The sequence below is a fragment of the Xiphophorus maculatus genome, chromosome 22 (genome assembly GCF_002775205.1).
Source record: "Xiphophorus maculatus strain JP 163 A chromosome 22, X_maculatus-5.0-male, whole genome shotgun sequence".
Lineage (NCBI taxonomy): Eukaryota > Metazoa > Chordata > Actinopteri > Cyprinodontiformes > Poeciliidae > Xiphophorus > Xiphophorus maculatus.
The window spans coordinates 2,056,155-2,199,657 of NC_036464.1; the positions used below are offsets into that span (position 1 = coordinate 2,056,155).

Genomic DNA, 143,503 nt, shown 5'->3' on the forward strand with positions numbered 1-143,503 from the left:
GCAGATGGGTTTAGGATGAGCTCCAGCTTCAAGTTCTAACTAAAAGCATTAATGGACAGAGACAAGGATTCTGGAAAATGCTGCTAAAAAGCTGCTGTTGTTTAAAAAGACGAATCCATAATGGACGTTTAAAGCAGCATGTGAAAAGGAGAAAAGCAGCAGAAAGCTGAGAGTCCACAGTCAGGTGAAATTGTGTAATTGGTCAATTCTCTGAAGGCCAGAGCTCAGGTTTCTGTAAGAGCTTTTATTTCCAACAGATCTGCAGCTGAGACGCAATCAGCATAACTCTGATGTTAAAGAAAACATGAAGTGTTTTGGTTTAAACCAGAGAAAATAAAGAATCCGACCAATGAGGGTTTAATACAAAATTATATCAGCATGTATTTATAAACACACAGGATTTCCATTTAAAGAATTATATTGGTCTGAAGTTCAACTAAATCTCAATGCCTTATTCATAATTCACAGAATATGAAGTATTATGAGGAAGATGCTATTTAACATCAAGTCTTTAAGCTCATTAACATTTTTGAAATGTGATGGTCGGTTTTTATCTGGATCCAAAGCAGGAAGATCAGAGGTAGAGAGAAGAGATGAAGAGTTTTAATGATGAAGAAAGAAAAGATTAAAAGAGGACAGGAGAATCAGAAATGAACAATACAAAGAATCATGCAGTTAGATTTTATACTGAGGCAGCAGAAAACCAGACGAGAGCCAGGTGAGATAATTAGAGGAAACGTGGAACAGCTGGGAGAGAGAGCAGCGCCCAGAGCTGAGACACGATTAAAAACGATCCACAAACCGCAGGAGAAAACTGACAGAAGAGAAAAAAACTAAATACAGAGAAGAAAGAAGAAACTAACAAAGAAATAACAGAAACCAGACGAACACGACAGGGTCTGGATGTTCTGATCACTGATCATAAATATGTTAATGAATCACTGATCATAAATATAATGTTAATTTATCAGATTTTAAGAGCTTTGCCTTCAACACATCAGAGCTGAGAAACATTCATGAAGTCCAGATCTGATCTGCCCATCATCATCATCATCATCATCATCATCACTTCTTACTTTTCCACATTATGTTTAGGAAACGATAGATTTCAATCTCCAAACTGATCCAGAACATAAAGATCATCTTTCAGAAACCAGCAAAAATAAAAATAAGATCCTCAGGTTCCCAAACAAACCACCGCCATCCTCAATACTGATTATAAATACATTATTCCTGTATTGAACCATACTGAACTGTATGAAATATTAAAAAAATAAAATCATCATTATGAATCCCTGACCTGCCATTATTTTGTACTTTACTTGCTCCTGGTCTCTTTCATCCTGGCATCTTGTCGTCTAGTTGTTTTACAGGATTCTGTGTTCAGCGTTAAACCAGATGCTCATGAATAAAAATCCATCTGGAACCAAAAAGCTGGAGGACAATGAATCACGATCAAGATGGCCGCCTTTACTGGCTGTGCATTTCACTCATCAGCTCAAGGAGAACATCAGCAGATGGAAGAAAGGAAACGTTCAGACCTGCTGGACTTCATCTTCCAAATGTTTCACATGTTCCAGGAAATCTTCTTGACTTTTACTTGGCATCATAGACAGTCAGTGCTGGGCGGTGAGTTAATATATTTGAAAAGTACGGTGGCCCAGAAGTGTAAACCACAGCAACAAACTAAGCAGCTCTTACTCTGGCATTTTCTCTCTCTTTGTTCAGATAAGCAGACAGTCACAGCATCTTGTTTAACAGTCCCAATCTAAATATACAGCAGTAGCTACATTCTTCTTCTTCTCTCTAAACAACTTCCAGGTGAATACCGCCACCTACTGTTTGTAGCAGCATTAACTCACATCCAATAAATCCTCTGTTTGTTTTGTACTATGAAGCTAAATAAGTAATGATTTTAGTAACTATGTTTCCATCACTGGTAACATTCATATTTTTGACAAATGCTCTAAAGCCAGAATAACTTCCAGTTTGAAACATCCAACCAGTCTTCAGTTTCCCACTGGGTCGTTTTGGTAATGTTGTGCTTTTTTATTTGAAGTTGTACTTACTAATGTTTTGTTTTACTCAGGTTTGCAGAAAACTCGTTTTTCTCTCTCACCCTGTTCTCAGAGCCAACATTCAAACAGCCACATTTACTTGTTTTTTGGTTGTTTGTTTTTTTACATTTGACATCATTATAAATCTTAGAATCCACAACTTCCCTCTTTTTGTGACTGTCACATTTCTGGTCTATGAAACATAAATGTGAATATTTCCTAATTCTGATCTGAAGATTGTTCTGAGCTTTTAGCTGCTGTGAGGGAAAAGTTCAGCTTAATGTTCGGCGCCGTCATCAGCAGCAGATCAAACTCCAAGATGAGCTGAAGGAACAGAAACGAGAAGCTGCAGAGAATCAGACGAGCTGCTGACAACACGGTGAACTCCGTCAGCTCTCCACGTTCACACAAACAGGCCGCCGATGATGAATGGATCAAAGTGTCCGACCACTGAGAGGAAACGTTTTCCTGACCTGACCTGACAGGTTCTGCTTTGTGTTCTTCAGAGGAGAACGTTTTTATCAGACGGTTCCATCAATCTGGGCTGGAGGCGCTCAGTGTCACAAACACAACCAGGATTCTGCATTAAACAGCAGAGAAAATGTGGTTCTCCTCCTTTATATTATTAGTTTTCATAAATATTTCCACTCAGGTGTCTTTAATCTGTAGCTTCCTGTATAAAACCAGAGGATTATACAGCAGATGTTAGCTGAGTGAAAAATTGTAATTGCAGAGGTTGTCATAAACGGCTCCATGAAGATGAATCACTTCTAGAAACTGAAACTCAGGTACAGATGAAACAATTCAAACAGGATTCAGTACAAAATATGAGGATATGAAGCTGCTTTCTACCAGCTGGTTTAATAAAGCAGATTAAAAAACGGATATTTACAGAAACTCTGAGAAACGTGACACAAAAAGACATCCATAAAACCAGAATTAGTCGCCTAAAACTATGCAGGATTTCTGCCATCTTACAGGAAACTCCCAGTTCCACTGGTCACATGTTCCTCCTCCTCAGCAGCTCAAAGCGTTTGGCTCTGAATGTGGAGATAAACCGAACAGAACTGCACAGCTACTAAAATCATATTTATTTATCCAAGTAGCCACAAACAGCAGCATGTAATATAGGAAGGTTTCTTTATGTAAATTACTTTATTTTTATTTTTTGAGAAATTTAAAAAAGGATCCAATCTGTTAGTGAAAATCATCCTGAATGAACAAAACGGGATTAAATGGGATTAAATCATTACTGGAATGGAAAACTGAATATTTACTGAACGCAACAAACTTTTACTGCCACAGAAAAATGTTGAGAAGAGATCAGGATTATCCAGCTGCTGAGGCGATAAGATGATGTTGGTGCAATTCCCAAACATCAGGAGAGCACTGACACACACACACACACACACACACCGATAGGCTGGAATAACAGAGGAAACGTTGCCGACAAGCAGGTTAACGATGATGCATCATATTTTCACATTTTCCATTTAACAACTGCATAGTTATTCAGATTTTCCACTTCCTGTCTTTAACAATTTTTCTTATATTTATGTTTATTCTTTAATCTTTCAACTTTCTTCTAGAATAAATCTATTTCAAATAAAAGCAATGCTAGAATTCCTGTGGATCATATTTTCTAGTTCTGGCTGTTGAATTAAAGTATCATTAATGTCTGGATATTAATTATTCTCTGCGTTCTGATTTGCTGTTAGTATCAAAAATAAACTACCAAAGGCTGAAGTCTGACTGTTTCTGTGTTTCCAGTAAGAATTAAATATTAATCCAGCGATTCAAAAATACCAAATTCATCTGACTGAGGTACATTTAATTAACTTATGTCATTGAATGAGCTATATATTAGGAAGTTATTCAATTAAATTCAGTTTATTTATCTAGTGCCAAATCACTACAAATGTCTGTCCACGTCACAAAAAAACCAACAAAAAAAAAACAACTATTTTTTATCTTGACCTGCTCCTTTTTATTTGAAATATCTTCTCTTCCTTACAGAACATTTCTGCTGAATTGCTCCAAACTGTTGAAGCTGGAAGCCACTTTGTCAGAGATAATTGTTGAGCAGAACTCTAGAAACACACTGGGATCCTCTTCAGCCAGATTCGTCTTCAGGCGGCGATGTGACAGATCCGCCCCCCTCTCTGCATGGCGGCTAATTGTGCTTCATATTCGCTCCCTCTCTCTGTGCAGGAGGTCTTCCTGTGAAATCTGCTCTGCTCAGTTTTCATGACGGCTGCATGTCAGAGCAGAAACAGACGATTCAGCTGCTAAAATGAAAACAAGAAAACAGCCGAATAAAAACATGAAATACTTCAGAGTCCCGGCTCAGCTGCTGCTTCACATGACGCCATTTTGTTTTGTAGAGGATGACTTACAGGAAGGAGAAACAAAGTTTCTCCTGAGGTTTTTATTTTTTACTTTTTTGGCGGTGGGGACGTTTTAAATAAAAAGACATGATGAAAACAGTTTTCATTGTTTTTATGATATTTTTTGCATATGTTTTTACTGGTGCCGTCTTGTATCCGAGCGGTTCTACCTGTCAGAACATCATCAGGAGGTTTCAGTATTTCAAGGTTCTGAAAAAACACTTATAATATAAAACAACAACGTACGGATATTAGAAAATATCATTTGTACTTCTGGGGATTTTCAAAAGTACTTTAACTTCAGTCAACTTTTGACCGAGCAACTTTAACTTATTTGAGATAAGACCATGAATGTAATACTTTTACTCAATAACTATAGGTGAGCTATATTTTAACAAATATGTTAAAACATATTTTTGATAAAAGTTACATTCTGGAGCTTTAAATGACTCTGTGCAAAAAGATAAAAAAGATTTCTCAAGTTTCCATAGAAAGGTGTAAAAAACAGAAAACATGGAGTGAGCTTCAGGTCTATGGATGAACGGAGGTCAGAGGTCAGAGAAGGATGATCCGGCTGCATCAAGATATGAAAAACCAACAGTAGCTCAGATAACCAGTGGATCCGATCATCAGCTGGTCTGAAATGTTCAGCTGGTCGGTTCAGAATCGTAAACCTCAGACCTTCTGACCACTGCCTCAGTGCTGCAAGGTCACAAAGGTCAAACCATCTCAAACTGGTTTCCTGAGCATCACAGCTTGAAGTTTATTCATCAGACTTTGTGTTTTGTTTTCCAGCAGCAGCTCAGGCTGGTTGATCACAGCCTGATTCAGAAACTCCTCCCAGAGGCTCCAATCAGACTCTATTGATGTGAAACGTAACGCATTCATTCTAATGCAATAAGAGAACAACTCAGAGCCGCTGGGATGCAAATGGGAGTGATTGCTCAAGGAAAGTGAGGATTGTTGAGTGAAGCTAACCAAAGAGAGCAGTGAGGAATGTTGACTGGTTCTGATTTACTGAGGTTTTACCTGAGGAGAAGCTTCAGGTATTTCTGTTCACAGCACAATGGTTTTCTTCACCTGCATGTTCATCAGGAATCTGATAATGAGCGGCGAGATGAGGTCATCCCGGAAAATCAACTTCCTGGTTGTTGAGACATCAAGATGACATCATGAGGAGAAACGTGGCTGATCATCGATAACGCTGCGTATTGATCCACAGAAAACTCATTAAATATTACAATAATTACAGACAGGAATAACACTGATAATATTCTTCAATGTGAAATTATTCATCCACAAAAAGGTGAAATCTGTTCAGCCTGTAACAAAAACAGGAAGTCTGTTGATTGGTTTGAGAAAATGTTTCATGTTCTCATTATATTTGTTAATCATATCATAGTTTTATCACTTTGAACTGCCTTTTCTTACAGTAGTTTCTCTTGGAAAAGACAGAAAAGCCTCACAGGATAAAAGTCGTTCTGATCATATTTTTGCTCCTAACAGTGAAGGACGTCTCAGTTTTAATCTCTGATTTCCAGCTGGTTTTACTCTGTAAATTACTCTAGTTTTAAAAAACGTGGAGCAGGAGAAACTTTTACCATCTTTCCTCCCCTGGATGCACTGAACCACAAATCAAAGTGTTTATCTGCAGAGATGCATGAGGCTCTGGAGGAAGATCCAAAATGTTCTGGCTTTTTTCTGAGGCTCAAACCTCCTGATGCACAAAACCATCTGATGTTTGGAGAAAAGGTCCTGATTCCTGAAACATTACAGGGTTTTCATGCCTGTTTTATCATGTTTTATTTCATGTTTCTCATTACATCAGGAGGCTGCAATGAAATAATAAAATAATAATTATTGACAAATCATTATTGATGTTGGATCTGCAATAGTTTCTGAATGCTGTTACATTTTACTCTGTTTTTCTCCCAGCAAAACCAAAAAGTTTCTTTAACAACATGAAAGGTTTGTGAATCTGTTGAGTGACTGCTGGGAACTAATGTTATTGAATAAATTGTGATTCAAACATTTCATTTGAGCCTTCTGGGAGTTTTGTTCAAGAAAGTGTTGCAATCAAACCAAATCCATCATTTTTGGAGACAGAACAGAAGGTTGTTAAAGGACGGCGAGTCTTCTGGGAATTTATACAAAGTTTGAAGACAGAAAACAAAAAGACAGAAGCAAACAAAAACCTTAAAGCAGCATCCATGAATTTATGTAGATTATATGAAAAATATTGTCAAAATCTTCATCTTATGTTTCTGCCTAAAGACTGATTGGCAAGGATTTTCCTAATCTGCTTACTTGAGCGAGTTGACATGGACAAAAGGATACAAAATCCATTTCAGTTTCAATTTCATCCAGATCAACTCAGGTCACATTCTCTGCTCTCCTCACAGATAAGAAATGGAAAGGATTTACACGTGTTATTGTTCACCTCTTTAATATCCAACTGAAAGGACAAAGTCCAAGAAGCTTGCATTTCATTTCCTAATGTGAAGATCAGGAAGGTCAATGGCAAACCAGATCCAATTTAAAAAGGTGGATAGTTGAATAGGAAGCTCATTTACTGGGAGAAAACTTTAAATCAAAAGGAGACGAAGCTATGAATGAGTCCAGGAAGGAAAAACTCATCCTGACTCTGTTCTCCTGTTAGCTCAATTAAAAACGCTGACAGACATGAGAGCCATGACAGAAATCTGAGAGCGGAGCATCATCCGCTGAAGAGACGGCGGATTAATCACTGAGGTGTTTAGTCAGAGTGAAGCAGAAGGAGCCGACCCAGACGGCATCAGACCTCTGCAGGAGACTCAAACATTCCCAGGAGAAAAGGCGACGGCAGACTCATCTGTCTCTCAACAAGGTAAACAAACACATTACTGGAGCCGCAGCGAGTTTCAAACTCTCTTAGTGGTCAGTAACTCCTGCGTTTTATGAAACTGAATCCTGTCGATTCAAACTTCCTGTAGGAACTCTGCAGGCGTTGCTGAAATCAGGCCAGCGGAGGGCTGAGTTAAATGATCTCAGGATCATCTGGACAAGGCCCAGCTGTCTGAGGAAGACCTGGTTCGGCTGAATTTCTTCATCGGCTCGGACACCTGAGGGTCTGAGAGTTATGAAAGAAATTCATCTTCAAAAGAATTTGGGTTGAAAACGTTCTGAGCTGCACAGATGTCGCGTTCAAATGGAAGCATGAATGAGAAGTTCACCGACTTTTCAGACCTTTGATGTTTGAAATCCTGTTTTTTTTTTTTCTTTGTGGGGAACGTGAATGCAGCGCAGCTCGGCCTGACGTCATTAACTCGACTCCATTCAGGGGAGAAAGAAAGATTTACAGCCGTCTTCAGGGGCAAACTTTGAATATTTCAAAGAGCCAAGCACTTCATCACCCTCATGGTGAGTGACTGATGCATGTGTGTGGGGGGGGATGGAGGTGGGGAGGGTGTGTGTGTGTGTGTGTGTGTGTGTGTGTGTTTCTGCTTGCTGCACACTGAGACCTTGTTTGCTGTCTTTGTGAGGTCCTCTCTGGCTCCTCCTCTGACTTTAAACTCAGCCTCCTGCCTTTGGCTTCCCTTCATACTTTGGAATATTAACTGCAGGCTGAAGTCCAACTCCTAAAAATAAAAGATGAAACTAAGTTTTTCTTCTTTCTCTCCATCTGATTTTGTTCTTCATGCCTGGAAGAATCAGCAGAGACCAACAAGCTGCAGCTTCATTCTGTTACTTCTCTAAATTTTCCCTTCAGATCAAGTGAAAAGCTAAAAATAATTACTTTGTTATGAACAATTCATCAAATTTGATTATATATATTTTTATATGATTGTATTGTGAAATGATCAAAGTGTTTGTGTGTTTTTCTAGGCCAATTTAAAAAAGACTTTTGCAAATAAACAGCAAAAACTGAATAAAATATGTTTTTTTAATTTGTGGAGTGCAATAAACAACGACACAAACACATTAAATCACATTTATGATGACTAAAGTCACACAAGATCAGATCAAATTAGAATAACATTGATTACCGCAGGGAGAGTTTTACCCTTTTTACGGCCTGGTAGACAAATTTAAAGGCACATCGAAATAAATTAAACATTTCTCTCATGTTGAGCGTTTGAGGAAAATGAGCAAAAAACAAATCTGAAGGAAAATCTGACACTGTGAAGAAAAATAAGTTCCATTTTAAGAGCAAATCTACCAAGAATTGGCTAAAAACTAAGTATGCAGAAGTTAGAACATTTTTATTCATGATATATGTAGTTGGATATGTTTTGGATATGAAGTATTGATATGAGAAAACAATTAATGAACCTGATAAATACTGGACTGCACTTTGTAAATATTGCAAGTATAAGTTTGTTGGATACTTTAAACCTTTTCTATAGATACTCTACCTTTTACAAATGAGATTTTTGGTAAGTAAGTGCATAAATACACAGCTCTAAAGTTTACTCTAGCTAAAAGTAGCTTGTTGGCTTTAGTGGTACAATGAAAGAAGCAGGTTTTATGATATATCACTCGTCTCTGCACTGTTCTAAGAGGGGGCCAAATATTGACCCTTGCGGAACGTAAAGAGGATTTTGAGGAGATTCTTTAGTAATTACTGGAAAAGGAACAAAACCACAACTTTTATGTCTGACAAACTTTGTGAAGAAATTAGTTTTTGCTGTAGAAAAACTTGAAAGTTTCTAAAGATGCATGAATTCCCTCAATCAAACAAAAGCAGTTTCATTTATCTGCTTTGGTTTTAACAGTGTTCACATTGCAGAATCTGTTGGCACAACAGAAAATGGATCGTAAACAAAGTCACCAGATATAAACCTGTAATTAAGACTCCAAACAGCCCAGCTGCAGGGCTCAGCGCTGAGCTAACAGATAAGCTAATAGCTTTATAATACCTGCGACATTACAACGGCACAAACTTTAATTAAACTGTCTTCCACTGAATGTTTTGCTTCAGACAGTTTAGTCTCAGTCTTTCGGCTGCAGCTCTGCTCAACAGCCCCGGTTTAAAACAAATCTTCACTCTGATTCAAACTGCTAATGAAGGAAGACATCATGGATCTTATTCCTCTACTCAGGTCCTGGCCGCCTGTTCTCTGAATTTTATCGCCTCGTCAGGATTTATAGTTTTTTTCACAACTGATTTGATCTGTTTGCTTTTACAAACTTGGACTTCACAACTCAAACCAAACATAGTTTGATTCATTTACTGCAAAACAGGAATTTATAAACCTTAAACTTCCCTTTTAAAGTATTAGTCACATTACAATAAAACTCTTAATTCTGAAGGTTTTAACTAGGCCATATTTCTTCCAACTTAGACACTTGCAGCTTTCATGAGATTATGTGATCAAATCATTTGAGTAACTGGTCATCATCAGTGTGACCGCTTCTATAAAACCAAAAGGTTTGGCAGTGTGTAGATCTGGAACAAATAGATGTTACTCAACTTAATGCCAAAGTTTGAAGTAATGGATCCAGAAAAGCTTCTGTTGGGTGAATCAAACTGGGAAAGATTATAAAAAAAGACGTTTCCGAACCATCTGAAGTCCATCGACAGACAGAAAAACTGGGAAAACATTTCAGACAACTGAAGAAGTCTCTAGAAGTGAAAGTTTGAGCAGATTTAGCCCAACAGGAGAGAGAGTGATGCTCAGAGAAATGACTAATAATCCAACAGCTCCACCTGGTACCGTACGCAGATCCGCTGGGTTTCCTTTACTGATTAGCACAATAAACTGAGTTTAACTGCAATGTGACCAGAATTACACTGGAACAAATGGAACCGACTTATGAACTATATCTATGTTTATAAATTGGATTATCTTGCAAAGTATCTTGAGATGAGCTTGTTGAGAATCTGCTGTGTAGATAAACTAAACTAAATGAAACCAAACAGATTTCATCATTATCTCCTCTTCCAATCAACTGAGTCCATCTGTCTGAAAACTGGAGCTCGTTTCAAACTGAGTCACCATGAGAACAGCAGCAGATCTACAACACCAAGCCTGAAAAGGAAAATATTCAGAGTTTAAAAGGTTCAGTCCAAGTCCAGATCTCAGCTGGTTGAAATTAAGAGATGAGGAACTGATAACGTCAGTCAGAAAATCCTGCAGAAAAAGTTAGTTTTCCAAACTATTTAGTCATGAAACAAACTTAGTTCATCCTCAGGAGTGTAGTGAGTATGTAATTACTTCTAATTCACCTTAAAAGCAATTATCCTAGAAAGTCAGTCCTCCAGATGCTTTGTTGGAATTGCTCTATTTCTTCTAATTCTTTATTTCCAGGATGGAAAAGAAAGACGTTCAGATGAGCGTCTTTAGGAAATCCAAGCTAACCGAAGAAGCTTCGTCATCAGCAGAGGTGTGAGAGGAGAAAACGTTGGAAATACTTCAACAAACCAACGAGCCGCTTTCACAGAGGCAGGTTCAATGAAAAGACGCCTGATTTCATTCAGGAAACAAAAACCAGGTTTTCCACACGTCCTTCAAACTGAAGACAGATCTGAGATGCCAGCAACACGGCCGACAGGTTTCACCATAAAATGAGCTCCAGTCTGCAGGTTTATTCACAGGTGGCAGAATGATAAGCTGTCAAATCTTATTTTCATTTTTTTGAAGTTTAAACTTTTCAAAGGAAGGGATTTTGAAGTTTGAGGATTAGAATTGGCATAAAACAGCGTGGTTGGCCAGAGGTTGTTAATCCCAACAGATTTAGGGGATTCAGGCCTGAGCTCCAGGTCTGACATTTCTTTGGTAGATTTATGAAGGGCATTACTCCTTTACTCAAGTTCATGAAATAAAACCTTCTGTTTGCCTTTACTAGGCCCACGCTCTTTTATTATGGCCAAATATATAACAATTGGTCATCTAATTCCCAGCATAACCTCTGTCCATTAATATCACCAAAATCTGCAATCAGATAGGATGACATGGTGTATTTTAATAATCATAACTCATCCCAGCCATTTTGAACTCTGTAGTTCATCTTTGGTTCAGCAAACAATGTTACTTGATTTTGCAAAAATACAAATGTATCAGTTAGCTCACTAATCCTCAGTTTGTGGAGCACAGGAAGACTGTCAGCACCTCATGGTGCAGCTGAATTATCCTTTAGCATTTTAGCACTTTTGCTAATTTTGAAAATATTTTGTTCACTTACTTTCCCTTAAATATATTTTTCTGGACACATTTTAAAGCTTTAATATGCTTGTCTGTTTTGAAAACTTTCGGTTGAAATTTATGTTAAAGTTTTTGACTGTTACAAAATTCTTCGTTTATATCCGTGAAATCTGAAGTTGTTTCCTCTGTTTGTTTCTCTTTTTTCCCCAATAACTATTTTAAACAATAAACGTACAGCAACAATAAAAGATATAAATATAAATGTAATATCTATTGGGATTATAGAAAATGTAAATTATGATGTTGGAATTACATTGGTGCTTAAAGATTTCAATTTTCCAAGGCAGAAATAATTTGGACTGAAGTTAGCGCAAGCTAGCATTAGCTTCTGCAGCGTGTTGCTAACTACTGATTATATTTGGGGATATTTTGTGTTTATGGATTTGTTTTGTGGTTGAAGAGAAAAACTAGAAGAGTCTGAATGAAGAGTCAGATCACAGATGGTTGTAGCTGCCTGGCTACAAGGAAACATTTCTGACTTCTTCCTGCATAAATGATCTAAAGTTTACCAAAGTCTAATGTTTATTGTGTTTTTCCTAAGCAGAACAATATTTATTTTCTCTGGAAACAACTTAAGTCAGTTCAGATATCTGGAGTAAAAGCTGCCTGATGCTGTTTTTAAAAAATACTTGAATACATTTTTCTGTGCTATTTCACTGTTTCACTGGATTATTAAGCAATAATTCTCCTTCACTGGACTTTGACTTCTGGATTTTATTAAAATATGAAAGCAAATTAAAACCCACTAAAAGCCTGTAGCCTTCTCAGTAACCGTCTTGTTTTTCATCACAGTAACGAATAACTAAAAAAATGAATAAATAAGATCATTAGAATTGATTTGTTTCTCTTAAAGAGCTGGAAGGTGACAGCAGCATTTAGAGTATCAGACCGAGGGGCCGCGCTGTGAGCAGCCATCTGTCAGGAATATTAAGTGCTGCTGGAATATTTGTTTAGTCATGAAAAGCTCTCACACTGAGTGAGGACCAAACTGCTGAGTCGCCGCTCTGCCGCCTCACATGAACCCAGGAACAATTTGCTGCTTTAAGTTCTGATTGTAGGTGTTGGTGTCGTGGGCAGCTGCTTCTCTGTGGGCTCCCACAATCCTTCACAGCGCCGCCGCAGACCTGCTGCTCGACTCCACACACTAACACACACATATTGGCCCCCTGCTGTGAAATGGGCACCATGCTGGGCTCTCCTGGAGGGACCAGAGCTTTAGCTTAGACCGCCACTCCATCTGTTTCCTTCCTGCATCATTACTTTACCAAAGTAGCAGAGTGGTAGAATATTAAAAATCTGTTGTTTTGTTTTGTTTTACTATTGTTCAGAGTCCAGTCCGTTCAGAGTCCAGTCCGTTCAGAGTCCAGTCCGGTCAGAGTCCTGTTCGGTCAGAGTCCAGTCCGGTCAGAGTCCAGTCCGGTCAGAGTTTTTTTAATTTCATGTCCTTTCTGTGTTTAACAATAAAAATGTTGGATAAAAATGCAGCATCATTTTAGCCAACAGACAGTTTGGAGAAAACTGGAGCATAAAGTTCTGACCTCAACAGAAACGTTTCCGTCCTTCTGAAAAAGCAAACCTCAGTGTTTTTATCATCATGTTTCAGATATTCCAGGTTTTCACTGAGTAACGTCTGTTTCCTGTTGTTTCACCTGCAGCAGAATCAGACGATCAGAAACACGGCTGCTGCAGGTTTTCTTCTTCAGGAAATCCCCAACAAACAAAACATCTGTACAGACATTAATCTGAAAACTAAAGTCTGAATAAATTCAGTGATATAATCCTGGTAACATATTCTAATGATGTGACTTTTGAACGCCTCTCCTTGCTCATAAAGCAGTAAAACATTCACTGGAAGAGCCAGACGTGGTGGAAACAGAAAGTTACAAGGACAGAAGTTATTAGGAATCAACCGGTTCCTAATAAGTTCCCAGAAGTGCAGCTTACAGAACCATTGGTACCAAAACCAGCTCTCCTGCCTCCCCAGATAAAAACATGTTTTTAAATTATTTTAATGTTTGGCCTGATTATTTCAAACAGATTTTCACTTCGTGGCTGTTTGTAAGTGTGATGTGGATTTTAGCTCAGGCTGCAGTCGCAACACATCAGACTCAACAACTCGCCTTGAAATATTTATCTGGCAGCGCTAAGAATCTGAAGGGCAAACTGTGAGGTTAAATCAGGTCAATGAGGGCTCAGCGGGTCGACAGCGAGGTTCTGGGCCGAACTGATCCGACTGCAGCTGAGGGGAAGGAAACCCTCAGAGGGAACCAGAACGTGGAGAACGGCTCCATGCCGAGTTTTTCTGCTTCTTCATCTGGGTTCTGTGAATCACTCCAGACATTAAAATATTCTGCACAAACTCCCACTGGGCTTAAAACCATCCGAGACCGGTTCCGACCCGACTTTAGTTCTTCAGTTAAATTTCACAATAAGCAGAAATGAATGAAACGTTCATTTTGTTTAGGATGCTGCAATAAAAAGATCTGCTTTTATTTTATGCAGTAAAATAATCATCTGTACTCTGCAGACATCAGTTTGATTCCCTTCTGAATGGTTAGCAGTCAGTTTTTATTGTACTTTTTATCATCTTTGTTTTCTTTTTATGTAATTTGGACTCTGAGTCTGTAATAAAATCTATCTATCTATCTATCTATCTATCTATCTATCTATCTATCTATCTATCTATCTATCTATCTATCTATCTATCTATCTATCTATCTATCTATCTATCTATCTATCTATCTATCTGTCTATGTATCTATCTATCGATCATCTATCTATCTATCTATCTATCTATCTATCTATCTATCTATCATCTATCTATCTATCTATCTATCTATCATCTATCTATCTATCTATCTATCTATCTATCATCTATCTATCTATCTATCTATCTATCTATCTATCTATCTATCTATCTATCTATCTATCTGTCTATGTATCTATCTATCGATCATCTATCTATCTATCTATCTATCTATCATCTATCTATCTATCTATCTATCTATCTATCTATCTATCATCTATCTATCTATCTATCTATCTATCTATTTTGAAGGTCAGATATTTTAACACATTTTCTGTCCCAAATCTTCCCATTAATATTAATATTGAGTTAACTTTCATTATTTTTGTTATTTCATAAACAATAAACTGTATTATATGTATTCAGGATTAGTGCTGCTCCTCTCTGAGATGTGGGTGTAAAATGATTTCTCATGCATTAATTATTTTTTATTATTTTACTTTATTACTCTGATAAAAATAACACGACGGTTGGACATTTTCTCTCCTTCATGAAGCTGTAAAGTGAAAAATATCAGCTGTCCGTTTCCGTTTCTGGGTTCAGTTACTCAGATTTAAACTGAAATAAATCTGTTTTATTATCAGCGACATTAAACTCCAAACTTCCCTGGTTTGGTAAAGTCGGCTGATCGTCCTGAGATTATTAATCTGCTGAATCATCCAGTCCTGTTCAGAGGACGGTGCATCATCAGGTCTAAAGCAGAAAAATAATAATTATTATTATTATTATTATTATTATAAAAAGGTTTTTCTGTTTCCAGGTTGTTTCAAAATGATCAGCAGATAAAACTGATCGATCCGATCAGCAGGAGAAACTTTACAACTGCAGGCTGTGATTATCTGCCTACATTGTTCCTCCAATTTGAACATTTTTACTCTGTGCTGATTTAAAACTCAATGATTTTTCTCAAACATTTATTGCAGATCCTCTGATCATGTCTGAGATTTTCAGTTTTATCGTTACCTGCTGTAGGAAAAGCATGAAGAGGTGAAGGAGTTTCCTACAGAGTTCAGTGACTGTGAAATCCTTTTCCTCGTCTTTGAAATAAACATTTATGGGCTGGATTCCTGTGTGAGAGAAATGAAAAGGTTGTGGAAGGAAAACTGATTTTAAACACGCCCAGATGGAAACATGATTCGATCCACGGGAGGAAAGAGAAGCAAAGATTGCTGTAATTTCCATTCCGGCTTCAGAGAGACGAGTCCAAACAAGCCGAGACGTTTCCATGCCGACGGACAGACAGCATCACTGCTGCAGGTGAGCATCAGGACGGAAGCAAACCTCAGAGCTGGTAAGTGTCGAAAAACATAAAAATACACGTGTCTGGATGTTAAACTCAATTATTGGCCACATATATAATTTCTGCTACAAAATCTGCTTTCAGTTTTTCTTTCAGGAGAATTTTACAACCTGAAAAATATTTTCAAACGTCAGATGGGTGGAAATTATATATGCATCTGCTTCATATATAATTTATAATAATAAAACCAGCAGAGATGGTTTCCTCTACAATTATTTGAGCTCATATTGTCCCTGCTGGGGGGATTTTAACGACCACATTGTGACATTTTAATATTCTTTACATACATCTACAGGTGCAGTTAGGTACAATTCATTCTATTGTAGAAAAACAGGCATAAATCAGTAAAATGTTAAGAATTGCAACTAGAAATGGCGGGAAATGATGCAGAGGCAAGAAATATTAATGAAATAATGTCAGTCAGTCTGAACAATAAATCTATTCATCATCTGAAGACAGATTTTAGATTTCATTGTGTTCAGAAACAGAAAACTTTCAGGATTTCTGTTCGTTCTGAGTCACTTTGAGTTTTTAATGTGGTTTTGCTGACAGGTTGAAATGTAGAAATGTTGTTTTTTTCACAACATTTCTGACTCAATTATCAGCTTCTCTGAACACGAACAAGAAAACCTCCTTCAAATTAATCACTGGTACAAATCAGGAAATTAGAATATTGTGAAAAAATCTTTTTGTTGCTTCAGAGAGAACTGAATGAGTAATCTATATTCATGACACAAACTGAAACAGTTCTCATTTCTTGATGACTAATGCTCAAAGAAAATTAAAAGCCTCAAATTGAGAATCTAATAGTGTAAAAATGGTAAAAGCTGTTCACAGAAAGTTAAGAGGAAGGAAAAAAGTGTCTTGGGAAAGGGAACAGGGATAATATCTCCTGAAGTCCAGAGTGAATTCATGGACTTTATGGTTTATTTCCTGTCACATTTACTAGTTTTATATTTATTACTGTAAATGAAAACATTTATTTTTCCCAGGATGCCGTCCTCCTCTGAGCCGCTGAGCGTGACCTTGGTCGACCTCTCAGAGCTGCTTCTGAGCATGGTTATGTCATGATTACGTTCATATTCAATAAAGCAGAATATTATTGAAAAGTTTGTTTCAGTAACTGAATGTTTGGAAACAGTGTGAGGAGTTATTCTGTACGTTATTCTCTTCTTACTCAGTAAATTTAATCTGTTAGGATGATTTTCTTCTCACAGCCATAAAACCAATTAGACCATTAAATAAAACAGGAATGTTTGATAAATGAACTGGTTTCCAGCCTGGATTAATGGATTCATTAATGTTCTGGTTCCTGTTCATCATCTTACAGCTTAAAGTGATTCATAGAAGAAAAGTTTAGATTCACAATCCCATCTCTGATGCAAACATGCGACCTATTTACAGTCACAGGACGGCGTTGTAAGCTCTGTATCCATCTCATTATTTTGCTGTGATATGGTTTCAGATTATATCTCATGCATGGCTGCAGGCTGCCAGAACCCGGTCAGAACTGAAGCCACTCTGAAGACGAGCAGGCAGAAACATTTCTGCTGACTCAGTCAAACAGGACGGACCTGAACTGGAAGCAGAGCAGCTCAAACTTTATAGACGCAGTGAAAGTGATTCAGAGTTAAAGTGGATTCATATAAATCAGTTCAGAGTTTCCTCTGCTCTTCCTCAGGCTAACGCTCCTCCTCTTCCTCCTCCTCGGTCCTGCAGCTGAGCTGATCCTTGTCACAGCTGGAGAAACGGGAGAGAAACAGATCAGTCATGTTTACATGTGAATCCGCTGTGAAAAACACTGAACTTCTTCGGAGTTTCTTCAAAAACAGCAGAATTTATTGGCCTTGGATTTAAAGCCTGGGGACACGGGAGCTCTTCAGGTTATCTGTCTTTGTTTCTCTCTGGTTGGAAATGTACCAGTCTACTGTGCTGTTATAAACTGTATTGATTTTTTACTCCAGAAAGGGTGAAATGAAAATAACAGAAACTCTTTTCATATGAAGTTATGATGACCACAATCAGTCACAGTGATGTATTTCTAAAGAAAGTCTTTATCTGCTGTTATTGCCCAAAGTTAAGCAATATTCACAGAACAGAATCAGATTTATTGGCCAACATTGTTCAGCTTTCAGCTTCTCAGACTCACAGCATAAAGTAATGAGTGCAATAAAAAATAAAGAAACAATATGTACAAAAATATACATTACAGACGATATTTTACCGATTTTAATAAAGGAAAGGTTATTTTGTGACTCAGCTGACTCCTCTGGCTGAAGGTTTTCCATCAGAATCTCTGGTGGACGGTTTTAGTGAAACAGTTTGTGTCCAGGATGTGTGGGGTCTGCAGAGATGCTAATGAAGTTTTTTTTTTTTTCTGAACAGTGCTGATATGATCCACAGGAAACAGAGTTCAGGATGACAAGAGGAGCAGAGTTTCTCCAGACGTTCATCATCACCTCCAGAGTCAGAACAAATTATTCTTATTATCTTATTCAAATTATTCAGAATAAATCCGATTGGTCGCCTGTCAGCTGGAGCTAATCCAAGTTTCTGGATTTAATCTGTGCTGACTCCGGTCAGGTGATGTTATCACTCGGCCATTGATGACATGTTTGAGAAGGTGTGAGTTGATTTATATCAGTGATATAAAAGAAAAGAAGGAAGGATTAATGGGATAAATCTGGTCTTAATCCAATCAGACGTTAACGGATTTTTTAATCAAAGCGTCCCTGTTAAAGTCCTTGTTAGTTCCTGATGTTTGGCTGGTAAATATCTCAGATGTTTTCAGAACAAACCTTCATACTTTAGCCTCCTCTACCCGTCGTCTGTCAGGTTTTTATGACCTTTTTCTGAGAGCAGAGCCAGAGATGGGTTAAACCTGTCAATGTCAGTCAGTGTCATGTTTACAGCCAATCCTGCTGATTGTGCTTTAATTAGGTTCATTTTACCCTGTCATCAGTTTGGACCAAAGTCTTTAAAGTTGAAGTTTTCCAGAGGAAGAAGTTTTCTCTGAAGGCTGTTCATCAGAGACAGATGAGGCCATAAAATAAAAACCAGCAGCTTCTCCAGATACTCAGTGACCTTTTCTCTTCACGGCTCTGGTAATTGGACAGAACCGCTTGGTCTGCTGCCAGACCCAGAAAGAGAGGGACTGTTCTCTCAAGCCACTTTCACTTCTTGTTTGTGGGAAGAAGTTTTCTCATTTATGCTTTTTCTTTTTGGAGGTCGCCTGTTAGAGGCACCACCTCCCAACCTCCGGCTCCTATTTTGGTTTCTTTGTCTGATTCATGCAGCGTCACTTTATGCTGCTGAGTTTCTCCCAGGTCTGCTGGGTAAATTTGTGTTTTATGTTGCACTACAGAAACTTCATGATTGGACAAAATCATTTGAAGTGTGATCTAAAACTACTCATCAGGTTATGTATATGAAGTACAACCGTCTAGAGAATCAGTTTCTTCCACCAAACTGCTGCCAAAGGTCATCAGGGTCATGAAGGTAGATCTGCACAAAGCTGATGAGCTGGAAGGCCATCAGCAGAAAGGTGCGGAATTAAATAACGATATGATCTAAGAATACTGCAACACATGGCATTTGGTATAAAGATGATCGCTCTCTTGTTGCCAGTTGGTCCTCAACTTGTGGTAAATCTAAACCCTTGGTTCTGGTCCTGGTTCTCTTTGAGTTTCTCTACGTTTCCCTCCAGTCATCCCTAAATTTCTGGAGAACATCGTTGACTTGTCTTGTACAACAGACTGATTCTGAGGCCTGATCAGGAACACAGGCTGGTAAAAACAGACCCTTGTTCTCCGCTTTGCTTCATCCGGAGGGTCTGAAAAACTAACTGATTGTTTGCTGGAGGCCTGGATTCTGTTGAAGTTTAAATGATTGGATCTGATTTTACCCAACTGCTAATGTTGAGCCAAGCAGACATCTTGTGTAAACACAACGTCTTTGCCAGCAATAAAAATGTCTTAAGCATTCCTCTTGCTCTGAGTTTAGCTGCTCAGTGTTTGGAAGAATGGCCAACATGAACCCAACGGCTTTGTTCACTTCCTCTGCTGCCATCATCAAACTACAGGAAAACTACAAAACAGCACAGAACATCAACATCCTAGTTCCCTAGTTCTTCTGCACCACCTTTACATGCTTCAGAAATCTTCTAGTCATATTATCCTGACAACAAGTCAGGTAAAGTAAAGTAAAGTGTCTTTGGTTTCAGTTACACTTTCAGTATCTTTTGGTCTTTAGATGCAACCAAAGACGTCCTGTCACAGTTTCTGAAAATCTTACAGCAGTAGTTTTAATTAGAAATGGCGGAGCTGCAGTTTCTGCCAGATGTACACATCTGTTCACTTTGGCATTTTTATTGAATGTTGGAATTAAAACTGACATTTACATGTCATTTAAGAAATGTTAGTAATTATTCTTCTGCGTAATTAAGCAAAGTATTAGCCAACTAATGTCTGGATCTCTCTGAAGGAGAACTGGGCTGTAATGACGCTCAGAGTCAGACGAGCTGAACTGGATAACAGCTGCAGGCGTCATTTCAGTTTTTAAAGCTAACCCTCTTCAGCTCTAATTTCAACTTCAGCAGTCCAAGCCACATTTGACTCACAGTTACAAACATACTAATTATTTTTTTACCCTGAGAAGTGCTGCTGTCCAAACGCTGCATCATGACAGGAGTATTAATTACCAATCTTTCCTCGCTGATGCTTTTCATTTTGCCAGGAATCACTCTGCTCTGGAAGCTCAGTATTAACAGGAAACACATTGTCAGGCATCATACGGACGTTTTAAAGTTTTAGTGACACTCAGGACCCAGATGGAGTCACTGGATGTTCAGTTATTGGCTGTGCAAACATGTAAACTTTCATCTACACTTTTCAGTTCAGTTCATACGTTTATATGTCATAAATTTACATGTTGAGGCGGTTTGCAGACATTATTGTCTCTGCTTACATTTTACAAATTAATCACCGACAACATGAGCATCTAATCTGTCAGATCTGCTTTTCCTGAGTTGGTTTATGGTGATGAGAACATGAAGAACTTTTTACATCAGTCACAAAATATCTCAGCTTGTCTTCACCTGAAACTACAACCTGAGCGGCCATCGCTGCAGAAATCATAAAATATTTAACAGGATATTCAATCTTTAAAGGGTTTCATTTTATTTTAACCCGCCTGGAGAGCAGGGGTCTTCAACCTGCGGCTCCGGAGCCATAAGTGGCTCTTTGGACCTTCCACAGTGACTCTTAATAACTTTAAAAAGCAGCTGTTGTTTAGACATACTAACATCTTAGGGCTTTAACAGTTTATTACTACAATATTTGCATTAAATTTCCACAAAAATTGACACTAGAAGTAATAAACTTTTAAATCTGCATAATTAAATCTGCATCATTTTTATTTTTTATGTAATTTTTTAATTGTCGTTGCACCAGAGGTCGTCTGATCGCCATGGCACCAGGTCTACGTCTCAGTCTTTGTTTTTCTGCATATTGTAGGAAATTACAAAGACGGTTATTAAATTAAATCTGAGTCTAATGAGGCATAAACAGATTCTGTCCGATTATAATCCGCCTGGCTCCAGTTTGGTTTAAACTGCCCTCTGTGAGCCGCAGAGCCGCCATGGACACATTCATTACTCCAAATCTGCATGATTATTCATCTGCGTGTTCAGAACAGCTTGTTTCTTCTTCTGAGATTTGCTGGAATGCCAGATGGTCAGTCCGCCGCCTGTCTGATCCCAGGTCTGCTGTTTTTTTTGCAGCTCAGTTCAGCAGCTGACGGCTTCAGCTGTTTTTTTTCTCTGACCGTTAAGAGATCAGTTGGTCTCTGCTGAGTTCACACTGAGGTTGTTTCAGCCAATAAACGGCTGATAATGCGCCTGCAGGTTTTCACCAAAACATTTTGGGATTTTACAGGGAAGTGAGGAGGAAATGAAGTCACCCAGAGGGAACAACCTGTTGAAGGTGGAAACACATGGTGGTGCTTTAACAGGAATCCATGTAAATGTTTGAGCAGACAACAAAGCCACAGCTGTTAAAGAGTTTCTGCTGCTGCACATTAGCTGAACGGAGCAGACACTAATTGGTCCGTGCTGTTGTGTTAATTGGCACCTGGATAATTGGACTTAATTACTCTGCATCTGTGAAATTACTGTTTTACATTTATCCCATCACAAGAGGTCGTCTGAGGAATCAGCTCATTGTTTGTGGTTTTCTGTGGTAATTATGTTCAGAAGTCAAGTGTCTGTCGCTCCTTGTTCTCTGTCCTTCAGTCTGAATTCAGCAGAAAAGATTCAGATCTTTTCCAGTTTTCATCTGTTGGTCGTCAATGAAAACAGGAAACCGACTCAATACAGTTTATTAATGAATCATCAGACTGAAACCATATTGATCTCAAGGTGGTTTACAAGTAAAACTGCTCCCTTTTGTGTCCACTTTCCCCCCAAAAGACATAAATTGTTCCCATTTGTTCAGTTGCATCTGTGGAAATGAGTCAGATTTACTGTTTGGTTGTTTATGTCCAGGGTTTGGCTGCAGGTGTCCAGAGATGTGGCTCATCATCATCTCCCCCAACAGAAGGCAGGTAGCTGCATAGTTAAAGTTCAGGCTTTAGAAGTCCTAATGTCTCTATGAAGGCCTCCTCTCTGATGGGTCAAGAGAAAATCAGACTCTGACCCAGACTCCGGTAGTTACATCCCGTCCTCCTGGATCTCCTGCCTCATTCAGTGATGTCTGGGCTTCACTGCGGTTGCTAAGTAACTGGCTGGGCTTCACTGCGGTTGCTAGGTAATGGCCTGGGCTTTACTGCGGTTGCTAGGTAACGGGCAGTGCCTGCTGATTTGGAAGGTTTTTGAAATGTTTTTTTTCCAGACACCAAAAACCGACTGGGAGTATTTTAAGCTCTTTGGCTGCAGCAGCAGGGATCAAAATGAAATACAAAAATATAAAAAACTGCTAGAATTTTTTCAGAAATTCTCAGAAAATAATTAGGAGTTATGAAACGTTGTCACTAAAAGGATTCTTCTGTTTCTTCTCTATTAAGTTTTAATATTTTGTTTGCTTTGTTTTTTCTGGCAGATTGAACAAACCCTCTCAGCTGAACAGATTCTATTTCTGTCCGTTTTCAACGGTCAAAAACTGACCATTAACACATGAATTATTTAAAGTCATAGAAAAACAGGAAATAGATGCTTCTTTGGAAAAAAGTATCAAAAGGAAAGAGTAAGAATAAGAGAGAGAGAGAGATCATATCAGATGTTCTGTTTACTGAGGGTTTTAGTGAATCTAATCTCACGGTTTCTCAAGCATATCTTAATGGCTTTTATTCAGTAAATCTGTCTCCAAACTCAAATTTAATCCTACAAACCGCTGAAATATACCTTCCATGTAAACAATGTTTAAAAGGTTGTTGTGATAAGACGTTTAGTGTTTTCTTGGTGATTTGCAGAGCCTGGATGTGAGCCATGGTTGGTATTTCACACTCGTGTTTGTATGTTTGCGTCGTCAGCATGGGAAGGTTCTGCAGGCGGTTCTGATCCAGTCAGACAGTTGTGTGAAGCTGAGCCTCTCCAGGAGGACCTGGACTGTTTTCAGGGTTTCACATGTGAAGCTTTAAGAGATTTACTGCTAATTCAGAGGCTAACACGCTAACAGCATCAGGCTAACAGGTCAGACTGATGTAGCCGATCAGTCGGCTGATTTAGCCGCCACTAATCTGGGGGTTTAACTCGTCAGACTGAAACCAGATTTCATCAGTAACTCTTGAATTGTTGCAGACTTGCAGCCAGTGAGCAGGATGACTGTTGGAGCTGATAAAGCAGGAATGAGCAGGATAAGCAGTCAGAACCCGGCTCACGGTTCTGATTAAACTGATCCCTGCCACATGCTTTTCACTCCTCTGCTTTATTTTTAGCTTCTTGGCAAAGTTTGCTGCTCAGAGATGATGAAGTTAGCAGGAATAAATAAATATGTGAAGCTTTAATGGAAACAGTGTGGGACTGAAAGCCAAAGCGATCGATAAGTGTCTGAGGTTCAGTGACTGATGGTGAGAGGAAAAATGCTGAACATTGTTGAGTTTAAATGACTTTTCTGCTTTTGGCTGATTCAAACTCACGTCTCATTAAGAGATTCCTCAGTAAAAATTTACTTTATGATCCGTTTTACACAGCTGCATATCTGGAGCTTTTTACTTTGCTTTTGGCAGAGTTAGCTGGACTCTGGATGGAGGTTCTGGTTCCAGTCGAGTTCACACTTCCTCCTGTAGCTCTGACCCAAAGGTAGGGTCAGTACATCGTTTGAAGTTTCGGTCCAAAAGAAAAAGCTAAAGAAGAGAAAATGAACCAGAATCTGTTCTTCTTCTTGCTGGAATTTCGCTCTGAATCACCTTCAACATCTGTTCATGTTGTGAAGCTGAAACCAACTTCTGATTGGCTGAAGACGACTTTGGAGCGGCCTAGTCAAAGTCAATGCGTGGCATAACTTAAAAAGGACTCAAACACATGACTGCAGTTGCTACTGCTAAAGGCAACACAATCGAGGCAATAATCTTTTTTATTTCATAACAAACATCTTGATTTATTTTGCATGTTATGTTTACTTATGTTTTCTAATATTAAAGCAGGTTTGAAGTTTTGAAACACTGAAGTGTGAAAAACAAGAAAGAAAAGATGAAATCAGGGGAAGTGTGAATCAGTCAGATTTATAAATAATTTTCTGTTTTAGCAATCAAAAAGTTTTTAATGTGATGTAGATAAAGGAAGAAAAGTTCCTGGTGTCTCATCTTCAGCCATGTTTCTGTTGAGGAGGGCAAAAGTTGTTGATTAAAAGTTTGTGTTTGTTCTGATGAATTGGAGGATGATCCTGTGATATTCATTATCTCAGAGCGACAGTGAACCCAGCTGGAACCGTGTAATTACGAAGCTCCGCCGTGTAATTCTCTGCAGATCCACTCGTCTCTGCTCACCGCTGCCGGAGCGTCAGCAGCAGAAACATGACAGCGTCAGAGCAGAAAGGCTCAGAGAGCAGCCTGCCAGCCGCAGATAGAAAAGAGCCAGTGGTTCCTCCATCAGCATCACGTCCAGCTGGACCTGATGGAGACCCGCTCCGGCCCGGTTTCTGCTCCAGGGATCTGCAGCGTCCCAGCAGCACTGAGACGCATCATCACCACTGGAGCAAAGCAGGAACTGTTAAGGTCCAGGTTTTATCACTTCCTTTATGAAATCATTAGTTTGCAGAAAACTTCCAAACTCCTCATCGTCCCTCCAGGCTGCTGCACAGCAGGACGCTCTGACTGATTAAACGTTTCTTCTCCTGAGCAGGAAAACCTTTCAGGTCAGATCATTTTTTACTTTGTTGAGTTTCTGAGGAGCTTTAAGGAAGTTTTTCCCCCTTTATAATCCGGTAGACTTGGTTCGAGATCAAAACTCCATCATCTGCTCCACCTCCAGCTGCTGTGGTTCTGAGTCAAACCAACCTGTTCCCCTCCTGGCCTGTGGGGGCGCTGCGCCAAGAACCACTGAAGGAAACAACACACAAACTTCTGAAGACACCGAGCGCAACTTCCTTCACCAAATGGAAACAAAATGGAGGCATCAGACTTCAGTCGTTTCTCCTGCTAGCGCTAGGCTAACATGTTTGTTTTGGTTGTATTACCCAGAATCCCCTGGGCTGTAGTCCACTTCCTGGTTTTGGAGCGGTTTACGATCCGCTTGGGGTTCATATATGCATTCAAACAGAACCAGAGTTCACTTCAACCGAACTCAGACCGGGGTCTGGAGGACCAAAGGTCAGAGGTCGATTAGCATTCACACCTCACCAACCGGACCAGCAGATTACTTGCCATTTTATAATTGACCCATCAGTGGAATTAGAACAAGCAGGAAGTCGATTCTTTCTCAATTTTTTCTCTTATTAACACTTTCTGTGGAGTTTTGACCAATAAAACCTTTTTATGAGGAAGGAGAATCTGCAGGAACGTTTCGGAGTCGACGAAAAGTTTTTCTTTGACCTCTGAACCTGTGAGTTCTTACAGATGATCTGTTTATCACAAGTGTTGAAAGGTCAAACTTTGAGAGAGAAGCCCACTGGGAACATCCAGAGTGGAAAAGATTGTGATTCATTCTGAGTCTGAGTCCCGGCGGAGCGTCTGATGGAGACCAGAGGAGGAAGAGGAGGACGTGAGGAAGAGAAGGATCCATGTTGACTCCGGTTTATTGAGTTCACGCCTGGCGTTGTTGGGTGAGCTGGAGCGTTTGTGCGGCTGAAGGATGAGCAGAACTGCAGCTCATATCGATTTAATCAGGATTTATTTCTGAATCATAATCTGCTCCAGCAGGAAGGACAAAATATGGAGACAATTGTTCGGCTGTAGATTCTGGTTTGAGCTCAGCATGAGGATGATAGATGTTTACTGTCTCATCTGTTTGTTGCACTGGAGGCTTAAAGCAGAGAGAAATCCCTCTACGGGAGGCTAAAAGGGTCAAATTAAACGGCCATGTAATAACTCAGTGAAACTGTGCCTTTGTTAAAATTACTTACATTAAATCATAACATCTTTGAGGTCAGAGTAGCTAAAGCACAACATAAAATCCAGATGTTTTTTTACCTTCTCTCTCTCCTGACATTAACTCCTTATATTTTATGAACATATAAAATAATCCTACATCAGTTCTTCTCTTTCTTCTTGTTTATTTTCTCTGTTTTCTCAAACCTCCAGTCGGTCGTGTCAGACGGCTGCTGGTAGTGAGCCACGTTCTAGTTCTGGTTCTGCTGGAGGTTTCTTCCTGATAAAAATGGTTTTTCCTCTCCACTGTCGCCACATGCATGCTCAGTAGGAGGGATTGCTGTAAAGTCAATCACAGAAAGCAAGTGACTTTTTTCAGTTGATCCGTCCAGGAGGAATAAATGCTGCTACCTGCTGGATGGAAACTTTTTAAATAATTTGAATAACAAATTGAGTTTAATGTTTAATATGTAGGATTATTGAAATGTTTGTAGAACTGAACTGAAATGATTTTTTTTGTAAGGTGCCTCAAGATGAGATTTGTTGTGAAACAGCATCAATGGAATAAACTGAATTAAAACTGAAGCTTTTAAAATGGCAAAACGTTCAGAAATATGTTTGAGCAGATTGTGTCTCTATCTGCGTTTCCATCATAAATGTGATCAAATCTTTGTCTGTATTCTGCTAATGTCAAAAAAATAAACAATTTTGAACTTGTGTTATTTCCATTAAATAAGAAATACAATTAAAATCAGACATGAATAAGTTTGTTCACACAATTAGTCATTAAAAAAATCAATGGATGCAAACATTTACATGACATATATTCATGACTGAGCTCATCATCTATCAGCCAATCAGAGACGTTGGAGCAGCAAGCCCCGCCTACTTGGGAGCGGCTACGTTTACGGCGATCTGGGGAAACTGTAGTTGGTGATTTTACAGAAGAGTTATGGATTCAACACATTGGAATGACATAAAACTCTGTGAGCTGTGAGGCTGTGATGCTCTGGTGGAGGAAGAAAAAAACAAAAGCAAACCATCATCCTCCTTCCACTTCCTGTTGTCTTCTTCGTCGTTTCTTCCAGGAGTAACAGCCAGCTGTTAATCATGACTTGTGTGATGTGAAAATGTTCAAAATACATCATAATGAGGCTGAAAAATCCATCTCATCCTATAGCAAAAACTTTTTATTGAAAAGCTTGTCTTTCAAAATAGGCGATTTAAGAATTAAGAAAATATATTGTTGTGCTTCCAGTTTGCTCAGTTTGATGGTTCATGGAAACAGCTGCTGACACTTCAAACAACCAAAGAAATCAGCAGCGGCAGCTCTTGCGAATGACCTTTGACCTGCAGCCTCTCCAGCAGCTGAAGAGACGGTGAGCTGGAGCAGGAAGTCCCACGCAGGCAGAACCTCAGTGACTGGATCAGAACCAGCAGCAGGAATTCATTCAGCACGTTGAAACTTTTCATTAAGGAAATCTGACCTCAGTGAAGTCGAGAGAAACACACAGCAACGCCTCGCTCGCCCTGATTAACCCGCCGAGAGAGAGAGAGAGAGAGAGAGAGAGAGAGAGAGAGAGAGCGAGAGAGAGCAAGAGAGAGAGAGAGCAAGAGAGAGAGAGAGAGAGAGAGAGAGCGAGAGAGAGAGAGAGAGAGAGAGAGACCTTCACTCTGCTCAGAACTCACTGGGTTCTGAAGATCGGATCACATCGCTGGATAAACAAAGTCTGGTTTCTGCTGCAACTTTCTCAGCACATTAAACAAAACTAACTGTTCAGCAAGTTATAGGTTTAAAGGCAATTATTGCTTCATATGGATGAAAAATATCCAGTTGTATCGTCAGATTATTTATTCATAACATGAAAAAAAATGTCTTCTTGTAAGTAAAATAATATTCCAGCTGAACGAGAAATAATTCGTTCTCAATATTAAGGAATTATTGACTTCAAACATTTTCACATTTCTCTCCATAATGATTTCGTTCTTCAAACACAAAATGTAAAATGCAGCAGTGACGTCTGAGCTTGCCCCCTGCTGTGTGCTAATGTAGCTTTGCATCATAAATCAGTTTTTAAGAGCGGCTCCTGAAATAGTTCCCTTATCACAAAGGAAACCCAAGCTGCTTCAGATGGCCGGCTTCCAACAAACAACCAGGCAAAATGATTAATTACTGCTTACTTGATTCATTAAAAGATGGAAAGTGTAAACAGAGCAGAATAAAAGCCGAATCGATCACTTTGGAACCTGTTTCATTTGTAAATGTGTGCAGAATGGCTCTGGAATATCTAATGCTCTGATTTGTGATGCTCTTTTGAAAATGTAGTAAAGTAAAAACTGTTGCAGCAGCAGATCAGATTAGGTTCATGGAGTGTGAGATAATGTGGATAATCTCTGGAGAGAACAGCTGAAGTATTCACCACCTCAACCTGCTGACTAATGAGAGCCGGATCAGATTCACACCTTCAGGATGGAGCTGAGGAGCCACAGGCTGCAAGCTTCACATTCACAATCAGGAACATATTTTCTTCTCTCGGATGATTAATGCGTTAGTGTTGGACGTAACTGACAGCAGCTCATCAACAGGAGATGTTTCAGGATGAAATGTGATGAACAAGGTCAGATTCTGGGTGTGAGGAAGATCAGCTGGGTGGCAGAAAACCATTTAAGAATCAGCAAAGACGAATAAAAATTATTCACACCAAGTGGAAGAGATTTCTTAACATCTTTATGTTTTGAATTTTCCTTCTGAATAATCATATTTATTTGGTGTTTTTCTGTCTTCTGCCAAATGTTAGTGTTTTATATCATAAGTGAACCAAGATGGAGCTCTTGGTCTTTGGCTTTTTTAGTATAACTCATATGGGGGGGGGGGGGACATTTATACAGTCGAATTACCAACAATACTTTGAGTTATTTAGCCTGTCAAAAGGGAAAATGAATATTCATTTTTAGCAGGCTAAATATTCAATTTGCACATTAAATATTTAGCTTCAAACTTAGCAAGCTAAATATTTAGTTTAGAGCTAAATATTTAGCAACCAACTAATTAGTTAGCCAGCTAGATATTTTTAGAAATATTTAGTTTCTCACCAAATATTTAGCTTGCCAATTAAATATTTAGTGCGAAACTTTGGCATTTATGTACGAATGAATAATGTGGAGAAAATATCATTTTTGCAAAATGAAAGCCCATTTTTCTCTTACATCAGGCTAAACAACCAGAATCATTTCTGTCTTTTATTCCTTCTCCAGTTTCAGTTGAATGAAGGTGGAAGGTTAAACCAATGAGAAAGAAAATATCAAAAACAATGTTGGGTTAAACAAATAAATGAAATATGAATCTCATTACTCCCCCCTCTGCAGTAACAACTGGTTCTATTTATTTTTCTCCTTACATTAATAACTTTGCAGACCTATCAGATTTAGTTCAGACTATTTTCTCCTGATAAAAGTAATCTCTGTGAGGAAAAAAGTTCTTCAGTTTCTGAGATGATCAATCACCAGGAAAAATAACAAGTGTTCACTTTTTATTATTTGTGGACTGCAGGAGGAAAAGCTTTGCACCGCGACTGAGCAGCATAATAAAACATGAACTTTCTTTACTATCTGCAGACTGTAAAACACCAAGTAAGGAGTTTATTACTGAACTAGTGTCCGGTCTTCAGGTGCTGCAGGTTGTTGTTACATTTATTCAGGGATGATAAATTTCTCAGAAGGACAGAGAAAACTTTCCAGAGAGTTTGGGTTGCAGATCCTGAGGAAGGGAGCGATGAGGTTCTACAACGGGATGGAAAGGCAAAGGAGTGAAGATTGTTTTCTAGGGATTTAACAGAAATCCACTAAAGCTGATTATTGGAACAATGTGATGTCCTGGTTTGGTGCCTGTAAGACTTTAAGGTGGGATCTCATTGCAGGTTTGGTGAATTATTTGTTTCTAAATTAAATGGGAAACCATCACAGTATGAGATGAAGATTAGAGGTCTGAGTGCAAAGCCCTGAGGAACGCCTGGATTAATTAGAACAGGAAGGAACTTGTTTGCTTTAAAGCGAGCTCAAAGTTTGATAACATGATGAACATTTAAATAGCATTTAATCCAATACTTTGAAACATTTTTTATACATTTTAATGGGTGTAAAATGAAATTCAAACTGAAAGGGAACTTCAAAGTGAAACATCCATATAAAATACCAAGTACTGCAGCATGCATATTTTGTGCTTTATTTTCGTTGCATCTAATTAAGATTGTGCTCATTTTTCAGGACTATTTGCCTCACAGCTGTTCCTCCATCTTTTATTTTTCCTTCCTTTCCTAACAGAGTTATTACTGTGAACTCACAGAGCATCAAAGAGGAGAAAACCTTTTTCTAAGGTGCATGAAGTGTAATTTAACTTTGATTTAGCTGCAGCAGCTCATACATTCACAGCCATTTGTGAAACAGCAATGCCTGGGATTTACCGTCTGAACTGGAAATGGACTGAACAGTAAACTGGAGATATGGGAGTGCTTCATATCTTTTCATTAGATCCGACAGCCTGGCCAGGAATCCAGGCAGCGAAATGTTCATGAGGCCCAGGGAAGCGACTCCTACTCAACCCATTGCCAAAGTCTTTAAAATTCTCATTTTTAAATGCTGAAGCAACGTCTGGATGAGATAAAGAGATAAAAGAAGAAAAAAAACGATGTTTGCTGGTAGTTTGGCTCCATCTCACCTTCTCATCCAGCTGGGATGGACTTTAGCCACAAAGAGTCTCCTCTTCTGATTTATACTCTGGTTTTAGTCTTAATATTCTGAATTTGGTAGAGATTTCCTGCTGTTATTGAACATCTATACTGTTTAGATTTGAAGCAAAAGTTTTAAATATAAATTTCATAGAAAAGTTTACAAAATTAAAACATTAAAACTTCTCCAGCTCAGTGAGAGAAGAAAACCTTCCAAACTATATTTAAATCAACTGTTAACTTAGTCATTACAAAGGTAAAGTAATGTCTCTTTACATTTAATCCATTTTCTAAACAATATAAATGGTAAACTGAATGTTACGAATAAAAAACATCTGTAAGTAAATATTAAAAGATGAAAACATAAATAGTAAATGTTTGTGTAATAATTTAGACCTGAAGATAAAGTTTTAGAGTCAGAGGAGACGCTGAGGATTTGATGAGAAAATGTTTCCTTCAGTCATTAGAGATTTAACTAGAACTTAGAAAAACTGGCTGGTGAACATCTGTCATCTCTCCACATTAAAATAAAACGACCATAAAACTAGAAACTGTTTATTTCTTCCAGTCTATAAAGAAACGGAGTGATTAAATAATCATCTCCCCCAGAGCATCAATCCTTTAATCCTCACATTAAAATATGAATTCAGCATGAGGATGAGGAAGGCTCATTGGATCGACTTTGTTTGGCTAATACTCTGCAGCTGGAACCACAAATTTACATACACCCACACATCATCACTGCCAGACCATAAATACTGAGTCCTCCACTACTTCCTGTCATCTTCCTTGTTGTTTCCTCCAGTAGTAACATCCAGTTGTTGATCATGTGACATGTGCTGTGAAAAAAGTTTTTCCATTGCAGTGGAGAAATACACATAATTAAATACACAGCTGAAAAACCACCTCATCCTTACGCCAAAACTTTTCATGTAAAATGTGATTTTTTTCAGTTAGTTTCCATTATGCAAAATGTATGTTGGTAATTCTAATTTGCTGCATTAAATGAATAGAACCACAATAGTATTTCTGCTGCATCAGTGATTAATTTCACTCTCACCCTGCCAGCCTCCTCTGTATCATCAGTTTACCTTCAGAGCCTCGTTTTAAAGTGTTGAGTTGCTGGAATGAGTCCGAGTCCAGCAGAGCGGACACAGGTTGTCATTATGCTACCTGATAAACAGACGTGTTCACATGTTCTGACCCGTTCTGACCATAACAGGACGGAGGATCTGGAACATTTCTGAGTGATACAGATGAGAGCAGCGGATGTGAATCTCATCCTCCGAGCTGAGGAATAATAAAAACATTTAATCTGATTATGTTTTAAAGCGACGCAGTGAGCGGCCTCAGGCAGCCACTCACAGTAATTAGCTTTCAAACAAGCATCGTTTACTGTCAGAGATTCAGGAGGAAATCAGCAGTTTTTCAGGACTAAATAGATTGGATATATGGAGGGGAGGAGAACTTAGAGACATTTAGCTGACAAATCAGAGACTAAGCTCAGTTTTTCTTCCTGTTCATGAAGGAAAGGTACAGCCAGTCCTCATAATATTCTCTTCTGATGAGACTGACAGAAATCCATCAGAGGTTGAACTTTTACTTTTATAGTTTAGATTTTAGCAAACATATCACTTTTGGTTTTATAATAGCTCCATCTCCAGGGTTATGAATAGTTTCAGATCATAGTTTTAGTTTCAGACAGAATATTTCCCAGAAGTATTGAGGATTATCAGGATGTTTTTTAATAAATCTCAGACGGGTCTTTGTGTTCTTTTGGGTCGGCAGCGTTCTGACTGTAAAGGCTATATTCTGTCTTTTCTTACTGTTGAATCATGACCTTTGACCTGACCTGGGGTTTGGTGCTTTTTAAAATAATATGGTTTTGTCATGGGGCGACCCATGTCTTCAGATAAATGTCTTCAACAATAAAGACAAGCAGCTAACAGAACAATGATGCTGACTTTATTTTGTTCTTTATTGTGAAGGATTCTGGCCGTGCTAATGCTAATGTTAATGCACTGCTTTATGATTCGTTTAAATTGCGCTCATCTCTTAGCAACAGATTAACAACAAATATTATTATTATTCAAAAATCCTAAGGTTTCTTCTGCTCTTTTGAAATGCTACTGATATTATAGTACTTAACAAGAATTGTTCAGTTGGTGAATTTTACAGAAAAATGAAAGTGTATTTCTTTGTCATTGATATTAAGGCTGATGCTAACGCACCGTCTTGCTCACAGCCCCAGTAATAATGAAGAGATTTTACTGACAGTAGAATAATAAATACCTTCCATCTCCTATGCATTGCTATTGCAGGCCCCAATAAATGCATACAGATACAACTAAACAATTGAATTACATCATAGTTGTATTAACAGACCTAATAACTGCTAATTATTCTAAGAATTTTGATTGTTTGTAATATTTCTATAGTGACTGAACTCCAGTTATTAATGGTTTCTCCTGAAGGAGTTGCTTCCAGTATAAAACCAGCAGCAGACTGGCCATCTCCAGGGTTTAAGCTTGTTAGCATTAGCATTGCATGATGATTTGTTATACGTATTCATTTTGATCTTTTTTTTTTTCAATTGTTTCTTTGAGAGTTTCTGTTTTGGTGCATTTTCTTTACAATCCATTTTTCTGCACAATAAATTTCACTTGCAGGGCAGAAAAATTCAACGTTTCTGTCCTGATGGATGGAAACAGTGGAGAGTGAAGCACATCTAGCTCTGGAAAGTTGATTTACTTATTTCTGTATGAGAATAAAAATATTCTGCCACAGAAAGGAAAAGTTTTCTTTCTGTCTTAAATCTGTGTTTCATTTGTTTTCTCACCACACCGTCCTAGTTAGGCGTCTTAGGGCCGTTGTAGATATAAAAAAAAGAATTAAATTTGTACTAAAACACTCAGAAAATTTGAGTTTAATCTCAGAAGTTTCTAGACAATAACAAGGAAATGTCTGAGTCTGAAAGGTATAAATCTGCAAGAAAAATCTCAATGACATTTTTTTTCTAGCAAATTTTCAACTTTTGCAGTTCAGAAATTTTCTAGTTCTCTTTTCTAGAAAATTTCTGTTTTCTGACAGAAATGAACTCTTATCCCCCTGTACCTACAACAGCTCATTTATCCCGAGCTCTGCATCATTTCTCTTCGTCTTTTGCATCATTTAGAGTTTCACTGAATGGCAGCCATGTTGCTCTGTGAAAGGAAACATGTGAAATCTGATTTTGTGTTGCTGCTTTGACCTACAGAACCTGAAGCTGTTTTCAGGTTCTGCAGGCCGACATCCTGACTTTAGATGAGCTGCTTTATCTTCCTCTGAGCTGGAATGGCTGCAGCTCGCGGTTCTGGCCTGTGAAGGTCCCTAACAAGCGAACTGATTCTGCCACCAATCATTTTTAGTGGAGGCTGGCCGGGAACGACCTGCACAGTTAATAAGAACTCAGCCGGATCTCCCGGCGCTGGTGCCGGACGGATTGGAAAACGTCCCGATAATGGATCCAGAGAGCAGCCTTTTGCTTTCCAAGGGCGCAGAGGAGTGTGTGTGATTTACAGGAGGCAGCAGAGATAAGGATGAACACACACAGGAGCTCCCAGGCTGCGCTTTATTGGGATTAGAGCAGATGAAGCTGCAGAGAAATATTAAAACAACAGATTAGCTTCAGTTGTTTCTGCAGGAAAACAGATGAAAACCTCAGTGGGACGAACACATCAAATAAACCGCAGACAGAAATCAGAGGCCAAAGGAGGGTTTGGTAGCAAAGATGGAGAACGTAGAAATATTTCTGTGAATCAGATGATTTGGTCACATTAGTTATAGGAGGAAAAAAAATATCTGCATTATAAAACAAGGAAGAGTTTCACATGTTCAGATTAAAATTATTAATGATGTTCAAGAACGCAGAAATATTTATCCTAATACAGTCATAAAAATATCAACTCTAAAGGTGAGAATATGCTGTCAGTAAACTCTTAAAATGTGTGATTTTATCAGGAAAAACTTTAAAATAGTCAATAAAAACATAAAATCGTGTTCTTATGTTGCCATCAGAAACATTTTTACTGCATCCAGCAACAAATCTGATTGGACAACAGCAGCTAAGGGCTGAGGAAAGCCTGAAAAATAAATGAGGAAAAATTTAGGGAAAAAGTGTTTAAACATTATAGACATTAAAACACAACAGGACTGTAAGAGCAGAAATTAAAACATAGTTCAGGTATTGTTTCAGCTTTTAAGATGTTGTGAAAATAATACATTGTTACCATGGTTACCCATCATAATAAATGTCCAAAAGTAATAACAAAAAAAGAGCAAAACTCCTTCCGGAACCAGAGGTGAATAATTATCCAAACTTTCAAAGACTCAACCAGAAACCGAAGAAGGAATCAGAGCGAAGGCAGCAGAGCTGCACTCAGCTGGGAACCGCTTTTAAAGCTTTAAACAGGTCAAACAGGAAGTGGTAGTCGCTGCTTCCTGGTGGCTTCCTCTCTACCTAAACTCTGAGTATGATGGAGGAGGAATTCGCCTTTCTGCGCTCCGGCAGCCGACGGATGAAAACATGCAGCAAACACAAGAAAAACCCCAAATGCAACAGAAAAACGATGTAAACAAAAAATGCTGCAATAACAGGAAGTAGAAACAAACACCTTCAATCAACAAAATAAATGTAAGCAAAAAAAGACTGCAACCACAAATAAAATGCTGCAAATAGTAAAAACAAACCTGTTCTGCAAAACGAGAGTGCTCCAGACCACTAGGGGGAGTCAAACAGTGTCAAATAAATCCGGTTTTCTTGTTTTGATGCTTCAAAAACAAGAAAACCGGATTGACTTGACATTTCAGATTTAGGAGGAGGCCAGGTTTGTTTCTAGCCAATCAGCAACAATCAGCAGCCACTGATTTACACCTGCAGGCTGCTGGTGGGGAAAAAGGTAAGTTTTATTTGGCTTTGTGTTTTTCTCATCAGTCAGATGGAGTTCAGCCTGATGGAGGCTGAGCTTTATCATTTCATAGATCTGTCTCTGATGTCTCTGATGATTTTGTGACCGAGCCGTTAAACCCGACATGAAGTTATTTCAGTTCAGCTGAACTTGTGATCATTTAGTTTCTGCTCTGCAGCTGTGAGGCCCCAGCAGGAGTTCTGCTCAGGGAAACGGTTCTGGTTTCTGGGTCGACATCCATCGTCCAGAACCTCCAGAAATGTTCCCGTGGTTACAGTAACAGTTTTAATAAATGCAGCCTGCGGCCACACAGACGACCTTCAGCTTCACAACACCAACATATTAAACACATGAAACTGTTTTCAGCTCATGTTGATGTTTTTCAGTTTGCAGTAAAATGTTTCACATAAAGGCTGCAACATGAAGGAAATCTGGTCATTTACCTTCAACTTATTGAAATTAGAGACAAAAAGAAGCTTTTAGTTTCACTAATATCTGCAAAAACACAAAATCTTACCAAGTATTTTGTTCTAGTTTGTACTGGAAACATCTTAGAACAATTGAAATAAGACTAACTTACAGGTTACCTAATAAATCAAGGAATTGATTTAAGTCAATAACGGCTTGATAAAGTTTTAGTTCCACTGGCAGATTTACAGAAGAGGATTAAGGCCACAAAAAAAGAATTTTGACTTGTTTATTAAAATTTCAAGAGGGAATCTGAAACTAAAGTATCGATTAGATGTTATTGATATTTTGGGTTGAACCGCCCAGTTCTACAGTTTGATTCTTCTTCGGTGGTAATAATGAAGGATCCTCTGACCTGAGGTCAGATGTTTTGCTGTCTAGCGTTACTTCTCTCCTCTGGTACCGAGTCCACATCGTCTCATCACTACTGTCTGAACTGTCGGTTCTTGTCGCTGCTGAACTTCTTCATGAATCTTCTGTTTCTGTCCTCAGCGGCTGTAGAGGAGGAGGGAGCAGGAAGCCGACAGGCTGCAGAGATTGATTTCCAAAACGCTCCTCAGATGAAATAAAGCAGCTGCTGGTTTTAATGCAGTTGTTGGAGTGAGTCCGAAGGCGCTGACGTTCCATCGATCGACCAATCAAACGCTTCTCTTAAAGCTGGGCTTCATTAGGAGTGAAAGACACGAAGCCACTCTGCTGTCTAATCAATAAAGCATTCAGTCAGGATCGCTTCATCTGATAAACGAGTCGACAGCTGAGCAGCTCCATGTTGGATGGTAACGTTGAGTTTGTCTGATTTCAGCTGAGAGGAAACAACAAGCAGGCTTCAGTTTGCTTAAAAATGTCAAGAATAATTGGGTTTTAATGCATCTGTGGAAAACAGTCAGCGGTCTGATTGGGCACAAACTGTTTGTCCTCTCCTCAGACTGAGAGGCGGCTAATTACACAACAAGCCCGGTCCGCCGCCACAGCTTCTCCAAACACAGCGGCGGCTTTTTGTTTCCCCCAAAGGTCGAGATAACGCCGGCGTGTTGCTAAATGAGCCGCTCTCACTGATCGCTTTGTTTTCCCACGCAGGAAAACGACTCGAAAGCGTAAAAGTGAGCATGGACATCAGGTTGAGTCTCTGACGGACTGTAATGGAAAAATTATGCTGGTTTCTGTCATAAACGAGAAGAATTGAGGAACAGATGAGTTTTGACTCCTGTATTATTCTCCCAGCTCAGACAGAAAACATTTCTACAGCTCCTGGTTTATTTCCTGTCTTGTCCAGAAGCCGATGTGGAACAGTTTGGTTTCAGTCACATGAGCCGGAACGTGGTGCGACTTCAGACCGAGGCCAGGAAGTTAAAGGTCAACAATGAAGGCAACAACTGGAGTAGTGCTCTAGTTCCAACACACAAAAAAACTAATCAACCAATATGTCGGACATGACGACGGCATATTAAGGTCGTTGTAGATAGAGAAAAAAAGAGTACATTTCTGTCAAAAAACCTCAGAAATTTTCCAGAAAATACTTGGAAATTTTTGTTTGAAAATTCAAACATTTCCTCGAAACAAAATTAAGAAATTAAGAATTTTCTAGAAAAATTTCTGACATTTCCAAAAGTCAAATCTATGACTTTTCAAACTCATAAATTTTCACGTTTTATCCCTAGAAAATTTATGAGATTAATCTCAATATTTCCAAGTTTTCAGCAGAAGTTTACTCGTTTTTTTCCTTACATAATGGGCCTAGTACACCGCTAGAGGTGACCCGTATCTCATAGATTTGTGTATTATAAACTACCTGGTCCTTAAGCAGCAGTGGAGGCTGGTTGTCATGGTGAAAGTCTCAGATTTAATCAGATTAATACTCCAATCTGCTTCATCCAGAAGCAGATTTACAAAACAAAGATGTTTACACATTTTCTTTTCTGAATTACAAAAAAAATCTTTAAACCTGATTTATACAATAAAATCTCAACTTTGCATAAATGATCAGGGTTTATTAATCTGCATCATTTCCTGTTGCAGGACGTCAGAGCAAAAATTCATCCAAAGAGAAGAAATAAAACATGAATTTTAACAGTTAAGCTACTGGAACTGAGAAAAACTGGATGAATGCGACTCGGTCGTTCATGGACAGCAGCTTTTATTCAGAAGGAAATTAAAAACAGATTTCACAACCATTGATGTGCAGCTTGTGAGATGAAGACACAAAGAGGCCCAGCTGTGGGAAGTGACTCTCCATCATTCAGCGAACGCATCACGGCTCTTCCTTCCTGCAGATGGAAACAGAAAAAAAACAGCTGCAGATGGATTATTTAAATCCTCACCTTCGCTGCCGCCCTTCCTCTGCCTCTTCTTCATCACACTGGTTCTTTTCCTCTGGGATCTCTCCATCATCGCCGGGTTCTACTCGTCTGTCCGTTTATTCTGCGCTCCTTTCACCTTTTCTTTTCTGCAGTGATTATGGTGCTTTATCCTAACGATGCATTCAGGCTCCAGTCTGATCTCCGAACAGAAATCCTCCAGTTTCAGCAACACATTCAGTTTCACAATCATTTAGGATTATTAACATATTTCCATTCCATCCATATTTAATGGCTCATTAAATCTGAGGAGTAGAGTCCTGAATGTCTCTGTTTCCACTTGTTGAACTGATCGTTCCCGACCCGCTGGAGGTTTTAGTTCTTACAAATAATTTCAACAGATTTCACATCAAGTCCGACTCAAAAACATCCAGGAAAAGAAACCAAAACCAGAATTTTGCCTCTTCGCAAACATGGATCAACTTTATTTCAATTTTTAAATAAATATACATGTTAACTGGTTTATCCTGGATTAATAATAAACCTAACTTTTCAAAATAAATGGGTTGGTTTTTGTCTAGTCACATTCAACAAGTTAGAATATACTGTATGTCACAATGTGTCTCGTTTGTCAGCTTTTGAATTTAATCTTTAATAAGTTTTTTTATTGGTCTGATGTAATATTGTGATATTAAATGTTATGTTTCCATTGACTGTTAGCAAAAATGAACACAATTAGAAGAAACAAAAATATAAAACATAGTCTAATTAAGCTATACAATGTTCAACGTTTCTGAAATAATTGAACTTTTCAATAATATTCTAGTTTATTGTGTGGTCTGTAGGATTTCTTTGGAACAAACCCAATGAGGACCAAATGAACCTCCGTTTCTAGAAGATCTAGCACAAAACAAGACAGTTTTATTTTTGGTTAGTAATTTCTGGTTTTAATAAATATTTATATAAAAAAAGTCAATCAATGGAAAAATGAAGACAATAATCAGCAGGATGGTTGAGTTTCAGTTTTTCAGCTTTAATTCAGGTTATTTTTGCAGCACCAATTCCTGACTGTAGTGCAAAGGCATCTTCATTCTGAGTGAAAAACCTAGAAATCTTAACGTAAACTGGTTTAAACTCAGTAAGTTAAATAATCTCAGAATACTTTTTTTCAGTAACTTCATGGTAAAGTGAGGCGATTCGTTCTGAATATTTCTGTTTTTCCAGGCTGAAGCAGTTGCAGGGTTTCTCAGGAGAAAAGCGTTTCGGATCTGTGCTGACGCTAATTGCAGCTGATCAGTGGGTTTCCACCATGTTGGTCTCCATTTTAATGACTCATTTAAATCCTCGTCTGCCTGCAGGTAGAAACCGACGAAGCCGGCCCTGTGGGATGCATACTTAGCATCCTCGGCCCCAGCAGAGCTCATCGTCGTGTTTACGGCTGCAGCTGCTCTGCAGACGCCGAAGAGACAAAAACTCTGAAGAGGCTCAATATCCAGTTTTATTAGAAACCAGGGAACGTTAATGGAAGGTTCTGGCTTCCCTCGTTCAATCTATTTCTGTTTAGAAAGTATCTGAGGAGGCGCTTGCCTCCTTCATCTTCATCTTAAGAAGACAGCAAGGGAGAAGAAAACATTAAAACTTCCTAATTACGTCGTCTGGGTTTGAATTTTTGGGGAAAACAAAGTTGATCATCACTGCTGAGATGAAAGATCTGAAAAACAACAGAGCTGTGTGAGGTGGGCCAGGATGACCTGTTGGAGATAATTACTAAAACTGCAGAACAAGAACAGATCTGATCAGCTGCTGGAGTGAAAACTGGAAGCTTTCAGAACCCGGTACATCTCCGGTTCCGGCCCACTACCTCGGTGTTAGCTGTAACACCTCCAGCGTTTGGGCCGACTGACGTCAGGAACTGTTCACACTCGTATGTGTGGACAACGTGAGCAACAGTTCAGTCCTTCCCACATGCTAACGGCACATTAATGAGCGACGGCGGCCGAGGGGTCAGTGGGGTCCCGTCCGGTTTGTAATGCAAGTAAAAAACAAAATCAGAGAGGCGCAGAAAGTTCATCCGTCTGAATGTCACGGCTGAGTGGAAGCAGCTGGGAACAAAGTTTGACACCGAGCGCTGTGAAAAGACACGAAGCTCCTGCTGGAGGGGAACAAACGCTGCTTTCTTTCATTCAGAGATGCTTAATTATCGGGTGGTGAGGGCCTTCTGCTGAACTGAGGCTGAAACCAAAAACAACCTCAGTGTTGCTCTGGAAACCAGCACCGAGTTCAGCCCGGAGAACGTCACGCCGAATGATGCATCCGAAAAGGCTCAAAGGAGGCAAAGTCCTACAAACCTCCAAGTCCATTCACACCAGTCCAGTTTAGCTGGACTGGACCCAACTCTGGTCCGTCTGCCTAGAAAGTCCGGTTGGGGAGCTGTGAACTCTGATCCTACAAACCTAGGTCTGAAGTGAACTCTTGTGCGGTTCAAAAGCATACAAACACCAAGCGGATCAGAGACTGCGCCTAAAGGAGGGAGTGGACCATTGTGCAATGCATTCTGGGTAACGGATTCTGTTTTGGGGCAATTGTCACTGACAATTTGCACACATTACATTGATATTTGGGTGTGCCAGTTGTCTCATTTAAAACAAGTCCAAAATAGAAATGGAACATCAATCAAACAGAACCAAGAGTCTGTCCTCTGTGCTACCTTGTCAGATTTTCCTACCTTAGCGTGGATAGATATCCCTGTCTGTCAGTGCTACCCGTCTAAATCTTCTACAGTCATGTTTACAAGCCAAAAGCTACAGCAGGTTGTGTTAATGCTAAATATTATCATTGGAAAACATTCTTTGAGTGATGAGACTGAAGCGTAGGAGTTATGCTTAGCATATCATTAAAACTATTTACACACCGCCGACCCATTTAGCTGATCACTGACGGTACCGGAGTCCGACTCCATCAAGCTGCTGTAGGACAGCTGATGAAACTCACAAATAAAAAGGAGAAACAGGAACTCAGATGAATTATTTCCATCAACATTTATTATGACGTTGTAACGGAAAATTAAAATAAAAAGAAAGTAGCTGCTGAGTGAAGGACCAAAGAGAAGAATCTTCATTTTCACACTTTAAATTACAATGAACATTTAACACTGGAAGACATTTAAAATATCCTAAATAAATAAACAGAAACTACAAAATAAAAGGAATTATGAAGTCTCTGGTCTCCATTAAACCTCTCTTTTTTAAAGAACACTTTTGTTTATAAAGCATCTATTTTTGTCTATAAAGCTACACCTGGTCTGGCGTTCTGATTGGCTGTGGTTTCTTCCTGGAGGAGGACATTGGCTGACATGATGCTGCCATCACCAAACTGTTCTCCTTCTCCATTTCACTTCCATGAACATGGAAAGTTCTCCTGATCGTTGACCTGTTGTTGTGTCTCTGCTCTGTCTTCTCTCACCTCCAGTCGGTCGTGACAGATGGCTGCTGGTACTGAGCCCGGTTCTGGTTCTGCTGGAGGTTTCTTCCTGTTAGAGGGGAGTTCTTCTTCTCCACTGTCGCTACATGCATGCTCTGGATGAGGGACTGCTGTAAAGTCAACAACTCAACACAAGCGATTTGCTGTCGCCCCCTGCTGGTCAGGAGGAGTGAATGCTGTTAGTGATGACTCCATACAATCTGCTGGGTTTTATTTGGTACAAACTTTTTAAACTACTTTAATAATTAACTGAACCTAATTGATTACTTGGATCAATAGTAATCTGACTAAATTGAAATTACTTTTTTGTAAAATGCCTCGACAACATTGTTGTGAATTAACGTTATAATTATAAGCTTTTGGTATCTACTTTTGAGGTTTTGGTATCTACTTTTGAGGTTTTGGTATCTACTTTTGAGGTTTTGAACTTTCTTGTATTAGTTGTTGGGGTTTTTGTTTGTTTTTTATATTGTTTATTGGTGGGGCTCATTTGTTAGTTTGAAAGTTCAATTTTATATACTGCCAATTCACAACAAACGTCATCTCAATGCACTTTGAAGTAATTTTAGTTCAATCACATGTACTCCAATTGCTAGTACAATGATCTCAGTTAATTATTAAAGTAGTTTAAAAAGTTTGTACCAAATAAAACCCAGCAGATTGTATGGAGTCATCACTAACAGCATTCACTCCTCCTGACCAGCAGGGGGCGACAGCAAATCGCTTGTGTTGAGTTGTGGACTTTACAGCAGTCCCTCATCCAGAGCATGCATGTAGCGACAGTGGAGAAGAAGAACTCCCCTCTAACAGGAAGAAACCTCCAGCAGAACCAGAACCGGGCTCAGTACCAGCAGCCATCTGTCACGACCGACTGGAGGTGAGAGAAGACAGAGCAGAGACACAACAACAGGTCAACGATCAGGAGAACTTTCCATGTTCATGGAAGTGAAATGGAGAAGGAGAACAGTTTGGTGATGGCAGCATCATGTCAGCCAATGTCCTCCTCCAGGAAGAAACCACAGCCAATCAGAACGCCAGACCAGGTGTAGAATCTATGGGGGAAAAAAATAACAGAAAACAAAAACAGTTGAAATAAATAATGTAGTAGAAACAGAAAATGACAAACCGCAGCATAAATACAGACAGATCACAATAAACCAGTCTAAGCCTTTTCATAATCAATGTCATAACCATGGCAACGCTAAAACGATGCAAGAACACATTCTCAAAAATAAATAAACATTAAATTCTAACATTTAAGCCTGAAATTCAAAGACATTTTAAATATCTAAAATAAATAAAATTAATTATGAAGTCTCTAAACAAAATTGTCCATTAAAAGCAACAACAAAAAAACCAATGGCTAGATGAGTTTAAAGTACCAGACTGAAAATTATCCAGTTTTTGGTAGAAAGAAGAAGAAAAAAAAAAGATAAACTGAAGTCGCTTTAATAAATATTTTAAGTTCAGTCTTTTTCTCTGTCGGCCAATGTGAGGCAATGAAGGGCGAAATCCGAGACAACAAGATGATCCAGGAGGATTCCTGAAGGACAACAGGACAGGCGCAAGTTTAAGGTCAAACCCTTAACTCAGAATGAAACTGTCACTTTTCAAAAACATGCAACTATCACTTAAATAACAGCAAAATACCTGTAGCATTTCATGAGGAAGACTGCTGAATCCAATGGTAGGGTCACCAAGGTCATCCATCAGCAGGGTGGCGATGAGGTTCTTTTCCGTTGTAGCTGGGGCAATGATCCAGGAGTGTTCCTGAAGACCAGGACAACAAGAGGACGGGTGTTGGGTTAACCCTTTAATAACTCAATGAAAAGTCACTTTTCAAAAACTCACACTTGCAAATATCAAACAGCAAAAATACCTGCAGCTTTTCTGGAGAAAGACTGCTGAGACTGATGGTAGGGTAATTAAGGTCATCCATCAGCAGGAGGTGGCCGAGGAGATGAGGGCTTCTTCCGTCGTCGTCGGGGCGGTGTGGGCTTCTTCCATCGTCGTTGGGGGTCCAATGAAGGGCAAAATCCAAGACGAAAAACCAGATGATCCAGGAGGATTCCTGAAGGACAGAATACAAGACGGGTGCAGGTTTGAGGTCAAACCCTTTAACAACTCTGAAATCATCACTTTTCAAAAAAAATCAAAAGACCTCGTAAAACAGCAAAATAACTGCAGCATTTCTTGAGGAAGACTTCTGAGCCCGATGCCAGGGTCACTGAGGTCATCCATCAGCAGTGGGTTGTGATGAAGTCCTTTTCTGTCGGTCATTGTGAGCAGTCAGGGAGTAGGTGAGTCACTTGAGGATTTTCCTCCCAATGAGTCGGTGGTCCTGTCGGTTTTTGTAGTCACTCCAATGTTATTTTTATTGTTACCTTCTTAGTAATCTTTATAATGGATTCGATACACATATTTGATTGAAGAATCTAAGATTGGTTGGTTTGTTTTCACACCTTTACCCGTCGGGAGGGTTCGTTTTCACACAAACCCGCCCGAAGGGCAACTAACCCCTTACCCGTCGGGAGGGTTCGTTTTCACACAAACCCGCCCGAAGGGCAACTAACCCCTTACCCGTCGGGAGGGTTCGTTTTCACACAAACCCGCCCGAAGGGCAGTTAACCCTTTACCCATCGGGAGGGTTCGTTTTCACACAAACCCGCCTGAAGGGCAACTAACCCCTTACCCGTCGGGAGGGTTCGTTTTCACACAAACCCGCCCGAAGGGCAACTAACCCCTTACCCGGCGGGAGGGTTCGTTTTCACACAAACCCCCCCGAAGGGCAACTAACCCCTTACCCGTCGGGAGGGTTCGTTTTCACACAAACCCCCCCGAAGGGCAACTAACCCCTTACCCGTCGGGAGGGTTCGTTTTCACACACACACACTCAACCGAACGGTAGCCCAAGCCCTTTACCCGGGCTCTCTTTCACACCTTTACCCTTTTGTAACCAAGATCAGAATTACCTTTCAAATAGCCTACCGTGTTTTTCTTTGGTGGAGCATTGTGCATAGAGTGGATTGATCCTTTCATTGTACTCGTTTGTTACCAAATTCCTTGAACCCATTCGATGACTTCATAGCCTTGAGAAGTGGCAACAGGAGGTACCAAACCACATTTCCTGGTGCTGGATTCACATCCCTACCTTTCACAGTCCGAGGCCATCTGGTGTCTTCAGAGTTTTTGTTCCATCTCAACAAAAACTGTTGATCGGCTTCTATATCTTCCCAGTCCATATACCATGTCTTCCCGGTCCATATACCATAGCTTTCAGGTCCATATACCATAGCTTTCAGGTCCATATACTATGTGTTGACAAGGACTTAAATTACCAACCATGAGCTCAAAACCATCATCCCCCAACAGACACTGAGGATGCATGTTGTGACAGTGGAGAGAAAAAAACTGCCGTTTAGCAGGAAAATTTCCTAAAGAGAAACTTCCCTTCAACAGGAAGACGTACAAAAAAAAACAACAACTGTAGTTTTCAAACAATGATTAAAAGTTATGCAAGCTGAAGCATAACTCGTACTCAAGATGTCTGCTGTGACAGAGGATAGGAAAAACTTCCCTTTAACAGGAAGACTTTCCAAAATAAGGTTAACACTGCACCAATTATTTAAATTGGTTAAAAGTTCAGCTAAAGCAATGACTTGTACTGAGGATCCCACCTGGTGACAGTGGAGAGGAAAAACTTCCCTTTAACAGGAAGATTTTCCAAAAGAAGTCAACACTGCACCAATTTAAATTTGTTAAGTTATACAGGTAAGCTTAGGCAATGCCTCATAATGAACATGCATGTAGTGACAGTAGAAAGGAAAAGCTTCCCTTTAACAAGAAGAGTTTCCGAAACAAACAAACAAAAAAAAAGAATAAAAGTTATCAAACATTGGTTAAAAGCTATGAAAGCTTAAGCAATGCCTTGTGTTGAGGATACATCTGGTGACAGTGGAGGAACAACTTCCCTTTAACAGGAACACTTCCAAAAAATGAACACTGCACCAATTATGTAAATTCATTATAAATAAACTTAAGCTATGCCTCCTACTGATGACCCACGTGGCAACAAGAATGGAAAAACTTCCCTTCAACAGGAAGACTTTCCAAAATAAGGTTAACACTAGACCAATTTAATTTGGCTAAAAGTTAAGCTAAAGCAATAACTTGTACTGAATATCCATCTGGTGACAGTGCAGAGGAAAGACTTCCCTTTAACAGGAAGACTTTCCAATAAAAGGCTGACACTGCACCAATTATTTAAATTCATTAAAAGTAAAGTAAGCTTAAGCAAGGCCTCCTACTGAGGATGCAAGTGGTGACTGTGGAGAGAAAAAGCTTCCCTTTAACATGAAGACTTTCCAAAATGAGGCTAACACTGCACCAATTATTTAAATTGGTTAAAAGTTAAGTAAGCTAAATCAATGCCTCATATTTAGGATGCATGTAGTGACAGTGGAGAGGATAAACTTCCCTTTAACAGGAAGAACCCTCCAGCAGAACCAGAAGTTGGTTCTGTATGAAAGGCCATCTGTCACGACCCCCGGGGGATTTGAGAGGACAGAGCAAAGAGAGAGACAGAAAAAGAAAAAGAGCTGCTCCAGGAGTGTTTCTATAGGAGAAAATAGAGTTAGTTGTAGTAGAAGTTGCTTTGGTGGCTTCATCTATGAGAAAAAAAGTTATTTGCAACACAAGGTCCACCGGTTGCTTAGTCTAGGAGAGAAAATGGGTTAAAACAAACTTAAACACTGAAGGACAGGTCCCAGTCGATCCTCTCCAGAAGGAAAACATGGAGTTCAGCTGAAAACCTGCGAATAAGAGATGGTGGATTACAGTGTGAACATTACCTCTGTGACCTCCGACCTGCAGCTCCAGGAGATCCCTCCGTTGTCCGTTGTTGTCCAGAAGAAATGAAGTCGCATGACGAAATTGCAAGAGGCCACACGTTGTTCCGGCGCAAAAATGTATCTTTTTTTTATGTTTAAATTGAACGTAAATGAAATTTGTTTGAGTTATTGAGTTATTAAAGTATGGACCCTACATTTCAAACTATTAAGTAGGTACAAAAAATAAAAAAAATTGTGCATGTTGAAATATAAAGACCTCATGGTCACCCAAAAACATATCTGATACTCACTGGAAAGATAAATACTATCCCAATGCAGCTATACTAATGTCAACATAGCCACATTATATTGGTACTAATAAGTAGGTACTGTATGTTATCAAGGTTTATTAGTGATATTTACAAAGCCTAAGCTGAATAATTTCCTACAGCATCTAAACTGTACTTGCCAAGTCCTTGGCAGCCATCTTTCTTTCAAATCACAACTGACTTTAAGCCAGGAACTTAAGATTGCAGATATCAGATTCTAGTTACACCTAAACCTGAACCGGTCACAAGACCACAGTAACTGCTTCAAACACTAAAAACCCAAAGACAGAAGGATTTACAACAGCAGATCCTTCTCAGCTCATTGACTCTCAGCAGAGAATCAAACCAAACCAGCAGCAGGAGGCCTAGCGTTGGCCTTCAACAAACAGCGTTAGCATCAGCAGCGTAGCAAAACCCGCAACAGCTCCTACCCTGAGATGTCTTCTGGACCCGCCATTGGAACAGTTCTTTGACTTAACCAACCTTTGATGGGTTGGGCGGATCCGCCAGGCACCTTGTAGCGATTCCTCAGCTTGATTGAAGGGAATCCTCAGCTTGATTGTAGTAAATCCATAATCAATCATCTGCTAGCACCAGATGCTATATCTCTCAGATGTTTCAGGGACGCCAGTAACCAAACAAGAGGCCTTGGTCGGGTCTCTCCTTGTGTGCTGCTCTGTTTAGACACACACAAGAAATGGCTTCACTAACGTCATCGGTGGAAAAAGACAAACAACTTAGAATAAGGTTTCCGAAAAATAACTTACCGAATAACCAACGCAGCGACTTCAAACATGGCGCTCCCGCGGCCTACTTGTCATCACTGCGGCCTGCTCAGGTCAAGTACAAGACGCCACTAGGCCTCGATGAACAACGACACGATTTCAATCGGATCCACCAAAGTTTCCGTCGACAGGCTGAGCGTCCACTCGGATTCCGCGTCTTTGAGATCAGAAAATATCATTTTTAAAGGTCCAGGTCCCAAAGTTCATGAATATCAGACCGACAGTGTCGTGTCTCCATGCGGCCAGGCGCTAACAGCAGCTAGTTTTTAAAAACGCTCACGTGGAAGCTGCGTCATATTTCTACCCAGCATGGCGCATGCGCGTCACGCTAATTAGTAACAAAAATGGCGCCAATCTCCACTGTTACCAGATTTGCCATTTTCCAGTCCAAACACGGTAAAACTGAACCTGCAAAACCTGTGAAACCTGCCCAACTGCAAAGAAACAGTCCAGATCTAAACCGCTAATAAAACTCATGTTTTATATGTTTTATTCATAATTTATCCCTAATATAGTTTTAGATTAATTTAGAGAAACATCAATTTTCTTTATTTTTTATAATGTAGGACTGAAGAATTTTAAGTTTTCAAAATGTAAATTTTTCTAAAAACAAACTAATACTATATATATATATATATATATATATATATATATATATATATATATATATATATATATATATATATATATATATATATATATACTGCTCAAAAAATAAAGGGAACACTCAAATAACACATCCTAGATCTGAATGAAAGAAATATTCTCATTGAATACTTTGTTCTGTACAAAGTTCCATTTGCACAACAGCAGGTGAAATTGATTGTCAATCAGTGTTGCTTCCTAAGTGGACAGTTTGATTTCACAGAAGTTTGATTTACTTGGAGTTATATTGTGTTGTTTAAGTGTTCCCTTTATTTTTTTGAGCAGTATATATATATATATATATATATATATATATATATATATATATATATATATATATATATATATATATGTATGTATATGTATATATATACATATATGTGTGTATCCATTGTTCTTAACCTTAAAAATATATGACTCCTAAGGACAGTGAAGAGAGTCAAATACAATAAATAACTTATGTAATAATTATTTAAGTATCCTTACTTTAATAAAACTCTTCACTCTCCATAGATCTGTCTTTTGATCCGTCTTTAAATAAGTTTATTCATAAATTGTTTATTTAAAAATGTACAGTAAAATAAATTTTTCTTTATCTTTAATTTATGCAAATATACATCACCAGATCTTAATTACATGTTCAGCTTGGATTTAATTTAAATGTAAATCATGAACTTCTTTTTGTTTTGATGTTTCTGGATTAAATAAACTTTATTCACTGGTCAGAATCCAGATCTGTGCAGATCATCACCAACTGATCTCTACAGAAACAGAGCCGCTCGGCCTTCAGCATAACCACCAGTCAGATCCACTTTTCTGTCAATATTTATTATATTATCTTTCAAGTCCCTTACTTAACTATGAGCCATTTACTTAAAGAAAATTGTAAAATTGCAAAATAAAAACAGAATTTTCCTCCACTTTTCTCTGTTTTGAAAAAAAAAATCAACTTAAAATAGCAGTAAAGCTAAATGGATAATGTGCAGTTGTTGCATAAAACAACATAGTGATCAAATTGTGTATCAACATGCAAGAACAGCTCAGTGTGGCGACGCCCCCGTCTGTTATCTGGAATGATGTCACGGCGTCACGGCAGCTCAGAGCTTCACATACATGGAGGGAAAAATCACAGCAGTTTCTCAGTCCATAGAACAGCAAGCAAAGAGATTATTATATTTTGATACTATCATAAACCACAAGTACTGTTAAAATGTAAATTTTCTGTGTGTAACTAATGTCACATATTTTCTACGTTGGACTAAAAACAATAAGGACGTCCCCTTGTGGATTTAAATAATCCCTTCACTCCTTTCCGAGCCTGAGATTTATTGCTGGTGTTTTATACAAAGAAAAGCAACACATAGAAAACATTTAAGACCCACTACATCAGAGCAGTAAACTGTCATACAGCAGAAGCATGTTTTCTGATTGCTGGTTCAATACAAACATGTTTTCTGAATTAAAAGCTCCAGTTCCATCAGTTTTCTGCAGCTAAATCTGTAAATGTAACCATCAAAAGCCAAATAAACTCACATGGTATTTTAAAACTTAAATGCACATTTTACTTTACGGTCATTCCAACTAGGAGCTGATCTCATTCATCAAATAAAATGTTATTTTCCTACATTTCTTTGTTGGATAATAAATTAAGGAACAAAAAATGTGAAGAGCCAAAAGAACAACGGGAACCGAAAATAATTTGGTTCATCCAAACTGACCTAGAACAGGAAAGTCTAAATTCACGTCAACAAGGACGAGATTTTGGGTCCAATGGTGTCGGCCTTCAGTCAATAAGTAAACGGGATAACGAAGGGCGGATAAATTATTATTTTAAATTCTGGTTGACATCCAGCTAGAACTTCCTGTAACCGGTTCAGATTGAATGTTTGTGCTGCTGAATGGTCAGACATCTTTGGAGCCTTTATTCAGTCTCTTGCTGTTCCACCTCTGTTGATCCAGGCAGCACATTTCTTCTGACAGTTAAACTTTCTGAAAGCGTGGCGTCACAAGGCGGCGGGTTTGCAGCGTTTCCTCTGAAAGCTGAACAGAAGAGCAGCTTTGCAGCCTTGATCCCTTCAGAGAATCGAGAGCAGAACTTCTTCAGACTTTAAGATCCAGTTGTTCATGAATCACATTGACATGCTCAGAGGTGAGGAGGGTTCCTGTCACGCAGCTTTCAGGTTCATGTTTTCCTGGTTTTCTGTGCTGAACATAATTAGAGGGAAAAGCAGCTTTCTGACATCTGAGTGCTGGAATCCAGTCAGAACGCCTCCATGATTGATTTACTGCCTGTTTCTGTGCAGTGACTGATTAGCTCCCTGCTAGAAGTAGGGAGCTAATTTACAGGAGGGAAATATTCTGAGCAGAACAACTGCAGAACCGTGAATAATTAAATATTCTTAGCAGAACAATTGCAGAACCGTGAATAATTAAACAAGAAACGATACAGAGGAAAAAAACATTTTAAAAGAAAGTTTACATTTCTGAATCAAGGTTTATTTTAAATCAGTTTCTCAGGTGCAAACAGGGAGAATAAACATGATAAACATACAGAATGAAAAATAACGTAACCTCTAAAGGATCAGAACCAAGGAACCCAAAGACCCAACTCCAGTTTACCCACTAAGGTAAACTGGAGTTAAGCAGCAGTAGAGCTCAGACTTAGAAATTAGAATATTGTGTTAAAGTGCAATATGTCTAGCCAGTCGTCTCAGAAAGTCTGTCATTTTTTTATTATTTTATTCTATTTAAGATTACACATAAATGAAGCTTTTACTTTTTTAGTCTTAATTATTATGGTTCACGATTTAAAAAAACCTTAGTAGAGTCTTAGAAAATAAGAGCATCACAATTTAATCAAAAATAGATGCTTAAGCTGAAATGTCAGGTTTCTGATAATTATCTGTAGTCCTGTGTTACCCATAATCATCAAAATTACAAATTATTTCCCAAACAAAGACCTGTAAAATATTACTGTGCGATTATAGAAATGAGTTTCACTTTCTGAGATGACCAACAAGAAATATTAAACTTTTATGATGTATTAAATATATTTTTAGATGCACCAGTACAGAAAAATGACTGAAACATTTTCTAACAGCAGAGTCAGCCTTTATGTTCGTCAGCCTAAAGACTGGAAGGAGATAAAGTGGAGCTGAATCGGTTCAGAGCCGAACCGGGTCCAGAACCAAACCGGGTCCAGAGCCGAATCGTGTTCAGGATCGAACCGGGTCCAGACCTGAACCGGGTCCAGACCAGGAGCCAGTTAAACTCATCAGACTTCACAGAACTCGTCAGAGCTCCAGAACCTCTCGGTTCTTCTGGGTTCAGATCTTCAATGTAGAATCATTTCTGTCCTTTAGATCTGAACGTCTGCAGGAATCTTCAGAACAGATCATTAAAGAAAAATTAAGTGCTTTAAAATATTAATATCAAATAGTTTTAAATTTAAAGACAAGTGGTATTTTGTTGCAGGTCTTACAGGATGTTCCTGCTGGTTAGGGGCGGAGTCTGCGACCGTCACTGTTTGTGTTTAATCTGTTCTTGTCGCGGTTTTGGGAGGAGGCGGCGTCTGACGGCCACGTTGGCGGTCCGGAGACGACATGTGACACCGGGAAGCCCGGATGAGATGGCATGAACAGGAAGGAGGGAGAAGATTCTTCTGGGCTCTCGGGCTGCAGGCACCACTTTTCTTTATTATAGTTTATTTTATAATAAATGCCTTTAATAGGGCTGAAAATAAATTTGTTATGGCCAGGATGTAACAAAAGATTCCCCAGAACATGATAACTCAGAGCTTCAAGGTTATGTGAAGTCCAGATGGTTCAGAAAGATCAAACTATGGTAGAAAATAATGTGACTTTATAGCAGCTCTCTGTGGAGAAAACATTAAATAAACTATATTAGGACAGATGAGGAAACTCTAAACAGATTGCACATTAAAATAACCGGGAAGGGCTTGAGTGCTTCTAGTGTCTTGAGGGTGGAGTCATTTGATCATAAATGAACAGAAAGTGTAACATGAACATAAAAATACTTGGTGAAATAAACATATTAATGACTACAGGCAGCATGCTGCAGGAGGGTTTAAGCGTTAACCAGATTATTGCTAATCCTCCTGCTGACCTTCAGCTTAAAGGTCAAATTAATGATTAAATAAAAGCGTCTCAGACAGAGAGATATGCTCGATCATAAGCAGCTTCATTAAGACAGTAATATGAAAGCTAACTGGATACGGCGCTAGCATTTAGCCACTCTGGAGCGGAGGCGCAGCTTGATCTGCTGGCTGCCGTCGCCGTCCTTCGTCTCCTGGTTAATAATCTGAAAACACAGACAGGAGAAAACATGGCAGAGGAGGGCGGATGTAGCAAAGCAGATAATTAAAGAACATAATCAGGAACAGATGTTCCCAGGGGACGTGCTTTAAAAAAAATAAATAAATGTTAGCCACTAATAAATTCAAGATGGCCACTAGGGTCACCAAGGTAAAATTACTTATGCACTAAAACTAACAATACTTACCACAAAAGAATACTTTTTGTGTCAACTCATACATAATAGAACCCATAGAAATGATATTTTTTTATTTAGTTTTCAAGATGGCCACCATTGTTGTCATGGAAGATAAACTTTTGCAATAAAATGACCAAGTACCGTACATGAATATGTTTGGTGTCAAATCAGAGCCTACATCTTTTGAACTGTAAAAATCATATTTTCTTCATCTTGTGTTTGACTTTTCTGGTTGACATTTTTCAAAATGGCCACCATAGTTGTATTGGAGAATATGTTTATGCTGAAATCGGCAGTGGTTGACACAGCTAACCAAAAGGTTTGGTTCACTAACCACTAAACAACAATCTGAGCTCCGCCAACTTTAAACACATAAAAAAATAACCAGAAGCTGATGTCAGACCACTAAATATAAAAATTAAGTAAATGCTAAACCCATAAAAAAAGAAGCAGACGGGACAGCTAAACAAAGTTAGCAGAAGTTAGCGCTGAACCACCAACACAAAGTCTCTCAGTCCCTTTTCACATCTAAATATCCTTCCAGTTGATAACTAGTGAGAGATTCCTAAATTGTTCAGTTTCATGTTGGATTTTGCTACATTTTATTTCTTTGAAGTTGTATGAAAACAAGTGATGTGACAAAGTTTATAAAGGTCATAAAATACGTAACATTTTATGGCAATAATTGGTTCTAAAGGCTCAAAAATGTCTGCCATCTTGAAATCCAAGTGGCTGATGGGAAATATGAAAATCATACGGCCTGAGTGGAGAACAAGGCCTTTCAAAAATATGCAGTATAATTAAAAAATTCTTTCAATACAAAATGGTAGTTTTAATATTTTGTGGCTGGGATTTGAACCCAGAACCTTTCCGCTGCAGCGATACCAACTCCTCCACTGAGAAGTGAGCAAATAAAAACATTCATTTTCATTCTTTCCATAAGACAAACCTACATATCCAGATTTACTAAGGTTATCAACACAGATTAAAGATATAAAAATAACCCCAACATCTCATTTCCCAGGACTCATAATGTATGATATGAGCTGCAGCCCCTCGTCACGCTGCCTCGGCTCCACTCACCGGGTGGGAGGGCATTTCCATGGGGCAGGAGATTTCAGGCCTGTAGAGCTTCTTTCTGCTCCTATTGGCCGTCAAACGGAGGGGGGAAGAGGAGGAAGAGGCTGACTGGGCATCCACACGGCCGCTGACCAGGCTCATCATCTTCTTGGCTGCAGCAACACATCAGGAAGCTTTCAGGGATTTGATCAGAATGAATAAACAGCAGCACAAAGATCCAAGGCTTGGGAAAAACAAAAACTCATTCTGAGTCAAAGAACATTTAAGGAGGGAGAATAAAAGTTTCCGAGCTCTGCCTTTGTGCAGATGATACTCGGGTTTATGTCACCAGATCACATCATTTACTCCAAGCAGGTAAAACTCTGGATGGTTAATGTTTCTCAGTTAAATGAGAAGTTAAAGTCTAGTCCAACACATTTTAACCAGTCAGGCCTTTAGAAGGACCCAGAGCCCATGTGAAGATGTTTCCTCATGTGACTGAGCTGTGTTGGAGTTTCAGGACACTCAGGACTCCTCACCCTACTGGTATCAGGCCTCTTCAGCCTCCAGGGCCATGGCAACCATCTACTTTTGACTGTGGTTGAATTGTGTTTAGTTCTGGTGAGGTAAAGCTCCCTGCTCTGACTGAAAGGTTGTGTGTTTCTGACCTCCAGAGCCCAGCACGGTCGGGGACCTCTGCAGGAAGTCTCCGATCTTCTGCAGCGTGCCATCCTTCCTGCTGCGGAGGCTGCTCTGGGAGGTAGCGCTCTGGCCACAGGGAGGTAAAGGTGGTCAGCAGTTTGTCTCACAGCGTCCAGTTTAACAGTGAGTGTTTGTTCTGGGTGGTACCTCCTCTGTCCGTGGGCTCAGCTTTGGTGTGAGTTTGGTTCTGGTGTTCCTCCGGTTCTCTGTCTCCACTTCCTCCTGAAAACCCCGACATGACTCATCTTTAACAAGGAGCTAAAAACAACGTGTTTCATAATGACAGGTTGGAGCAGATGGAGGCGGTTCTAATTCAACACAGTGAGGAGCAGCCGCGGTGAAAATATATGTCATTAAAGAGGAGAAACAAGCTGTAATTTATAGTTAGAGGCCAGGCGGAGGAGCTGGAATCACAGCGAGGTAAACTCAGCCATTATCTGAGTGTCAAGAGTTTGGCTTCCACTGCGCCTGGAGGAAAACCTGCCGTCAGCGCGAAGCACAAAACTAACCAGGTTCAACGCATTTCAGATTCAGACATTCAGCAGCAGCTTAAACACACCAAACACAGATCCAGTCCAGCCTTCAGATGCCAAACGGCCACCGAACGCATCGTTACTGAAAACAATTGTCTGCAAACAGCAGCAGCTCTCCACTTCGTTTGACCACTTGGCCTGTTTACTGCAGCGTGATTCAGTTATCTCTAAATACAATTCAACCAGGAAAAGCTGCTGTTCTACATGTTTATTTATTTCCAGACAAACAAAATGAGCTAAACAGTGAAGGTCTAAATGACAGATTAACATGTAAACAACAGTTGGATTATTCCAACTGTAATATTTGTTCATCATCTAAAGATATTCCATTATTATAGGAGTGTGTCAACCTTTCGTCATATTTGAAGATTTTCAAAAATAAAACTGGTTTTAGCAGGAAAGAGGAAAACATTTATTAATGTCTGATCAATCAATCAATGATCAGGTTTCTTTTGATTCAGATTCATGGCCTGAAGCTCAAACACTGGAATGCATCCAAACTAAAAACTATGAATTATTTAGCTACAGCAGTGCTTCTTCAGCTGACTTTGGTCATTTTCATTTCTCTGCTGAAGTAAAACTGCATTTACATTTTTTATATTATAGTTTTTAAAGAGAAAATTGCAATCAGCAGATCAGAGTTTAGAGAAAACAGTAAATCATCAAATAAAAGCCTGATCAGTGGAAACAAAGAAGGAATGTGAAGGAGAAATCGGGCAGTTTTATTCCTGCTGGCTCATGTTTTACCCAAACTTTAGATTCAGTCTCTGCTGTCGGCTCAAAGGCAGGAAGGAGTTTTAAAGGATTGTAAAGTTACAGCAGTTAAAAGCCTCAGTGGATCAGGGATCAAATCTTCTCCTTCCCTGCAGAGTTTTGCCACATTATCAAATCAAAGAAATGTGAATCACAAGCAGCCGTGGAAGACAAGACCAACCTGCGAATTGGCTGATTGGTTGGGGAGAGGAGTGGGCGGGGAATCAGGGAAAACAAAGGTCACGACCTGTGGAGTCATCAATGACTCACTGGATGGTTTGAGAGAGAACGGAGGAGCGGGGCAGCACAGAGGAGCTGAGTGTTTGAGGCACGGTGTGTGTGTGTGTTGGTGGGTGTGTTACAGCATGTGTGTGTGTGTGTGTGTGTGTGTGTGTGACAGAGGGTGTGAGCGAGGCGGAACAGGCGTTAACATTGTGGAGGCGGAGGGATGAGAGCTGATGAGGAGCGGAGATAAGCTGGGAGTGGACTGCATGGAGTCAGTAAACAAGATGGAGGGGATGGAGAGAAAGAAGAGATGAGAGAATGAAGAGAGGGATAGAGAGAAAGAAGAGATGAGAGAATGAAGAGAGGGATAGAGAGAAAGAAGAGATGAGAGAATGAAGAGAGGGATTGAGAGAAAGAAGAGATGAGAGAATGAAGAGAGGGATAGAGAGAAAGAAGAGATGAGAGAATGAAGAGAGGGATTGAGAGAAGGAAGAGATGAGAGAATGAAGAGAGGGATTGAGAGAAGGAAGAGAAACAGAACAGAGGAACAGATGTGATCTAGAGACAGTGAAATTTGTCTGAAGTTGATTTATTTCCTGTTCTGGAGTGGATCACAGATCCCAGGTGAACCCATCAGAACCTGAAGGTCGAATCAGAACCTGAAGGTCGATTCTTTCTAACCAGGTTCATCGTCTCTAACTGAGCTGATACAGAGGAACACAGACAGACGAGGAGTGAGGAACCGTCATCAGTTTTCATGGTTACCATGGTGACATTCTGTCTGGTTATGTTTAAGACTTTAGACTGAAGTACTGAAGAAGAAAACTTGTTGGAGATGTTTGCCTACACAGAACGACAGGTACCTGCTGCTACTTCAGCTAAAGGACAGGAAGAGACCGGACCGGACCATCTGGACAGAACTACGGCCTCAGACTGGACCTACTTTGCTGACATAACAGTTATTTTCCCCAATCTAACGAGCATCTTCCAAGGAACCAAAGGTCTAGTTTCCATGGTTTTGAATTCGACAGGACGTTGTACGGTTAACTCATCACAGTGACGTTGCAGTTCTTACTGACGTCTGTTTAAGAACATTTTGGCTCATTTGTTCTTTTCAGGCAGAGGAGAACTTCCAGCCAATAAAATGAGAAACATGGCGGCTAAAAGCAGGAACTTCTGCGTCACTAGTAGGGGTTGAACGACTACATATTTTTTAAGGTCGACTACATCATGATAATAGTCGAGTCGATGTCGACTAGTCGCGGTGACGTCATAGTGACGTAAGCGCAAAAACCCTTCACAACTACTTGGAGGCTTTATTAGCTATTTTCACAGCAAATATTGCCCCCCCCCCCCCCCCCGACCCACACACACACACACACACACTCTCCCCTTCTCCTGCTTTTACTAAGTCTATTATGGAGCTTCTTCGTGAGCAGCGGGGAAAAGTTTGTTGCACAAAGTCAGGTCTGACTTTTTTTTTCTAAACACCGGCTGATGCTGATGATCTCTGGATAGTTACTATAGGAGTCAAATTATCACACTGACTACATGGAGCTTTTGGAACATCACAAGCCGAACTTGTTATGAACGGATCCCGTTTGGTTACAGCTGAATTCAACGAAACCACCTGCTTCTCCTCCGCCCGATGCGCGGCAGGAAGCTCTGCTGACTCAGCAGATTGAACGATTTAAGATATTTTCTAGTCAACGTCAACATGATAAAAGTCGAGTCGATGTCGAGTTGACTAGTCGTTGTGACGTCATAGCAACGCAAGACGCAAAGCTTTGGAGTAACGTACAGGCTTTATTACCCGTTTTCATGGAAAAATACGGCATTTACACAGAACAGCAACAAGTGAAACAACAAAACATCGGGATAGTTTATGATAAATAATAAGTTGCTGGGAAACCAACATTCAAAAGGAAACGCACATCTTTTAGATGGCATGTAAAAACAATAAAAAGAGGTGGCACGGGGCGGGGGGGGGGGGGGGGGGGGGGGTAAATAAAGTTCACTCGCTGTCAATATTCTCTTCGCTAAGAGTTGTTGGGGTTTTTTCTTGGTTGACATGTAGGAAAACAAGGGCATCAACATGAGCTGGATGAAGGCTTGCCCGCTTTCTCGTAATGGTATTCCCAGCGAGAGAGAAAATCCTCTCGCTGGGAGTGCTGTTTGCCGGAACAGCTAAATATTTTCTGCTGAGGTTTGCCAGACTGGGAAATCTGCCCTGGTTGCTGGCCCACCACTGCAGCGGGTTCGCCATGGTGGGGATCTGCGGTACCGAAAAAAAATCAAGGATTTCTTTGGCGGCAGTGGTGCTGTGTGCTGCTGATCCCCTGTAACTCTGGTAATGTGGCCCAAAAAGTTGCAAAAAATCTTCTTCACGTCTGACTTTTTTCCCGGTCACCGGCTCGCTCTGATCGGGCGAGTTTTAGACGGCTCATGTTTTGTAGTGGACTGCAGTTGCAACTCCATCTCCTTTTAAAAACACTGTAAAACCACAAATATGCATCCATCTACATATCATTTAAACTAATGTATTAACTTATTTTTCTTGTGTCTTGTGACGTATACTGTGCTGTCAGATCAGCACAGGCTGTCACCACCGGCAATCACATGACTGCGACTAGTCGACATGAAATGTAAAAACTCGCGAGACGTCCTAGAGTCGACTAGTCGACTAATTGGTTCAACCCCTAGTCACTAGTAACTTCAGGATGTAATTGTACCGTTTCCTCTTCCTCAAAACCTTTTGACAAGAACATAACTTTTACCAAAGGCTAAAAGACCCAAGTAATGTGATTACACTTAAGGATCACAGAAGGTCAAAGTTCAAATCAACATCCATTAAACTCCATGAACACTCCATGTCCTTCGTGTCTCTGCGTGGTTAAAGCTACAAACTCCAACTGGAGCCTTCAGGTCGTCAAGCCAACATCGACCTGCACGTTTCTGTTATTTTATTTAAAATGTTTGTCATTTTCACATCTGTGACGTTTGCTGCTTAATTTAACTTTCCAACCAGATTTAAGAAGAGTAAATCCAGAGTCAGAGTTAATATTCCTGCTGTAGGTCTGATCTAGTAAAGACGATCTGGAGAACGAAGGTCCTTTAACACGAATCCTCAGTCAAGTCCTACAGAGAGATTTACGCTCCTTTTACAAAGCCACATTTATCATCATGTATGTTAATAATCCCAGCCTATTGAGCCAGAAGAGAGAAAAAAACATGTCTGCACCATAAAAGGCAGAAGCTATTGTAAAGATTTTCTGGGACAGCAGCAGGGATGGCGCTCCTCAAAGTAAAAGCTTCATCAATAAATCATTAGGAGACGGACAGACGGACCTCTGCCTGGTAGGCAGAGCTGGGAGGTGAGCAGGACTGGAAGAAGCAGCTTATCTTCATGTTTAAAGGAAACCTGAACCAGTCGGATCCGTCCTGATAAGAACCCGCTCAACCATGTCAGCCCCAAATTACAGCTTCTCCTCCGACAGGCAGCAATTACATGCAAATTAATCGGTTGATTTAGACGGCTTTAGAAGATAAATGACCTGAAGAGCTGGAGTCAGAACATCTACAGATCCTAATGCAGAGACACAGCGCTTCTCATTTCAGATCGGGTTCATTAATACGATCGTTTATCCACTTCTGTTCAGTCTGTAATCAGCTTCCAGGAACCAGTTTGACTCCAATGTGTCCACATTCAGGTGGAAAGAAGTGGACCAGTCCACTTTGGTCACTTAGTTTTTTCAAATAGTTAACGGTGAGAGATGTCAAATTCTGCTCAATGGAAAAAGCCTAAATAATAAAAACATTCTAGACAAACATCTAGACACATCTATACCACCTCAGTCACAACTCAGCATAAGTTGACCTTTGATGACTATTGAGGTATCAAAATCTGAATTTGTGTGAAAACTGGTTAAAGTATTAATGCTAAATCAGAAATCATGAATGAGGTGAAAATGGCCTCCAGGAGTCATGATGTAAACACCGTACGATTATTCTGGATGGAGAAAACCTAAATGTAAAAACAAGGTCAAACTATAATGTTCAAACTGATATGTAGCAGGACGGAAGTCATCACAGAAGAAGAGCTGGTTCCCGGTGAGATCTCCAGGCGCTGACTGAAATTTCAACACAATTTTCAGTCTTGAAATTGTTTTCTCTAATTTAATTTTAAAACAACAAAAAAATCTAATTACCGGTATTAATTTTTTGTCGTCTTATTTTGAAATGCAAGAACCAAAGAACCAGACAGATTCAACACCAGGCCCCTGAACCTGGTCACTGCGCTCAAAGGCTTTTACCTTATTCTAGATTTTATGTTGTTTTATTTTATGGAATGCACAGAAAAATGTTAATTTATCTTTAAACTAAATGAAAGATGATGATCAGGTCAGTAGGAGATGGAGACCTAACATGGCGGATGTTGATGGGAACCATGGAAACCCAACATGGCGGATGTTGATGTGATGGTGAAATGGTTCTGTGGGTTCTGGATGAAAACACGGTTCTAATGAGGTAAAGCAAACGGTACCTGGCGTGCTGTTCGTCTCTTAGTCCTCCTGAAAATGTGAGACTTAAACAAAAACAAGAATTCAGTTAAAAAGCAGCTTTAATTTGACTTCTGCAGTTTAACGGTAGCTGACTAACTTATAAACTGGGTATTTTTCATCTAATGCAGTAAAAACTAATAAGTGAAGACAAAAGATGAAAACATGAGCAGAAACTTTCTGAAGAGCTTGTTGGGCAGACCAAAACTTTGACTGGTCCAGAAGTGAAGGTTACAGTGCTGTTGGGTAAACACTGGAGCCTCAAGAGGAGACTGCTAACACTGTAGCAGTCAGTGTTACAGTAGCTCTGCAGAAGCTTCTGACTGAAGTAGTTCAGGTGTCTCTAGTTTTTGTACTTAATTTAAATAATTTTACCACCTGGTCAACCTTATTCTGCTCTCAATCTTACTTTTTAAATGACTCTAAACACATTTGGTTGTTTTATCACCTTAGAGTTACTGCTGTAACATTTCTAAAACGATAATTTACTTCAGCGGCACGACTGTTGAAAATATAAATAAAATATTTAAAAAAATACTACAGTGAAGTCTGTTCTGGTCATATCTGTTCCTGGACTCAAATATTCATACAGAATATTTATTAAAGCTCTTGTTACTTTAGTTTCTGCAAAGGACAAAGAAGAAGCTTTTTTCCTGCATTTGTCATCTCTAGGGACCAATTCAATTTTAATATTCAAATGAACTTGAGCTATTATTATTGAACAGAGATTAGTTTTTCATTTCAGATACTATCTTCATATTCCCAGCTAGCTGCTCTGGTTTGCCAAGCAGTAAATTGGATTCTTCTGATGGTTTTTATGTTAATCTACAGTTTTAAGTTTCCTTTAAAATACACTGAATAACTGGACGCTTTAATTAACTGAGTGGCTCCAAACAATGGAGAACAGCAGCTTAATGTGACGCTGTGGGTTTGAAATAAAACATTCAGACAGTTAAACTCTCCTGAAGCTCAGCCTAGAGTCCAGATTCAGAAAATCTGAACCAAGGAAGTAAACTTCACCTGAACTCGTTGTTTAGTTTTAAATCCCTGGGATCCGACACAAACTTCCATCTTCATCTACAGGAGCAGCACAGAAACCCAGTGGTGATACATCCACAGCAGGATGAGGTGGGAGGTCATGTGGGGTCACCGAGGCGACCCATGTGTCACCCCGCTCCACTGAGGGCAGGTCTGACTCACTCCCAGTTAAAAATGGGAGCTGGGACGTCTCACTGTCTCCTCACATCCCTGCTGCCAAACAACAAACCCTCTGCAGCAGGAGCTGAGAAAAAACCTTTTAAATGCTTCTTCCTTATGAGTCAGAGGGAGACCTCGACATGTCCCGGGGTTTGATCACCTACAGATTACAGCAGAAATCATTATGAATAATATCTGATTTGAATGGTGGGACAGTAAAATTCCTCCATAACTGGAGTTTTCATAAAATATTTTATGTTTCTGACTGTTTGTGGTCTGCATGCACATGGTAACAAACTGCTTTATGTTTCCAAAAGACAACCAGCAACATTCTGGCTCTTTAATCCAACATTATTATAGGAACAGAAAGACGCTGGTGACCTTCTAAAGCTGGCTGAAAAAACATTAAGAAGGAGCCGATCTGGGCCTCGGAGGAGCCATCATTCACGAGAAGTGTTTAGCGCTGAGAAGACGGCCTGCTGTCAGCAGGACAGACGGACCTCCAAGTTTCCATGGTGACCCCAGCAGACGAAAAGGAAAGCAACACTTCCTTCACCTGAGCAGGGATCAGACACTCAGCTGCTGTCATCTGGACAGATGAACAGATCCGTCTTTTCAAGCTTCTTCCTTCGTTCTACAGACGGGTTTTCCTAAAGTTCAGACTCTTCACTGAGAGCGCCCGGACGGCGTGAACCAGTGGAGAGGACCAAGACATTTTAAGGTCTTAATTTAAATACAAGAATTTAAGACTTAAGGACGTGTGGACGCTCTCTAAAACAAAATTATTTTTTCAGAGTTTTTCTGCTTTAGTAGGAAGGAACGCTACAAACAGCAAACTGTTTGTTTAGAGCAGCAGCAGATTTCCATCAGGTCTGCTGCTGTTCCTTTAGCTCCTGCTGGAGCCCCGAGAGGCCTCTTAGTTAGAATCATGTTTTATAGTTTAACTAAGTGACAGTTGGACTGTACTCCTCCTGCTTTCTCTCAGGTAAATCTCCAGGTGAGTTCAGTCTGAATCCTCCTACCTTCTCCATCTCGCCGCTCTTCCTCTTGCGTCCAGTCCGGCTGATCTTGACGGTGACGGCGCTGTCGTCGCCCTGCCGCCGCAGCGCCAGGCGGTTGGGCTGCAGCGGGCTGAACGAGATCTCCAGCTCCGGCTGGGGGAAGCGGCTCGTCCGGCCCGTTTCCGTGGAAACCTCGGAGGACTCCAGCACCGAGGGGAAGCCGGATGAACCCTGGGGGAACAGCAACATTGAACTCAGCTCCAGCACCAAAGAGACCCTGACACTTTGACTAGGCCCTTCTCCTCCTCTCCTACACCCAGTTCACACTACACGATTCTTTGCCCCAATTTTCCCCTTTCGACAATTTTAGAATGTCCAACGTTCAAAAACTGGCGCTTGCAATAATTGTAACCGATCATCCTGCAGTGTGCTTTTGTGTTACGACTGATCGGGTCCAGAAGTAGAACGACGGGACCGCTCCCATCTAAAATCTGTCATACTCAACATGTTGGATTGTCTTGGCCAGTTTATCACTACAGCCTGAAGGGTTTTCCTTGACTGAGAGCGAGAAGGCAGCCTGTTGAATGTGACAGGTAGCCAATTAGAAAACGCGATGACACAAGCAGGGAGGAGAATCCCAAACAGCTGACCTGGCGCAACCGAACAACATGAATGTATATTCAACATTTCATAGCCACAGAAATGACAAGGAATTTGACAGATATTGCTGGTTTTTACAGGATATTCTGTCTGGAGTCTGAATGTCGGTGAGAGGAATCGGTCCATGTGGTGTGTTGCTCTTGCCGTGTGGCTGGACACATCATGATCAAACCCGATTGAACCCGTCATACCAACAATATTTTTGTCGGCTAGTGTGTGGTCTGTCAGGTTTTGAAAATCGTGCAGTGTGAAGTGGACTTACCCGACTGCTGGCAGACGATCTTGTCTCCCTCCTCTCTGGCTGCAGCGGTTCAGCCTTTGCTTTCTTAGCCAGAGCAGAACTGTCACTCTGTGGAGGGAAAAAAACACATCATTTCACATTAATCACCTAAATTCAATACGATATGTTACATGTAAAACATCTGGACTTAATGTAAGGATTAAAAAATGTGATTCAACCCAACTTTCTAAGGAAACATCCAGGTAAAAAGAAAAAAAAAACAGATCTGAAGTTTTTTCTTCCAGGAAAACGTGGATGACACTCTGAACGTTTTTGCTGCGTTTCATCCGTCTCCAGAAATAGTCAGTAATATTTGAAAATTTTTCACATCTGCATTTAAAGTGTGGGGAAAATCTGAGATACTGAAGAGGCTCTACATATTTACAGGTTATAAACTATATGAGTGTTTCTGCGGCAGTTTAAATGCTTTAGTATTTGAAACTGGTTCATCTTTTTTCCTGTGCAATGTCAGAACTCTCCTGCTTGTCAGATAAACTGAGCGAAGACGGTTCTGACCTGCTCTGCTGTGTTTTTCTGGAGGTTTTCCTTCAGCCGCTCAATCTCTGCTTCCTTCTCCGCTAGAGCTGCCTGCAGCTCTGCCACTCTGAGAGAACGACGGCCACCATTAGCCTGCAACACACACACACATTAGAGCCACTGAACTACAGGAGCCTCTCCAGGCCCCATTAAACTCCTGAGGCAAAGTGAAAGGAAATCCACTAAATAAACGACTAAAATGTTGGAATTATTCCCAAGGCTGTAGCTCAACTGTCATCTCGTTGTCAGGACAGAAATATTGTCCTAATTAGACACATGTTGTTCCACAATATGAAAAAACTAGTCGACTAACAGTTTATCATCAGAAAGTCCAAACCCAGAGTCCAGCCTTCAGATGGTCCAAAACACGCCAGCTGTCTGCTCCATCCAGAACAGAATCCATCTGATTGTTCTGGTTAGCTCGATGATAGTTATTAGCTGTGGAGCCCCAGGTGTGTGTAACACACACCACATCAGCCGAGTCTCAGTTTAATTGTCCAGCCAGCTGTGGCGCCATCACCAAGGTGAACTGGTCCTGCAGACACTTCCTGCTCTGGTTGGAGCGGTTTGGCTAATGAATCTCTCAACTTGATAAAAACTTGATTTAAAAGTTGCCATATTCAGCTCTGAGTCGCTATTCATCAACTCAATAACAGCATCCACAGAAAGTTTGTTTATAAAACCATTTGTTGTTCTGAAATGTGACTGTTGTTTAGTTTTGATAAATGTTTTAAGTGTTCTTAATAATTTGGCTCTGTTCACTCATTGATCCGTTTTTGTTTTGTCTTTAAATTATAACGTTTGTAGCATTGTTATCATGTCACCATGGCAACAAAGCTAATTTTTAGCCTTATGCTAGCAATTTTTGTTAACATTGTTCAAATATTTCCAAATGTATTAGTTTTTATCTTTATATTTTCCCATTAAGATGCTGCTTCCCTCTCCTCGGTCATAAACATCCCAGTCCAATAATTTAGTCCCAACGTAATTATTTTTATTTAGTGTTAAACGTTACGCTGGTTATTCTACATAGAGAACTGTGGACGGAAAAAGTCCAGTGAGAAAAATTCCACATGTATGACAGATGAAATAATCCTTTCATGATAAAATTTCATGATTTTTAACGATTAAGTTATTTAAGCTCAGCTATAATCCTAAGATCTTCATTTTCCTTCACTCCTGCTTCCAGTCAGACAGACGGAGAGCAGAGGTAGAAATATGGAACCTTTCAGATCAGATTTCTGATTTACTTCTTCTTTCACCAAACCCTGATCATTTTTGATCATTAATAACATCTGATGGGACAGATTTATCACTAAACAGACATTCAGTCGGTCAGGTGTGAGGAGGGAGGTGTGGCGCTGCACTGACCCCTGCTGGTGATGCTGCGCTCTGCTGCTGCAGCTCCTTGATGAGCTTGTCTTTGTCCGCCTGGCTGGCCAGCAGCTTCTGCAGCTGCACCTCCAGAGCGGCGACCAGCGTGTCCCGCTCCGCCCTCCAGCTCTCCATGGCTGCCTCCTTCTCCTCCAGCCTGGACTCCTGGGAGCAGACGGAGACGTGTTGGAAAAACATCTGGAGCTGCAGATGTGTCACAGTCCAGCTCTTACCAGGAGGCTCTGCTGGCGACAGTAGCGCTCTCGGTCTTCAGCAAACTTCCTCATCTCTTGGTTCCTCTTGTCCTCTGCCTCTTTGGCCTGGCCAATCAGAGATAGCTTCTCCTCCTGCCACTTCCTGCGTTCAGCCTGCTGTTTCTCTGTCAACACCTGCAGGAGAAGCAGACGTCCATCTGTCCACATGTCCAACGTTTCTCATCCAGACAGACTCCAGCTCTGCAGCTTCTACCTTTAAGCTCTGCTGGGCTCGGGAAGCTTCGTCTCTGGCCAGCCCGAGGTCGTCTGAAGGTCGGCCGGACCCTCTGTTCTGCTCCAGCAGCTTCCCCTTCAGCTTCTCCACCTCTGAAACAGAACACAACCAACGTTGTTACATCATTCTGTCAGTAAAATCACCAGTTTGTGTCGACAGATCTGAAGTTTTTGGTGTTGAATGATGGAGTGAAGGTGTTGACTGGTTTTTATCCAGGTGTTGGCGTCTCACCTGCAGAGAGCTCCTGCATCAGACGCATCTTGTCGTCCAGGACCTGCTCCATCTGCTGCTGCGTCTCCTCCTGCTCCGTCAGCGCCAGCCGCATGTCCTCCATCACCTGCTGCTTGGCCTGCAGCTCTGCAGAGGAGCAGATAGGAACATGGCTGACCTCAACCGTTTCGCAAAAGCAACAACCTGAGGGAGGACTCAGCTGGACTGTGGTCCTGAATGTTTTCACATTTATTTCATGCTTCCTTGAATAAGTACAGGTTAGGGCTGTAAACGTGTTACATGTTTTGTATAAGATCATTCTCCGATGATGAGATTTCACCTCCTCTGTTCTGCATGTTTCTTCCAGAATGAGTCGCTTTAGTGTTCTGTCACTTTTATGCAAATAAGCTGCTGCTGGCCACGCCCCCAGCAATATTGCTGGGGGGCGCCATGCCTCAATATTTACGTTTTAAACATATTAAAATGGCTGAAACAGAAGCGTGACAGAAACACCTGCAGACAGTGACACTGTTGTTAAAAGTGATTTTTTGTTTCAAAATTCCTGATTTTGTGGAGCTACTTAATTTATAGCTTATAATTTTGCAACATTTTTTCTTCAAACTTCTTCCAAAATCTACATATAGAAGAAAGAAATTATGAAATGATGATCATTATCATGAAAATTTTGCAATAAACTCAGAATTATGGATCAGCAAACATCAAAACGACTAAAGTGGGGAAATATTTTAGCAGCCTGATGGAGACTAATCCATCCCAGACTGAGGAGGATCAGGGAGCGGTTCTCTACCTTTACAGGCCTCCTGGTAGAGCTGGGCAGCCTTAGAGTCCTGTTGCTCCTGGAAGAACAGAAACATGAGGAGCTGTTAGGATCCAGCAGACCGGGAGGAATCAGACACAGCCGGAAACATCAGGGTTGTTTTACGGCTCTGAGCTGCTGGATGGTTCTGTCTTTGCTGCTCAGGTCCGACTGCAGCTGCTTCTTGGTTTTTTCCGCGTCAGAAAGCTTCTGCTTCAGGGCCGTCTCCTCTGCTCTCATGGCCGACACCTGAAACCAAGACCAGTTTCTGCAGGTTTCACCAACTCACATTTCAGACTTTTTAAGACTTTTATGAATTCTCTCAACTCCATGCTCTACTCACAACTTTGTTGAAATAAAATTCTTCAGTAGGTCAGAATGTTGCCATACCACTGTGTTTAAAATCCACTAAACCTGAAATGTCAGTTTGTGTCGCACCAAATGCTGCTCTTAAACCGATGCTAACAGCAGCAACGCAGACCGTTTCTGAGCCAAAGCACTAGCACTGAATGCACGCAGAATCAAATGGGTTGGCAACAGAAGTGAGCGAATGTTGAAGACTAACTTCATCCAGCAGGCTAAAAATTTGCACTCACCCATGAGACAGAAAAAAAGCCAGCTAGCAAAGGTGCAGCAGGTAGTTAGCAGTAGCCTGAACCGCATTCAATACGAGATTAAACTGCCACTGCGACAAAATATTAAAGTATTTAAACCCAACTTACATTGTTTGTGTGTATTTAAGACGTTTTATGTATTTTAGATCTATGAATTTAAGACTTTTTAAAAATGCACAGACACCCTGAAAACATACAATGTGCTCCAGATTAAGATATTCTAATTTACAGAGGTTAAGTCAGCCTCGTTTAAAACCCGGCTGGCTGTGTGAATGTGTTGACCCAGTATCCTCCAGTGTTCTGATACGGACCTCCTTCTGGACCTGCTGGACCTGCTTCCTGTAGTCAGCCAGCTTCTCTCTGAGGTCTGACGAGTCGTCCTCCTTCCTCTGAAGCTCCAGACGGAGGCTCTTCACCTGCTGCGCCTCCTCTTGAGCCTCCAGCTTCAGCCTGGACAGAGACACAGGAAGGAGGAGAGATCAGGAAGGAGGTTCAGGAAGAGATGAAGAAGCGGCTTCATCTTCGTCGTTACCTGCTGATCTCCCCGGCTTTCTTCTCCAGCTCGGCATCCTTCTCAGCTAAGGCCTCATGAGCCACAGCCAGCAGCTCCTGCCGCCGCTCCACCTCCTTCCTCCTCAATTCCTGGACAGCAAGGTTCTTCTCCTCCTCCCGTCGCTCTGTTTCCTGCAGCTTCTCCTGCAAGGTCGCGACCTGTTGCTCAACTTCCTGCAGTTTCCTTTGCAGAGTTACGGCCCGTTGTTGTGACTCCTGCAGATTCTCCTGCAAGGTCGCAATCTTTCGTTCTGCCTCCTGCAGGGTCGCGACCTTTTGCTCTGACTGATGCAGGGTCTCCTGCAGGGTCGCGACCTTTTGCTCTGACTGATGCAGGGTCTCCTGCAGGGTCACGACCTTTTGCTCTGACTGATGCAGGTTCTCCGACAGGGTCGCGACCTTTTGCTCTGCTTCCTGCAGGGTCGCAACCTTTTGCTCTGACTGATGCAGGTTCTCCTGCAGGGTCGCGACCTTTTGCTCTGCTTCCTGCAGGGTCGCAACCTTTTGCTCTGACTGATGCAGGTTCTCCTGCAGGGTCGCGACCTTTTGCTCTGCTTCCTGCAGGGTTGCAACCTTTTGCTCTGACTGATGCAGATTCTTCTGCAAGGTCGCAACCTTTTGCTCTGACTGATGCAGGTTCTCCTGCAGGGTCGCGACCTTTTGCTCTGCTTCCTGCAGGGTCGCAACCTTTTGCTCTGACTGATGCAGGTTCTCCTGCAGGGTCGCGACCTTTCGCTCTGCTTCCTGCAGCTCGTCCAGCAGCTCTGCTTCCCTCTCAGCAGATCTTCTCTCCATCTCAGCCAGCTTCTCCTCCAGCTGCCGGTCCTTCTCTCGTCTCATCTGCTCCATCTCAGAGGAAGCCTCTTCCTTCAGGGACGTGATCTCCTTCCGGAGGTCAGAGTTCACCCTGTGCAGGTCTTCAGCGCTGGTTGAGGCGGTGTTGCTGTGGAGCTCAGCTTCTCTCAGGTCGTCTCTCAGTTTCTCTGCAGCTTCCTGCTGCAGTCTGAGCTTCAGCTGCAGCTGCTCTGCTTCCTGATTGGACGCTTCCCGTTGGGATTCCAGCTGGACTCGCAGTTCTTCCTGCTCCTCTAGCTTCCTCTGCAGCTCTCTGACCTGCTGCTCTATTGCGGCCTCTCTTTGTTTCCTCTCCTCATCCAGCTGCTGGATGAGTTTCTGCTTCGTCTCGCTCCTCTTCTTCTCCTCCTCCAGCCTCTTGCTGAGCTCAGAGACTTCCTTCCACAGCTGGATGTCGACGCCGTCAGAGTAAGAGAAAACAGGCGTGTGCAGCTGCTTTAGCTGCTGTAGCTCCTCTGTGAGGACGTGGATCTGATAGGACTGATCCTGGATCTTCTCCTCCAGCTCCTCCACAGCAGGCTGCAGGTGGACTGAAGTCTGCACCTCCACCTGCTCCGCCACTCGGGGCTCCTGCTGCTGCTGCCGGCTCTCCTCCAGAGCAGACTGCACCTCCTCCCTGGCTCTGCGCTCCTCCTGGAGGGAGGCCAGCGCCTCCTCCTTCCCCAGAGTCTGGTACTCCAGCGCAGCCATCAGCTCCTCTCTCTTCGTCTGCTCCTTCTGAAGCGCAGTCAGAGCTTCCTGAAAAGAGAAGAATTCATCATTTCTGAAGAAATTTAAATGAAAACACTGATGCTGCTGGTCACACAGTGCCGCCATCACATGAAAAAGAGACTGAAGTTCTTCATAGAGACGCATCAGCAGAATGCACTAAACTTCTGCAGGTGGGATCGTCATGGAAACCTGTTGATCTATAAACTCTGTAAAGATGCAGGAGAGTAAAATAATGTGTTCTGGGTTCTTTCTGATAGATTGTGGAGATTTTCATGGAGTCTTAAGACAAAACTGAATCGTTGCCAAGTGGAACAACTAAGTTCTGGTGTTCCTCAGGAATGTGTGATTGGTCCTCTTGGATTTTTTTTTAAACTGTGACACATTCCTGCTAAAAACCCTGAGGTTTAAGCATCACAACTGTGCATTTGGCTGAGAGAGCAGTTAGCTCTGATAGCTAGCCCAGCACAAGACAACAGGCCTGATGGGAGAAGATGACAAAGATGCTGTTGCTGCTGTTTCTAAATCATTCTGCTGCTTGTGGGCTCAATGTTGACGCTCAAGACGTAACCGACAGAATCCGGTTAAAGGATTTTCAAAATAAAAGATTCTCCAGACTCAATACGTAAAACGGAAGTATTTAATTATTTCTTGCACGGCCCGGTACCAGTCCGCGGACCGGGGGTTAGGGACTGCCTTACTACAGAACAACAGTGTCCCTCTATTCTCCATAACAGGGGGAAGTATCAAAAAATATCAGAAAATTACTTTCAAATATTTTTTGAAATAGCACCAGAGATCAGTCTTCCTCTCAGGTGTTTCTTACCTGGAGCTGATCTTTATCTTTGCCTCGATCAGAGCTGTTCTGTGAGCCCAGTTCTGTCTTCTTCTTCAGGTCCTCCAGCTGCTGCTCCAACTGGGCCACCTGCACTGACTTCTCCTGGAGCTGAAGAAGAAGCCATTTCTTTTCTTCTGCTTCATCAGCTTCACAGGAAAAGAAAAAAGCAGAGAAAACAGTATTGATTTACAGTCACTGCTGGACCGTTTCCTCCTGATGCCTTCAGGTATTGTTGGTACCTCTGTGCTCGTGGTTCTGATCGTCTTCAGGTTTCTTTTCAGTCGGTCCGGATCCGAGGCTGAAGTGAGATGCACCTGGCAGCTCAGAGGCCTGACAGCTCAGAAATCTGTCCTGAAAGGAAAAACACATGAAAAATATTAGAGATCTAGCCACAGGTCCGGTCAGTGTACATCCCATGGTCAGAAGGCATTACCATGGTGACCGAGTCCGAGCTGCAGCCAGCTGAGGACAAGTTCTTGACCAGGTTCTTGAAGATCTCCAGCCTCCTTTCACCTCGCTCCTCCAGGATCTCCCTCTCCCTGACCAGGCGCTCACTGACACACACAGACACCAGTTAGTGGTTCTGGTTCTAAACCAGTTCGAAGAAGAGGAGGGAAGCAGCGTCTCACTCATAGTCCTTCTGCATGTCGGAGAACAGCTCTGAGAACTCGCGACTGATCTCCTCTCTGACCCGGGCCTCCAGCAGCAGGTTCTCCGAGCGCTCCATCTTCAGCTGGACCTGCAGTTGCCTCAACAGCGCCACCTGCTGCTGCAGGAACAGCAAGGAGAGAGACGACACTGTAACAGCAGCAGGATTCGTTTCTACAAACCCAGTCAGTTTGGTTCTGAGGTTTATCAGCTGTCCCGAATCGCCTCACATTTTGACCAAAATTAAAACTCATCTGAAGCGATAAGCAACGACCTCCAGTTGGGCTGGGAGAGATGGACGCAGAGTTTTATCACAATGTTTTGTGGTAGTATTGTGATAACAATAAAAATGGCCATAAGAGCTATTTATTACCTTTTTTTATGGCTGTGAACGCTAAAAAATAAACGATACAATAAATGCCCACCCTACCTCATGCATCCCTTTGTTGATGACTTCCTCTTCTTCTCCTCCGTTGGTCGTCTGATCCATAGTGTCCTCCATGACACTGTCTTCTTCTTCTTCTTCCTCCTCCTCCTCCTCATCCTCCAGAACGTCCTCCAGACTGGTCTCCCAGCCGGCGCTCCTCCTCCCTGAGGCTCTGAAGGAGGAGGAGTCACTGCAGGACGCGACGGCAGTGAGCGGCCTGGAGATCAGGACGACCACCTAGAACCACGGGAACAACAAACCTCAATCAGTAACACCTAATGTGGCTTAGGGGACATTCATATATATTCCTTTATTTAATCAGGTAAACCCCGTTAAGATCTAGATCTCATTTTCAAGAGGGACCTGAGCAAAAAATTTGCAATACATAGCAACCTGGTTACAAGATAAAAACAATTAATACATATGCACAAGTATAAAACAATAAAAACTATTTAAAAACAATGACACTGTTTCATAGAATCTTGTTGTCTATCTTTAAGAACTGATCAAAATAAGTCCAGTGAAATCATTTCCGACATCTTAAGTTCAGACTGGAGCTGATTCCACGCTGTGGGGCCAACACACTGAATGTCCGCTTGGCAGGCCTTCATGGCAGCAGTCTGTAACCTGCAGCTCTGGAGAAGTTATGGCTCTGGAAAATCTGGCTCAAAAAAGTGCAGAACCAACTAATTTTTAATTAAAGAAAAATATTAATATAATAAGTGCAGAATTCAATAGTTGTTTTTTTTTTTTGAGTTTTTGTAAAGAATAAATGTGGCTTTGAATTTCCACCACAGAATGACAGAAGTTTGGTATGTAAAGGTTTAGGATATAATACGGCTGTGATCTGGTTAAAGATCTGTAAGGACACCAGCTGCATTCAGTTATGTATTATGTATAAACTGAAAAGTTACCGGGTTTATCAACTCCAGTAGCAATTTCGCTCCAGCTCCTCCCCTTGTCATTTCTATATTCTTTGGAAATGTTGAATAAATATTAATGTTGTTTCCACATATCATCTCCAATGTCCGCTGGACTTCGGGTTGTGCAGTGTCAGCTGTTTGGGATTCCCCTGCGCGCCACCCGGGAGAAAGCACGGAGGGGAATCCGTGCTTTCTGATTGGGTACCTGTCACATTCAACATGCTGTGTTCTTGCTCCCAGTCGGGGGAAACCCCTGATTTAGATCGGAGCGGCCACGACGTTCTACCATAACACACCACACACTACATAATGATCGGTTACGAAATCGCAAGCGACAATCTTAGAGAACGGCCAACGTTCTAAGACAATCATAAGGGGAAAATCGGGGCAAAAAATCATGTAGTGTGAACTATTGCATCAGGTAGTCGATGTGCCCATCTTTTCTATTTAAATCTAATTATTACTGAAGGGCAACATGATATACAGACTTCATAATCTGCACTCTTGGTTGAATGCAGTATTTATTTCCACTTTGGCTTTATGTTGTTTAGTTTTTATTCAAGTACATTTTTTGTTAATGGAGACTGAGAATCCATTTTATTTTTGTTTTGGTTGTTTTGTTTATTTTGTTCATCAGTTCCAGTGTTAAATATTCTTTTGAAAATAAAGTGTATCTATTTTTGGCAGGAAATCGCATGCATTATTACGTCATTTCCATTAAATCAGTGTAAAAAGGTCTTCAAACAATATTATCGTTTATCTCAACAATTTTTGAGGCAATTAATCGCTCAGCAAAATTTGTGATTGTGACAGGCCTAGTCACTGGTTGCCATGGTGATTCCTGCCTGTTCTAGAGAGCAGGGGGAGCCCACAGCACCACTCCTCCTCAGTCAAAAACATTTAACCCTGGGGCGTGCCGTGGTGGCGTAGGACGTAGCGCGACCCGTATTCGGGTTCGAATCCTGGACCCGACGACATTAGCCGCATGTCTTGCCCCCTCTCCTTCCCTGTTTCCTGTCGGCCCACTATCATATAAGGGACACTAGAGCCCACAAAAAAGACCCCCTGGAGGGGTAAAAAAAAACAACAAAAAAAAAAACATTTAACCCTGACGGCTCTGTAGGGACAGTGAGGACGACTGTACGGACCTTCTGGGCCACGGCGGAGAACTTGAGGACGTTGAGGGTCTCGTCGTACATGGAGGCGCACTGGTTGATGTTGACGATCATGCAGGCTCTGCCCCGGCCGCAGAAGAAGCCCTGCAGGTAGTGTGTGAGCTTGCTCTCCCTGAAGGGAATGTGCTGCAGCAGCCTGAAGGCAGGAGACGACAGACTGCTGGTGGAAATACGATTCAACCCAAACTTTAAGAAAAAAGAAGTGTGTTGAGTTTATATATTTCAAAATTTGTATCGCACACTCGTTTTGAAAGTTTCTCTTTCCCATTCTGGTATGACTCTGCCATCTTTGTTTCTGTATCAACTGGCTCAGTTTAAGACGACCAGCAGCGCCCTCTGCTGGATGGAGGAAATACTACAACACTGACAGAAGGTCTAAGCAGACATTATTAATATTATTAACTAATTTTAATCAAACATCGACAATCATAATTCGGCTAATTGCTTGCTTTCTTAATTTTTTTGTAAAACAAAATTAAATGACCCAAGATAAATGCAAAAACAATAGCTAGCTAGCTAGCAACAGTATATTAGCAGCTAGCTACCTGTAGCTGCCTGTGGGAGCCAAACTTCTGCCTGACAGAGAAGTTCCACAAGAATATTAAAAAAAACTACATATATGAGAATAAATGGACCTCCCACAATATATTTAAGGCCAAATAGTTCTTGTAGATGAATTTCAGACATTTTAAGGCTTTAACTCTTTTTCCTGTGAACAGGTCAGAACCAGCAGGGGGAACTGGACCTGGAGGCGACTCACTTGGCCTGCTGGTTGTAGCGTAGAGCTTTGATGCACTTCCCCAAGCTGAGCAGTGAGGCGTTGATGTTTCCTGCCTCCTTCAGGCGCTCTCCTTTGTTCTGAGTCTTGGCACATCGCTCGGAGCCGGCCAGGTCACACAGACACAACCTGCAGGGCAGAGCGGCCATGTTTAACCTGCACAAGCTGGAGCGGGTGAGCTTCCCCTCTACTCACTCGCTGATGGTGTGGACTCTGGGCGGGTCGCTGTCCTCTACGCTCAGAATCCGGATGGAGAAGATGCTGTGACTGGAAGCAGACAGTCGGTCGTTAGAGAACAGCAGGAAGCAGCTGGACGTGAGGAACAACGGTGGCGCTGCTCACCTCCTGCTGGAGAGTTGGTTGAGGCGGGTGGAGGAGAAGCTCTGGTTCCTCCGGCCCAGTTTCACCACTCTGAACGCCTCCTCAGCACTGCTCACCTGGACCCAGCGTAGATCTGAACACACAGCAGCCATCAGTCACTTCCTGTCTGACATCAGAAAACCTTCAGCTGCAGCTCTGCGCCCTGACCTTTCACGTAGGAGTTGCTGTTGGCGTCCTGTGCCAGCCGCAGAGCCGGCCTGCGCAGCGCCCCGCTCTGTGCCACCTCCAGGAGGTCGAGGATGTTCTCGTTGTAGATCTCACAGAAGGAGACCCAGACGGAGAACTTGGTGTTGGGTTTGACGTCCAGGATGATTCTGTCTTGGGCTGCAGTACTGGGCTGCGGCGCCGTGGAGCCTGCAGACAACAGACCTTCTAAAACCCTACAGACAGCTGCAGAGAAACACGCTGGCTTAAAGCTACATCTCCAAACATTCACAAAAAAATTATTTCTATGTCCTGACAGTAAAATATAAAACAGTTAATGTGATCAAATTAAATCTAATCTCCTCTGCCATCTGCAGAAATACATCGTTTGGTAAAAAACAACCAGTTAGAGCCAGGAGGAGGGTCTTAACGCTGTCAATCATTCTGGTGTATACACTGGCTCTGATTGGTTGTTTCTGACTGTAGAGGTGTTTTTCTGCAAATGGCACTAGGACCATTGGGAAGAGTTTGATTAACTCTTTCATATTATTCTGTCAGGACAAAGTGACAGTTTCAACATGTATGTAAAACACATTTTTATAAAAGTTGCCTACTGCAGCTTTAATCAATAAAATAATTAGAAAAGCTGCTGGTTGAAATAAACAGATATCAGACTCACCTTCAAACCAAGTCTTGCTGGTCGCGTTCTGCAGGCTGCTGCTGCTCTTCTCATTCTGAAGGAAACAGAAACAAACAGATTACATCCAGCATCAGGTGACCTCCAGAGGTCAACAGCTTTCCTAGCAACGCTGAGCAGAAAGTCAAGCTTTCTTCTTAAAACTGAACCTTACTGATCCTGATTCTGTTACCGTGGTAACTCGGTCTGAACTCCTGAGTATGAATTCAGTTTTAACAATATTCATTTGAATTTCTCTCAGAAATATCTGCCTAAAAATATAGAAATTTTTTGAAGGAAATGTGTTGTTGATATGGTAACTGGGTCAGTTCAGATTATTTATTCAGCGGGAATTTACTACAAATGTTGCCTGAAGGAACTTAAAAAAAACCTAACTTAAAACAGAAATCTAACAAATTCAATCCAAGTCATATAAACACATTCAAATCTTGAGAGAGAAACTCTACTAATGTAGGCTTCCTGCAGAACTAATGCTTGTCATTAATAATGTAATGCAGATTAGAAATGTATGTTCAACCTCTCACTGTTAGATAATCAGGTTTATTCATCTGACTCAGTTCATATACAACCATAATAAAATCATTTCAGAGTCTAACTGAAAGCTTGCCTCCTGTAAACAGTTAGTTTTGCTTCAGTTGGGCCCAACACCCAACTGGGCCCGTCCGGGTCCTGCGGGGGTTGGGCCCGGAGCCGCTCACCTCTCTGAGTTGTTTGAGCAGGTTGTTCTTGAACAGCGCCTCGTCGGCCTGCTGCTGGCGGCTCAGAGCCAGGAACTCCCTGCAGCGGTGCGGCTTGACGCTCAGGCCCTGGAACACGTTGTCACCGATGCTGCTGAAGATGAGGCGCAGCGCCCGGGGCAGGATTCCAGCTTCAGCTTCAGAGTCGGGACCTTCAGCAGCACAAACAGCAGCACAGTCAGCTCTGAGCGCTCCCTACAGGCAGCAGGCCTTCACACTGCGGGTTGCAGTACCGAGGAACGTGAAGGTCTTCCCAGAGTTGGTGATTCCATAGGTGAAAATCAGAGAGTTTTCTCCTTCCAGGACATTTTTGACCAGATCTTTGACGGTGCCTTCAAAAAGCTCACTTTGTGTCGTTTCTGGGCCGTAAACCTTAAAGAGACAGAACCGTTAAATCAATCCTCAATTAGCAATAACACACTTAATATAAGAAATATTCAGTAAAAGTACTAAAAGCTGGTAAGTTCTTATTCATTTAAAAATTAACACAAATATATTGTTTACGCTGCAATGCATCCTGGGACTATGACGTATGCTAGGTGCTACAGCGCTAGCTCCATATAGCCAGAACACAAATTTTTGTGCAATAAGTAACGTTCAACACTTTCAGTTTGAACCAGAGCACATTGAAACAAACGACAATGCAGAAATGACAGGAGGAGATGAAGATGAGAAGGAGGAAGCTGGTGTTGGTTCTGCTACCGGCCCAGAAGGCGAGGGAACGCTGAAAAAAGCTGAAGTTTATCATTCAAAATGTTTACGTTAGCATCGGGATAAAAACACTTTTAAATATGATAGAATGGTTTGTTACAATGACTTAAAGATGCTTCATAATAAACATCTATTCGTCTTCCAATTTCTTAGCTCCTGCTAATGGAGTTAGCACTACCGCCTGCTAGTTGTGCTAGTTTTAGTTCCTGCTAGTGGCGTTAACTCTAACTCCTGCCAATGGTGCTAGCTCTCGCTAATGCAGTTAGCTCTAGTAATGATTAGCTACGGTGAATGGCAATAGATCTTGCTAATGTGTTAGCTGCTGGTAATGATGTTGGCTTTAGCTATTATAGTAAACAGTAGATAGGCCAATCACATTAGCTTGTTTCCACAGATAACTTGTGTATGACGGCAAATAAAAACTTTGAGGCGGCTTGTCTCCATCCAGACGTTTTGTGGGCGGCCCTCATCAGCCTCCACCACCATTACGTTTTGTTTTGTTTGAATTCACTATGACCTAAACGCATCATCGGCCCAGAAGGCATTACACAGCTGAGAAAGTTGCAACTTAAACAAGTGGAAAATATAATAAAGATACTGTTACAACATAAAGATTATGGCTTTTTACGCATAACAATAACATATGTAGTGTAACTAATAACTAACTAATTGTGGATCCATTTAACAAGAATCAGATGGACTTCCTGTTTATGTCCCAGTCAAAGTCTCACCCTGGAGAACTGGAAGCGCTGGCCGGTCTGAGGAAGGGATTTATCACTGCTGAGCCGGGCCAAAAGGGACAGACTGGGAGGCTTCAGGAGAACCGTATCTGGGGTTTCCATGGCAACACAGTCCTGCAACAAAAGCAAATACGATCTGTGTGATCTGCTGCAGGTCGTCTTCCAGATTAATTTAACATTGTCTCCACAGTTAGAAGCATTTCTACCTGTGACTCTCCATTGCTTCTTTCTGCTGAGGTCAAGGGTCGGATTCTGAGGTAAACCTGCAGGTGTTCTTTATCCTCCATGCAGGAATGCTGCAGAACAAAACAAAACAAAAAAAAACCAGTTACAAACATAAAGCACTGTAGGTCAATGAAGGCAGATCCCAACAGGGGGAATTCAATACTTTAAAATAACTTCTATATTAACCACCAAACAGCTCGGTCTGACCGGTAGTTCTGGAGAGGGGATGAACTCTCCTGAGAGTTTATTTTTCCCATCTTCAGCGAGTCTTCGTAGGTCAGTCTGGTTCAGGCAGGAGTCAGTCATTTTTCTGTAGAGACAGAAAAACAAAAACAATCAAAAACACAAATTATCTAAAGGCAGAAACTTATTGATGGCAATTAAATGAAATGTTCATCGAACTGACAAATCAATATATGGTGCAAAGCCCACTGCCTCCATGGTGTTGAAAACTGACCAGAATTTCTTGTTTTCTTTTTCTCGAAGCTTTTCGGTAAACAGAGAGAAAATTCCTTCTATGTTTCAATGCTAGATAACAATGTCTGCGCTCAAAATATATCTAAAATACAACATCCTCTCAAACAATTGTTTTCATGTTTGTTATCTTTCAAAAATTTTTCCTAAATTTGTTTTTGTTTTTTTTCCCTGACGACATGAAACGGTGTCACCTGTCAACGGCTAACACGGCTAGCTGGACACGGCTAAAACTTTGCTAAAGTTCGGTAAATTTAAAGAAAAAACAACCCAGCTTTCATATTACAACTACGCCCAGAACTGAAAATGTACTCACATAGCAGCTTTACATTCATAGCATTTACACACAAGCAAAAATAATACGTTTTCTTCTTTTTAAATTGACATGCTAACTGTCGTCGAGCTAAATCACACTAAACAGTCGCGGTTCTGCGTTTGAAAGAGTCCAATCGGTGCCAAACAGAAGTTGCGCATGCGCTATAGCTGTGTGGCGTTCATGAACTATATTTGAGCTCGGAATGTGAAATTAATCACCGGAAAGCAACAGTCAGACAAGAAGACAGTAATTTTAAGCAGAGGTGTCAAAACTATTCACATTCTCTACTTAAGTAGAGGTAGAGACACTTGTATGAGCAAATATTCTAGCAAAAGTAAAAGTAAAAACTTTTTTAACTTTACTAAAGTTAAAGTTAAAAAAGTTTTAAAATGTACTTAAGTACAAAAGGTAAATAGTAATTTTCATCTTTAAGAATACAAAATGACTTTCGATAAGTCTAAAGTACTTAAAAAGTTCTAGTCATACAAAATACATTATTTTTTCTTTTGTTGACAAAATAAAGAAAAACAGAAAACCTAATCCAGATTATACAATTTCAGCCGATAAAGCTCTGTTGGAAGAAACCACAGAACCAAGCTGATTAAAGGCAGCCATTTTACATCAGTTAATACTGTCAGGTCTTCCTTTACCATCCTTGGACTAACACCAGAGCGCCACCTTGAGGCCTCTCTCCAGATCGGTTAACGACTGTTTCTGGTTTTATTTCCCCCCTCCGTGTGCTGCCACCTCATCATGGTGGAGGGGTTTGAGGGTCCCAGAGATCCTAGGAGCCGTCAGACGCTTCATGCCAGGCTTCATTTGCCCCCCGCCAGGCTTGTTTTCCCCCACAGCAGGCTATGTGTTTAGTGATATTAATTAAGGATCTTTTTCCACCAGTCACAGTAAAGACGGATTAAGCTACAGGTTTCTAGTTGAGGCATTGAACTGGCTGTGAGGGTTATGAACCAGATGTGCCGTCCCTTCAGCTGCCTTTTGACTTCACACGCTGTTATTTCTGGATTATGATGCCTGATCGTTCATCTGACCTTCTGTAACGTACATTTTTTTTGCCTAAACACACAGTTATTTTTTACTTTAAGTAGACTTAACATATGTTGAGCTAGTACTGTTAGCTGCTAACTGCTCTACATGTCTGCTGAAGACAAACAAGAATAAAACACGTTCAAATCAAAGACAAGTTTATTAAATATTTATATTTCAACCAACAGTTACAGACATCTTACAAAATCCATTTGTTTCAATAACTTTACATGTCAAACTTCCTCTGAACCATCAGCAGCGCTCCAACTCTGTCTCTCTGTTTATCAGCGTCATAATTAGAGGTGGAGCCTGAATATCCTAACGGTCGCCTGATGGGAGAACTTTCTGAACAATCTATCAGTTTTTGTCCCTAACAGAAGGTTGGAAAGAAGCAGGATGGCCTTTACATTAACAGATCATCAGAATGAATAAAAACTAGAAGGAAAGGAGAGAGATTCTGTCCAACCTGGAGAGCAAACTTACTTTGTTCTGACTTATTTCCCTTAAACAGCACAAAAGCAGACGATTTGCTTCAGGTGCAGATCAACACAACAAGCCGCACACTGTTAGAGCTAAATCACGTCTGGCAATAAATAAACATCTCATTCATCCAGAAATGAATCACCTTCTGGTGCATCGTCACTGAACTCAACTCAGCTCAATATTAAATAAAGAAAAACTGAAGAAATCGTCTTCTGTCAGCTGGACACCGACCAGCAGCATCCAGCTGACTGAAGAGACAAAACTCTTCCTGCCTGGACTTCACATTGTTGGTGAACGTTCCCTGATGGAGACCAAAGGTCTACTGAGCCAGCGGGTTGCTGGTTCAGATCCCTGAATCGTCTATTTCCTGCAGACAGTCCAGGGCATCAGGGCTTCTCCTCGTTGAAGTTACACAGCAGGCTCTTGGCTCCGTTCTGCCATGAATACAGCGTCTCCATTGGAGTTTTTCCATCCTGCAGAAAAGGAGCAGACCAGACTGAGCTCTACTGGACCTGGACCCATGCTGGAGTCCAGCCGCGCCGATGGGACTTACGCTGTTCTTGGTGCTGAGGCAGGCGCCGTACATCATCAGCAGCTTGATCATCTTGAATCGGTTTATCCTCACAGCATCGTGCATTGGTGTGTCTCCGTCCTGCAGGCAGACACAAAAACAACCAGAAACGTTAAATACACTGCAAAAACACAAAACCCTATCGAGTAGTTCTGGTCTACTTTCTGCTCAAAATAAGTTGCTATACTTGAAATAAGACAAAACTAACTTACAAGGAACTGCTCAGCTAGACATACAAGTTATTTTTAGTCAATAATTCCTTAATATTCATGGAAAAGTACAAGTTCCACTGCCAGATTATTTCACTCACTTTGCATATTATAAGTGAAATAATCTGCCAGTGGAACTTGTAGTTTTTCACCAACATTCTGAAATTATTCACTTAAAACATTTTCTTGCTGAAAAGTTACTTGTAAGTTAGTTTTGTCTTATTTCAGGTGTACTAAGATAAAATACTTGGTAAGGTTTTTGCATTTTTGCGGTGTATTTGAGAAATCAGAGGCGACCTGAAGGTTTATGGATCTAACAATCAGATGAGTTGTTGAGTGTCTGAATGCTCACTCTGTCTCTGGCGTTGACGTCGGCTCCACAGTGGATCAGATGCTCGGCGCACTCGCAGTGTCCGGTCCTCACAGCGACGTGAAGAGGCGTGCTCTGCAGCTGAGCGCATCAGGAGGAGGAAACATCATTTCTACACATCTGCTCATGCAGTCCCGTGTGTCGCCACCAGGGAGAGGCAAACTAACCTTGTCTCTGCTGGTGAACTTGGCTCCCTGGTGGAGCAGGAGCTGCAGGGCTGGCAGGCTGCCTCCCCTGCAGGCCCAATGGACGGCTGTGGCCTCCAGCTGCAACACAAACACACACACTGCACTGTCAGACTGTGTGTGTAATGGGTGTGTGAAACAGAAGAAGAGAGAGTAGGACCTTGTCTTTCTGCTCTATGGCAGCGCCGGCCTCCAGAAGTTTTCTCATCACCTCCACATGTCCTTTGAAGGAAGCTTTGTGCAGAGCAGTTCTCTGAAACTGGAAAATAAAAAGCATTTTATTCATAAACTCCGTAAATTAGAGACGTTTCCATGGTTTTTAACAGTTTCTCTCTCACGTTATCGGCTGCGTTTGGGTTTCCTCCGTCGGCCAGGTACTTCTCCACCACAGGAAGTTTGTTCTCCATAACCGCCGTGAGGAACAGCTGCTCATCCACCGTTTCTGGCTGGAAAACACACAAAGCGCCACAGAGTTTAAACTAAAGCGACGCTTTGCTGCTGTAACCAGTCCAGTCCGGAACCTTCCATCCTGCAGGACCAACTGGTCCAACTGGAACCTGTTCTGGTTCAGGTGAAAACAACCTGACGATGTCCTACCACTGTCTCTGGTTCCGGTTCAGTTTTCTTGAACACAGAAGACTTCCTCTCCTTCCTCCTCTTCCTCAGCTGCAGGATGTTGAACAGATCGTCCACCGTCTCCAGCTTCAGCCTCCCGCTTCTGTCCGTCTGACGGAGCAGAGACAAAGAAAAGTTTTTAAAATGCCACAAAACCCAGAGGAACTAAAAGCAGGTTTCAGAGAGTACCCTGTAGGTATTGATAATGTTCCTTAGATTCATTCACAGCAGACTTGGAAAAACACCTTAACCTTTTTAGAAAGGATGGGTTGGAATGTGTGTTGCTACCTTTCATTTAAAATATTATATAGTGTAAACTATTTTCTAAATCAATATTCAGCTGCAAATATCTTCTAAAGATGATGGGATTAGCTGTTGGCCTGGCAAATATTCCTCTAAGTAGGTAATTGATAAATCCAAGTTGTTGTGCACTTCAGTACCTCCAGGGGGCAGCACAGACAGGTAAAACTGCGCAGTAAGCCTGAAATCAAACGGAGTTTCAACTTTGTCCCAGTTTAAGTTCAAGGAAGAAATGAAGAGCAAAGAAGAAGCTGCTGCGCACAAAATGAACATATGGAAGTTGAGTAATATATTTAATATTGGCTTTTAATACCAACAAAGTTTCTCTTCTAACATTTTAGCATGTGACATCAACATTTAAACTTTCTTCCTGGAAACTGGTTAAAAGATTTGAAATGTTAAAGATTTTTTTTAAACCTCCTTATAATAACTGAGATGTTTTTCTTTAGAACCAGGAATGTGACGGAAACAAGCGTTTAGTTTGTGAGTAAAAAAGCTTGGGTCTGGTTCTGGTTCTGGTTCTGGATCCAGCAGAGGAGACTCACGTTCAGAGCCACCACGCTGACCTCCTCCTCCGAAGCTCCACCTTCCCCCGGCAGCTCCTGGAGCGACCGACGGTCATCCCGCTTCTCCTGGTTGACGGCCGCCTCATACTCGCCCCCCTGGAAGTCTCTGGGCTCTTTGCCCTCTGACCTCTTACCAGTCACCTGGAGCGATGAGTCACAACTTTTAAACACACAAACCTCATGGTGTCTAAAATACTGTCATTTTTAGTTCAAATATTTCTGCTAAATTACTGCAACTTCTACTAGTTTGTCCAAAAGTTCAATAAAATTATTTATTTTAGGGACTGAAGTAATAAAACAAAACCATCATTTATGGTGAAGATGCAAAAATACTGTAACTGATGTTAAATTTAAATATTTACATTTGAATAAATTAATTTACACGCCTCTAATCCAGCACACCATCATTCCCAGTTAACGGAGCAGAACCTACCAGTTCTTCCACACTCAGCAGTCCCATCCTGATGAAGCTGGGAGGTTCTGGGACAGATTTGGGTCCTCTGTGTCCCTCTGTGTCCCTCTGTGTCCCTCTGGTGTCCCTCTGTGTCCCTCTGTGTCCCTCTGCAGCCTGCGGCTCTTTTATATCAGGCAGGAAAAACGTTCGGTCGGAGTCGTGTTACCATCCTCGTGCTGCTGTGTCGCGTCCAGCCCCCAGTCCTCCCAGTTTGGACATCAGTGTGTCAGCATGCAAAGATGGAGGACAGGACAGAGGTGTCACTCTGCTGACATGTCAAGGTGAAAACTCTTTTCATCTGAGAACCTGAAAATGTTTAAAAGAAAAACTTTTCATTTTATAGTTCTTATTTTGTTATTATTTTATTTTCTTAACTTGTAAATGTCAAATTTAATTTAAGTTTAAGTTATAAGAAAATATATTTATCTTATATTACTTTGACTTTTGATTTAGGTTTTTAGCTAATTTTACTAAATTTTGTAAGAAATGTATATAATTTTCTATTAGTTGTAGTAGAAGTATTTCTTTTTCACCACATTATTACATTTTTGCTTGAAGTTCAGATTCTAGAGTAAATTATTATATTTTTATTCACTATTAAGCACAAATCCTGTGTAACTCTGGCGAGTCAAATTAAGTTTATTTGTATCGCACATTTCAGCAACTAGATAGTTCAGATTATTTTACATCATAAAAACAAGATGCAGTCATCAGTTATGAAACATGCAATAAACATTATTTTTTGTCAAATATTAAAATCAAAATAATTTTGTCAAGTCATCTTTATTGATTAATGTTCCAGTGATTATCAGCAAGTGGATTTCTATCCTCGTTTCCTGAAGCAAACTCAGAGTTTCAGCTGTTTATATGTAACTAGAATTAATTTTATGTTAAAATTAATTTAATGTGGGAATTTGAATCAGAGTGTGCCCTCTTGTTTACTTTCCATCTCTGTTAGTACAGTATAATTCTGTCCATCACCTGTGATGTGAGTCACTATTAATAGAAATCCATTTTGTTGTATCCATGTAAAAAAAATAATCTAAACAAAGTTATATGAATAAAAATGTGTATTTATGTGTGTATTAAAACAGAAGCTGCTTTATGATGAAGATTTAAATGAGGAAAATTGGATCAGAAAATGCAAAACATTTGCTTCTAAACAAGCTGCTAATTAAAACTATGACAACATCACTTTATAAAATCTATAGCCTGAAAATGAAAGTCAAACTATCTTTTTAATGTGGTTGTAAACAGACGTGCAGCCATGTTTAGAGGAAGCTCATGTTTTTAAATCAAATGTGAAACAGAGCGATCCGTTTTCCTGTCATTAATCCCACCATGCTGAGCATGCAGGGAAAATGCAGTGATGTCACCGTGAGGAGGCAGGTCGATGATGCTGGAGGAATAAATAGCGTCTCTTCCAAACGTCTCCTGAGAGCCGGTGGCTCTGGGTGTCATCAGGCCGTCCGTCAGCGGGACAGTCACCTTCCTGGCCAGCTGGTCAGTGTGGTCAAACTTCACGTTTCACATCAAACAGGAATGCATGAGGACCTGTGGCTGAGCTCATCGCTCACCAATCACAGCCCAGAGGCAGATCAATGTCAGGAATGATGGGAGGTCCAGTTACTGATGATCACTTAATGGTTTAAAACCAGTCAGTTAAAGATTGACCAGAGACACGACAAGCTAAGATTAAACCTCTGAATCGTGTTGATCGTCAAAAATGGGAAGATTTTATTAGGAAACTGTCACTGCTTATATGGATGGATTATATGGATTATAGAACCACTGGATCTGAAGGAACATTTAAATATGCTCCACTGACTCAGATTATATCAGGAATTAAGATTAGCTACCATAACTACGCAGATGATGCACAGCTCTACGTGACGATGTCACCAGGTGACTCTGAACCGTCCACCACTGACCCGAAGCTGGGAACAGATACATGTGTGGATGTGCCAAAACTTTCTGAACAGAAACAAGACTGAACTTATCTTTGGACCGAAAGAGGAAAGATGTAGAGCTATAGATCTAGAGTCAACACACAGCTGGAAACTAGAGATCAGGCTGACCTCTGACCTGAACCTTCAGAGCCACATTAAGACAGTCACAGAGTCGGCCTTCTGTCACCTGAGGAACATCTCCAGGATCAGAGGACTAATGTCTCAGCATCAGAGAAACTCATCCATGAGTTTATCTTTAGTTGCATTGATTACTGCAACAGTATCTTCACGGGTCTGACTAAAAAACATCAGTCCTCCAGAATGCTGCTGATTGAGAAGCTGCTGCTGGCGTTCTGACTAAAACCAGTAAGATGGAGCACATCACTCTCAGTCCTTCACTGAGAGAATAAGATACTGTTGGCATTTTATAAATCACTGAATATCTTAAAGATCTGCTGTTGTATCAACCTTCCAGACCCCTCAGGTTTGGTTCTGGTTCTGCTCTGCATCCAGAACCAGAACCAAACATGGAGAAGCAGCTTTCAGCTTCTATGCACCACCTATTATTGGTTATTGGTTTCATAATTATTGGAAGGTTTTTGAAATGACTCATTTTCCAGACACCAAAAAACATGAACTAAAAAACTGTCTGGGTATTTTGTTTTGTTTTATTAAAGAAGCAGTTCAGACCCAAATGGAAGCAGAAAACCCTGAATAAATGTGAGTTTTGCGTCATGCATCTCCTTTAATGCAGTCTGATCTGAGTAGATCCTCTCCCTGCAAACAGCCATGAGAATCAACAACAAGTTACTTCTGTGTGAGATGAAGTGTGTGATGTTCTGCTGACAGCGCCACAGCTTCATCAGCTTTTATCACCATTTCAGATAAAGAAGACAAACCAGAAACCAGCTTCCTTCCTCATATCCTCCTGGGATGTCTGTCATCAGCCCAGAAGCGTCTTCACACATTGTCTGTTTGTCAGAGCTGCTCGGTCAGCTGCGTCCCGGTAGCCGGGTCAGGCGATAAACCCTGAGGGATGTATCATTGGATTCTGTAATTATAAATAGGCCCCTGCAGAATCGCTCCCTGGAAATAAATCTAGTTTACTCTATTATTAGCAGCATAAATCCTCCAATCACCCAGAAATCCTGTTTGGCAGAAGAGGAAGGAGCTCCATGCGGGATTGGATGGAGGGTCTCTGAGCTGTTTATGAGGGTGAAGATAATCCTTCATTAAGAGACACCGTCCGATCGTAACTCACAGCATCAAAAAGCCTCCATCACATGTCTGAAGGAGCTCTGACAGCGAGGAAGATTCACATCTTCACTTTACCTTCAACAGCTTCTGATTTAACACAGAAAAATAACAAACTTTACATCAACAGCTGGAATAAAGTCGCTTTCTTTCTGTTGCAGATCTGCTGCTTCATGTTCCTGATGTTTAACTCAACAATACAATAAAAAAGAGTTCATGGTTGAATCAAGGCCTGGAAAGTGTGGAAGAAATCACTTTTGATTTAAATGATGAATTCCCACCTGAATTAACCAGACTTCCTAGACAAATGGACTGAAGTTGGATTATAGCAGACTGAACAAAGCTGCTGGAAATGCACCTTAAAAAGCAAACTACAAACCTCAGTCTGGGTTCGGTTGAACTGTGAACACCAAGTGGACCAGAGGCCGCTCCAAAAGCAAGAAGTGGATTGCAACACAAGGCATTCTGGGTAAAAGCAACCAAAACAAATGTGCTAGCCTAGCATTGCAGGGAGAAAAGCTTGTGCTTTTTTTTTTTTTAAGACTAAAGAGAAATCCTCCAACTGCTAAAATCTGACGCCACTTCATTTATGTTTCCATTTGGTGAAGAAGGAAGTTGCTCTCAGTGTCTTCAGAGGTTTTTGTGTTGTTTCCTTCAGTGGTTCTTGGTGCAGCGCCCCCACAGGCCAGGAGGGGAACAGGTTGGTTTGACTCAGAGCCACAGCAGCTGGAGGTGGATATAGGCATGGTCCTCAATCGAACCGAGTCTATAAGCTTCAGTGAATCACAGTTTGATTGAATAAACCAGACTTTCTGGGCAAACAAGCTCAGGTTGGATTAAAGCAAACTAAAACAGAACTGGTGTGATCAGTCGTTCTGCTTTTATTGATTTTAAACTCAAACTGTCTGAATTTGGTGATGATGATCTGTCCATCATCATCATCAGGGAGCCGATGAGTTTGTACATGCAGTGACAGAACGAGACGAAAGCATTCATCTATCAAGAGTCAGTCTGTTCAATGTCAGAGAAACTGGGCGTGTCTGATGAAGATCACATGTTCACATGCCATCATCCTCACAGTGGCAAAGGTCAAGAGCAGAGACAACACCTGCTGTAAACACACACACACACACACACACACACACACACACACACACACACACACACACACACACACACACACACACACACACACACACACACACACACACACACACCGTCTGTCCTGCTGTGAACCAGGCTGAACTGAGATCCAGACTCAAATGCTCTCATGTGGGTTCTGTGATCCTCCTCAGCTGCTGGTTAAACAGGTGGAGCTGGTTGATCCGGGTGGAGAGGAGTTCTCCTCAACGGCAGAACCAGCTCAGGTCGCCGTCGATCCCCGGGTTCAAGTTTAAAGACAGGAGACGACAGCTGGTCGCTACGGCGACCACAGAGGGATGGTGGAGGCGGAAAAGGCTTCTCATGTGACACCAGCAGACAATGCAGAGAGCGGTCAGCTGTTTGTCCAGCTGCAGGCCGATAACGGCCACTGGCCGACCCGTTCTCAGGAACAGACATGGTTCTGCGTTACTAATGCACGAGGAAAACGGACCAGCAGCAGGCTCTGCAGTTTGTTTTTAACAAAACAGCAGAGATCAGCTCTTACTTAAGCCTCATCATGTGACAGAATTACAGCAACTAGATAAAGTGAATGAACCAAACGCAGGCGGTGAGGTGTTGGGCTGCAGTGGTCGTTCAGGCTCCTCTACTCATCGTTTGGAGAAACAAACTGATGCCAGGAAAATTAGTTTGAACCAAATACATTTCTAAAAGTTTCATTCAGTCTGGAAAGCCATTTATCTGCGTTCATGGCAGGCTATGTTGTGGTGAATTAGGTGTAGCAGGATGTGTAACTTTGTAGCAAAAGAGAGGGGGAGGAGCACCAGAGTGATTGACAGCACTAAAACCCTCCTCCTGGCTCTGATTGGCGGTTTCTGACAGACTTGTACTTCTGCAGTTAGGAGCTCAATGTTTCATAGATTATCTGTCTTAAATTGTGTAGCAGTTATTTTTCCACCATTAACACGTTTAGCAGAGAGTACTGTTATTGATTGACAGCACTAAGACCCGCCTCCTGACTCTGATTGGTTGCTTTTGACCAGCTTAGGGAGGAGGTCGATCTTTTCACAGATAATCTGTCTCATAACAAACTGTCACAATGTGATGACAGTTTTAACAAACCTCTGCTGCAGAAATAAACTCTTTTCTGCTGTTTTAGCCAAAATCATATTATTATGTCCAAGTTTGCTGGACCACAACCGTGTATGACTCATGTTTACTAAATGTCAAAGTATTAACGTATTGCCTGAGCTGAAGGTGTTTTCAGTGATGTTGGATGAGTAGAAAGCTGAAAATGATGACAGAAGTGGAGGAATCTGTTTGTTTTGTGCTGATCCAGTGGATCTTAAAGCAGCCTGCATGTTTTCACCATGAACACATCTTTGGTCCAAACTACTGCAGTGATGAATGAGTTTCTGATCTGATCACACCCTGAAAACGATCCCAGTTTGGTATGTGCTGCAGCTCGGCTGCTGTTCACTTCGTTCTCAGGGGCCAACCTTCCTCCTGAGCTCTGGGCCCGTTCTGATCAGGAGGAGGGAACAAAACGGTGCAAAACGGGTAAGAAACCCTCACTACAGTGAAACAGCTTCACTCAGGAAGAACAGTGAAACTCAAGCACAGATAACAATGAGTCATCTGAAATGAAAGTACAACTGAGGATGAGTCAGACGGACGGAAGACTGGCAACCAGAAATTATGAAGCAAGGAAGAGAGGAGGACTGTGGAAAGGTTCAAAATGGAAGACGAAGGAGACGGAAAGAAGGATGAGAGGAAGAGACGGGCGAGTTTAAAGAGCAGAGAGAGACTGCAGCGGATCAGATGTGCAGGGAAGAGATGAGGGCTTGAGGAGGGGAATTCAAGAAGCAGTGGTCAGTAATTGTGGGGTTCAAAAGTTGATCCACATTCCTGCAGAGTGAGAATACAGAACAATGAGCAGAGAAAGGAGAATGGAGGACAGGCTGCTGGAGGAAATCAGAGACCTTCTCTTTTAATGCAGAATATCAGCAAACACTGGAAAAATGGCCACCAGGGTAGAGTTCTAAAACCAGAACCAATGCTGACCCAATAGAACCCGTCTCACATTCCCCAAAACCATCCTGATGATCCAACACTGCTGGGAAAATATTCTGATTGATGATGAACCAGAGGTACTTCCTGGAAGGTGTTGGTTCTGTTACATCTGGTGTAAAACAAACACAGCATTTCACAACCAGAACTTCATACTGCTGGTGGTGGCAGTATGATGATCTGGGACTACTGGCCAGCTTGCTGTAACCAGTGGAACCAGTACTTCTGCTCTCTGCCTGGAAATCCTGAAGCAGAAAGTTAAGTTGAGAGTGTTTCTCGTTTTAATCACATGTTGCTCCTCCTGTTTCCAGGCTCTGGTAGTGAAACAATTCAGTACAATTCAACTTTCTCTTTCAGGATTTTCTGGCAGTTAAACTCTTCTGTTTAATGTGACTTTAGCATGCTTGGGATTTGCACCAGATTAGAAAAGCAGTGTCAAAAATTCATGAAATCATGATTTTGGCGAGGCCTAGTCAAAGTATGGACTTACAGTATATCAGACTGAGATACTGTGGAATGAAATCAAAACGTCTGTTTACATTCCTCCATACCAGTAAAAGCTTTATTGGCAGTAACAAACACTGGTGGAAGAAACAGTTATCAAGAAGAAGCCGTAATAAAGTTCATCATGTTTTCATAATCTTAATATTTGTCTGATGGTTCGAAAAATTTATTTGTGAGAGTGTGAAATCTGTAAGGGGGCAAATACTTTCTCCAGCACCGATTATATAAATGACACAGTCCAGGCCTGAGCTTCAGTAAATATAACTTATGTCTCCATGTAGAGCAGATCTATGTAGAGCATTACACAATAGATCCAGCATGTGTTGCTGTGGGATTGAAATAAACTGATAAAAATACAGAGAGAAGAGACGGCTGCTGTCCTCGTCCCACAGCTGGATGTGTCCTCTCTGCTGTCCATGTCTTCCTGTCCATGTGTCCTCTCTGCTGTCCATGTCTTCCTGTCCATGTGTCCTCTCTGCTGTCCATGTCTTCCTGTCCATGTGTCCTCTCTGCTGTCCATGTCTTCCTGTCCATGTGTCCTCTCTGCTGTCCATGTCTTCCTGTCCATGTGTCCTCTCTGCTGTCCATGTCTTCCTGTCCATGTGTCCCGTCACGCCTGACATCCGGTCTGAATTCAAACTTCGAGCTTTTCTCCTCATTCAGACTCACATGAAGATCAACAGTTATCCTTTCAGTTGCTGCTAGTTGATCATTCATCGTTTCACATCTAGAGTCATCAAAGAATCAAACGAAACATCATGGATATTTTACAGTTCCCACAGTGGGACAGTGGTTACCATGGTGACACATTCCACTTCCCCATAACAAGGGGTCATATCCCACAGAGTGATGTCACTGAAGACTGTGTTTTCCCTCCAGTTGGCCCTCTTAAAGAGTCCGTTCTGGCCAAGAGGGCAGCAAATACAGGCTGGTCCGAGTGGAGGCTTTATTCTGACAGACACCAGAATGAAAACTGTTTTACTATAGAGACATTTCAGGCAAGATGAAACCCTGAACTCATTCTAATACTGAAGATGCTTTCATTTTAATCAGACGTCTCATTATTTACAGGAAGTTTTAAAAACCTTTCATTGACGACTCACAGGCACAAGAACCTGTCCACACAGTCGCAATGATCAAGGTAAGCTCAGGTGGGAGGGAAGACCGAACTGAAAAACCTCAGGTCACATGGAGGTCAAAGGGAACAGGGGCGCAGATCTGAGGGAGTGGGATTCAATAAGGAATCATGGTGCTGAGGCCCCAGAGAGCAACTAGGATGCTGGGAAAGATGTGGAGGCAGAAGAAGATCTGGATGACGACTCAGTGGGTCCAACAGAGACGAGGAAGTTCTGGAGGGTCTGATCTGGACAAACTAACCCAGAGCACAAAACATGGCTGCTAACCAAAACCATCAACAAGGAGCGCAGACAAGAGGCCCATGGTGACTCTGGAGGAGCTGCAGAGAGAAGATTAATTCTGTAAAAGTTTTGCTTTGTTTGACCCGTTAACGTGAGTGGTGGTTCCACAGTACATGAAGAACCAAATAGACCCACGGTCACTCCTTTTTCTGATTTAATGCTCCATGTGGAGAACTTCATGAACCCGGTGCTGAAATCCATTCCACAGGATTCTTGATCAGGTTCCAGTTTGGTATGAGATGTCAAACTCCAGGCCTGGAGGGCCGCTGCCCTGCAACGTTTATATGAGCCTCTGCTGCAGAACCTGAACAGAATAATTAGGTCATTAAGGTTCTGGAGAACTGATCCACACAAGGAGGTAATGAAGAAATTTCATTTCAGTGTTTTGTACCTGAGGCTCATCTAAAACCTGCAGGACAGCGACTGGAGGCCTGGAGTTTAACACCCTGAGTTAGACGGAAATGGGAGGAATCAATCAATCAATCAATCAATCAATCAATCAATCAATCAATCAATCAATCAATCAAATTTTATTTGTATAGCACATTTCAGCAGCAAGACGTTTCAAAGTGCTTTGAATCATATCAAACACAGAAACACAAAGCAATATAGAATCAATAATCAAAACGCAGCATTAAGTCATTAAGTCAAGGTCCATCAATAAATTTCTAATTGATTACGTTTCAAATACAATTCTAAACAAGTGGGTTTTGTAGTCGAGATATAAAAGAAGTCAGTGTTTCAGCTGTTTTACAGTTTTCTGGAAGTTTGTTCCAAACTGCATCTATGCAATTTGTGGTGCATAGATGCTGAAAGCTGCTTCTCCTCGTTTGGTTCTGGTTCTGGGGATGCAGAGCAGAACCAGAACCAGAACCTGAGAGGTCTGGAAGGTTGATACAACAACAGCAGATCTTTAATGTATTGTGGTTCTAAGCCGTTCAGTGATTTATAAACTAACAACAGTATTTTAAAGTTTATTCTTTGAGCTACAGGAACCAGTGGAGGGACTTTAAAACTGGTGTTATGTGCTCTATCTTCCTGGTTTTAGTCAGAACGCCAGCAGCAGCATTCTGGATCAGCTGCAGCTGTTTGATTAATTTGTTGGACAGACCTGTGAAGACGCTGTTGCAATAATCAATACGACTGAAGATGAAGGCATGGATGAGTTTCTCTAGATCTGGCTGAGACATTAGTCCTTTAATCCTGGAGATGTTCTTCAGGTGATAGAAGGCCGACTTTGTAACTGACTTAGGAATAATTATAAAGAAGTTAGAATAAAGAATAATACCAGATCTTTAATGGTTTTCTGTTTATTAGAAAATATTTGATTTGGATAAATTCAACATCAGAATAAAACAAACTGCATCACCAACCTGACCCAGAAGAAGATGAGCTGTGCTTCATCTCCTCACGGCAGATACAGCTTTATGTGTGTGTGTGTGTGTGCGGGCGTGTACGTGGTGTGTGTGTGTGTGTGTGTTGTGGCCGATAGTCACTGTTACACAATCGCTTTCAGTTTCCTCGCCCTGCCTGCCTGCCTAGTGGCTCCCCGCCCACCGCTGCTCTCTGCCTGCCTGACTGACTGACTGCTGGGCGGACTGGGGCAGAACCGAGCCGACCAGTTCCGTGTTCTGTCCTCCCACGGCGCACACGGGCCGGGCTGAAGTGAGCGGGACGCGTAGGCGGCGTCATGGTGGACGTCCCGGTGGAGGTGAGCCGCGTGTTTTTATTTCCTGATTATTTCTCATCTTATTCATCCTCTGACGTCGCCGCGTTCTGGACAAACTTTGACGTTGCCTGGCAGGCTGGACCTCCTCCTCTTCCTCCTCCTCCTCGTCTTCCTCTGCCCCCCCCACCATGCCCACCGAAACGCAAAGTGCGTTGCCGCGCACGCGCACGCGCACATGCGGGATCGCGATGCGTTCACGCAAATCGAGCTGCTTGGTTCCGTTTAAAGCCTGTGACGTCATCCTCCGTAACTTTTACCGTCCTCATTCGAGCGGCGCGCGCGAATCTGCGCGCGTGTACGGCGGCGGCGGATCCAGCAAAGGGTCAGCGCGGCGCGTGCACGTGTCGCATGTGTGTCACGGCGCAGCGCGGCGCCTGCTGATGTTGTTTTGACACAGATGACGTACAGCGTGACGCGCCTGAACGATGAGATAAGCAGTTCCACTCCGCGTGCGTGCATGCACGAAGGAGCAGGCAGGCGCACGCGCGCGTCGCTGGTTATTTGTGACGGACACCGAGGAGGATTCTGGGCTGGAGAAAAGATTCGGGGTAGTTTCTGGTAGCAGCAGAGTCAAACTGGCTGGATCCGGCTCTGCGGGAGGACCAGCGCCGCGCGCGCGCGCACACACCTGAGCAACACGCAGCGGCCGCGCGCGCACAGCAGCGGCACCTGACAGGAAAGTAGGACTGGGCTTCAATCTGACCTGACAGTACAGGAGGCTCAGATAGGCTGAGGGACTCTGACCCAGAGCGCTCCTGGTTGGACAGCTTCACCATGACACAGGCTGACGTCATCAATGAACAGGTGAAAACTTTCTGAGCGGTTCGGTTCCGAAAGTTTGGGCTTTTACGTTGCTGTAGTTATCAATAAGCCAATTAGATTCTCTTATTAGCAAATTCATGAAACTGTGAGGATTTTTTAATAATTAAATTCATTTATTCATCCATCAGGTCTAACTCCTGTTCATTTAACCAACAGTTCTGGTTTTGGTCATATTTCACCAGTTTCCACTCAACAGAACCAAACTAAAACATTTCAGAAATAAGAGCGTGTTGCCATGGTGCTTCTAGGAGTTTACAGGAAGGAACCTAAAAGGCCCACAATGCATTTCACCTTCCAGTTACAGTCACGCAGCTGCCTAAAAAAAGATGAAATAAATAGCTTTTATTGTCACATTCACTGTTACGACAATAATACTGCAAAATATTGTCACCAAAACCTACTTCATTCTGCAGATATCAGATGATCATTTAAAGCTTCTTTAGTGGCAGCCATGATGGATTCTCTGCTGAGTGATGTAAGAAGCAGAAAAGGCTCAGTTCATTTATAGCCCACAGCACTGCTGTCTTAATCCCACTTTAAAAAACAAAACAGACCAGAATTTAGCTAAACAAGCAGCTGGTGTGTAAAAATGATCAAACATATTAAAACCTTGTTGGAGGATGAGTGAGAACCAAATCAAACCTGAATGTGTCTGCTGTGCATCCTGTTGGAGATCTGAATCATTCTGGGTGGAACAGACTGGGAGTGATGGGAGTCTGGGTGTATCTCTGCTCTCTGGCCTGATTTAAACAAAAACTGCAAACACACCAATGTTTGGATACATAAAGTATTCATATGGAGATAAAATCAAAAGGTTTCTGCATATTTCACAAAGTCCAGCTTCCTGTGAGCCATTTGAACTTTGACCCCTGTTTCTGCTCTGCAGTCAGCTGAGCTGCGTTTCCTCTTCCTGTCACTGAAATCCAGTCTTTATCCACCTGGAGAATTTTGTAAATTTGTTAACACAGCATGACTGAAGATTTATCCTTTATATTTGAGTTTTTCCAGCAGATTCCCAGCCAGACTCGTTCTGTCTGCAGCTTCACTTCCCTCCTGGCTCTGGATCTTCTTGTCTCTTCCTATGATTTAGACTCCGGCTGGACTCGTGAAATAAATCAGTCTGTGGTAGAACTCGTTCGGTCTCTGACATTAATTGCTCTTCACTTTAATTTACAGCAAAGATCAGAGCAGAAATGGAGATGATTCACCAGGACGAGGTAAATAAAGTCAGCAGAGACGTTTCTGAGCTGTTAGACGGGTTTCGTTATGACGTTCTGCTCGGACACATTTACTAGCAATTAGGTGCAATAGAACCATCCAGTCCAGAGGAATGGGTCACGATCCGGTTTAAGGCTTGTTTGTGTGTGTGTGTGTGTGTGTGCAACTGGGACACTCAGCAGAATCCAGAATGGTTTTAAAAATCCCAAATTTCCTCTAACTGATCAAAGTGGGAATGAACTGGGATCGAGTCACGCAGTTCTCCTGCTACTTCCATAAACTAATGTTACTTTTTATAAACTGGAGAACTTTGAATATAACAAACATAATTTTGTTGTCTGTATATTTTTATTTCTAACTCAAATACATTAGGATTGAAACGATTAATTGGATGAATCAATTATTGTCAACTAATTGAGTAATTAATTAATCGTTAACTTGAGAATACAGACTAAAAAGAACAACACAGTAAGTAATAAGGTCAAAACAAAAAAAAAACTTTAATGCAACATATTTTGCATTTAAGATTAAAAACAATTCTGTACAAATTCTGTAAAGATAAATTTGCATTTTTATCCGATTAATCGATTAATCATCAGAATAATCAATAGAAAAATCAACTAGTAAAATAATTATTTGCAGCAATGAAATAACATCTTTTTTTGATTCCTTTTCTCAATATTGGATTCATGTTTATTTGTCTTTATAGACATGATTTAAATATTTAAAGATGTGAAATGAATCAGAATTTGCAGCTGGTGACTCATCAGATGGGAAACGGGTCAATCTGTTTTCTAAATGCTTGTTTTCGTCTCCTCAGGTGAGGTCAGTGAGAGGTTAAAGGTCAGCATCACCACCTCGTCCCGCTGGCTCCTCATTAGCTCACCTTTGACCCCTGACGGATTAAAAATGGCCTCCTGGCTGGGAGGTGAAGCTCGCCGAGTCGTCGTTTTCCCCGCTGAGGATCTGTGGAATGTGTCTGTGTGAAGGACAGAGACTCCAGAGGAATTTTCTCGGTGCTTTGGTGACGATGGAATAACTTCTGAGTGGATTGTGCCGTTTGCTGAACTTCAGGCTCATTATGGAGCAGGACTTCATACAGTAGGACCTTTGACCCGCTCTGCTGCTCGTTACGCTCACTGCGCTTTCATTTCTGACTCTGCTGCTGTGAATGGACCTCCGAGTCTCCTAACGTTAGGAGGAGACTCCAGACACACAGAAAACTACAAATATGGCCGCCACGGGACGGAAGCACTTGGTAAAAGATTTCAACCATTTCATCACCTGCTACCTGTGCCGAGGTTACCTGATCAAACCGACCACAGTCACTGAGTGCCTGCACACCTGTGAGTAAACGTCAACTTCCTGTTCCCTCAGCTTCAGCTTCCTGTTCCCTCAGCTTCAGCTTCCTGTTCCCTCAGGTCACATGTTTATGGTTCATAAAGTCAGAACCCATCTGGCAGCTGAAGTAGGGAGGAGAATAGTTCCTTAAAATTTTGCATAGATTTATCTAAACCATAATATTTCTGAAGTTTGAGATTCTTTAGGAAAGTCTGGATCACATGAAATTTAGTAACTTGTGATCCTTCACCATTTCTTCATTAGAGGTTTGAGGAAGTATTTACAAGTTGGAAGTGTAATGACTGGTCTTTGACTAGGACCTTTTAAAGGTGGTAGGTTGTTATAGCTGCCTTTTTGTCAGCAGACCTCACAGCTCCGGGTTTGTCCAGTATGTCAGAGACGTGGCATCATGTGATTGGATGTCGTATCTAAGCTGATCTCACCTGCTGCTGATTTTCCTGAACCGCTGTGTCTTGCAGTCTGTAAGAGCTGCATCGTGCAGCACTTTGAGGAGAGCAATGACTGTCCTAAATGTGGCATCCAGGTCCATGAGACCAACCCACTGGAGATGCTGAGGTGGGATTCTCCTCTGATCCGGTATTTATCTGTTCTTTCTGCCGGACCTGGTTCTGTAACGTTTGTCCCTCTCTCTGGTCTCAGGCTGGACAACACCCTGGAGGAGATCATCTTCAAGCTGGTGCCCGGACTCAGAGAAAGTGAGTCTGTCAGATGTTTCCACCTGCCTCTGCAGATTGTTTGGGATAACAGGACCAGATGAGGAAGTTAGAGAGATTCACATTGTCAGTTTCATGAACTATTACAATATCAGTTCTGATCTGAGGTAGGAAACACAAACCAGAGACGAAGTCCATCCACTGTCTCATGTCTGGAGGACATCGTCCCTGAAGTCCTTCATCCATCGTCCTCTGTAGAAATTCAGACATAATCCTTCTGAGATGAACGGAGCAAAAGTTTTTTCTCTGAGGTTCATGTTTCTGACAGGATAATTCAAGGCAACATGTCGACCTTTATGAGGAACTCTTCTTCTACTGTTGGTTGAACTGAAACTGAAATTGCCAAAGCTATAAAAAGATCTGAAAGTTTTTTTTTTTTGTTATTTCTGTCAGATGCTTTCCTTATTTTTATCCCTTCGAATCGTTTTGTCTGATGTTTTCCTGTAAATGTTTGTTTTGTTGCTGTGAGCCAGAAGAGGAACAGCAGGAACTGGACTTCTGGAAGAAGAACCAGCCGAAGGAGAACGGCCAAGGTAGGCCGGGTCCGTTTCCCTGGCGAAACAGAACTCCTCTTCATCCTCACCCCTGACCCGTCTTTGTGTCCAGAGAGGCTGCGGTGTCTTCCTGATGGCGGCGCCTCTGGCTGCGCCGATGACGATGGTGAGGGCGGTGAAGATGGAGACTACCACAGGAGCGACCCTCAGATCGCCATCTGCCTGGACTGCCTGCACAACGCGGGGCAGTCCGGGGAGAGCAGCGTGACGGTGAGCGGCTCCTCACGCTGGAACGTCTGACCTTTAACCTGACGGCCCTTTAACTCACCGCTCTGTTCCTGTCAACCAGGACCTGATGAAGAGGTTCATCCGCTGCTCCAGCAGGGTTACCGTGGGAACCATCAAGAAGTTCCTCAGTCTTAAACTCAAGCTGCCGAGCTCTTATGAGGTCAGCTCCAGTTTTCTTCTTCTGCACCTCGTTTAAACTTCCTTAAATCATCTAAAAGGAAAAGAAAGATTAAGAATCTGAAATGTGGAAATCATAGTGCAGAAAGTTTTGGGCGTCTGTAACAGAAACGTCTGTAAGTTTGTTGTTTCAAACGAGTTTAAAACAGTTTAAGAGCAACTGATCAGGTTCAGGCCAGTTTTCTGGAACTTCCATGGTGCATTCAGGGACCTTGCTGGTGAATCGTCTTGGTTACTTTCTGGAGCCTCCAGGTTTACTTTCCTGAAACTTACAGAGTAACCTTCTGGGTTTCATGGGTTACATTAACTTAGAGGTAAAACTTTAAGGTCTAGAAAAGTAACAGGTTACATCATGTTACAGCTCAGTGCCTGATGGTAACCTGTAAGTGTTTAAGAACGCTTTGAGCTCCTAGAAATAACCTGGAAACCCTGGAAACTAAAAGTAATATTTAAATTTAAGTCACTGATTCCTGTCAGCCAGGATAAAACGGCTCCTTCCTGCTGACTGATCAGAAACCAGACACCCTCACTCGTTAGCATATTCAGAGCAGCCTCCCACTCGTGACCTCAACAAACTTCCCCTCTCCTCATCTTTCTCGTGATTAACCCTCCAGCCAGCCTTTTTTGACTCAGACTCTCACTGATCTCTGTTCTTCCAGCTGGATGTGCTCTGCAACGGAGAAATCATGGGCAGAGATCACACCCTGGAGTTCATCTACATGACCCGGTGGCGGCTGCACGGAGAGAACGTAAGCCAGTCTCCTTCACTTCCTGTTCAGCCGACCGCGTCTGCATGCACGTGCAAACGCATTAATTATCAGGAAGGCGTTTATCTGTGCACTGTGGAGCTAGAGGCTGCAGGAGTTTGATCTGAGTTCGAGGCGTTAAGTGAAAGTTTGTGGGGATGCAGGCGGAAGTTACCGGATGGTTGTGGGTCTGGGTTTGAGTGGAAGAGGAACAGTTGCTGTCTGACTGACTTCTCTGTTTTAGCAGGAACTACAGTTTGATTCTGACTGTAAATTCAGTCATACTACAGATATTACAGCTGCTGCTAGAAAGTCCAGATCCTGCAGCAGAAACTGGAACCTGTAGAACATTACTCATAAACGAGTAGTTTTAGTTTTCTCACAGGAGCAACGCATCAGAATAACCAGCAACTACCAGACTCTGTATGGTAGTTACATTTACTCAGTTACATTTACTGAAGTAACTTGTTTGAAAACAAAATATTATCATTATGGAGATTATTTTACTCATGTACCCACTGAATTAAGAACAAACAAACAAACATGTTTTAACTAAAACCTTACCAGATATAGACACACACCTGCAGTTTTCTAAAAGTTTCATAAGTTTTATGTTGGAAGAAACTGATTTGGAAAAATGTTCTTTTGCCTGATTATGTTATTTTTTGTTACTTGTATGAATTATTATAATTTTGGTGCTTAAAATACCAAAATTTCCACCTAACTTTGTATTTTGATTGTATCATTTTTTAAATATTAAATAATTGATCATTTGATCAGTTATGCATTTTGAATGGTTACTTTTTACTTAAGAAAAAATCAGTTGAAGTTGTTTTACTCTAATTTAAGTATAATTTTTGGGTACTCCTCCCTCTGAGAATAACAACAGGTCAGCAGGACCGTCTATATTACGCTTAAATCAAAGTATCTGTCAGCTACAGGGCCTTAAAATGAGCTGACTCAACTCTGGATCAGGTCCAAGTTAGACAATTAGACAAAAGCTTCGTGCCTGGATGGAGATGGTTTAAAACTTTTGCACAGGTCTGCGTTACGAATGAAGCCTGTTAGAGATGTGGGCTGCTGGTTGAGGGTAACTACGCTGTGCAGACAGCTGTGCCTGCAGGGGGCAGCAGATCCCGGGCCCGTCAGCTCCAGCTGTGGCCTCATGGATGTTACGTAACTCCCACTAATGGATCCCTTCCTCAGATCCAGAAAAAAATGTTCCACCTGATTATTCAGTCGACCGGTTCCAGGATGATCCAGTTTGGACTCCTGACACCGACCTGACTGGACCTCAGTAATGGAACCCAGTCAGGTTAAAATGCTGGGAGTGTGTGATGTGTGTAACCATGTGAAAACTGAAAAAATGTCAGAAAAGACAGTTTTCACAGGGATCAGAGACAACAGTGGATATTTAAAATTATATTCAGTTCAAATTTACAACAAATGTCGTCTGGAAGAACTTCACCAAAAAAGTCATTTAAATTCCAATCAGACATTCATCCTGGTTATAAAACAAACATTAAGTTCAGTTAATTATTCAAATTAGTTTTGAGTTATTGAATTGCAGCATCCAGTCCTCCTGGACCAGCAGGGGGCGACAGAAGAAAACCACTACCACTGTTTCTATGTGCTCTAAAAAGCTCTAGAAACATTATTAATATAGATCAAACACCAAATATATCTTAACATGCACTAATGTCCTCTGTAGAAACCATCTACCGTTTTCCTTTTCTCCACTGTTAGAGGTTCAGCCAATCAGTGTCAAGGAAAATGAATGACGCTTCTGGATTGGCTGCTTTGTAACCACCAGCCAATAGCGTAGCAAGTAGCATCCAATATTTCACATGAACTTTATAAAAAATGTGTGAATAACTGGAAATTAACGGCTGATTAACTCAGTGAGTCTGTGAAAAAAAACTATCCTCATCTGAAAGTGAGAATCTGGATGATGTCAGTGATCCTACTGTACGTACGGTAAAGGTGAGACTGGATGCACTTCCTGTGTTCTTACAGGTTTAGTTTTCTTATCGATTCATCAGGATTCAGGTTGCAGCTTCTCAGTTAGAACAACAATAAATAAATTCATTAATTTAACCTGGTTTCCTTTCTTTGGGTCTGGAATCAATACGGGATAAAGAGAAATCAGTAATTATCCATTTGAAGCAGGGGAGCCCAGAGTGGGTCCTGGAGGCCCGGCATCCTGCATGTTTCAGTCTCTCACCAACAACCTTCTCAGCAGGTTAATGTTCTTCTTAGGCCTCTAACGAGCCATCATTTGATCCAGGTGTGTTAAACCAGGGAGAGACTAAAACATGCAGGATGCCGGGCCTGGAGGGCCCACTTTGGGGACCCATGCTTTGAAGGAACATGTACTGTGTTTGGCCCGGTTCTGCCAGAACAAGAAGCCCAATCCTCACTGGTCCAGTGGATCAGGCTTTAGTTTGGCTGGTTAAGGTAAATATGATGAAATGATTTTAATTCATTAATTAAGTCAGAAGCTTCGTCCCCTTCGTCCGCCCACCTCCCTGATGCAGCACCAGAACCAGAACCAGGAATCAGACTTCAGACTTATTTACGTTCCAAACGCTGAGTCATCAACATTAGACCAAGTCATTATTTTTAGCTCCGGTTTGATGCTGCAGATAATGTAAGGAGAGTGACAGAGATGAGAACCCAGGTCAGATTATTTCTGCCTAAAATAATCTGATTGTAACGTTCAGAGGAAAACTGTAGCAGAAATGTCATGTAAAAACCGTAACATTTATTAAAAAACCATTTCAGCCAGATCCAATCAGGGCGGGTCGCTCACCGTTGTTTTATGAGAAAATGTTGCTGCATAAACATCATCCAGTATAATGTATCGCCAGCTGCACTTTGTTGAAGATCATATTTCTGAAAAGTTTTCACACCCTTCAAATGTTTCTATGAGAGACCAGAATAAATGAACCTGGACCGCACACCTGGGAAACAAAGCAAATGGAAGAAAAACATGAGAAAAGAGAACAAAGTTAAAATATCTGTTTGGATAACTTTTCACTCCCTTAAACTAAAACCAGAACCAGAACCAGACTGTGGTCCAGCGTTCAGCCTTCTTTTGTCCCAATTCTGGACTTTTTAAAACCAGCCTTAAGGTTCTCCAGGTTTGAGACGGTGACACAGTTATCTAATATCCAACAGATTTAGTTCTGATCCAACAGATTTAGTTCTGATCCAACAGATCCAGTTCTGATCCAACAGATTTAGCTCTGATCTCCAGGTTTTTCTCTGTCATGAAGTCGTTCAGTTTCAGTTCTGTTTGTGTCTCAGTTCTGAAGTCTCTGGACTCTGAGGTTTATGGAGAACGAGAGTCAGAGACCCAGAGGCTCGGTGAGACCCGGATCAGACCCGGATCAGACTCGGTTCTGTTTCCTGGGAGGAATGAGGCAGAAGGACGGTGGAGCAGCTGTGTGACATCCTCAGCAGCAGTGTTGTATAAAATACTGAAATCTCAGAGTCAAGTAAAAGTACCTCTCCAAAATACGACTTTGGTAAAAGTCCAAGTCACTGACTGAAATGTTACTTGAGTTAAAGTCTTAAAGTATCTGAAACTTCTTGTACTTAAGTATGGAAATTACTGTAAAAATGGATGTACTCAAGTAATGTAATGAAAAGTACAAGTAAAAAGTAAAACAAAGCAAATGCAGTTTGAATGACATTTTTTATATTTTGGTAAACTTGTCAAATACACTTAAAATAATGTACCCAACCAAGTGCAGGCAAAATTAAACCTGCAGGCATCATTTAGTTAAGAAAATTAGGTGCTTTACCTATAGCACAAGGTTAACTTAACCTGCTTTACAACTGAACCAGCTTCTTAGTAAACCCTCCAGGACAGAAAATACAAAGTTTTTGTAAGCCTTAAGTTTTCCCTTCAAGTAAGGTCAGTGCTGAAAATGAGAAAAATAAATAGTACAGAAAATGCGGCCAACATGAAGAAAAAGATCTGTTACGATTACTCTACTTCACAAATCAGTGAATCAGTCAATGCTACAGTCAGTAGGTGGTGCACACAACTGGTCGTTATGCAAAAGAAAAAAAGAATTGGGAGGGAAATGCAGCTTATTGGCATCTGTAAACCTGGTTTTGAACTTGCATGCCTTTCCTATATTCGTTAAATTTAGTCTAAATTGCTATCGCTATGGCTTCTGTCCCCCTTGAACAGAGGAGTCTAGGTAGCCTGATACAGTCAACATTAGGCCTCAGCTAAATACACCACGTGTGGAACTGAAACAATGCCAAACAAAGTTCATTTATGGTCAACGTTTCACAATACAGTAGTGCCTAGTGACCAAGCTATAGTTACTGACACAGGAGGATTATAACCATTTCATAAGACGTTACCTCGATGTGTTTCTTCAAGTTGGACGGGGAGTTTTTGTAAGATAGAATTTCCACATCTTCAGGCAGGAATAACATAAACTGCATGCGGTACGACGAATTTTTAACACCCACGAAAGAGTATATTGTGTTTAAATAAGGCCATGGGCTCTCATCACCAGCTGGTGGTTCTCCTGGAGCCGTGTCCGACGTAGTTGCAGTCGTTGTGGTCTCCGTCTCCTCCTCCATGTGACTGCTGCTGATTGCGAGACTTGCTTTGTGTTTAATGGGAGAAGCGAAACAGGTGTATCCTATTGGAGGTGATGAACAAGCCCAGGCAAGTAGGCTACCGACTTTGTTCGGTAGCCTGCTTGCTACTTGCTAATCAGTAGGTGGGATCAAAACACTTGCGTTTCTCTCTCTCGCTTTTTTGTAACGAGTAACTAAACCACACATTGAAAATGTATCGGAGTAAAAGTACGCAATTAAGTTCGGAAATATAGTGAAGTAAAAGTGAAAGTCATCAAAAATTTTCATACTCCAGGAAAGTATGAAGTACTCCAAAATATACTTAAGTAAAGTAGTGAAGTATTTTTACTTCGTTACTATACAACACTGCTCAGCAGAGACTGCACTGAAACATGGCGGCAGATCCTCATCGTCTGCGCTAGGCTAACGCGGCATTTAGCTGAAGCTAATGCTAATGCACTATGCGAACATGTTACTTAGCGGAAGCTAATGCTACAACGCTATGCTAACATCGTGCTTAGCGGAAGTTACATCTGAGTTTCCCCACTGAGGGACAATAAAAGGTCAATTCCATGATGCTACGGCTCTGAATACGAGTATTAATCATTTTAAATGTTTCCTTTTTTAGTAAAAGTTATTAATAAATGACATCCTGACCACAAACTACAGCAGTGGTTTTCTAATGATGTTTTTTTTTCAACCCAAATATTGATTTTATTCCTCCAACATTTTCTCCCTCTCTCCTGTCGGTCCTCTCAGACGTATCCGATGGTTCTGGAGTACCGGCCGCGGATCGACTTCGGCTGAGCAGGAGGACCACAAACACGCATCCATACAACGTCTCCACACCGACACATAAACGCCTAAAAGTGCAGATAAAGAGAGATTTAGATGTATTTTTGTACAGCCAATGATGAAGTGCTTCTGTTGTTGCGTTGAAAGGCCTTTATGCTACATAGAATAATATATGCTATAATATATGCTATTTTTAAATGTACGTCCCTGTGCCTAAAATCCTGTTTGGAACGATCATATCTCCAGTTTGCCTGTCTAACTAACTGTAGATTAAATGTTGATTTTCTACTGCTTTGTCTCCATTTATTGGTTTTATTCTTCCTGAAATAATCAGTGAAACAAAGTTTGTGCTGTGAAGCTCCAAAGGAAGCTCTCCCTGCCAGCTGTTTCTGTCCCGGTTGGACTTAATCAGGACAAACGTCCTGCTGGGTCTGTCTGACTCTGACTGATCTGATGCCCTTCAGAGGAACACAAAACATTAAAGGCTGAGAAAAAATATCTGAACCTGCAGCTCAAACCTTCAGCCATCATTGGGAGAATTCAGAAGGGAAAGTTTCTGCAGACGGATCCGAGCTCTGTGAGGAACAGAGGGCGTGGTTCTGATCTGAGCAGGAAGCAGAGGAGCTCCGTCACAGAGGTAGTAAACATAAAAATGATGAAGCATAAATACATCTCTAATACATCAAAATCAAACTTTAGCCTGAAACAAATTATTCCAGAAAATGTAAATGTCTGTATTTGGACTTCTTTCATACACCTGATTTATTATTATTTATTTTTATTTTATGAATTTTGTTGCAGTAAAGTAGATCCAGTAGATCTCTGATTCTGCCTCTGAATCTGAACGGATCCAGACTGTAGGATTCCTCTCTGGGTCCAGAAAGAGCTGAATTCACCCTGCAGCGCTGGACGCCGTCCAGGACGCCGGACACAGAGGCTCTCAGTGCAGGGACGACTGTGACTCTGAAAGGACAAGAGGGACAGGAAGGACAAGAAGGACAGGAAGGACAAGAAGGACAAGAGGGACAGGAGGGACACGGGGACAGGGACGTGTTTCTCTCCTGCTTGTCCTCCCAGTTCACCCTCTGGTTGCCGACTCCGTCCTTCAATCAGGAAACTGTCGGCTTAAAACTGGACTGTCAGACATTGTGACTGAACTCAAATGGAAACATTTGATCAATTTCATCAATGCTTCATTGCACACAGAGCTCTGTTAACGAGTTCATGCTGGAGCCAGATGTGCTGAAGCAGAGAAACATCTACATGCTACGGGCCCCCGGCCCTTAAAAAGGCAGTTTGAGTCCCTGTAGTTGAAAACTAAACTGTTCAAACATGAATAACTCTGTGTGTCTGCAGGATGAGTCCTTGTTAAGGTGAACCTGCTCCAGCGTCTCCGTCTGCAGACGTTCCTCTGAAACGTGAAGCTTCCTGACCTGACCCCGTCCCGCCTCTCGCCACCTCTCTGTGTGCCACCCTGATGCCAACTTAAACAGCAGACGGTCCTTGAACGCCTCGCTGATGAGGCCGATCCAGGATGTAAACATCTTTATCTGCTCCTGGTTTATTTCTGCTGCTCCTGCCTGGATGTTCACATTGTGACGTTAATGAGACCTAAATATCCGTCTGCTGCTCCAGGAGAGCAGGGAAGGAGAGGAGCGTCTCTCTGATCCTGATGATGTTTGTGTTATTTACAGTCTGAGCCGCTCGGTTATTTTTACCCTGCAGAAGATTCGGTTGTTCTGCTGCTGATCTGAGGACCAGTAGCTGTTTCACTGAAGACGCAAGAAACAGACAGAGAGCAAGTAAAGCAAGTTCAGTTATTGTTATCCTTGGACCTAAAGAGGAACGACGTAGAGTCAACACACAGCTTCAGTTATTACAGCTGGAAACTAGAGATCAGGATGACCTCTGACCTCTGACCTGAACCTTCAGAGCCACATAAAGTTACAAAGTGGGCCTTCTACCAGCTGCAGAACATTTCCAGGACCAGAAGACTAAAGTCTCAGATCAGAGAAACTCATCCAGGCGTTTCTCTTTAGAGGCTTTGATTCCTGCAGCAGCGTCTTCACAGGTATGATTGACAACCCAACCGTCCAGAACGCTGCTGCTGGAGTTCTGACTAGAACCAGGAGGATAGAGACACCACCCAGTTCTACACCACCCAATTCTACAATCCTTCACTGAGACAATAAGCTCATTAGTTTATAAATCACAGATTAAAATCTGCTGTCGTCTCAATCTTCCAGGCCTCTCAGGTCTTCTGGTTCTGGTTCTGCTCTACATCACCCGATGGTTTTATTTGTTTCATGTAATTATTTTTGTTTTATTTTATTTTATTTCAACTATTTCATTTGTATTTTACTGTATGTATTTAAATTAATAAGTAGATTCTAGGAGAATTTTCTTGTTTTTCAGGTTCTGCAGTTTGTAAGTTGGTTCTTTTGGATCATTTTATTAGTTCTAACGTCGGGTTAAACATCTCTGTTGTCTGTTTCTGGGTTTTCTGCTTTGTAGATCCATCAGTAGCGTCCGGCACAGTCCAGTCAGCTGCTGGTTCCTATCAGCTGCGGGTTCTACGCTGGTAACCCGTTTCAGGCAACGTCAGGTTCAGGTTCTGAGTCAACAACTGCACTTGAAGCTGGTGACTCATAAATACACCGACGCTGTTACGGTGCGACTGCAGACAGGCTGCGGGTCAGAGGTCATTCTGACTTACTGGGGGCTTGTCCGGGGCAACAGGTGCTCACTGTGACTTTAATCCGTCACTTTTAAGAAACATTTACTTAAAAATAGATATTTTTATCTATTTTTATCTGTGGTTGTTAAAACAGGAATTTACTGCCATATTTTCATCTTAACCTCTATAACCATGAAAGTCTGCTGACATCATCAATATGTCCAGCATTTACAGGCCACATGTTCATCATCAGCCTGGCAGCAGACAGTCGGTCAGTCTGGACGGCCGATGCGGTCCAGAATGTCAGCACACCCATTTTCAGGGTTAGGCATGTGAAAATGAAAGGTTCAGGGTTAGTGGTGCTTCATCGTCATGACGACAGGGTGTGAATTAAGTTTTAGGTAAAGTTAAATTAAAGAAAAAACTGTTGGGAATGGTCAGGTAATTTGAGTTTAGGTTGGGTTTGGGTCAGGATTGTACTGGTAATGGTTCGGTTAAAGGTACACTGCAAAAACACAAAAATTACCAGGTAGTTTTGTCCAGTTTCTGGTGCAAAAATCTTAATACACCCGAAATAAGACAAAACTAACTTATCAGTAACTTTCCAGGAAAATAAAGGCGCATTTGACATAGAGACATTTTCAACTTATGTAAAAAAGTATGATAAAAATTACATACTGCTGCTTTAATGTTGATAAAAAAATTTGGAGAAATGTCTTATAAGTAAAATAATCTGCCAGTGAAACTGCAACTTTTTCATAATTATTTATATGAAAATGTATAAATTAAATGAAAAATAATTAACTTAAAATGAACTTCTGTTATTATAAGTTAGTTTTGTCTCAATTCAAATGTACGAAGATATTCAGACTAGAAACTAGAACAAAAATACTTAATACTGTAATGAGATTTAGTTTTTACAGTGTGAAGGTCGGACAGTAGAAATTAATAGAGGTCAATGCAAAGTGCCAGTGAAAATAGAAAGACATACTGTGTGTGTGTGAGGGTGTGTGTGTGGGTGTGTGTGTGTGTGTGTGTGTGTGTGTGTGTGTGTGTGAGAGAGAGACTGTGGGTATTTCATGGCAGCAGGTGTGTGTGTGACACCATGTAGAACATATGTAAAATATGCAGAAGCTTTGACACTTGAATAACTTAATCTTGAGTAGTTGTGTGTGTGTGTGTGTGTGTGTGTGTGTGTGTGTGTGCGTGTGTGTGTGTGTGTGTGTGTGTGTGTGTGTGTGTAGGGATGAGACATGCAACCAGGTTCTGCTGTGATGGACTTTTAATGACATCACATGATGAGGATGATGTTTCAGTAACTGAAGGAGTCGTGAAGATCTGGTCCAAGTTTCTCTGCGTTCCGACTCAAACTGGACAGAAAACATCAAATCAAAGATAAAACTTTTACGTTTGTGAAATGTTTTTGCTGTAATCAGAATAAATATCAAAGTTTCTTCACCTCTATCAGAAGCTTATCAGGTCGGTTTACAGGCCGGGCTGTCTCAGATGATCAGGATCAGCAGCCGCTCCCTTCATGTCTCCATGGCTGTGAATTATCATCATTCCCAGAGAAACTGAGCGCTGACGCTTATGTCTGCTCCAGCTTTCTATAGAGCTAAAACTGTCCCATAATTCACAAATGCACAGGACAAGATCCACAATAATAAGGATATCTTTAATTTAGTTTTGTCTAGTCATTATTTGCTTATAAGATATCTATAATTTAGTTTTCACTAGTCAAAAATACATTTAAGATACCTTGAATTATGGTGTCATTTGAGATATCTTTAATTAGAATTGTGACTAGTCAAAACTAAAATCTAGATATCTTGAATTTACTTCCTGACTAGTCATAATTTAATTGTAGATATCTGAAATGTGTATTTCAGATAGTCAGTAATTCATTGTAGATATTTGAACTGAAGTCTCCATACAACTCAAAGGTAAATCTGACGTCATTTTAACTAGTCAGAATGTAATTAGAGATATCTTAAATCTCTAAAACGTCTAGTCATAAAACAATTTGAGATATCTGGAATGTAATGGCGGTAAAACCGAATTTATGTTAAAACGGCTTGCCATACCCCGACAGTTTAGACCTCAGCCTGGTTCTGGAAGCCATAGAGGTATGGCAAGACATTTTAACATAAATTCAGTTTTACAGAGCTGCAGACAGAAAGTCTCTCCACTGATTCACTCCACTTGTTCTTCAGCTTCATTAAGCTGCAGCTTCATCAAAATCACCTGTTGAGGTTCAATCATCTCAACTTCAGTAACTTTCACATGTTGGGCTCAACATGAAACCCACCAGGAGTCACTTTAATGCTTAAAAACTGTATTTTTTTCCTCAGTATGAAGATAAAATGTTTTCTTTACCTGAAGGTAAAAAGAGCTTGAAGAAGTTTTTGAGTTTATTTCTAGGCTTGTTGAGATGAGATACTCACCTGGCATCTTTACACATTTTCCTGACCAGAGTTTGAACCAACAACCACCAGATTCAAAGTTCAGCACTTTACTGACTGAACCAACCAAACTGCAGAGGAGCAGAATTTGTCTCTTTTAAGACTATCAGAAATCTAAAGTCGATTTTTGATTAATTATTAGTAAACACCTGAAGAAGCTGTTTGCTTGCAGAGGATCTAATTAAAGCAGCCAGGTCAGGTGTGATGGTGCAGGTAGTCACACCTTCAGACTAAGAGTTAGTTGATTTTAGTTGGTTGGCTGCCTCTAGTGATGTCATCAGAGGCTAGTTGTTGCTCTGCAGGAGACAAAGTGTCTAAAGAGATTCTCCAGAAAGATCCGGCTGCTGCTGCGAAGAATCAGATCAACTGGGAATAAAGTTGGAATTTCAGTTTTCAGCTTTTATTCAGCAGCTGAACCAGAATCTGCAGTTTCATCCTGGAAACCAGTTTTTCCTGATTCAGCTCAATTCTTCCTCTAAAACCAGATGTGAGTCTCTGAGGTCAGAGGTTTCTGACATCAGGAGGGAGAGCAGCAGAACCAGTAAAGATACTGGAACCAGTTCAGCTCAGCAACTGGAAACTGCAGTTTTAAGAGAGTTTGTAGAAATCTGCTGTCAGTTTGTTGGTTCTGATCAGCAGGAAACCAGAACCCGACCAGAACCAAAGCACTCACCTGATCCAGACTCTGCTCTGCTGCTACATGGAGTCTGACCCGGTTCTGATCCAAACCTGACTAGAGCTGACTCCCCTGAGGCTCCGCCCCCTGACTCCCCTGAGGCTCCGCCCCCTTCCAGGTGACATTAAACTCCTTTCCTTCCATGTTTTTCTCTCTTTGTTTCCATGGTGATCTGAGCTGTGAAACTCTGAGGTCAGATTTGAACTTTTTCAGGTTTTTTTCAGTTTTCTGATCATTTCCAGCCAACATTTTATTGCAGGAAATCATTTCAGGAAGGAACCAGAAGATTCTGGGAGTTGAGACTGTAACTGACCTGAACACTGAGGCCCCAGAGCGCCCCCTGCAGGATCTGCTGCACCATTAACCAGACAGAAATGACAGTTTTATACAAGTTATTAATCTAATTCAATAGTTGATTTAATTAATCGAGTTTGGATTGAAAAAAATAGTTCTCATCTGTTTTTTAAAAACATCTTCAGTCTTAATACTGCAAAAATAAACTGCTGGCTAAATTAGTAGCTTAAAGCTGAAATCAACTTGAAATGTTTCTGCTTTTACTAATTTAAGCTTTGAAACTAAATGTGAAAACTTAAAAAAAAGAAAAATGGCATGGAGGATTAAAATTAAGGTTTAGTTATTATATGTGTACACAGTCAGCTGCATAGAAAAAACACAGAGATTTTTTAAAAACTTTATTTGGTCGTTAAACATCCAGCAACCCATATTACATTAGAAGAATTATGAAAATCAAACATGAACCAATCAGCACATTATCCCAGTGATTCTCTGAGGTTTGAATAAACCAGTAAAATCCCAGTAAAGAGCCTGAAGTTCTGTAGAAAACTCAAAACATGAAATATGGAGTTAAAAAAGTCAAAACCAAAACAAACTAAGAAATTAAAGCTGAGAATCAATGATGATGTAAAACTTCAAGATTTAGTTTTTAGAATCAACATAAAAATATATAAAATCTTTTTTCCAGGTTCCAGATGTTCCTGAAAACTGATCTAAGATCAGAGTTTCTGTGGGACATCCAGTTCTAAACTGGTTCAACTGGTTTCTGTGATGGAAGCTGAAGTTTCTCTGCAGTTTCCAGTAAAGCATCTTTTTATCTGTGGAGCTTTGAGGAACATTTTCATGTCAGCAGAAGGAAGAAGCAGCAGAGAAAAGAGGTTTGAAGTGTCTTTCATGGCTTCAAAGCTGAACTGAAAATGATTCCCATGTTTCCATTCTCAGACCATTTCTGGTTCCAGGATGAAAATGAATCAGAGAGAAAAAGGATCAACTTTCCAGTTGAATCCAGTTCAGATCAAAACTCCATGAAGCCTCTAAATGGAGCCCAGTTTGAATTGGATCTTTATTGATCCAAGGAGACAAACAATATCAGACACTAAATGACAACATGAGAAAATAAACAGGAGGGAAATCTTGGAGGTCAGAGGTCATCATCATGATCCAGTCAGAGTCTCTTTAGACTCAAACTGTTGCAGCTTCAACCTCTGAGGATCAGCAGGACACTGAGACCATTTTCTACTTTACAGAGATCCAAACCTGCAGAGAGAAGAAGGAAGGAGAGAGCAGATCAGTGAGTGTTTCCAGCCTCTCTCCAGCAGCAGTCAGTGACGCAGCACATCCACTAGATGGTTTCCAGGCTGCAGTCAGACTGATCTCAGAGCTGTGACCAAGATGAACCTGATCAGTTGTTTCCTGTTGAATGAGGACCACTGTCTCTAGACATGTTGGACGGCTGGACGCTGGAGTCCAGCTGGACTTCCTGGAGACATGGACACAGCAACAACACTCAACTTCACACTAACACAAACACAGGAACACAGCAAGCTGCTGGCTCCTCTGATTGGCTGATTGCTGTCTCTGTGTCCAATCAGGAAGCCTGAACCATTCTCCTCCCACTGAGAAGCCGCAGCTTTACTGGGAACACTGGATCTTTGCTCTGATAGGAACTGGTTTAGTTCAATATGCTGACAGCAGCAGAACTCACTACAAACATTTACTTACCCTAAATCATTTACAAGATCCTTCAGCTGCTGAACATCTGACTCCTTCAGGTTGTTGTACATCAGGTTCAGATGTTTCAGATGGAGGCTGCTGGACTTCAGAGTTGAGGTCAAATAACCACAGCTGGTCTCTGACAACCTGCAGCCGTTCAATCTGAACAAAGAATAAAAGATGTGAGCTGAAGCCAACAGGATGCAGGTTAACCAGTCCAACAGAACCAGTTAAAGATTCTCATGAATATTAATGCCAACAAGCTGCTGCTTCAATAAAGACCTGCTGACTTCAGAACCAGAACCAGAACCTGGTACTGGGTCATATTGTGTTGGAGGATTTTAGTCAGTAAAATCATTCCAGATTCTGATCAAAGTGTTGAAGCATCAATCATTGATTATTGATTTGTTCCTGTCAGATTCCAGGAGCTGGAATTCACTTTTCTAGACTGGGTTGAATGACCTTTGACCTGCTTCCCAGCAGGGGGATTTCTACACACTGGGGGTCCGAATGCTGTCCTGTTCTGACCTCAGATCAGCAGGTCCAACTCAGTTACACAGAGGGACTAAATTAAACTCTGGATCCAAGTCCAGGAACAAACTCAGAAAATATTTATTAGAACAGAAGAAATTAATTTGATTTATGATCAATTATATCTAATTATTCACAGAAATATCAATAATTATATAACTATAATATAATTAATTATAATTATATTATAATTATAATTATAACTTCTCTCCGCGAGAGAAGTTAAAAATTGACAATATGTGAATTTTCAGCACTGCGTTCAATTTTCAGCCTTATTAGCTCTGGAACAGCATAGAAATGCTGAGATGCAGTAGTTCTGGTGGTTTGAAGCTGGAACCAAGTCTAAATTTTGAGTTTCATTACATTTAAATGTTAACGACCAAAAAAGCGTTTTCTCATCGAGAGAAGTGAAAAAGTGACAATATGTGAATTTTATATAATTATAATTATAATTACCCCAAAGTCTCCAGTCTGCAGCCTTCAGTCTGTAGAAAACCACAGAGCTCCTTCAGTCCAGAACCTTCCAGGTTGGTTCCACTCAGCCACAGTTCTGTCAGGTTGGTCAGTTTAGACTTCAGAGCTGAGAACAGAGAAGTCCAGCTGGTCTCTGACAAACTGCAGCTCTGCAACCTAAATAAAGAATAAAAGATGTGAGCTGAAGCCAACAGGATGCAGGTTAAAACTGAAATATGAACAAATAAATAATAAAAATGTAGAAAATTAATTTCCCTGAATGTAAAAGAAACATGATGAACTGATTCTAACATCTGATCCAGTCAAACTGGTTTAAAGAGTCCAAACCAGCAGAACCAGAACATTTGATCAAAAAAGAAACTCAAAGTTTTTCTAAAAGTTTCTCAGGATCTTAAACTCAGTCGATGTTTTTTCTCTCTCCATGTTTCCTTCCAGGCTCTGTATTAGCCGACTGCTCTGTACCATCATTTATCTACTGAGATATTTTATGTCTCCAGTTTTTGTTCATTAATCTATTAATGATGTTTTCTTGCTGGTTGTATTTTAACTGCAGCTCATTGCTAAGTATAACAGATGTAAACGGGTTTATTTCAATCCGTCTAATTCAGCGTTTTACAATATCCATTACAGCTCACATTCTGAAAGTTGATCATTTTCTCATTTTGTGCTGATTCAGTTACTGAACTATCAACTAGAAAATATTTAGCCTTTTCTCTGTCAGATTGATGAGGGTCATTTAGTTCAAGTTCTGAATCCTTCATCAGAGACGGCTGCAGAAATGGGAACATTATCATAAAGGAAAAACCAGATTGTGAAGATGAATCATTTTAAATCTATTTTCCAGGTAAACCACATGAGAATGATTTCAGTGAACTGCTGAAGCTTGTTGCATACAAAGCATTACAAAGGTAAGATCTCACTTCCTGTCCTACAAAATAAGAGCTGAATCAAGATGTTTGAACAAAATGACTTTAACACCACAACCTTCACAAAGTCAGTATTTACTGCAGGACTGTTAATTAATTATCTAGTGTGTGATTTGTGGCACTTCAATAAAGGGAGATTTCATTCTCTCTCTTTTTGCACCTTGACCTTTGACCTGCTTCCCAGTAGGGGGATTTCTACACACTGGGGGTCCGAATGCTGTCCTGTTCTGACCTCAGATCAGCAGGTCCAACTCAGTTACACAGAGGGACTAAATTAAACTCTGGATCCAAGTCCAGGAACAAACTCAAAAAATATTTATTAGAACAGAAGAAATTAATTTGATTTATGATCAATTATATCTAATTATTCACAGAAATATCAATAATTATATAATTAAAATACCCCAATTTCTCCAGTCTGCAGCCTTCAGTCTGTAGAAAACCACAGAGCTCCTTCAGTCCAGAACCTTCCAGGTTGGTTCCGATCAGTTCCAGTTCTGTCAGATGGGTCAGTTTGGACTTCAGAGCTGAGAACAGAGAAGTCCAGCTGGTCTCTGACAAACTGCAGCCCAATCTGAATAAAGAATAAAAGCTGTGAGCTGAAGCCAACAGGATGCAGGTTAAAACTGAAATATGAACAAATAAATAATAAAAATGTAGAAAATTAATTTCCCTGAATGTAAAAGAAACATGATGAACTGATTCTAACATCTGATCCAGTCAAACTGGTTTAAAGAGTCCAAACCAGCAGAACCAGAACATTTGATCAAAAACGAAACTCAAAGTTTTTCTAAAAGTTTCAGCCCACTATAATATAAGGGACACTAGAGCCCACAAAAGACCCCCTGGAGGGGGAAAAAATATATATATATGTATAAATGAATTGGATAAATAGAGAAAACAAACCTCAGAATCTTCACTTTACTGACTGAACTCTCCAGGATCTCAAGCAGAGGCTTCAGATCAGAGTCTCCACCTTTATATACGTCGATCCGACTTATTTCCAGTTCAGTCAGATCTGGGTTGGACTTCAGAGCCGAGGCCAAAACTTCACATTCATCCTTATCAAGCAAACAGCCACCAAGTCTGTGATTAGAGAAGAAATAAATTCAGTTCTAATGAAATCAATCTAGATCATAAGCAGACTAAAATATGATAACAGTGATGTCATCATCTGATCAACATCTGATCTTCAATCTACTGAGTTTGACCCAACAGAGAATCTGTGCAGTTTCTGGTTAAAGTCCAGGTTCTGGTTCTGGTTCTGGTCCAGGCTTCATGTCCTCAGACCTTCAGCTGCAGTCAGATGTTGAAGATCTTCTATCATCTGTGAAGGAAAGTTCAGTTTTCTCTGCAGCATCTGATGGAGCTGCAGCATCAGAGCCTCAAAGGAGCTGAATGAAGGAAACTACTGGAGATGATGGAGAGGAGGAGGAACTGCTCACAGCTCGGACTTGGACTAGACCGTTTGGCTTGAAGATCCTTGAGATCTTCCACCAAGCAGGAAGTGAGTTATAAATGAAATGAGCAGAGCAGGAAGTCCAGCCTGCTGTGGACCTCTGGCATCTCTGGGTTTGTTTAGCTAATATCTGCTGCAGCATCTAGAATCATCATCATCATTAATAATAGTAGTATATTCTATAGAACCATAGTTCCCAGCAGCAGGTTATTAAATGCTGCCACAGAGGAAACTGGGAGCAGACCAGTATCATGATGCTCCCAGTTCTGTCTCCGTTCATCTGCTAGATTTGATGCTTTAACAAAGTAGAAAGTGGACAGTCGTCAACCTGCTGCAGCTAAAAGATTCAGATTGTTCTGGTCGTCCTGCAGAGCAGCAGGAGAACCGGTCCTGCTGCTCCTTCAGGTCTGAACCTCCCAGACTGTTGATCTGAGAGGAACTGGGACAAACTGGTTGGAAGAGGGAACCATGTCTCTGCAGTGGTCTGTCCATTGTCTCAGAGGAACAAAGGTTTGGATGTCAGAAGAAATTGTTGCTAAACTCCTAAAGAGCTGAAGACCAAAACCCCTGGAGGAGACAGAGAGTTTGGGTCCAGCAGCATTTTTCATGGTGAAGCAGTGACATTTCTCCCAGTAACTAGAAGAGGCTGGGATGTCTAAAGTGTTGTAGCTCATGTCTTCCAAGTCCTTATGGAGGACAGCTAACAGCTTCAACAAAAGCTGCAGCTGTCCTAGATGAGCTGAATGTTTACATGTTTGAATGGCTGAAATAGTCCAAAGGATGAAGGAAATAGTTAAAGGCCAAAAACATCCAGAAGCAACTTGAAGAAAGAAGAAGAAACAGGAGGACTATAGAGCTGAATCAGCATTCACACAATGAAAATATCTGAACCCACCGAGCCTTTCTGCAGTTTCTCACAGCTGGAAGCAGTCTCTTTCGTCCTGATCCTGATGTGTTGTACTTCTCCAGGTCCAACTCATCCAGAACCTCTGACATCTGCAGCATGAAGGCCAGAGCTGAACAGTCAGACTCTGAGAGCTCCTTCCCTGAATCCAGCAGCCGTTGGATCTCCTGATAAAATGAGACGTCGTTCATCTCCACCAGACAGTAGAAGATGTTGATGCATCTGGCAGGAGAGATTCTATCAGTGCTCATCTCCTTCAGGTTGGTGATGATTCTCTGGATGGTTTCTGGACTGTTCTCTGTCTGACCCAGCAGGTCTTCTAAGAGGCTCTGGTTGGACTCCACAGTGAGACCATGAAGGAAGCGGACAAGCAGGTCCAGGTGGCCATTTATACTGCTGAGGGATTTCTTCATGACTTCCTTCATGAACTCATCTAGAGATGTTTCTCTGTATTCTTCTCCCAGGAACGTCTTGATCACATCTGAGTTCCTGCTGGTGAAACAGTGGAGCATGTAGACTGCAGCCAGAAACTCCTGGATGCTCAGATGAACAAAGGAGTAGACGGAGACGTTGCGCATCCCTCTCACCTTTTTAAACATCTGAGTGAACACTCCCGAGAACAATGCAGCATCTTTGATGTTGATGCTGCACTGTTTGAGGTCTTTGTGGTAGAAGATCAGGTTTCCCTTCAGCAGCTGATCAAAAGCCAGTCTTCCTAGAGACTCAATCAGCTTCCTGTTCTCTGGATCTTCTTCAGCTATTTCTTCATACTTGTCCTCCTTGATGGTGAGCTGAATCAGCAGGAACTCTATGTACATCTCAGTCAGGGTCTTGGGCAGCTCTCTTCCCTCTCTGATCTTCATCACATCCTCCAGAACATTACCAGTGATCCAGCAGAAGACTGGGATGTGACACATGATGTGGAGACTTTTTGATTTCTTGATGTGGGAGATTATCCTGTCGCCCTTCTCCTTATCATCTCTGAATCTCTTCCTGAAGTACTCCTCCTTCTGGGGGTCAGTGAACCCTCTGACCTCTATGACCCTGTCAATAGAATTATCTGGGATCAAACTAGCTGCAGCAGGTCGTGTGGTTACCCAAAGGACAGCAGAGGGAAGCAGTTTCCCCATGAAGAGGTTTGTCAGCAGAACATCCAGTGAAGTGGACTTTTTAACATCAGTCAGAACTGGATTCTTCTTGAAGTCCAGAGGAAGTCGACTCTCATCCAGACCATCGAAGATGAAGAGAACATGGAACTTTTTAAAGTTGCAGATTCCTGCATCTTTAATATTGTCAAAGAAGTGATGAATCAGTTCCACTAAGCTGAAAGCTTCTTCTTTCAAGTTATTCAGCTCTCTGAAAGTGAATGGAAATATGAAGTCGATGTTCTGGTTGGTTTTGCCTTCAGCCCAGTCCAGAGTGAACTTCTGTGTTAACAGTGTTTTCCCAATGCCAGCCACTCCCATGGCCATCACTGTTCTGATCTGTTGCTTTCTAGCAGGGTTGGGTTCAAAGATGTTTTCCCGTTTTATTTTTGCTCCTTGATTACTGGATGCTGTTTCAATCTGTCTGACCTCATGTTCCTGGTTGACCCCTCCAGTTCCTCCTTCTAATATGTAGAGCTCTGTGTAAATATCATTCAGAAATGTTTTCTCTCCACGTATTGCAATGCCTTCATAGATAGATTCGAAGGTATTCTTTAGAGACTCTTTGAGGTCATGTTGACATCGATCATCAAAATCTGAACAGAGATAAAGACACAAGATGAAACACTTGAACAAATTAAGATTCAATTCATTGAAATTTAATTTGATTGTTTCTATATCAGGATGTTTAAACAAAGATCTCATTCCAATTATAGACCATGAGGAGGATTTCATTTGGAAGAAACTGTCATGATGCGCGATGTGAGGCAGACGCTGAGGACGCAGGTAGAAAATGAAGAAACAATGATTTAATGATGAATACAGAAAAAGCAACAATCCAAAGTCCAGGCAGCACAGATAAAGAGCAGAAGGCTAAAAAAACTGGTAGCAACTGGAAACTCAACTCAAGATAGTAGTAACAGACGTAACCAGACAGCTTGACAAGACAGATACCACAAGGACCCGACAAAGAACATCTTCTTCTTCTTTCTGATTTTTACTGGCGGGTGACATCTAACATTAAGATGTATTATCGCCATCTACTATGGTGTGTGGACCAGAGTATCTCCCTTTAATCTAAATTCTTATATATAATCCTGTTTCCTTCAAAAATGTAATAACTGCTTTATTTATTTTACGTTTAATTAATATCTTAATAAGTTTTAATGTCTCTACATCATATTTCCTATTTAATCCAGTGTCCGAGCCGCAATCTTGTCATTACTACTTGTTCCTTTTGATTTTCTCCTATTATTTCCATATTCCCTACTTCCTTTTGTATATGAAATAAATGACGACCTTTAGTTCCTTCCTCCCACAATTGTTGCCATTCAGATTTAATTTTGCTCTTAATAATTGATTTTATTTCAGATTTACAATACGCTATTTCCATAATTCTACTTTGTTTTAAAGACATCTTAGCTAAATGATCTGCCATTTCATCCCTTTTATATCTTTATGAGCTGCTATCCACATAAACTTAATCTTTATTTGAGTGTGTGTCATTCTAAATATAACTTCATAAATTTTATATACCAACTCCATATGACTTTCAAATGAGATATTTAAAAAAATACATTAGTGATGATAATGAATCTGAACATATAAGAACTTTTTCAGTTTTATTTTGCTCTACCCACTTTAAGGCCATCAGTATCGCTAACATTTCCACTGTATAAACAGAAAAATGGTTAGATGTTCTTTGTATCATAAATATATCTAGTTCAGGAATAGCATAAGCAAATCCTGTTGTATTTGAAACTAACTATTTATTTTTTGCTATAACTGTAGTTAGTCACTGTTGGATGAGTTCACTTCCACTCAGTCATGATTGGTGAAGGGACTAACCTAAATCAGAGGAGTTGGACAACAAACTCAGCTGATTGGACAGGGCAGGATCTATAAAGTGAAGACGTTTGACCATCAATCTGCAGGCTCTCTGTCCTTTCATCCTCACAGCATCGATGGTGTGGCGGGCCTTGTTTGCTCTGGTTTGGTTCTTCTGAAGTATTTCCTCTTTCTCCAAACGTTTAAAGATGCCATCCGCCTCAAGGCCATCGAGAATCTGATCCAGGATCTCCTCAGAAACTCTCTCCACAAACTCAATGCGAACCTGGAAAAGTTTTTCCTCTGCAGAGAGAAATCAGAAACAGGATGAATTCAAACCGACGTCAGAAAAACATGATGAAGATCAACTATTCATCTTCAGTTTTTACATTCAGGTTTCACAGAAACTCACAGTGTTTCCACCAGAGCTTCACTGAACAGGAAGCATGAAAACAATAAATACCATGAAAACAATAAATACCATGAAAACAATAAATACATACTCTGGCTGTTGTTCATCACATGGCAGCAACACAGGCTGTGATTGGTCAGTTTGTTTCTTTATGATGGTAAATTTCTGTTTCTGATCACTTACCAAAATTCACTTCCTGCTGCTGCGCCATCTTTTATCTGGAAAACATGAAATAATTTATTTTGGTCTTTTTGGAAGACTGAAAAGAATCTAAAAATACTGGATTAGAGATGGAAAATACTCATTTAAATCACATGACAATCATCAACACACCACCAAAAAATATTTCTTTAATTCTTCAAACTAAAATATACCTTTATGAAAACTTGATCCTTGATCCTTACAGAAAACCTGAAATAAAGACTAACTTACCAAATTTTTCTGTGTTCTTGTTAAGGGTTGAATCTTACTGCCAGTCATTCTAGGATCAGATTTCCTTTAGGCTGAAATGAAAACTTAAACATCTTTAATTTTTTTTTGTTGCCATTGGGACAGTATTGTGTTGCTGCTCCCCCTAGCATCAGCTGAAGAAAGCTCCTCCAGAAATACATCTGGCCTCCTACTCAGGTGTTTAGTTTTCACGTGACCAGTTGTCCTCACCGTCTCTGCAGTCTTCCTCTGAGTGATGAGGAAGAGACACAGAGGGATGAGAGGGACGAATCTGGATGACAGAGTTACATCCTGCTGAAGCAAACCAAGTCCTGACTGGTTTTGATGAAACTGGTGAATGGGACCAAACTGAAGAACTCAGTGGAATTAAAAAGGGGCGTGGCCAAAAACTCTCCAACCCTCCCTGAAGGTAACCCAATCAAAACGGCATAATAAAAATATTTGAAATTTGGTACACAAAGCCTTCAAGACAGGAAATAAACTATTGGAGGTAGTATCTAAAAATTAACATGTCAGTTGTTTTGGGTCAAAGGTCATTTTTGACATTTCACACATACTGAATTTTGACAAAGTCAAAGGAATTTAGATTCATTGGCTTCATACATTAGGTATGTCTATTAACCTTGGAGGATTAAAAGTTATCAAAATGTTGGGGTGTGCTGTGGTGGTACAGGGGTTAAACACAACCCAGATATGGAGGCCCTAGTCCTCAATGTGGCCATCGCAGGTTCGATTCCCAGCCTGGCGATCTTTACCACGTCTTCTCCTTCTCTCATTACCCTCTTTCCTCTCAATTAACTATCAAATAAAGACCATTAGAGCCAATTAAAAAGTTATCAAAATGTTGAATTTTTGGGTCCAGACCTCAAAGTTTGATGTCTCGCCAATAAAAGTATCTCAGAGTCAAACAGACTGACTTTAACAAGAGGGAAAAGGGCTTTAGGTTGTTTTCCCCTCCAGCAGAGCTGTAGACCAGAACTTTTCCTTTAGAAGAACCAACTGTTCACGGATCTGGCTGAGGGCTAGAAAAAAGAGCATGAACTGAAGCTCTGTACATCTGAATCTTGAGACTAAATCAGACATGCAGATAAATCACTGTCTTCAGTTTCTCACACTGGAGAATCACAGATGGATCGGGGATTAATCTGTGAGACGCTGAAACCTGCTGATGCCTGAAATATTCCTCCACTCCTCAGTGGAACAATAAGACCTTCATGAAAACAGAAAACTAACTGTCTCTGAAGTCTGACAGTAATGAGAGGATTAATATATGAGCTCCAAATGTTTCTTCCTTTAAACATCTCTACCTGCTGTAAGGAGATAACAGCTGATTGTAATATGACTCAATAAGATCAATCTTCCTTCAACAAACACCATCAGGAGTGTGTAATCTGTGCTTCTTTGGTTCCACTGGGTGATGTGACAGATTGAGATTCCTGATAATTAGTTCATCTTCAGAGCTGATTACAGCAGACATCATATCTCAGGGCTGATTTATCTTAAAACCTAAACATTCAAAGTCAATTATTCTCGTGTTCGTGTCCAGAATAATCACTGTTCTTAAAGAAGGTTCAACAAACTCTGCTTCTATAAACTCTGAGTTAACTTAGCCTGAACCTGAGATCCTGGTTCCAAATTTTTTATCTCAAGATCAACAAGCTGCATATGACGAATCAAGAACCACAGGAAGTGAATTTCTGATGCTTTCATCTAACATGTTCTGATGTCATTAGATTGTTGTTCCTCCAGAGGGCGCTGTTGCTTCTTTACAGTTTGATCAGCTTTCAACTGAACCACCTGCGGCCTGGACTGACATGAAGATTGATGAATGATTTGGTTGAAAATCCGAAAACTTTTTATCAGTTTCCTTCCATGTCACAATTATGCAACAGCTTAAATAATACTGATATAATATAATTAATATATACTTTGTTTTGGTCTTAAAAATACCATATTAAATGGAAAATGAAAATATGATGATGTTTAAAGGGTGTAAATACTTTTTTATGGCTTTGGATTTAAAGTAAGACTTTAAATCTTTTTTCTTTTTTTTTGACCTGCTGATTCTGATTTTGGCCGATAGCAAATCTTTTGTCTGAAATGTTGCTAAATGAAGCAAGAAAATCACTGAGTTTTGGATCAGGGTCAATCTGGTTCTGGATGCATTTTTCCAGCATTTTTTGAGAGACCAAGAGTTTCTTCCTGCTTCAAGGAGCAACCAGAGGAAAACCTGGAAAAAGATGGAACTCAGTGAGGAGGAAGAGAGGAAATCTGTGGACTACTTAAAGCCGGTTCTGATCCACAGACAAGAGAAACATCAGTTTCTGATGAACCCCAGACTGATGAGGGACGGAGTGATGTGTTTCACTTTCTGATGATTTCAACAAGCAGGGAAACTACAATGTTTTTGTTCTGGTTTTTAGATTAAAACACCAGAGAGTCGCTGCAGCAAGAACTGACGGACTGTAAAAGTTAGATTAAGTTCTCTGTTTATTTAGGTTAAATCTGAGAAGGTCATTATTGCTCCACACAAACAGATCAGCTCTAGATGCTGCTGCCATAATGTACCACTTAATTTCTAAAACACTTAAAATACAATATAGCATCTGACCAAAGTGTTGCACAAAAATGAAAACAAAAAATAAAATAGAAAAATATAAATCAGAACATCACAGGAGTGCAGCATTAAGACAGAGATGTTAACTCACTCTGGGTTAAAAGCTAAAAAGAAAAAAACTTGTTTTGAAACAAGCTTTAAAAAGTTATTTCATAGAGTTGATCGTTCATCGGGTTAACTGCATAGTAACTAAGATGTGTGTTTATGTTTTGTTCAATATTTTTGTCCTTGTCAGGCCTTTAGTAAAGTAAACAGAGCGCTGCTGCAGGGACCCCACCCCATAAAAGCCGAGTGACCCAGGCCTCGGTGGCCGAACCCCGGGGAGCCTCGGTGGTTTCATCGGTTAGGAAGGCTCCAGAGAGCCGAGACAGACACGGAGGGACCCGGAGCGGCAACTCTTACCTGTATTAACAAGTCAACACGTTATTTCCATCCTCCGCTCAATTGGAGGCTGATCTCAAAAAGGAGAACAACGTTAGTTTCAGTTCCTATTTCCACAGGATGTCACGTAACTTGTGTTTTCTTCTAGGATCACAGTTTGAGTCATACGAATAAATATGAACAGTTCAGTTGGATTTAACAGACTTAAAGAAAAATAGAATGAAGATGGAAAACCTTCAGTATTTCTGTTTTGCTGTTAGTGGAGCAGATCTGAAGCTGAGCAGCTTTTTTCATGAACCAGCAGAACAAACTGATGGTGGATTATGAGCGCTCACTGCCCTCTGGTGGCGAACTATTGTAACTACAGATATTCTTCATTCTAATTGCTTAACCAAATGATTTACGTTTATTTGTTCTCATTTTAGGTCAAATAAAATCAGCTTACATTAATGTTGTAAGCAGTGAAAGTTCTCCCAGTAACTAGAAGGGTCTGGGATGTCTAAAGTGTTGAATCTCATGTCTTCCAGGTCTTCATGGAGGACAGCTAACAGCCCAACTCATCCAGAACCTCTGACATCTGCAGCATGAAGGCCAGAGCTGAACAGTCAGTTTCTGAGAGCTGCTTCCCTGAATCCAGCAGCCGTTGGATCTCCTGATAAAATGAGACGTCGTTCATCTCCACCAGACAGTAGAAGATGTTGATGCTTCTGTCAGGAGAGATTCTATCAGTGTTCATCTCCTTCAGGTTGGTGATGATTCTCTGGATGGTTTCTGGACTGTTCTCTGTCTGACCCAGCAGGTCTTCTAAGAGGCTCTGGTTGGACTCCACAGTGAGACCATGAAGGAAGCGGACAAACAGGTCCAGGTGGCCATTTATACTGCTGAGGAAAAAGGTTGTTGTACTCTTTGCATCGCACATTTTTTAATCATTCATTTTAATAATGCTTATTGGTCCCTTGGAAATAATAAAAACTTGGACATCAATCAATGAAATCACTCCGGATATGTCGTTATCTGTCCATTTCATAACCTGCTGTGGCACAAACTACACATCATATGATACATTCTGTGTACATACAGTATTTTTCTTCTAAGGATTTTTTTACAATACTAAGTGCTTGTAATTTTTTTTCTTCCAATTTTTCTGAGTGTTTTCTGTATTTTTTCTTTAAAGTTGTTTTATTTTCTGCAAGAATGTAGTAATAGGATGTTTTTTTTTAGAGTTGGTCCCTCTAATTAAGCTGGGAGTTGCCACAAAATTTCACTGTAGTTTCATAATGACAACAAAGATGCCTGCAGCTCATAATGATGGTCTGTTCTGTGTTCACAGCTGATGGAGGAAGGCAGAGAGTACTGGCAGCAGAGGAGGTGGCATTCTGGGATGGTGGCACCTGAGGGGGCGTCAGGATGGACTGTGGTGAGCTGGAGACCCCAAGTTTCCCCAGCCAGGAGCCCAGTGACCTCAGGTCTACAGGAGAGACGTTGGGCCTTTCCTGAAAGCAGCGTAATGTTGGATAAGGTTTGGACAAACAAACACCGCCAGATGGTCCAGAAGTGAACAAGCATTTATGTCTTATTTTGTGTGGAAACATTGAAAAAATAAAATGAAATTTTAAAAAAAAGTTCTGTGCCTCATTAATGTTCCTCATATATGAACATGTTGCATATAAGCAATATCATATGAATATATTTTAATACAGCATGTATTTTTATATAGATTTTTTAAATACAGCATTAAAAATATTAATTATTGGGGCGGGGCTTATTTATAAAGACGTGTGCTCTCCAATGGGGACACATCAACCAACCAATCACATGTCAGTGATGAATGTGATGTCATTGTTTTTCATCTAATGACTGAGTTGGTCTGCTGAAGCGCCTTTGCATATGCTAAGCTATTCATATGCTAAGCTATTGGTATGCTAAGAAGAGTCGTTAGCATCTCCCGCCAGCCGACAGCGCGCTGTCCTGCTAACTGGTTGCTGTCGCACGCCTCAGTATACAGACTCAAAATCAACACTTTTCTTGCAGTGTTTCTAATGTATTTAGATATTTATCCCCCCGTTATCATTATTAATGCTAATCGATTTAATTGTGCAACTATCATCACAAGCTAGCGATCTAAGTGAGTAAGCTGTGCTACCGAGCTATACTAGCGCCTCTGCATGCTAATAGCGTCAAGCTAGTGTCTTTCTATAGAGTTGAATTTCTTGTGATTACAGTTAGTGGGGTGACAGGAGAGTTAATGAACTGCAGGAAGGTCAGAGGTCAAATCACGTTTAGATGAATCTGTTGTACGTCTATAATCTGAAGAAATGAAGGGAAATATTTCAGATGAACTCCAGCCGTGATTCCATCAGCTCCGTCTTCCTGGTTCTGGTTCTGGTCCAGATGATCACCATCATGTACTGGAAATGGGTCCAGCCTCTTCCTCCTCCCAGTTGAACTACAGTAACCTCTCTCCTGCTCCACACTGTTCTGAGGGAAGGCCTGTGTGTGTGTGTGTGTGTGTGTGTGTGTGTGTGTGTGTGTGTGTGTGTGTGTGTGTGTGTGTGTGTGTGTGTGTGTGTGTGTGTGTGTGTGTGTGTGTGTGCGTGTGTGTGTGTGCGTGTGTGTGTGTGTGTTGCTGTAAAACGGTCTGAATAAGAGGACCTGCCTCTCCAGATGTTGGTCCTGCTTTCTTTCTCTCTCCAGCAGTTTGGAGTGGTTGCTATGAATCAACCCAAATATTCCTCCTGACAACCGCTGCCCCTCCCTCCTCTCCCTCCTCTTCCTCCTCTCCCTCCTCTTCCTCCTCTCCCTCCTCTTCCTCCTCTTCCTCAGACGGCAGGATGAGGCAGCTCAGGGATCAAACCCAAACCAGATAAAGTTCTGAAAAGTAGAACCGGTTCGGTTAAAAACAGACGTTTTAGAGATTTCAGATCCTAAATATTGCAGAATATTTGACCAGTTTGTTTCCATCAGGTTTTGTGATCCAAGATTACACATAAAGTTCTGTTTAATTTACTTTTTATTTGTGTATTTCCAGCCTCACTAGCTTGTCCTGTTTTACTCGGTAGATTTGAATAATTTATCAGTTTTAGTTTGTTTCTGTTGTAATCATTTACATAATCTGCTGCTTATTCCTGTGGTCCCATTTTAGACAATGACTATCATTTGCAAACAATGCAAATTTAACTGATTTTATTACTTTGCATATGTCAGTAATAAACATTATAAATGACCTAATTCAGACTGTAGTTTCCCTTTAACTGGTTTATGATCATTTATTTTCACAAACTGTATCTGGTCCTTTAAGGAACTTTTGATCCACTTCAAGTTTAGTTAATAAAGTTGTGATCAACAGTATCAAATGTTTTTCAGATCTTAAAATACTCTTGCAGCTTTTTTGTTGTCTGTTAACTTAGTAATTTATTGCAGAGACGTTTCTTTCTAGTGGATAAAATCCGTAGAGATCAGGATAAACCTGCAGCATGCAGAGTCAGTTCAGCCTTTAATCTTCATGTTTTCTTTGTTTTTCTGTCTCTTTTTCTGGTTTCGGTCTAAAAATAAAGAGGTGAGGCTTTGGGAAGCTGCCTCGCTCCAGCCGCCCGGATCAGATGCATCCAATCAATCAGACACTTTCCACTGAAATATCAGGAGGTTTTCTAAAAGACAATAAAACTAACTCTACAATCTGCCCGAAAGACACAAATTTAAGGAGAAATACAAAGAAAGCTTCGTTCTAAAATGTCTGCAGAGTGAATTCATAACACAGCAGATCCAGGAGGATCAGTCAGACTCCTGGTTCTCATCAGAACCTTCCTGGTTCCTCCTGGAGGATCCAGGAAGTCCAGGAGGAATCCCACAGCACCACTACATTTATTCCCGCTGAGTCACTGGTTGCCATGGTGACCTCATTTTGAGGGCGAGCTTTTAGGCCTCGGACAAACAGTCTGTCAGGAAAGTGAAATCTGTACCGAGACGTTTTTGGAAGCGGAGAGGGAGACGGTTGTTGTGGAAACAGATCCAGTTTTATGAGTTTAATGTGTTTATCAGAAATCTGAAGAGCGAATAATCAGAGCTGAAAACTGAACGAGTCTGACCTCTGACCTGACTGGACAGAAAACGGTTTGCCTCACAGCAGAAGGAAACTCACCAGGTGAAAGCAGCAGAAATACCTTCAATAACTAAAATGTTTGGGTGGAGATGAAACTGTGGCCATTACAGAACATTAAATAAAAAATAACAGATTCACTTTTTCATTTTTCCAATGAGTGGTCTACATATGTTTCGTATTTGTTCAGAACTAGTTCATGTTCATAGTTCACCATTTAACTTGAACGAGTTCTCATTTACATTATATAAATTGTCTGGAATAAACCTTATAAATATTCTTTATGAATAATTAATACAAATTATCTCTGTTGTTAGAACAGAAGAAAATCAAACTGATGTTTGTTAAATAAAGTATTTTATGACAGTTTAGTTCCTGAATCAGCCGCTGTCCTTGATATATTTTAATATGATCATAAACAGAAAAGAGCATCATGACTGAACATGTTTATGTTGTAACTGAGGTCACTTATAATTTTTCATTTCCATTAAATCAGCACAGCTACCAATTTGTGAAAATAACCAGCAGTAAAACACTGAAGTTTTACTATAAGTAAGTTAAAGTTCAGTCCTGTAATTCCTCTGCTGGATGGTCAGAAGGTTTAAATCTGCAGATTTCCTGCTCAGTTTTTCTCCGTAACAAACAGCAGAAACCAGGCGGATTGTGAAATATCCAAAGTTTGGGCTCAAAGAAATCTTTTGTTCTTCCCCAACTGAGCCGCGTTCGATGACATCAGGTTTTCTTCATTTCATCAGCAGAGGAAGCCCACGGCCTTTAACTCTTACATAACGACCCACAATGCAACACTGCTTCACTCCGCCAGCAGAAAGCAGCAGGTTTAGATCCAGTTTAACCTGCAGTAATGCGGCCCGACGACCCGCTGGGTTCTGTTCTGCTGGGTCCGAAACACCAAGGCTCCCAGCAGGGTGTGTGTTATTCACTGGGAGAACACAACCGCAGGAGAGAGAGAGAGAGTGTGAGTGTGTGTGTGTGTGTGTGTGTGTGTGTGTGTGTGCGTGTGTGTGTGTGTGTGTGTGTGTGTGTGTGTGTGCGTGTGTGTGTGTGTGTGTGAGTTTGGAGTTTCAGCCCCAGAAGCCATAAAAATCTCTGGACTGATGCAAAAAGCACATCTGGGTTTGGACCAACACCACGTGTCTGCTGCTGAACCGGGCCTCCGCTCCAAAAACAATCGCAGCTCAGGGCAACCGGACCGGACAGGACTGGACCGAACCGGGCCGGGCCGAGCAGCCAGAACTGAACATCTCAAACAGAGAAAATAAAAATTTCAGATATTATGTTAAAGATTTTGAAGCTCAGTTCTGATTCTGTCCAGAATCTGGTTCTTCTGCCCACAACGTTTCAGGATCAGAGAGGAAGCAGAAAGTTCAGAATGTAACCTTTGACCTCTTCAGTGTGTAACAGCTTTCAATGAGGAGAATCCATCAAAATCAGCCTCATAAAAATTCATAAAACAAGTGAAGCTACTTAGCTAAAGTCTTTAGGATCCATTAAACAAAACTTGTGCATAGTTCATAAATAATGAGTTCATAAATAATGAGTTCATAACTAATGAGTTCATAACTAATGAGTTCATAACTAATGAGTTCATAACTAATGAGTTCATAAATAATGAGTTCATAACTAATGAGTTCATAACTAATGAATTCATAACTAATGAGTTCATGGCAGACCAGGCAGTTCTGTATGATATGCAAATTTCATCAGACGTTTTTAAGCTTTTATATAATTCATTCAAGACCCAGAATTTTACAATTTCAACAAAGGAGACATTTTTGTGCATTGCAGAGTTACTCAAATGCAAACGTTGTGCAGAGAAGACACGATGCTGACCTGGTCCAGAGGTGGCGTCCGGTTCTCTGAGCTCAGAACCATCTGGATGGACCATCGAGCTCAGAACCTGGATTATGGATGAAGACACGCTGCGGCCATTTTCCCCCAGACGGTAGAAATCAGCTACCAGACTGAAGAAGAGGAGGAAGAGGAAGGCCCGTCTGATTCTGGTTCTGTTACAGCTGCTTTGATTACTGACCGGAGGAACTAATCCAAACTCAGGTCCAAGTCCATCCTGGTTTTATTGGATCGGAACGGGTTTAGTCAACTTGATGCTGGTTTGGAAACAAAAGTCAAAAATCAGATTTTATAGCAGCTTCCTGCAGAAACACTGGAGCTGCTTTTGGGAAACCAGACGGATGATGATCTCAACGTTACAGGGAAACACACACACACACACACACACACACACACACACACACACACACACACACACATGCCCACCCCCACGCACGTATGCACACCCCAGTGCGTGCATACACACACCCACACACACACAGAGGGTTTCTTTATGTTCAGAAAGAGTTGGCCCAAAGCCCGGATTCTGTTTCTCACTAATTACGGGTCCAGGAGTTAAATTGTAACTGTGACGCAGAGTCTACAGAACCACCATCAGAGCCGTCAGAATAAAAGCTGCAGCTTTTTATTTTCACTCAAACGCAACTAGAAATGCTGCTAAATAAATCAAAGAAAAACCAGACTGGAGAGAAACACACTCTAATGGTAGCGTCAACATGCTATTAGGTCAACATGCTAATGATAGCACAGAGACTGATGATAGCATTTAAGCTAACACTAACATTTTAGCTAATAAAAGCAAAATGGAGTGGTCAACATGCTGGTGATGACTGTGATTCTGGTAGCGTCAACATGCTAGTCAATATGCTAGTGGTAGCTGTCATGCTAACATTAGCCTATAAGAGCCTATATAAAACTTCTTCAGGATGGATGGAGAACATTCTGCTCTGTCAGGAATGTAAAATTCTATAAGAAAGAATTTGAGCTATTTTTTATATAATAGCTACAGTAAGTTCATCATACTGAATGGAGTGAGTCAATGTTAGCTAACATGACAGTGATAGCCCACATGGTACTGAACAATTCAGTTCATTTTAATTTTAATCACAAACTGGTTCTGTGGAAATTTAAAACATCTGTTCCAATATGAACTTTATTTTATTTGCTAATATAAAATAAATGATTAAAATGTATTCAGATAAATTCCACCACTTTTATTCATATTAGTTGTTTTTTTAGTGTATTGTTTTTTGTTTGGTAAATTTTAATTTCCCCCAGTTATTTTTTATTCCCCTTCAGATGGTTTAACAGATTTGATGAGGTTTTCTCTTCCTTGCAGCAGTTTTGCTCTTTTATTTTGAATCCTGTTCTCCCCTCTCTCTGCTGGTGACGCTGTGTCTCCGGGCGCCTCCTCCTCTTCATCCTCCTCCTCCTCCTCCAAACATGGCGCCGGCTCGCTGCTGGGCTGCCTCCCCGACCGACGACGCAGAAAAGCAGAGAAAGAAGCGCAGAAGCAGCGGGTAGAAACTTTCTTTTAACGTTTTTAGAATTTGTTTTTAACTTTCTCCCGCTGTTTGGAGAGATCCACGGCAGACTTTTACGCGCAGCCTGCTTGTTTGGAGACGTTTGCGCGTCAGGGTGTGTGCGTAACGCGGATCTCACCTGACCGACGAAGGTAGATTTCACTCCGCTTGTTGTAGGATGTGAATCTCCCTGATTTCCCCTGGTTGCGGAGCGCAGAGGCGGACATCTGCGGGGAAAACATGCGCAGCCCTGTGAGGAGCAGCACCGCAGGCGCAGCTGAGGACTGAGACTTTCCACGGAGGAAAAAGAAGTTTTCCACTCTTCAGGATGGATGGAGAACATTCAGGAGTTGAGAGGGAAAGAGAGAGGCTTCCACCCATCTTCACCAGCTCTCCTCCTGTAAGCTAACCCTCCTTTTCTCTCCGTCTGAGCACAGATGTCAGAAATGTTTCGGGTTTTTCTGGCCAGATGTTTCAGTCGGTAGATCCTGATGTGGGTGAGGATGAGAAGAATCTTTTACCTGAGAGTTTTTGAAAGTTTGCAGAAGTTCTTGTTTGTTTTGTCAGGACATCTTCTCTAATTGCTCTTCAGTAATTCCCTCTGGTTTTATTTAAAAGCATCTCTTCTCTGCAGAATCATCCATTAGAGGCGAAACACAAACAGTTATGCAACATGGCAGCTCGGCCCGCCGCAGCGGATCACACTTAGAGTCTTGTTTTTGGGACAAATTTCCCTCCATTTGATCCTGGAGCATCACTCCGGGTTTGATCTGCTGCTCAGCCGCTTCCTGAACAAGTCTCTGTTTTACGTAACGTCCGTGACGTCATTAGGCAGAAGGCATCTCCACCTTCAGGTGGTTCTGACCCGAGAACAGCCGGTCAGTGCTCAGCCTGGTTCTGATCAGGCCTGGAAGAACCGAACAGATCCATCTGGATCTGTTCTCTGGTTCTGATCAGGCTGCGGGAGATCTGAAACGATGGATGGATGGATGGATGGATGGATGGATGGATGGATGGATGGATGGATGGATGGATTTATTTATTTAAACGGATTCATCTGGGCCGAATGTCTTCTTACCTCCGTGGCGTAGTGATCGGTTCCTGTCGGATGTTTTGGTTGTTGGTGTAGAAGTAACCGGTCCAAACCAGGAGTCTTGATCTCCATTAAAATTCCTAATCTGACGGATCTGACAACCCCTTCAAATTGGGTGGTGAACTATGAACATGAACTAGTTCTGACCAGCCTAATAATCTGACTGGTCTGGATCTCAGGCTGAGTTTGGACTTTGTTCTGCCGTCTGGATCCAGGATTTTTCTCTGATGGTCATGATTCAGATCTCATGACGGTTTAACCATAAATTAGGTTCATCACCTGTTTAATCCAGATTAAAATCCACTTCATCCATGTTACATCACTGCTGAACAAACTTCTTCTCCACTGCTTGCAGCAGAGGCTGATCTCCGACCAGAACCAGAACATTTGACCTGCTGAAGGTTAAAAACCAGAAATCCAGGAGATGACTCCCATCATCACTGATTCATTTCTGTCTGGTTCACATCAACATCGTTTGCAGATTTTAATGATGATCCTTCCTGCTGGGTTCAGATCGGGTCCGATCAGAACCACTTTGATCTAAAATCAGATTGATTCAAGAAACCTTCATTCTGTTTGACGATTTCATGATTAAAACCAGCTTAGAATTAAACCTAAACTTCGTTATATGGACGAGTCGAGCTGAAAACTTTCACTGTTTCAGAAAACAAGAGAAAGTTTTTCATAGTTTTTCTGTTCTGAGTTGAACCCAAACTCGTCTCAGCTGCAGCTGCATGTCGTCACATTCATGGTGGTTTTTATTTCTACAAAGAAAATTAAATCCTAGCTGAATCGGTCTCAGCTCAGAGGGTCGTTTTACAGGATGGAGTTATTTTTTAAGAGAAAATATTGAAGAACCTTTTTGCCTTTATCAGTTTATAATAAAGCGCTGAAGGCTTTAATTGAGCTTCTTGTTGTGCCTGCTGTGTAGCCAGCCTGCAGTCTGCTGCTTTACGGCCGAGCTGCTCATCGTTTTCAGAGGCTGAGCTTCTTTCTGAGTTATAGATTAACGCTGGAAGTCTAACAAACTGATCCTGTTCATTAGTGAGGCTATCTGCTGTGGTAGCCAGCCTGCAGTCACGGAAAACAGAAAATTTATCATTTTAGCCGTTTAGAGACTGTAACTGTTTAAATCTTGATGATATACATCAGGGAGATCAAACTGATTTTCATTTCATTCCATATCAAAATCATAAATATCCTGGAATGGCAGAATGTGCTGATAAATTATGAATAAACTGTACAAATATTACAGCCTCCTATGAATTTGACAGGAACATTAAATAATATACTATATACACTATATAAGTAAAAACCGATGTGATTGATCAAATAATATGTGGGAATATTAACGTTGAAGTTTTAATAATAATTATGGTTGGCTTAATATAATTTTTTATGTAGAGGAAAAATAAACATGAGTGAAGGACTTTAGTAAATTTGGCTGATGGATGAAATGTTTTTATTATCTTAGGAATAAATCATGAACTGATCAGGTTTCTGAGACAAACCGATTGATCACTTTGACTAAACTGATCAGTTTGTCCCAGTAAGTCCTGAAGACAAACCGTCACCCAGGCGACCAGCTGCATCACCTCCCAACCGGTCCGACCCAGTCCGGCCCGATCCGGTCCGGTTCCGTCAGCAGCTTCATTACAGCCAGTCTGTGTTGTGTCAGTGACTCCTCTGAGACGGACCGGTGCTGGCCTGATTCTGTCAGAACCGGTACCAGACCCGTTCCAGACTTGTGGTGAGTAAATCACCAGAAACCCACTAAGATTTCTGACCCAGTCTGTCTGCTGGAACCGGACCAGTACAGGCAGAGCCAGACCGTTTCCCAAGTCGACCCACACCTGCTGCTCTGCCGCCAGAGCCGCCAAAACAAAACATGGCCGCCAACAGCCTGCTGGAGGCGGCAGCGTGGCGACACGATGGACATGATGGACACGATGGACATGGTGGACACTGTGGACATGATGGACACGGTGGACATGATGGACACGGTGGACATGATGGACACGGTGGACATGGTGGACACGATGGACATGGTGGACACGGTGGACATGATGGACACGGTGGACATGGTGGACACGATGGACATGGTGGACACGGTGGACACTGTGGACATGATGGACATGACGGACACTGTGGACATGATGGACACTGCGGACATGATGGACACGGTGGACATGGTGGACACGATGGACACTGTGGACATGATGGACATGACGGACACTGTGGACATGATGGACATGACGGACACTGTGGACATGATGGACACTGCGGACATGATGGACACGGTGGACATGGTGGACACGATGGACACTGTGGACATGATGGACATGACGGACACTGTGGACATGATGGACACTGCAGACATGATGGACACGGTGGACACGATGGACATGGTGGACACTGTGGACATGATGGACACTGTGGACATGATGGACATGACGGACACTGTGGACATGATGGACATGGTGGACATGATGGACATGGTGGACACGATGGACACTGTGGACATGATGGACACTGTGGACATGATGGACACTGTGGACATGACGGACACTGTGGACATGATGGACACTGCGGACATGATGGACACTGTGGACATGATGGACACTGTGGACATGGTGGACATGGTGGACACGATGGACATGGTGGACACTGTGGACATGGTGGACACTGTGGACATGATGGACATGACGGACACTGTGGACATGATGGACACTGCGGACATGATGGACACTGTGGACATGATGGACACTGTGGACATGATGGACATGGTGGACACGATGGACACTGTGGACATGGTGGACATGATGGACACTGTGGACATGGTGGACATGATGGACACTGTGGACATGATGGACACTGTGGACACGATGGACACTGTGGACATGATGGACATGACGGACACTGTGGACATGATGGACACTGCGGACATGATGGACACGGTGGACATGGTGGACATGATGGACACTATGGACATGATGGACACTGTGGACATGATGGACATGACGGACACTGTGGACATGATGGACACTGCGGACATGATGGACACTGCGGACATGATGGACACTGTGGACATGATGGACACTGTGGACATGGTGGACACGGTGGACATGATGGACATGGTGGACACGATGGACACTGTGGACATGATGGACACTGTGGACATGATGGACATGACGGACACTGTGGACATGATGGACACTGCGGACATGATGGACACTGCGGACATGATGGACACTGTGGACATGATGGACACTGCGGACATGATGGACACGGTGGACATGGTGGACATGATGGACACTGTGGACATGATGGACACTGTGGACATGATGGACACGATGGACACTGTGGACATGATGGACACTGTGGACATGGTGGACATGATGGACACTGTGGACATGATGGACACTGTGGACACAATGGACACTGTGGACATGATGGACATGACGGACACTGTGGACATGATGGACACTGCGGACATGATGGACACGGTGGACATGGTGGACACGATGGACATGGTGGACACTATGGACATGATGGACACTGTGGACATGATGGACATGACGGACACTGTGGACATGATGGACACTGCGGACATGATGGACACTGCGGACATGATGGACACTGTGGACATGATGGACACTGTGGACATGGTGGACACGGTGGACATGGTGGACATGATGGACATGGTGGACACGATGGACACTGTGGACATGGTGGACATGATGGACACTGTGGACATGATGGACATGACGGACACTGTGGACATGATGGACACTGCGGACATGATGGACACTGCGGACATGATGGACACTGTGGACATGATGGACACTGCGGACATGATGGACACGGTGGACATGGTGGACATGATGGACATGTTTATGAGCTGCTGCATCGGCCGCCAGGAGATGAATCCACCCTGAGGCAGAACGCCGCCTGTCTCTCCTCTGATGTGATGATTCAGACCCGGCTCCAGGCAGAGGTGCATTCTGGGACGTTTCTCTGGATGTTTTGGGTTTTCCTCAGCAGCGGAGGGCGGAGCTGTGAGGTTGTGAGAGGCTGCTCTCAGATAACAAGCCGTTATAACCACATCATTCATCCAGCAGCTTCAACTTCTCACCGTCTGACGGAGGATCAGAGTTTAAAACCTGGACAGGAAATTCTGCAACATGACTCCATAAATCTGGTTTAATGGCCTCTAATGGAAACTTCTAAAGTTTACAAAACATTAAAAAGCATTTAAGGACAAAGATATCTGCACTTAGATCTCATTATGTCTTTAAAACGTATAAACGTCACAACTTGTTTATCAGAAATGCACCAATCAATTTTCCTGATCAACTTTTCTCAGTGGGAATTCTTCATCTTTAAACACATCAACACCAATAATTTACATCCTGATGCACTTATATTTAGCTGAAGTTAAAATCTTATAAAGGTTTAGAATAAATAAATGACTTTAACATGATAAATGTTGATATTTAAATTCCTTCCTGTTAAACATCCGGCAGGATTTTTAAAATGCTTAGAAAAAACCTGAATCAGCAAGTTAAAAAAAAAATCATCTTTAATGTTCAAATGATAATAGCAGGATTTGCTCTGAAGTTTTTACTTCAGTAACTCTACGTCATGATGATGTTCGCGCTGTCTGCATCTTTTCTGCTGATTATTTTATTGTTGGTCATAAACTTTATTGATTTTGAATCTGTCTTTTCCTGCAGTCCCTGAACACACCACAGGTTTCTGTCTTTGTGCACATGTGGAGCTGCAGCTTTAGGCAGCGGCTGCTCTGCATCTGTTCAGCTCTGAAACTCTTCATCCTCATCCTATTTTCTTTAATTTCCATTTATTCCCCCACTTCCTGAATTACTCTCTCTCTCATATCCCTCTCTTCCTGTCCTCTTATTTTCACTGTTCCTGTCCTTTATCCTCCTCGTCTTCTGTCCATCCCACTTTTCTTCCTTGGTTCCTTCTTTTTTATCCTGTAATTTCCATCTTGCTCTCGCCTCGCTGCTCTCGTGGCTCTGCTGCTGTGAAGCGTCTGATAGCAAGGCCGGCGCAGCGTGTGATTAATCACGGAGAACAGTCGGTAAACGCTGGGCTCATGTGTTTAGTTTTGGTTATGTTCTCATTGTCTGATCATGCAGCCCGGAGTCTGGACCAGCTTAGGAAGTTCTGCTGAGAAACCTCAACATGTGAGAATGCAGAGAGTCACTTAGCCGACTTTATTGGTCGACTAAAGAGCTTCGAGACGATGGCTACTCAGTCATTAGCTGGAACGTTTGTCAGGAGAGCCCATAAAATAAATTTGCAATTACGTATTTTTTCCAGAATAAGCTGGTTATAAACCAGCGTCTCATTAATGAGACGTACAGCAGCTGCAGATGGAAGCACCGCTGCCTCCGAGCAACAAAGGTCCTGGGTTTGGATCCCAGCCTGGGGTCTCTCTGCATGCTCTCCGTTTCATACTGGGGTTCTCTCTGGGTACTCCAGCTTCCTCCATCAGTCCAGAAGCGTGACTGTTCGGTCTGTGTGTGTGTGTCCTGTGATGACTACTAGACATCAGCTCCAGTTGTAGAGTTATTAAAGCCGCTGATGGGTCGTAAAGCAACGCTGAAGGAGCCGAAGGAGATTCCAACCAGCTCTGCTCATAATCCACACGACAAATTCATCTCCTGGATTTTCCATCTCTGGAATAAGGAGCAGAGCTACAACAGACCTCTGGGAAAATATGCTACAGTGTCCTGAACACCTGGCCAATTGTAAAACATGGTGGTGGCACCATCATGCTGTGGAGTCATGAGCAAAGTGGATGTAAAGATGGAAAGTCAGAGCATTAAAATCCACAACCGAACAACTTCACCAGAAAACATGAAATGTTTCAAGATAAAGATGTGAACAATTTACTGTTTTTATATCTTTATGATTAAGAAGTTATTAAATGATTTTCATTGATCTCGTTTTTATATCATGGAAGCCAGTGGTGGGCAGCTAGCTAAAGGCTAGCTGCGCTAACCCTAAAGCACTAATCAGAAACATTAGATCAGCTAATGCTAATGTGCTAAATTCTACCGTGTCGATTTTATTGTGATATAATAAATCATCCTCAATAAGGTCAAATTAGTTATTCCACATGTTGCTGATTGTTTGGATCAAACCTTTAACTCGTGTTTCTGTTTTAGTTATTATGTTTGGCTAACTCTGTTGCTGATTTGGTCAGAAGGACATTAGTAGATTTCAAACTGTTTGCTGCTCTGCAGCAATGCATTCTGGGAACAGAATAAGCAACATTTGCAGCATTACATCATGGGACATGAGAGGAAATAGACCTGCTGCGTAAACAGTCTGTCCACTTCAAAATAAGAGCATGGACATAAACATCTAACTACATGAAGAATTTTTAATCAAAAACTTTATTAAACTGCAACTTTACTAAACAAAAATTAGTTCAGAATTTATCTGGAAAAATGACTTAAGAGTGCTAAACATTTTCAAAGTTAGGACAAGGTGCTAAATGAAGAAGGAGCTCCGCTGTTAGCGCATTAGCAAAAGTGTGATCACCAGTGAAAATCTTCAGATATGTTTGACTTGTTTTTATTGTACTGCAGACAACGTCCTATTGTTACAGAATATTAAACAGATGTTTTCTTCATGGCAGGTTTTGGGACGAGGACCCAAGCAGCCGTTTCCGTCTCTGGGAACCTTCATCTCCACGCTAAGCCAGAGGAGAGATGCAGGAGGGCGGGGCTTCGCCATAGGCATCGGGGGCCCGCTGACCGGCCCGCTGGGGATCAGGCACAGTGAGTTACATCAGCTGAGATACGATGTTCATCCTGAGAACTGCTGCTAAAAGGCCATGCTGACACCTCCAAATTGCACCTAGGCTTAGCTGTGTTGGTTGCTAGGAGACCGAAGGAAGAATCTAGACTCTCAGGCTGATAAAATGGCTGCCTTTCACCTGTGAAGCAGTCGGAAGGAAGGGATCCAGAGAGGTTAGATCAGATCTGCTGCTGATCAGAAACTTTCTTTGAACAAATGAGCGACAAAGTTAGAGAGGCAGGATGAGATGAATTGGACTTCGGTTTGGGTTCAGTTAGGGTTAGGGGTTAGGGTTAGGGTAAGCCAAGCAGACAGTAGACCGCTCCCAAACCAGAAAGTGGACTACAGCGCAGGGCATTCTGGGTAAATAGAATCAAAATAATACACTAATTTAACGCTAGCAGGAGAAATGACTCCTGGTCTTTAGCCAAAGACTAAAGAGAAATCCTCCAACCGCTAAAATCAGGCACCTCTGTTTTAGTTTCCATCTGGTGAAACAGGAAGTTGCTCTCAGTGTCTTCAGAGGTTTTTGTGTCGTTTCCTTCAGTGGTTCTTGGTGCAGCGCCCCCACAGGCCAGGAGGGGAACAGGTTGGTTTGACTCAGAACCACAGCAGCTGGAGGTGGAGCAGATGATCCAACTTTGGTCCCCAATCGAACCGACTCCACCGGACTATGACATGTGGAAACAGAAACCTTCTGCTTTCTGTTACATTTAACTAATTTAACCTGATTTAAATCTATTTATTAATGTTTGAAGTGCTGAAGCTTTGCAGTGATGGGCTGATTGTGAAGAAAACTGGCTCTCCTCTCCAGCAGTGAAACAAGCAACACTTTGACCTGCTGTGATTTTCCTCCAGAAGGTTTGCAGCAGATGTTCCTCACCTACAGCCTGACCCGGTTCTGTTCTCTGAGTCGATCTGATGTGGGTCCCGTCTGAGATGTAATGATGTGTTACTTCCTCTGTTTACATTACGCCTCATGTATTCAGTCAGAATGCAGCCTGCATGGCAGGAGGAGGAGCGTTGTGTGGCCGCGGATCCAAAGCCAGGATCGGACCTGTAACTCAGATTTCTGCTGATGCGGTGCAAACCTCTCTGGTTTCTGGGCTGAAATGTGCAGCCGAGGTTCTGGTGAAGCAGCGAACGTCTCGTCGGTTCTTAGTCACTGCGAGTGTTTTTACACGGAGGAGGATGTTGGTTCTCGTAAAAGGCGAGGTTATTTCTGACTGCCATGAGAACGGAGACCCAGCGGAGCGCTCATCAGCCAGCTTTGTCACCACGGCGACTGATGCCAGAATAATTATGCGAACCTCCACCCCAAATGAAAACCATATGAAAGGAAAACAGTGGACACACACACACTCACGCGTACACAGGATGCTGCAGCATTCCTCTGCCCGGTTACAGTCGTCAAGTTTGCTGGATAATCACAGATTCAGGAGGTTTCTGTTTCCTTTTTCATTTTCCTCAAGTATGGTTTTGAGTTCTGAGGCCGAGCTAATCAGAGGTTCATCTGGAGCTTCGAGTCAGAATCAGAAAACACTGACGCCTCGCTTTCAGAGCCAGAGGCCTGGAAGGATAAAACGCCATTATCGCTCCCATCAGGACGCTTTTCCATCAGCGCTGCACGAAAAAACCCTCAGAGGAGAAAAATCACCAACATATCAGGTCTGATGGTAGAACTGTTGTTTCTGTTACGGTTCTAAACAAAGAACTTTACCAGTTGTTTGGAAAATCCTCCATTTTCTGCAGTTTAATTTAGATTCCTATGGTTTTCATGTTTGGAACTTATTGAGTTATTTAAGTCTTCATTCCACCTGGATAAAAACTAGAGTTGGTTTTAAATTGTAGAAGAAATCTGTTTCAAACCTGACGACCTCCTCTGAGCGATCTGCTGCTCTCAGTCCGCCTCTCCGCTCCTTTTTCCTCCTGCTTGAAAAATTTGACCCGCAGGATGAACACCCACAATGCAGCTGAAGGGAGTTACCGTGGAGACGGAGACAATGAGGGGCCAATTATGAAGAGAAAGGATGGGTGGGTGTGTGGGAGGACAAGTGTGTTTCCACCTGGTGGAGGACCGACCTCCATGTTGGATCAGCAGGCGTCACTTTTAGATGTGAAAGCAGAAAAATTAAATCATTTCTCATTTCTAGATCTGAGTAAACGTGTTTATCCGTTGGAACGGAGCGTCCGGTTTTCACCAGACATGTCAGGAGCAAAACAACTGATGATGCATGAAAATAAAAACTATACTGATGACTGAAGAGATTCTGTTAAGTTTATATAGGGGTCCACAAAACTCAGCTCTTATTTTGATAGTCTACTTCCACTTATCCCCAAGGTAATTTCCATAATTTGCATAAGCTACATATTTATTTTCCAAATTAAATATTTAGAGCGGATCTAAATATTTAGCTTCCTAACTAAGTATTTAGGGAGCTAATATTTAGCTAGCTAGTTAGGTTGCTAGCTAGATACTTTGCTAGCATCCTAAATATTTAGTTAGGAAGCTAAATATTTAATTTGGAAAATAAATATTTTGTTTGAAAATGAAATATTTAGTTTGGGGAAAAATACATTGAAACAAAATATTTATGTAACAAACAATATTTAATTTTGAACCATTTATTTAGTTTGCACATTAAATATTTACATCAGAATTAAACATTTAGTTTAGAGCTAAGTATTTAGCTTCCTAATTTAATTTGCAAGCTAAATATTTACTTTGTAAATTGAATATTTAGCTTCTGAGTTAAATATTTAGTTTGGAACATTAAATATCTGAATAAGATTGTGAAAAATACGGCTTTTCAAAATGAACACCCTGATTGTTTCCCCGCCAGGCTGAATAAACCCAGATGCTGTTATGTTTTACTGTGTAACGTTTCAAGCGGCTCCTCATGACCTCCTGTTTTCCCGCCGCAGCGGTGAGAGAGCTGCCTCCCATCTGCAGCGACGTCCGGCAGAAACAGCGGCTCTCCATCGACACGCTGCCTCAGGAAGTCAAAGCTCCGTTCCCCTGCGACCCCGTCATCCCCATCCGGACCAAAACCACCAAGGAGTTCCAGTGAGTCTCGTCTCTGTCGCTGAAACATCCCAGAATACTCTTCACCGCTCCGCTTTACTCCATCTGCCGTTTCCAACAGGGAGGACGTGGAGCGAGCCGCCCAATCAGGTGACTGGAGGGAAGTCAGAGAGTTTTACCTGACGACCTTCGACTCCTTCGTAGAAATCAACGCCGCCTTTAAGGTAAGACAGATCCATCTCCGCCGCTGCTGCCTGGCTCTGCTTCCGTTTCCTCACCGTGTCTGAATGTCCCGCAGCGAGAGGCGAACGGATTGTTCAACACTATCGAGGACTCAGGGGTCAACGGCAAGTTCGTCAGCGCGGTTTACGACTCGCTGCTCAGCACAGTAAGTACGACCCAAAACCCGGTTCTGATGAGCCCAGGCTGTAGAGCCGTAAGTTGTCATGGCAACTAACATTATAATTCGA

General features: G+C 41.4%; 5 protein-coding genes across 13 annotated transcripts in view; 2 read left to right on the forward strand and 3 right to left on the reverse strand.

The window, feature by feature from the left end:
* Positions 1–50,061: 50,061 nt before the first annotated feature.
* On the reverse strand, positions 50,062–79,708 carry kif20b (kinesin family member 20B). 6 transcript variants are annotated; one of them, XM_023327894.1, is made up of 33 exons: positions 79,604–79,708; positions 79,021–79,123; positions 78,795–78,884; positions 78,580–78,702; positions 77,371–77,509; positions 77,099–77,289; positions 76,383–76,437; positions 75,707–75,913; positions 75,521–75,632; positions 75,374–75,445; positions 75,161–75,307; positions 74,374–74,536; positions 72,306–72,539; positions 71,857–71,996; positions 71,661–71,781; positions 71,467–71,578; positions 71,216–71,373; positions 69,556–70,419; positions 68,807–69,483; positions 68,586–68,724; positions 67,787–67,909; positions 67,652–67,700; positions 66,865–66,990; positions 66,613–66,725; positions 66,378–66,533; positions 66,142–66,309; positions 64,750–64,863; positions 64,216–64,302; positions 63,315–63,524; positions 55,173–55,247; positions 54,992–55,091; positions 54,348–54,496; positions 50,062–53,072 (listed from the first exon to the last, which is right to left on the reverse strand). In XM_023327894.1, exons 2-33 carry the CDS (start codon positions 79,117–79,119, stop codon positions 52,992–52,994), a joined length of 5,394 nt encoding a protein of 1,797 aa, XP_023183662.1. In that variant the 5' UTR covers positions 79,120–79,123; positions 79,604–79,708; the 3' UTR covers positions 50,062–52,991. The 6 variants fall into 6 exon arrangements, with proteins under 6 accessions (XP_023183662.1, XP_023183663.1, XP_023183661.1 ...); XM_023327895.1 differs by having other exon boundaries at positions 68,807–69,327; positions 69,442–70,419; XM_023327893.1 differs by having other exon boundaries at positions 68,807–70,419; positions 71,857–71,993.
* A 1,739-nt stretch (positions 79,709–81,447) lies between these two features.
* On the reverse strand, positions 81,448–84,520 carry ankrd1 (ankyrin repeat domain 1). The gene is made up of 9 exons (XM_023327909.1): positions 84,377–84,520; positions 83,923–84,084; positions 83,060–83,188; positions 82,801–82,908; positions 82,623–82,721; positions 82,445–82,543; positions 82,260–82,358; positions 81,681–81,779; positions 81,448–81,600 (listed from the first exon to the last, which is right to left on the reverse strand). Exons 1-9 carry the CDS (start codon positions 84,401–84,403, stop codon positions 81,514–81,516), a joined length of 909 nt encoding a protein of 302 aa, XP_023183677.1. The 5' UTR covers positions 84,404–84,520; the 3' UTR covers positions 81,448–81,513.
* A 9,530-nt stretch (positions 84,521–94,050) lies between these two features.
* Positions 94,051–105,936, forward strand: pcgf5 (polycomb group ring finger 5). 3 transcript variants are annotated; one of them, XM_023327911.1, is made up of 10 exons: positions 94,051–94,404; positions 96,421–96,461; positions 97,283–97,808; positions 98,283–98,379; positions 98,464–98,519; positions 99,011–99,070; positions 99,144–99,301; positions 99,381–99,479; positions 100,156–100,245; positions 105,610–105,936. In XM_023327911.1, the coding sequence occupies exons 3-10, from the start codon at positions 97,694–97,696 to the stop codon at positions 105,655–105,657; spliced, it is 723 nt and encodes a 240-aa protein (XP_023183679.1). In that variant the 5' UTR covers positions 94,051–94,404; positions 96,421–96,461; positions 97,283–97,693; the 3' UTR covers positions 105,658–105,936. The 3 variants fall into 3 exon arrangements, with proteins under 3 accessions (XP_023183679.1, XP_023183678.1, XP_023183680.1); XM_023327910.1 differs by lacking the exon at positions 96,421–96,461; XM_023327912.1 differs by lacking the exons at positions 94,051–94,404; positions 96,421–96,461 and adding an exon at positions 94,411–95,226.
* A 6,939-nt stretch (positions 105,937–112,875) lies between these two features.
* Positions 112,876–124,898, reverse strand: LOC102224029 (NLR family CARD domain-containing protein 3-like). 2 transcript variants are annotated; one of them, XM_023327904.1, is made up of 11 exons: positions 124,828–124,896; positions 124,615–124,663; positions 121,578–121,823; positions 121,329–121,363; positions 120,755–121,036; positions 117,753–119,502; positions 116,305–116,484; positions 115,802–115,972; positions 114,455–114,628; positions 113,477–113,629; positions 112,876–113,011 (listed from the first exon to the last, which is right to left on the reverse strand). In XM_023327904.1, the coding sequence occupies exons 4-11, from the start codon at positions 121,354–121,356 to the stop codon at positions 112,996–112,998; spliced, it is 2,754 nt and encodes a 917-aa protein (XP_023183672.1). In that variant the 5' UTR covers positions 121,357–121,363; positions 121,578–121,823; positions 124,615–124,663; positions 124,828–124,896; the 3' UTR covers positions 112,876–112,995. The 2 variants fall into 2 exon arrangements, with proteins under 2 accessions (XP_023183672.1, XP_023183673.1); XM_023327905.1 differs by having other exon boundaries at positions 121,329–121,823; positions 124,615–124,898.
* A 7,083-nt stretch (positions 124,899–131,981) lies between these two features.
* Positions 131,982–143,503, forward strand: part of hectd2 (HECT domain E3 ubiquitin protein ligase 2) — a 41,346-nt gene continuing 29,824 nt past the window's right edge. The window contains exons 1-5 of the mRNA XM_023327906.1: positions 131,982–132,481; positions 139,848–139,989; positions 142,934–143,075; positions 143,155–143,257; positions 143,332–143,421. Of these exons, the coding sequence (XP_023183674.1) occupies positions 132,410–132,481; positions 139,848–139,989; positions 142,934–143,075; positions 143,155–143,257; positions 143,332–143,421 (549 nt within the window). The 5' untranslated portion in view covers positions 131,982–132,409. The remainder of the gene's footprint in view (positions 132,482–139,847; positions 139,990–142,933; positions 143,076–143,154; positions 143,258–143,331; positions 143,422–143,503) is intronic.

What these genes read in the sequence shown, in the direction of transcription:
- kif20b (XM_023327891.1), bottom strand. Translation starts at nt 79,119, where the DNA reads ATGACTGACTCCTGCCTGAACCAGACTGACCTACGAAGACTCGCTGAA. An exon ending in TCCCCTCTCCAGAACTACCG is followed by an intron (nt 78,885 to 79,020) that starts GTCAGACCGAGC and finishes TTTGTTCTGCAG; the next exon opens with CATTCCTGCATGGAGGATAA. An exon ending in AACCAACTCTCCAGCAGGAG is followed by an intron (nt 75,446 to 75,520) that starts GTGAGCAGCGCC and finishes GTCTGCTTCCAG; the next exon opens with TCACAGCATCTTCTCCATCC.
- ankrd1 (XM_023327909.1), bottom strand. Translation starts at nt 84,403, where the DNA reads ATGGGACTGCTGAGTGTGGAAGAACTG. An exon ending in TCAGCGTGGTGGCTCTGAAC is followed by an intron (nt 83,189 to 83,922) that starts GTGAGTCTCCTC and finishes CTGCTCCGTCAG; the next exon opens with ACGGACAGAAGCGGGAGGCT. An exon ending in AACCGGAACCAGAGACAGTG is followed by an intron (nt 82,909 to 83,059) that starts GTAGGACATCGT and finishes TGTGTTTTCCAG; the next exon opens with CCAGAAACGGTGGATGAGCA.
- pcgf5 (XM_023327911.1), top strand. Translation starts at nt 97,694, where the DNA reads ATGGCCGCCACGGGACGGAAGCACTTGGTAAAAGATTTCAACCATTTC. An exon ending in CACTGAGTGCCTGCACACCT is followed by an intron (nt 97,809 to 98,282) that starts GTGAGTAAACGT and finishes TGTGTCTTGCAG; the next exon opens with TCTGTAAGAGCTGCATCGTG. An exon ending in GGTGCCCGGACTCAGAGAAA is followed by an intron (nt 98,520 to 99,010) that starts GTGAGTCTGTCA and finishes GCTGTGAGCCAG; the next exon opens with AAGAGGAACAGCAGGAACTG.
- LOC102224029 (XM_023327905.1), bottom strand. Translation starts at nt 121,356, where the DNA reads ATGGCGCAGCAGCAGGAAGTGAATTTTG. An exon ending in GCAGCAGGAAGTGAATTTTG is followed by an intron (nt 121,037 to 121,328) that starts GTAAGTGATCAG and finishes TTCTCTCTGCAG; the next exon opens with AGGAAAAACTTTTCCAGGTT. An exon ending in AGTAAAGTGAAGATTCTGAG is followed by an intron (nt 115,973 to 116,304) that starts GTTTGTTTTCTC and finishes TTCTTTATTCAG; the next exon opens with ATTGGGCTGCAGTTTGTCAG.